Source organism: Sander lucioperca, chromosome 8 (genome assembly GCF_008315115.2).
Source record: "Sander lucioperca isolate FBNREF2018 chromosome 8, SLUC_FBN_1.2, whole genome shotgun sequence".
In the NCBI taxonomy this organism is placed as follows: Eukaryota; Metazoa; Chordata; class Actinopteri; order Perciformes; family Percidae; genus Sander; species Sander lucioperca.
This window is the reverse complement of record NC_050180.1, coordinates 26,748,938-26,888,937: the sequence shown is the minus strand read 5'-3', so window position 1 is coordinate 26,888,937 and position 140,000 is coordinate 26,748,938. Positions and strand designations below refer to the sequence as shown.

The following is a 140,000-nucleotide window of genomic DNA, read 5'->3' as shown; positions in this document are numbered from 1 at the left end:
GAGGTTAGTTAACTTCCTGTGTGAGTCTCTGTGTAGTCCTGATTCCTGTAACTGCAGAGAGGACTCAGCCAATCAGAGCTCAGCTCCTTCACTGGCTGCACCAAGTAGCTCACAATTAGTTTAAATACTGAAAATCCATCATGATGTAGAAATGGTAATTCTCTGTCCACCAATAAATTAACTTTATGTAAATACATTACATTTATATTTATTTATACTACTTGGAACTTGTAAATGTGTCTCTCTACACCACAATGTAACTCTGTTTAGCAGTGGTATTTACAGATAATGTTGGGGTTTAGTTATTAATCAAATTTAATGTTTTGTATTGGCAGTTTCATTCAGTAGATTAATGTTTCACAGCCCTGTACCGGCTCCAAAAACTGAAGAAACAACAACAATCCCTAAGAAAAAACTCTCCATCTCGCTGTGACTCACACAATCCTCACCGTGTGGTGCTGCAGGTGGAGATTGTTAAAGATACATACAACGGCACATACAGCGGCACATCCGCTACACGAAAGGTCCGCTACGTTACGTGTCAATGTAGCCAAAGCGTGAGTTTTATGCCACGTAGTATACATTAAGTTACGTTAAGTCCTCCCTATATGACTCATTTTAAGCCAATCCCTGATGTTTTATTAACCCAAAGAAAGTACTTTTGTTGCCTAAACTTAAGTATCACATTGTTAACTGCGCCTGTTATGTTGAATAGAATGGTCACATGATTACACCTCCACCGTGAGTCAGTCAATGGAACGGTTGTACGTGATGTTTTAGGAGTCTTTGGAAATCAACCTATAATGTTGTTTACGTATGAGGTGTGTTGTGCAGTAGGTACATTTATCCCCCTTCAGTGGGTTATTCTCAGCCTGTAGGGTGGCGTTGTCTGCTGTTTTCTGTTTCCATCGGTTTATATCGGAGGTTATGTTCTCTCCAGAATCACCTCCATTATAAAGTGGAGAAACTTTAGCATGTAAACATTAATGTCCTTCAAGGTGTCCAGAACCTTGAAGGACATTAATCTTCTCTATAGAGAGTCACATGTCAAATAACATTTGAAATAATGATTATTACAAAGAATTAAGAAAACTGTAAAAGAAAATGCCATCTGAAACATGAGGTGAATATATGTTTACAAATGTACTTCTGAAATTGAACACAGGGTGGAGCAATAATTTAGGAAGTGCAGCTATGTGTAGGTGTGTGAAATGAGGAAACAAACAGTTTCTAATGGCTGGCATGTTTTATTCTGTACTTGCTGTAAATATCTCTTTGATTGAAGTATGAGCTATCCTGATATGTTATGGTGAGAGTGTGTATATACAGTATATATATATATAATTTACTTTGTTATACTTTCTGTTTAGTAGTTTTCAGTTCTATAGACTGAGGACCAGATCAACCTGCAGATGGAACTAGACAAACTGAAAGATGTGATGTCAGGAGAATGTTTCAAAAGTACAATTATTTATAATTCTTGTTGTATCTCCATATATTTTTTACAAATATTACTGTATATGAATATTGAAACCTTAACTCTTAAAAATACCCTTAAGCCTAATCAAATAACATAATAAAGATATGAAGATGTGATTGATTAACTAATGAGACTTTTATGTTGTGCTGCAGCTGCTCAACGTTTGATGGAAAAAACTCCACCTGACCAGAAGGATCTACACCAAATGTTCACTTTTATTTTGCAGAAATCTAACAAAGGTTACCATCTATATTTCTTTAACCTCTTTATATCTTGGTTACTGTCCAGGGGAAGAGGGAGCAACATCACACTGCTGTATTTAGGCCGCTAACATAATCCTTCATTCAGATTTACAGACTCAGAGTTTTCCTTAGAGGTGGAGAATCAGTGGAGCTACACAGCTCTGTTTGAATAGGAGACTGACTGTTAACACATTACACAATGAGTGAAATTAACAATATTTTAATTAAAACTGTTCTTAGATTATGTTTTACACAGTCGATCAGTCAAACTTGGCCTTTGTACAGCAACAGTTCATTAATTAATCTGGTTCTGACAGTATATTCTACTTTATTTCTCATTAGGACCAAAAAACTCACAGAGATCTGAGTCTGGTAACAAAGATGAGAGTCATTTTACTACCAGGTTATTTTACCTTTTAAAATGTATAAATGTTAACAAGTTTGTTCATCTTTCAGCAAAGACCTCTTCATGGAGACTTTGAGGGACTAAAGCCACAGTGAAGGTCTTCCTGGTCATCACTGGTCAGACCTTTGGTGCTGATCAGGTGATACTGGAACAAGTGAAGGTAGTGGGATGGTCATCAACATGGAAGGTGGAGACCACTAGAAACCTGCAGGAATGTGACGTCATCATCGTCTTCTGTCCAATCACGTCTCGTGTTGGATCAGATGTGGAGGCAGCCATGAGAGAGGATTCAGGTAACAGAAAGACTTTGTTTGTTCAGGACTAACGTTCAGATGATTCTTCAGCTCACGTTCTGTTTCTTCGTGTGAACATGAACACAAACACTTTTGTGTGGCTGTTTTCTTTTACATTACATATATATATATATATATATATATATGTACAAACCCTTCCTGACAGGAGATTAATCAGCTAATTAGCTATCACTGATAGATAAACCAGTGTCCAGTGAGCTGTAAAACGTTGGATTCAGAGATCCATTCATTCATAGTTCTGTTAACACATGCTCACTGTCATTTTACTCGTTGGAGAGGAAAGTTCTAGCATAACATTTAATAAACCACTCAAAGGACATGGTCATTATCAGGCCTATTAGATTTGTTGCAATGTCTAAAATAAAATGTACACGGTGCGTACAGGATTAGGGCGCCACTACACACCTTATATTGATTATGAATGGCAAAATGGTGATGCGTCGCTTTAAATGTTGCTGCCACAAGGACTTATGGGACACCATTATCTCCTTCCTTTCACAAAGGACGGTCCAGTGTATCCTATGCTAAAGGAGGTAACAAAGGAAGCAATGAAGAACCTTTCCTTATCACTTAGACAATTGAAACGGCTCTTATCATGGCAGCCACTTAACTACTTCTGGGTCATTTCACTCTGTTGAGAACCTTCATGAGCATATTTGACTATTGGACCGCAGCCCAGCTCTGTGGCCTGGGCTTTACAGGAAGTCTGTCTCTAACCATTGTCTCCTGTTTCTTGTGTTTCAGTGTCATCTGGAGGTAAACCAGTCATTCTAGTGCTGATGCATCACACCAGAGACCCCGACTATTCAACTAATGTCAGAAGATGGTCTGAAACCTTTCAGAACGTCGTGTTGGATGTTCACGTTCTCTTCCATGAGACTCAGCCGGGATTACTGCTCTGTTCAAGAAATGATCAGGCCGTCAAACTAATACAGGAAGAGTTAAAGAAACGTAGTAGATGGTGGTAATGATCTTTTGGCATAATTGGTACATTTGGAGCATCCAGCAACAGAACAGCCCTTATTAATTATTGAAGCCAGAGAAGAGAAGTATTTTTAATTTCCTCCTGATGTAGATAAAATATAAACAATGATCATAGATGTCAAATATTGTTCTAGGAGGTTCAGCAGTTTGTAAAAATCATTCAGTGTTTGTGTTTAACAGAGAAAGTTAATTTGTCTGTAGTCTGTATTGTCACTGTCGCACAAGAAAAGTAATATAAATAAATGCTTTAAATGTTTAAAATATCAGCTTCGTAACAGGTCATATCAATGTGATTTCTCAATCAATCAATTAATGTGTGATTGCAGTGGTAGTCCCAGATAAGGGGGGTGAAGGATCTTATTTCCATTAGGAGCTGCAGTAGCTGCTCACCAACAACCACCAGGTGGAACATGTGAGCAGACCAGATGTAGTCGACCTGTCGGCAGACTGAGGAACAGAGGAACGGTATGAAAGTATTTGGAAAGAAAGACCTTTCGGAGCCAGCAGTAGACACTGGTCATTCGAGGCACAAGTGGATCAGCTGTTCCACCCGGTGAAGAGCCCTCTGGTTAGTGGATGTAGAGCTGATACAAATCGAGTAAGTTCTTTGACTGAGTGGAATGCTTGTTGTTTTAAAATTACAAAAAATATCCCTCTCTTCATCCCACACCCCCCAAACATGACATACAAAATTTCATGGAACAGAAACAACAACCAGATATTTATAAGCTGTCATTTTATTGTCATCGCAGTTCTATAGCTTCGCCACCAGGGGGTGCTGCAGCATCCCCTGCATCCCCCCTTCCTGCGCCTATGAATGTTTTTTTTATTTTATTTTTATTTATACATACAGATCATTACAGACAAATACAGCTCAAAATACACAGAACAAATGACCTACAACATTACATCAGATACAGAACATACAGGGTACAGCAGTGGTGTAGTGGTCCCTGGAGAAGTGGGTATACTCTCAGTTTTTACCTTTTTTTTTTTTTTTTTTAAAAGTAGTCCAGAAAAAAGCCCTGTTTTAGAAACAGTGACATGTAAGACTATGATTTAGTTTACCCAAAAATCTGTCATTTCTACTTGCTCACTATTATAAAATGATCATGACTTGATTAGGAGCAGTTTGTAGTTACTACTGGTCACACAAGCAGCCTGGATGAATGTAAAATGTATTTATCATGAGGCAAACATGGTGTTATCTCTTCTCCTCTAAATGTGCAGTCATATTGCCACTGGCAATTTGCCAGTAGTTTAAAAATAATGATTCATTTGGAAACCACCTTAAAACTTACCTCAGAATTATGTCTTCCATCAACTGGGGTGGCACACCGCCGCTTGTCTTATTTCTTCATCTGTTGTTTGGTCTGCTGCCGTTATCGTAGTCAAGTGGCACCTGAGGATTTTTTTTGTTTTTTTTCACTGGCACCTGAGGTATTAGCGATATTTTCCTCGGCATGATCCGCCCTACTCTGCCTCTGATTGGCTCATCAGTCCTCATGCCTACAGTTAACCAATCTAATCAGTGAAAGCAGCGAGTACCAGCCAATTAGAGGCAGAGGAGGGTGGGTCATGGCTTCACTATCCTTGAGGAAAAAATGGGCAATCTGGCTCACAGATATTACTGAATGGTGCGCATCAGGGGGGATTTAGAAGTGGGTATACGCAATGCTGACTGAAAAATAAGTAGGTATACGCCGTATACCAGCGTATACCCTGGACTACACCACTGGGGTACAGCCACAGTCACAATGGGCCTAAGTGGACAAGCTGGTAGGCAGAGAAAAAGTAAAAAAAAAAAAAAATTAAAAATAAAACCTTATCAATAAACCTTTGAGGTCACACACCACTCATATAGAACCAGAGTTCTTACAATCAATGTAATTTCTAAACTCATAAAACCAGAAAAGAATGGTTTAGAACCACTGAATTTGCTCCTATGGATCATGTGGTATTTAGCATATAGAAATAAAAGATTTATAATAAAGTGTTTACCTTCGTTTTCAGCTTCAAAGTCAAACATACCAAAGAAAACAATCCTTAAAGCAGAATGAAAAATCTGGGATTAATACTATATGAATTTTACTGTATGGGGACAATTTCAGAAAAAGACGTGATATGTTTTCATCAATGCTATTACAGAACGAGCAGTTAGACTCAATATCCTGTTTGTATCTTTTAAGGAAGGATTCTGCTGGGTAACACCTGTGTATTAGTTCAAACCAAACTTCTCTCACTTTATTAGTAACAAGGTATTTGAAAGGTAAGGACCACACTTTCTTCCCAGGAATATTCTCTACTATACCATTCCAGTATGGAATAACAGAAAAAAGAAGAGGTCCGCGCCTATGGATGGGTCTTATTTGTTTGTTTGTTTGTTTGTGTACTCTGAATAAAGAAAGAAAAAAGAAAAGAAAGTGTAAATAAAGGGGTTGCTCCGTGTTGTCGGGGCTGAACGTGCCCCAGCTGATCTTTATGATCATGTGACTCGTGTTCAGGCCGGTTCCTGTTTAAAGTTTACTTTCACTTTCACCCAGGCTGTGTCTCAGTCAGTTTTCTCCACGTGGAGCTCCAGCTGAAGGTAAGTTAAGCTATCTGACACCTTTAGACCTCTCTGTTAGTTTAGTTTGAGAGCAGAAAGCTGCAGAAAGCTGCAGAGAAACTAACACTCCTCTGACTGGGGACTCCAACTGTCCAAAGATCCTCTGCCATGTTGTCTGGATTTCTGGGAGAGGAACACAGAGACCGAGTGACGGTATTACTTTAGTTTACATTATTTATAATGCATTATTAATAATCATAGTAATTATAACATGAAATACATACAATAGGATTTAAAGAGCAGGAGAGGAGAGAAGTCCTCCCCTATTACACAAATATATGATATGGAGCTCTCTATCTGATAACTAGTGTGTGTGTGTGTGTGTGTGTGTGTGTGTGTGTGTGTGTGTGTGTGTGTCTGTGCGCGTGTGTCTCTGTGTGTCTGTGTGTGTGTGTGTGTGTGTCTCTGTGTGTGTGTGTGTGTGTGTGTGTGTCTCTGTGTGTGTGTGTGTGTGTGTGTGTGTGTGTGTCTCTGTGTGTGTGTGTGTGTGTGTGTGTCTGTGCGCGTGTGTCTCTGTGTGTCTGTGTGTGTGTGTGTGTCTCTGTGTGTGTGTGTGTGTGTGTGTGTGTGTGTGTGTCTGTGTGTGTGTGTGTGTGTGTGTGTGTGTGTGTGTGTGTGTGTCTCTGTGTGTGTGTGTGTGTGTGTGTGTGTGTGTGTGTGTGTGGAGCTCTCTTTTGTTGCTAGTTGAGTCAGTTAATATCTGAAGAAAGAATAAACAAATTGTGAAATATATACATATTACTATATATATATATATATATATAACTTTCCATGAGTAATTGGAGAGATGAATCCACGATTGAACGGCTATTTAGTCATCTTTCTGGATGAAAATCCAAAATTATGCTGTTTCTGATTCAGACCTATGGCAGAGCCAAGATGGCGGCTGACTGATGGGGCTATTGACCAATCACATGCAGTTTTATCAGAGGAAAGAGTGTTTGCTCAGCCAATAAGATAAGCCGAGCGGGCTGACCGATGTCTCATACCAGACAGATATTACATTATTTTAATCTTTTTGGATAAAAGCGTATGGACTTTAATGGGAAAAAACCTAAATAGTTTAATATTTGTGTTAGTTCCAGAGTTTGTTTCTGTTTCCCCTGATTGCCAACACTTAGAAGAACACTTTTCAGAAGCCAAAAGGAACAGTCATCATTGTTCTCTGTGAGATTTAATTTCCGTTTAGTCTTTTCTTTTGTCTCTAGAGTCATATAAAAGTTTATACATTCATGGTACATCCCTGCAGCATATCCTGATAGCCCAGGTTCTCCTGCAGTGGCAGTTCTACATTGAATGACGCCTCCCTCCCCCAACTGTTGTACAAACAGTTATATTTTCTACTTAAGTGAAAGAGAAAATTATATTTCTCAATTGCACAAATCCTTCATTAGAACATTTGAAAAACACACTTAAGAGAATCCAGTTATTCAACTATTGCAATTACAACAGGAAACACACTTTTTAAGTGCACAATCTCCACCTCCAACATTTTCAAAAGACAATGAACACAATTTTGCACAAAATATTACAGTATAAGTTATCTTAACTTAAAATAAATATACACTATATACATAAATGTGCCAAAAATATATACAATCATTAAAAAAATAACAAGAGCAGAGAGCAACAATAATATAAAATATTAAGAATAATATACAAATAAAATATAGAATAAATATTCTAAATAGCACAAATCCTTTATCACACAAATGTGAAGACACACTAAATAGAATCTAATTATTAGAATATAGCACTAAGAACAGAAAACACAATTGATGACGGCAAGGCCAGTGAGCCGTTCCTGGGACATGGTTGACCTCAGGTATGACTTGATCAACTTTAGTTTTGAAAAGCTCCTCTCTGCTGGAGCCACAGTGACTGGCAGAGTAAGTGTAATCCTCAGAGCAGTCCAAAAGTTGGGCTAAATATCTGATAGATCCTTATCATGCATAACAGTGATGAGCTAAAGGAGGATCGTGGTCCCCCGTTCCCCCCCTTGTCCTGACCGTTCCATTTGCGAGACCCAGAGGTGAACTGTCCCCCGTGCCTCCCTCCCCTTTTCCTTTCTCAAACGGCTTCTATGCACAAGTAGGCTACATCTCACTGCAGGAAGGCGGGGGTGGACATCCGCCTTCCCGTGGGCTGCAGCGGGATGCTCGTCTCTCAGCAAGCAGTGTGCCTGCAGCTGCAGAGGGCGCAGATTTGCCAATTCCCCACACAGTGAAATGATAGATAACAGAAAACCGCTTCGCAGCGCAGAGGACTTTTATTTTTTTTAAGTTCTTGTGCCGCCCCCCATGTGACTGAAAACCACTACTGTTCTCCTGAAAGATATGATGTCTAGAACTTAGACCTGAAAGGGTTAAACTAGTCTGGACCCAGCTTCTTATATGCTTATCCATCCCGTTTAGGATTGACCCATCTCCCAGAACAAATCATTTTGGGCTGAATGGAACCTGGGTCCCTGTAATCTAATATAGGTTGCCATTTATCCTGGTCCAAAGTTCCTGGACCTTATCACAGGACCATAGGACATGAAGTACCTGGCTGTCCACTGTCTTACTGTGTCTCTAATCATTAAAGCTCCATTGTGTAATGTTTTGAGTTGATTATTAGCAAAAACCCTATTCCTACGCCTATTCTCGTAAGTGTAGAATCTGACAATCAGAATACATACGAGCGAGTCGCTCGAATGCTGGCCGCCATGTAGCACCTCCATCTTTAAAATACATTAGCCAAAGAGGGACATACCTCCGCCTTTCGCGCTGGCACTGTGACGAATGCCAGGGGGAGATTACTCGATCTGCCAGCAGATTTGAAATCCTGCTGAAGGTGGAGGATCACGCTGATACTTTACTAACATTAGCTTGCATATGTTTGGGATCCTGATAGCTGATGTTAGAAATGAAATGGTGCCAAAATAACGAAAATGTAAAACTATTATTACATTGGAAGGAACACTCACGTACGAAGTCGTACTTCTTGGAATAGGACGGCCATCGTAGGAGTTACAACGCACTCGGAATGGGAGGGTCTAGAAAGTAATATTCAGTTGGTTGTCATATACAATTGCACCATTAAATGGGAGAAATTCTTACACAATGGAGCTTTTAACGTGACTGTCGTTTATCTCCAAGTGGAAACGACTGCCTCTCCATGTCACCAATACTCTTTCCATGAGTTCTTTAGCTTCGACAGTGATCTCTAATGTTTTCCCCAACCCTTTAGCTAAATGCCTCTTCATACGACAGCCAGATTTCAACAGAGACAAAGCTAAATAACTCAGATAATGATTACAAGTCATTGTTGTCAAATCTTTTACTTTTTAGTTCATTTTTGTTGGTTTAACATTCAAGTCTCTTTGTCGTCGTGCATTTTTAAAAGTGCTGTTGTCAGCGTTTTGAGGCTCCAGAGGTATCGTTGATAAACGTCCAGAGTAGAACTACAGCAGCTGATGATGCATTCAACTTTGAATGAATTTTTATTGGTCGTAACCAAAGGGTAGGGTCGGAAGCTTCAGCTTATATAAGGCCCCCCCTTGTCACATTTTTAAAATAACAAACTCATTTTCAAGAGAATAAAATCGACAAGACAAAAAAACAAAACAAAACATGTCTACATCTTCCTACGTACATACATACCAACAGACATACATACATATACACATACACACCTACATATACCCATTAAGGGTCAGTGCTTATATACAATTGCCACCTTAAGGTAAATAATATCATAATTAATGATGACAACCATAACAGTAATGATACTTATCATCATCAACATGACTATCCACCTTCGCACACAATAATATTACTCAATTTCTATACTTATCTAGTATCATATCTTTGAACCCTTTTTTAAATTTAAAAACATTCCCGATATGTTTTAATTCCCTTGGCAATGCGTTCCATAACTTCACGCAACACACAGAAATGCACCTGCTTTTCATTACTGTGTTACAGGTAGGTTGTTTCCAATTAAGGTCGCCTCTAAGGGCGTAACCCCTTTCTCTTTCTCTAAACATGGTTTGAATGTTGGGGGGAAGTAGATTATTTCGGGCCTTATACAGAACTAACGTAGTATTTTGGTTCACCAGGTCCATGAATTTCAGTGTGTTTGACTTAAGAAATAAAGAATTAGTATGATAATTGAATATAGTATAGTTATAGCTCTTTTCTGAACTGTGCACACTGTCTGTAGAGTGGTTTTACAGGCATTGCCCCAAATCTCAACACAGTACATTAAATATGGTAGTATCAGCGTGCTGTAGAGAGTGTTCATAGATCTATAATTTAGGAAGTGTCTGACTTTACTCAACACCCCAATGCTTCTGGAAATTTTGGATCTTACATGGTTTACTTGTGATTTCCAACTGATTTTATGGTCAATTATTACCCCTAGAAAGGTGTGTTCATAAACTCTCTCTAACTCTTCAGTTTCTATCCTTAAGCTTACATGAGTTGTTAAATGTGTTTTGCGATTTCCAAAAATCATAAACTTAGTTTTTTTCAAATTTAGAGATAAATTATTTACATCAAACCCCAGTTTCAATTTACCTAGTTCTACTGTCACCTTGTCCATTAGCTTTTGTAAACAGTCGTCTGTACAGAAAATGTTAGTATCATCTGCAAAAAATACATATTTCAATATATTGGACACATTACAAATATCATTTATATACATAATGAATCATTTTGGTCCAATTATCGAACCCTGTGGCATGCCACGCGTGATGTTAACTAACTTGGACATGGCATTTCCCACTTGTACATACTGTCTCCTATTTTTGATGTAGCTCTTCAGCCATTCCAGACCTACACCTCTGATTCCAAACCTTTCCATTTTTTCCAACATAATATCATGGTCTATGGTATCAAATGCTTTCCTGAGGTCTATGAACACTCCCACTGCAAACTTCTTTTCATCAACTGCACCTGTACGTTTTTCCATAAGTTCCATCAACTGACAGTGATGTTAAAACAAGAAGAGCCAATGAGAAATGCTGTTGTTTCCTCTGCAGATGAGAGGCTGAGTTCAGCAGCATGGATCAGTGTGAGGACAGAGGAACCACACTGTGTGGGGAACAGGACCGCCAGACCAAAGCTCAGAGGTGAGACCACCATCTCTAACTGTCCAGCACTCACATCACTCCACCACCTGAAATACACAAACTTGTAGTGATGATGAGACACACTCATGATCTTCTATGAAGTACTTTACTCAGTATACTGGGAGAGAGAGTGCTGCAACGTGGCCATCGTTCTCTGTCGGCCTCTCTCTCTCTAACGCTACCAGACACTAGCAGACTCTGAACAGACTAAAGTCTGACACCATCTCACATCTAATGTTAAAGATAGGGCTGCTCGATTATGGAAAAAATATATAATATATATTATATAATATATAATAATATAATGTTGAATCACAGTGGGATCAGCAGTACAACCAAAAATGTAATATCAGGGTCTGATTCAATGTTCTAATCAACACTTTAAAGGCCCTGACACACCAACCCGACAGCCGACCGTCAGGAGGAAAGGCAGTCGCACTGATCAGCCTCTACGAGCTGATCAAAAAAGTTCCTCGGAACACACCGAAGCGACGCCAACTTGAGCATACGTTCTGCGTGTGCGTGAGACGTAATACATCTCCATAACAGCAGGCGGCGCTAATCTGAATTGTTGCCCAAAAAATTAAAACTGGCAGCTGATTGGACGAACGCGTCACGTGGGTCTGGCTGCTCCTGGATTTTACAACAGAGCGTAACCTGATTTAGAATATGATCTCATATTTTACGAAGATAGTTCACCGAAACGTGTTTCTTTAAACATTTTAAGCAAGAAATAGGCCAGGCAGTTGCTGAATCTGTCTTCATTTCAGATCGACAAAGATCAGTTTAAAAGATTTTTGTCAGATTTTGAGAGCCGTTCGTCACGCCACAGAACACACTGAACAGACTCGAGTCACTGACCTCGCCAGACTGTCTGACGGCTGATTATCGTGTTGGTGGGTCAGGGCCATAAGTCAGAGGACCTTTACCTTGGGTGTGTTTCTGTGTGGACAGAAATGATGTGAGCTAATTCTTCCTGATTCCTCCACAGAGTGGACCAGGAGATCTCAGAGGTTCCCAGTGGTCAGTCTGCCCAGCAGCATCAAACACACCTGGACTCCATCTTTATGGTCTGTACATATACAACAATTACCTTTACATCTATCGTGTTCACAATCATCTGGTGCACTTTATAGACCAGGGGATTGCCAGTCTGTCCAACATGGATCTGATGTTTGCTTCCATGATTTCAGTTTGATTTGATTCATATTATCTTCTGTTCCAGCTGCTGGAGGACGACATCATCACGTTTGTGAAGAACGAGCTGAAGAAGCTTCAGAAGGTTCTGAGTCCAGATTACCCAGAATGCTCAGAGAGTCAGAGGGATGGTGAGGAGGTGTTTGATGGTGAGGATGAAGAGCAGAGGAGGAGCAGCAGAGAGGCATTTCTGAAGATCACACTGCAGTTCCTGAGGAGAAGGAAGCAGGACGAGCTGTCTGACCGTCTGCAGAGCAGTAAGAGGATTTATATCTTTAGGGGAAGTAAAGTTTCATATGTACTAGGGCTGCTCGACAATGGAATAAAAAATATATAATCACGATTATTTCGGTCAATATTGAAATCACGATAATTTAACATGATTACTCGTTGACTTCTGGAAAGATGTTGCAATTATTGAACTTAAAAAGCAGTGGAAAAAGTTAAATAAATCACAGTAAAAACAGTAAAAAACACAACTGTGAACGTTGCCTTAATACCTTTCCTATTTTATTTTTTCATTCAGAACACAAGAGAAAATAAGAGTTTACTTGCAAAATGTAATGAGCTAAATAATTGTTTTTCTCGATTATTCTGTTTTTGTGATCATTGGGAGCCAAAATTAATTAATTAATTGCACAGCCCTAATATGGACTTTATAAATCACTTATTGATCTTCTTTGTTGTGTGTTCTTTCAGGAAGTCGTTCTGGAGTTTGTAAGCGTAAACTGAAATCTAACCTAAACAAGAAGTTCCAGTGTGTGTTTGAGGGGATTGCTAAAGCAGGAAACCCAACCCTTCTGAATCAGATGTTCACAGAGATCTACATCACAGAGGGAGGGACTTCAGGGGTCAATGATGAACATGAGGTCAGACAGATTGAAACAGCATCCAGGAAACCAGACAGACCAGAAACAATAATCAGATAGCAAGACATCTTTAAAACCCCACCTGGAAGAGATGAGCCAATCAGAACAGTGATGACAAAGGGAGTGGCTGGCATCGGGAAAACAGTCTTAACACAGAAGTTCACTCTGGACTGGGCTGAAGACAAAGCCAACCAGGACATCCAGTTCACATTTCCATTCACCTTCAGAGAGCTGAATGTGCTGAAAGGGAGAAAGTACAGCTTGGTGGAACTTGTTCATTACTTCTTTAGTGAAACCAAAGAAGCAGGAATCTGCAGGTTTGAAGAGTTCCCGGTTGTGTTCATCTTTGACGGCCTGGATGAGTGTCGACTTCCTCTGGACTTCCTCAACACTAAAATCCTGACTGATGTTTCAAAGTCCACCTCAGTGGATGTGCTGCTGACAAACCTTATCAGGGGGAATCTGCTTCCCTCTGCTCGCCTCTGGATAACCACACGACCTGCAGCAGCCAATCAGATCCCTCCTGGGTGTGTTGACATGGTGACAGAGGTCAGAGGCTTCACTGACCCACAGAAGGAGGAGTACTTCAGGAAGAGATTCACAGATAAGAAGCAGGCCAGCAGAATCATCTCCCACATCAAGAAATCACGAAGCCTCCACATCATGTGCCACATCCCAGTCTTCTGCTGGATCACTGCTACAGTTCTGGAGGACGTGTTGAAGACCAGAGAGAGAGGATAGCTGCCCAAGACCCTGACTGAGATGTACATCCACTTCCTGGTGGTTCAGTCCAAAGTGAAGAAAGTCAAGTATGATGGAGGAGCTGAGACAGATCCACACTGGAGTCCAGAGAGCAGGAAGATGATGGAGTCTCTGGGAAAACTGGCTTTTGAGCAGCTGCAGAAAGGCAACCTGATCTTTTATGAATCAGACCTGACAGAGTGTGGCATCGATATCAGAGCAGCCTCAGTGTACTCAGGAGTGTTCACACAGATCTTTAAAGAGGAGAGAGGACTGTACCAGGACAAGGTGTTCTGCTTCGTCCATCTGAGTGTTCAGGAGTTTCTGGCTGCTCTTCATGTCCATCTGACCTTCGCCAACTCTGGAGTCAACCTGCTGTCAGACGAACAAACAACATCAACACAGTTCTACCAGAGTGCTGTGGACAAGGCCTTACAGAGTCCAAATGGACATCTGGACTTGTTCCTCCGCTTCCTCCTCGGTCTTTCTCTTCAGTCCAATCAGACTCTCCTATGGGGTCTGCTGACAAAGACAGGAAGTAGCTCAGTGACCAATCAGCAAACAGTCAAGTACATCAAGGAGAAGATCAGTGAGGATCTGTCTGCAGAGAGAAGCATCAATCTGTTCCACTGTCTGAATGAATTGAATGATCGTTCTCTAGTGAAGCAGATCCAACAGTCCCTGAGATCAGGAAGTCTCTCCACAGCTAAACTGTCTCCTGCTGAGTGGTCAGCTCTGGTCTTCATCTTACTGTCATCAGAAGAAGATCTGGACGTGTTTGACCTGAAGAAATACCGTGCTTCAGAGGAGGCTCTTTTGAGGCTGCTGCCAGTGGTCAAAGCCTCCAACAAAGCTTTGTAAGTACAGCAATAGTTGGAATCATATATCATAACTTAAAGACTCTGCTGGCTTTTCAAGTTCTTGATTGTTTTTTATTCATTACTGTCTCTCCAGACTGAGTGGCTGTAACCTGTCAGAGAGAAGCTGTGAAGCTCTGTCCTCAGTTCTCAGCTCAGAGTCCTCTAGTCTGAGAGAGCTGGACCTGAGTAACAACAACTTGCAGGATTCAGGAGTGGAGCTGCTGTTGGCTGGACTTCGGAGTCCACACTGCAGACTGGATACTCTCAGGTCACATCAGGTTACATATTATGTTACAAGGTTTTCAAAACAACGCAAACAAATGCAAACAACTAGAGAAATATGTTCTCTAGTTGTTTGCATTTATTTAAACCCATCACAATGGTCATGGGCAGCACTGAGCTCTGGACGCAGCAACGGTGGCTCTGCTAAATAGTCTCAGGAAGGAACTTGTTTTGGTGGAACATTTGCACCCCACAAAAGAAAACTCCTCATACAATATTGAATGAAGTTAACTGTTGACACAATACAGTAGCGTGAGCTATTTAAATTAGTTGACATGTTATTAGCATGGTTAAACCTCATTGGCTCTGACCAGCGTATCGCCATGTGTACTTCGTCCACAGCAATCCCACCAATCAGTCCCAAAATGTCCCAGTTAGAGAGGAAATTGTAAATCTTTAACAATCCTTCTAACCAATGTCCCCTCTAATTTCTCATGTGTCTGGGCATACACACAAGCTCCCTGAGCACACTGAGGATCACTGTGAGCAACATCAGTTGTGCACGCTGTGGCCACACACCAGTATCACACCTGTTCAACACCTGGGATCATAGCAAGTTACATGGCTTATTAAAAGAATCAAATTACAGCAGCAATTTCCATTAGTTTACTTTTAATATTTTCGAGGGTTTACCACTCAACCGCTGAGCTACCGGCTCTGGCTCACTTAAAATGAAAAAGACAAAAATCTTGTTGTTCATGAGATGTGTAGTATGTTATATGTGAGAGTGCTGCTTTGGCCATGGGAAGAGTCCTGCATTGGCCATGGGAAGAGTCCTGCTTTGGCCATGGGAAGAGTCCTGCTTTGGCCTGGGTGAGGGTCCAGTTGTGGTTTGGCTGAGGGTCCAGTTGTGGCCTGGGTGAGGTTTCCTGCTCTGGAAGAAATGAGACATATACACCTTTCAGACATAACATTTTGTTCACATTAAAACATTCACATTTTGCACAATGACGTGTGCTGTAGCTTGTGATACAGTGTAAATTCCTGTAACTCTTTGTCTGTAAAATATCTAATTACACTGTTTTTATTAGCATTTCTACTACCCATAAATTATCTAGTAGTAACAGCATTTAATGATTAATATCCATAAATAACACATCTTAATAAATGTCACTAGAATAAGCACAAATCTGACTTAAATTTTACCTTATTTTTCACGTCTGTCTTTCTCACTTCTCCAGTGGTTGTACACTTTGTCCAGGTTGATGGCTCCGTCTGCTTCTTGCTTTGACTTTATGCGCATCAGCTGGTCCAAATGTGCCACTTCAAGACAATTTCTGGATGCTGTTTTGATATGATTCATTAAACTAAATCCTCTTTCACAATCTGCACTGGAAGCTTTAAATGTAGCACAAATATCCACAAGCTGTAAGATCTCCTTTAGCTCCTCACATCTGAGTGCTGCAGCCACCATATCTGAGAATGTGCTGATTGACCCCTGTTTAAGTTTTTGCTTCATTATGTACTTGAATTCAGCATATTGACTGTTAATGGCCTCCATATACTGTGGGTGGTGGAGAATGGCCTCATACTTTTTTGCCAGTGTGGCAATGTCTGCTGATCCATAGTCAAAACTGATGTCGGAGCTCAATGCTTCAATGTCAAATGCAGACCACTCGTTTAATCCATCCTCTGGAAAACGAGCATCCATGTGATCACAGAGCTTACTAATAAAAAAAGTAATCTCACCAGTATTTCTGCCATCAGCTGATGAGGTCCCCATTGCCTCTTTGACATGGTCACTCCAATGTACATCCTTCTCCAAGTATTGGGAACGCAACTTGTCAATCTTTGCTCGAGCAAAGCAGTGCCCTTCCATCACAGTCAGGTTGCGTCTTTATAAAGAGAGGCAGAGTTGTGCTAGCTCACCCAAAACATCTCCCAGAGCAGTGATAGTAACCTTGAACTTTGAATCACTAGTAGTGAGCAGTACTTTGCCACTGGATCTCTGTTATCAGTGAATTCTCTTTTGCAGAATTCTTCAAGCACAGTGTAGTTCCTCAGAACAGCATTCACAGCTTGGTGCCGCGACAGCCATTGCACTTCGTTCAGAGCCCTGAATGACAGTGTATCTTCATCAAGAATCTTTGCTAGGTCTTCCATTTTGCCCCTCTTCACAGTGGACCGAGAAAAAGTGGAATATACAGTTCTAAGAAGAGTTTCCACATCTCGCATCAAAGGCACATCTTTCCAGGCATCATCAATGCCCAAGTCCTCTCTATGGGCCACACAATGTTGTTCAGTTAGGTGTGGTATTTGGTGCTTTAACAAATCCGCAACTCCGTTGTGTCTTCCTAGCATTACTGCGGCACCATCGGAGGTCAGCATCACCATTCTCTGCATGTCCAGTCCATGTTTGGAGTAAAACTGAGTTATTGCCTGCACAATATCCTTAGCAGTGCATGCTGTCAGCTGGATGATGCCACCAAACACAGTTTTATAGTTGACATCATTTTCCTCCCTGTATTTAATATATATGACTAGCATTTTGTGTACTGTTATGTCTGTGCTCTCATCTACCATCAGGGTATGCCAAGGTGCATTTTTAACACTGCACATAGTCTCATTCTGCACTGTCTCATTGATTGAGTTCACAAATTCAAAGGCATAGTCTTTGCCAGCTTTTTGGTATACTCACATACTTTGCCATGTGATCGTGGATTTGTTGAACTGACAGCATTGATGCATTCATTTTGATGGCCAGTAAAATATTGTCAATGAGAACTTTAACTTGCTCGGGGTCAAATTTTGTTTTGTGCAACAGCTCGTTCCTTTTCTCCCGGTCTTTTGCGCTCTCCCGCAATAATGTACCAATCGCCTGTCCCATCTTGAGTCTTCGTACAATTCCAACAGCTTTCAAATGAGTTTTCTGCTGAATGTGACGCTTGAGGTAGTCCAACTTCCATTCAGTCCACATTTTTCCATCCGAAAAATCGCTTGTTACTTTGGCTTCGTAGCATGTTTTGCAGAGCAGCCCTGTCTCACTCGAAAAAGAAAAAATCTCACCCAGTTTCACCACTTGTTCTCCTGTTTCAACATACTCCGACAGCCATTCCATCTTAAAAGAACCGTATTTCTTTTTTACTTTGGCTTGGTGGGTGGATGTGTCACTGCCCGTTCGTTTCGCCATGGTAAGGGGTTTGCATTTGTGTCACCGTCTCTTATCTCTGCCACACTGTTGTTAGCTAGCTAACCTGCACGGTGCTACGGCGCGTATGGGCAGGGCACATACACAAGCACTGTCAATGCTATGATTGGCTGCGTAGCGTAAGTGAACCGTATCGTATCATTGGCTGGACACCTGTCACTCACTGAGTCTCTGCGCTGCATAGATTTTCTTGTGCACTGAGAATGTGCGAGCGGTGCGCGATTGCGCAAGCGCGCAGCTTAGAGGGAACATTGCTTCTAACTAACTCTAACCCCTGAAAGAAGCAACATGCCTGCCGTGTTGCACCGTCCACATCTTGTTCTAAAATTGACATTTTGAGCATGTAGTTTGCCAGCTCGAAGGTTGTTGTTTTTAGAAGTGTACAGAGTTTTCCAAGTCGAGGGACAACCAGCAGCAAATGAACTGTCGTTAATCCAGATTAGAGAACACACAGAGGGTGGACGGCGAGGGACAAAGCCTGGAAATGTACTTCTGTTGATCCACACTATTCCTGAGTTAATTTTAATTAACTGAGGATTTTAACAAGAGCTGAGAAGAGATTATACATCACCAGATTTAGTGATGCCTCACCAGTTACCATCCTGTTTATATTTTAGTTATACTGAAAACATATCCTTTTTTGACTCTTGAGTTAAAATGTCTTAGTTTCTTGAACTGCAAATCAGATCTTTTTTTCTTTTGATAATACTTTTAGTCCAGACTCAACCTGTCAATTTTTTTTACATTTTAATAATACTGATATTTATCTTCTTGTTGACTACCGTCTCTTCAGGCTGAGTGTCTGTAACCTGTCAGAGAGAAGCTGTGAAGCCCTGTCCTCAGTTCTCAGCTTCCAGTCCTCTAGTCTGAGAGAACTGGATCTATGTAACAACAACCTGAAGGATTCAGGAGGGAAGTTTCTGTCGGCTGGACTTCAGAGTCCACACTGCACACTGGAGACTCTCAGGTCAGTGTTCAACTGATGGTCACCTAAATACTGATTTACATTAATGGATAAACTTGTAACGTGCCTAAGATTCTCTGCTTGTATGATTGCAAACAGTGGTGTTTATTTAGTTTCAATCTCTTTCCATGAACATATTTTATGTTGTTTTCTTCATACTCTGCTGTTGGAACTTGAAATAGACAGGAATCAGGGAGCTACCAGTAATGTTGTCAGATTGTTGATGGACGTTACTGGGTGTTTGATTGTGAGTAGAAAGAATCTGTGATAATATTAATGTAACCCCACGGTATCCTCAGATCATGTGACATGTGTTGTTCTGTGTGTTTGCAGTCTGTCAGGTTGTCTGATCTCAGAGGAAGGCTGTTCTTCTATGGTCTCAGCTCTGAGCTCCAACCCCTTCCATCTGAGAGCGCTGGACCTGAGCTACAATCATCCAGGAGACTCAGGAGTGAAGCTGCTGTCGGCTGGACTTAAGGATCCACTCTGGAGACTGGATACTCTCAGGTATAAACATTGGATGAACATGAAAAGTTGGTATTTGTGTAGGAGGTCTCCAAGGAGAACATCTCCAGCAACCAAAATGATAATTCCCTGTTGTTAAAGATTGCTGCAGTTTGGACAGATATCTGCCATTTAAAGAAACTGTCTTTCATTTTGAGAAATATTATATTTCATTACCAGTATTGGGAGTAACGCATTACAAAAGTTACGCAATTACAGTAATGTATTCCTTTTGGCTCTAACACAGTAATATTACACATTACTAATAAAATGTTGGTACGATTATACCCGTTACAATCTCAGTAATGCGAGTTACAACGCATTTAACCCAACATTTAGTGGTTTTTTTTGTTTTTTGAAGAACCGACAAACATTTGGTCAAAGAATGTTTGTTTTTGTGTTAATTCCTGTTGCTGGACTCAGTGGTTGAGATGACTGCATAGACAGATATGTTTGCCAGATGGACATTATTTTCAGGAGTTTTTACGCTGCGTTGAAGTGAGTCACTGTTGCCGTGGTCAGAGTCAGAACCAGAGACGGTACGGACAACATCTGTGTCCCAACAGGTAACGGTACATCAGCGCGGACAGCTGTAAGTCCTAGCAGCTAACAGATAAAAGAACATGTCTGTAATGTTTAGGCTTGTTACACATTATATTAGCATTAGATTTTTTTCAGTGGTGGAAAGTAACTATATCAGGTTTTTAAAATATAAACCTGATCATGATGAAAATGGATCATATGGCGAGAGCTTATATGCAGCTCATGATAAAGTTTTAGTCACAAACTAACCATTTTAAACACTTTAAGGGCTATTTCACACAGAACATCTTGAAATGATTTGTCATAAACTATGTCACATTAGTGTTAGCCACGATGCCTTGTATTTCTCACTCCCGTAACTTATTGTTACACACACAGACGCACAAGCATGCACACACACACACACACACACACACACACACACACACACACACACACACACACACACGCACACACACACACACACACACACACAAACACGCACAGAATATATATTAAGTTAGCTAAAACACATGGATAAGGACTAATGAGGCAGACTAGATAAACATATATGCCACTTTAACGTTTTAATTCATGAATGAATGAAATATCTTAGAAAAGGCTTAAACATAACATTTGCTTTTTTTAAATTTACTTACCCTGTGTAGATGTAAAAGGGCGCATGGATAAAATGGATTGTGTACGGGGGCCGACAACGCCACCTAGGTTTTGGCTGAGGCCTAGGACCTCTTAAAACTACAATGATTCCAATTTAAGGTAAAAGATTAAAACAGGTCCTTTATATCGGGGGAGAGCAGTAAAACCAGTGTGTTTAAAACGGTGAGTAAAAACCAGTTTAAGGGATAACAGATTTATTTAAAAAAAGAATAGAACAATTAAAATTCCTCCTTATAAGAATTTAAAAGCAAAAGCACAACCAACTAAAATCAAGCTAAAATGGTACAGCAGAACAGGAGTGGGAGGTTAAGATGTCCACAGGTCTCTGCTGGCAACCAGCTTCTTTGTCGTTTGACTCCTCTCCTCGGGCATAGCCTGTAAAGGAGAACTCAGGGCCAGTCAAACGTCCTTTAAAAGTGCCACAGCTTTGTACACTACACACAACAAACACCGGTCTTAAAAAGAGACTTACGTGGAAGGGAGAAGTTTCACCTTCTTCCACTGTTGCTGTTAGCGATCGGTGTTTGAGTTTTCTCGGTGTACTCTCAGGCCTCCTCCGGACCAGGGACGATGCTGTTCTCACTGGCATCCGTGTGGTCTCTGTGTCCTCCATCATGCTTCTGTGTCCTCTGTCTGCTCCTCTCTGTCTGTTGTGCTCTGCGTCCTCCCTTGTGTGCTGCTCATGCTCTCAGTGTCCTCCCTCATGTTCCCAGTGTCCTCCTCCTTTTTCCCATGTGCTTCTTCGCTGCCCTCTGTTGCTGTTCTGCCCTTTTTATTCCTAAAAACCAGTCAACCCATGCTCTGGCTCCCAAGTGCAAGTCCTTAAATCCTAATTACTAATGTCCACTGGCGGAAGTAAAACATTTTAAAACACACACCACACATTTCAAAATAAAAGCATGAAACCACAGCGAATCCAAAGTAAAAAGCAAGCTTAAATAAAATCAACTTCTGCTCCGTGACATCGACATGACAGAAAGATGTTTCCTCTTCATTCCACCAAAAGAATTATAGAAAAAGCACCGTTGGTTGTTGAGAAGAGCTTTTTTAGTGGAGGAAAAATAGCTGTGGGAAAAACGAGCTAACAAGCTAGATAGCAAGCTAGCGAAAAAACGGCAGGCAAAAGTGGACAGCCAGCCTAAAACAAGGCCTTTTTAAACATGACAAACCCCAACCTGTATGACAGTTGGACACCCTAACCCTACCCCTAACTTTTTAACCGTAACCATAGGTCTAACCCTACGTTTTTTAACACCTTACACACATCTAAATAAATGCATTATTAGCAACGTTACATCCCGATACCGATGACGATGTCATCACGCACGCGAGCTGCGCGCGCAGCACAAGCTAACAAACTAACAAGCTAAGTCCCCACCATACCCCCTTTTTAGGAACCCTGTGATTTAAACTTCAGCAGGCTGTGACAGTCCGCTCCGTGCAGTCATGGTTCTGGTTCTCCCCGGACTTCCCTTCCCTCCAGCGGGCCCCAGCAATACGGTCACTATTGATTCATTTATTTCTGCATTTTTTTTATGTTATTTTATTTTATTTATTTATTTTTGAGCTGCTCGCGCAGCTCGACCAATCACAATGCTAGAAAGCATGCACGCGCATTGCAAGCGCAAAGCTGCCCCTTGTATACTACTCAAATACAAATACATCTAGACGTGCACACATCAGTCCCGTTCTCTACACCCTCCATCGGCTCCCGGTGTGTTTTAGAATCGATTTTAAGATTTGATTGTTTGTTTTCAAGGGCTTAAATGGCCTGGCCACGGAGTATTTGTCTGAGATCTTAACCCTGCGTGACCACAACTGGTCCTTGCGGTCTTCAAATCAGCTGGTTTTAGAAGTCCTAAGGTATAAACGGTGGGCTGATCTGCCCCGAGACTCTGGAACAAGTTACCCCCTGATATTCGGACGATTACAGATGGAGCTCTTTTTAGGTCTAAACTCAAAACCTATCTGTTTAGAAAGGCTTTTAATTAGGGCTGTCAATCGATTAAAAAATGTAATCTAATTAATTACATACTCTGTGATTAATTAATCAAAATTAATCTCATACATAATTAACGGTGCCTGAACCGAAAAAAAGAAAAGAAAAAAAAAGGGTACTAACCAACAGTTGGTGACATTAAAGAACGGCTTGTTTATTGCTAAGGCCATATGGTCAAAATTAAATGATTTAATAATAATGTTTAACAATAACAATAACTTATTTCACTAGTAAATTGCTGTTGAACGACAAAAACAACCATCAGATGGGAAAAAGACATTTACAATAACTTCAAATGCACCACGAGGCTGTGGTTTACCAGTTTCATTGAACGCACCGTCTATGTTGTTTTTCCGACGGCTAAAACCGTGTTTAATCCAGCTACTAGCTAGCAGTAGGCTAACGTTAGCTGCTGTTGAGTATAGTGTTAACTAGCTAGCGGTAGGCTAACGTTAGCTGCTGTTGAGTATAGTGTTAACTAGCTAGCGGTAGGCTAACGTTAGCTGCTGTCGAGTATAGTGTTAACTAGCTAGCGGTAGGCTAACGTTAGCTGCTGTTGAGTATAGTGTTAACTAGCTAGCAGTAGGCTAACGTTAGCTGCTGTCGAGTATAGTGTTAACTAGCTAGCGGTAGGCTAACGTTAGCTGCTGTTGAGTATAGCGTCCCGTGCAGCGGTGTTTGTGTTGCCTGTATCATCTGTTTCAGAGCATCAGAGAGAAGAGCAGACATATCAGTGGCTCCAGATTTCGGTAGCCAGGGTTGGCAGGAAGAAGATTTTTACAACTAAATGTTCCAATTAATGATCCAGGCAGCACATTCTCGTCTCCCTCCTTCATTTTACAGTCCAATGGTGGCTAGAACGGCTGGAATGGATTAATCTGCGTTATTTTTTTTAACACATTATTTTTTCTCATATTAATTAATCGAAATTATTATTATTTTGACAGCCCTACTTTTAATACATAGTAGTGGTGTGACAATTTCCCTCTCCTGTTTTCTGTGTTTCATTCTTTTTATTGGTTTCTGATGTGAAGCACGTTGGATACCTGCTGGTTACTGTATAAATACATGTTGATTGATTATTTATTTATTTGTCTTTATGGTCCTCAACCTTTTTTACATTCAAGTGACCTCACTGCAGCACAAATATTCTAATAGCCCAGTTTGTCCTGTAAAAACTGATGTGGACAACAGGGTTGATGTTCTACAAGCTGTTTTAATCTCTACAGAGAAAGGTCCATGTACATTAAAACTGACCCTTGAACCTACTGACCTCAGGATAGGACTTTGAGATGTATTTCTCCAGCTTTCAGACTGTTCCTTCATCAGTGTATGATAATATGTGAGAGTGATGTAATGCCCCTCCTCCTTTCAGGGTGGAGCCTGCTGGAGTCAGATATTTGACACCAGGTCTCATGAAGTGTAAGTCTGTTTTACATTTCATTCATCAAACTGTGACATCACTCATTCAACCCTCTGATGTCATCATCAAAGTGCTGATTGGTTAATAACTGCAGCTGTGTTGTGTCTCCTTCTCTCTGTCAGATTCCTGTCAACTCACACTGGACACAAACACAGTGAACAAAAACCTCCAACTGTCTGACAACAACAGGAAGGTGACACGTGTGAAGGAGGATCAGTCATATCCTGATCATCCAGAGAGGTTTGACTACTATCATCAGCTGCTGTGTAGAGATGGTCTGACTGGTCGCTGTTACTGGGAGGTTGAGACGAGAGGATGGGTTTATATATCAGTGAGTTACAGAGGAATCAGCAGGAGAGGAGGCAGTGGTGACTGTTGGTTTGGATGGAATGATCAGTCCTGGAGTCTGTTCTGCTCTGATGGTCGTTACTCTGTCTGTCACAATAACCGAAGAACATCCATCTCCTCCTCCTCTGTCTCTAACAGAGTAGCAGTGTATGTGGACTGTCCTGCTGGCTCTCTGTCCTTCTACTCAGTCTCCTCTGACTCACTGATCCTCCTCCACACCTTCAACACCACATTCACTCAGCCTCTTTATCCTGGGTTTGGGTTTGGGTTCTGGTCATATGGTTCCTCAGTGTCTCTGTGTCCTGTGGAGGACGGAGTCTCCTCCTGTCAGAGAACCAGACCGTTCAGTCTGATCAGGATCATCAGCTGATGTTAGTGAGGAGAATGTGGGGATCACCAATGATTTCCTGAGTGGATTAAATTCTGCTCCAAACAGCTAAATGACATGTAATGCTCTATATCATCGTCTCCAAAAGCTGCATTCAGCAACCACCTCGCTGCTTATCTGACAGCTTTAGTTCCTTTACACATTCAGATTATTAAAACTAAATACAATCAGGTAATACATGATGATGTAATATTACAGATTACTAACAGATAACATTAAAGTCATCAGTCATTAGAAACCAGTAATATCATACTGATTATTCTGCACAATCAACACTTTTCCTTTTGGTACTTTAAGTATTTTTATGCTGATAATTTTGTACTTTTACTTATTTCTACACTGTGGTATCAGTACTTTAACTTCATTACTTTGTCATATATTTTATATTCTTTTTTATTATGATATAATATTTTTATTTTGGTATTATAATTCTATGAGTTAGTTTTGTCGTTAATAAACCTCCGTACAGATCTGGGGTCTCATTTATAAAACTGTGCGTAGGATCTTTACTAAAAGTGTACGTACGCCCAAAAAATTCAGATTTATAAAACCGTGTGTACGTACATCTGTAAGCAATGTTCCCTTTATGTTGTTTTTATCAATAATGTAACCGAGTGACAGTTTGACTCCACTTTATTAACGTCCATAAACAGAAAAATCCTCTACATGCCTGGAGTTCCCGCCGTACATACACACTATTTCCGGGGGGCGTCTCCCGTGAGCCACTCATAGTACCGTAACACACTAGGGTCAAAAACACTTAACAGTACCACTATCTACATCCCCCTTCTTTAGCTGTGGCTCCTGAACATGAGAAACATTGAATCGCATACTTCTACACTAACAGCAGTTTTATAATAGAAAACACAAATATGATCTGGTTTACATAAAATGAACTCTGCGAGTGTCCCACAACTAAATGCATTAACAGAATGAAACATTATGTAGATCTCAAGGAACAAAGTGTTATTTCAAACATTTCGGATTCAATAGACTTGAGTATCTAGTTCAGTTCATGTATTTTGTATTTGGCCTTTTGTATTTGCCAGATCTAGTGAGATACATGGAAGTGGCGGCTTGAACTGGGTTTCTGGCCTGCGGTTCCACATGTTGCTGGGAAACACTGGTGGGAGGCTTTTCTGGACTTAGTTGTCTGTGACACTGTTCTGGTAGTGTTTGTTTAGTTGTTTCAGTCCGTTGTATTTTCTCCATGTCTGCGTCGGGTGTGTATCCTCCTGTGTTCGATTCATCAGTGTATGTGGTGCTCCTTGAAGGCTGTGGCTCTATCACTGGCAGGATGTGGCGTCGGTTACGCCTGTATTCCTTCCCTTCAGAAACCACCACATATGAGCGTGGCTCATCACACTTTTGCTTCACGATTCCCACTTTGTTATGTCCCCTTTTTGTTTGGAGTCTTACCACCTGGTTTGGTGCCAGGGGGCGTAGTGGTTTGCTGGTCTTGTCATAGTAGTGTTTTTGTGTCTGCCGCTTCTTTGTTAACTGTGCTTTGATGCTGGTCGGGGTTTTTGCAGCTGGTTTCAGCAATTGCTTGCAGATGGGCAGAATAGTCCGAGTGCGACGGGACAACAGCCTTTGTGCAGGTGAGCCCAGAGTGTTGTCTCGGGGCGTGTTTCGTATGCCGAGCAGATTCAGGTAGAAATCTGTCCCGTCTCTCGCTGTGGTCTCCAACAGTTTCTTTGCACTCCTTACAGCCCTCTCACTGAGGCCATTGGACTGTGGATATTCGGGACTGCTTGTCACATGCTGGAAATCCCAGGATCGGGCAAAGTCATGGAAGGCCTGGCTAGTATACTGGGTGCCATTGTCCGAGTATAACTTCTGTGGTATCCCGTGGACAGAGAAATGATGCTTTAGCTTATTGATGACTGTCGATGATGACAGGCTGCTGAGCCAGTCCATTTCAAACCACCCAGAGTATGAATCAATAAGCACCAGGTAGTGGTGATTCCGCCATTCAAATATGTCTGTGGCGACGAGAGACCAGGGCAGGTCTGGGACTGTGTGCAGTTTTAGCGGCTCTTTTTGCTGGTGGGGCTTCAGGCTGTTGCAGACGCCGCATGCCATGATGACATCCTGAATGTCCTCATTTATTGATGGCCAGAAAGCACTTTCCCTTGCCCTTCTCTTTGTGGATTCAACTCCTGGGTGTCCCATGTGTAGCACCTTCAAATACTCTGAGTGCAGGGCGGTGGGCACGACTGCCCTGTTTCCTTTCATGATGACCCTGTCTTCGATGGTGAGTTCATCACGGAAACTGAAGAATGGTCTCACCTCTGTAGGTACGCTGCACGGACGTCTTGGCCAGCCCTGTTGAATGAAATGGGTAAGTTTCTACAGCACTGTGTCTGCAGCAGTATATTGACGGAGTTCTTCAAGGCACCGTGGAAATATCAGTTGAACTGTCATCACCTCGAACTCTGGCCGTTCTGGCCTCTGGGGGCTGACGTTGCATCTTGGTGCACGGGAAAGGGTGTCGGCCAGGTAGAGGTGTTTTCCTTTTTTGTAGGTGAGAGTCAGGTCGAATTTTTGTAACTGTAGCATCATGCGTTGCAGGCGTGCTGGGATGGTGTGAAATGGTTTGTTGTGAATGGTGACCAAGGGCTGGTGGTCGGTCTCAATCGTGACCGGCTTGCCGTAGATGTAGTCATAGAACTTGTAGCAGGCGAAGACCACTGCTAGAAGTTCCTTCTCTATTTGCGCGTATCTCGTCTCCGTCTGGGTCAGTGTGCGAGACACGTATGCCACCGGATTCCCCTCTTGGAGGCAGGCAGCCCCTAAACCATATTGTGAAGCATCGCAGGTGAGCGTCACTGGTTGCCTTACATCATAGTAATGGAGTACAGGTGGGCTGCTGATGCAGGTTTTGAGTTTGTCAAAAGCATTCTGTTGGTGCTCCGCCCAATTCCACACCACTTCTTTGTGTAGCAGCTGACGTAGTGGTGTGGTGAGTTCACTCAGGTTTGGGATGAATTTGCCCAAGTAGTTTACCATCCCTAAAAAGCGCTGTAGAGCCAGCTTGTCCTCTGGGGGTGGTATTTCACTAATTGCTTTTATTTTTTTAGGGTCTGCTTTTAGTCCTTTATCTGTGAATGTGTGCCCAACATAGCTCACCTCGTTGAGTCCAAACTTGCATTTGCTTGGATTCAGTCTCAGTTTTACCTGTCTGGCACGATCCAGTACCATTTTCAGGTTTCTTTCATGCTCATCAGGATCCCTGTCATTAACAGTCACAAAACAACGACCTTCCTTGTCAGTTTTCCCTTCATCATCATGCAAAAACAAGCCTTCAATGGTGAATGTGTCTTCACTGTCACTGCCAGTGTCTGTTTCGGCGTATAGCTGGTTTACCTGTCTGTTTGGTCTGTTTGACTTGGCGGACCTGCACTGGCCTTTGAAGTGGTTCTGCTTCCCGCAGTTGTGGCACTGCTGGCCAAAAGCTGGACACTGGTCACGTTTTGCTGGATGGGTCCCCCCACAATTCCGGCAGCTGGAGATTGATGGTGAATTTTCCTTCTTAGTGCGCTTCATTTTGCTGTAGACTTTCTTATGTTTTATTTGTACAGCATCCACACTAGCGGTTGTCACAGTTTTTGGCGTGGAGAGGGTTTTGCTGTGTTTTTCTGTGAGTTCGCTGATTTGGCAAATGCGTACTGCTTTGGACAGCGTTAGGTCAGTCTCTTTTAGCAGTGTGCGTCTGACACTGTCGCTACTTATTCCGCATACCAGTCTGTCTCTTATCAGTTTGTTTTCCAATGCACCGAAATTGCAGTTTTTGGCTTGATTTCTCAATGTACTCACATATGCCTCAATGGTTTCGCCAGGTTTTTGATGTCTGGTGTTGAAGTTGTGCCTCTCCATTATCACGTTTGTTTCAGGGTTACATATTTCTTTAACTTCCTTTTAAGACACTCGGGGTCCTCTCTGGATTCCGCTGGAGTAACGATGTTGTCATCTGCTCCTAGTACCGCGGGCGAATATGTGAATGACCGCTCGCTCTCTATAGCCTCTGGTCCTGCGAGGTTAAGGGGTATATAAGCTCTGGTTCGGGCAGGTTTATCGCTGTGTGCGGCGGCAATGAAGATATCGTATTCTCGTTCAAACTTGCGCCAATTCTCTGCCACATTCTCATCGAAAACGAGAGGGTCCGGACGTCTGAATCCATCTGCCATTTGTGTTGTTGCTTACCGCGGTTGAGACTTTAAACGTTAGCGTAGGCTACTTTCTAGAGACGGAGTCGTCCGAGGAATGTCTCCAGAATCCCACTTCTGACACCATGTTGTTTTTATCAATAATGTAACCGAGTGACAGTTTGACTCCACTTTATTAACGTCCATAAACAGAAAAATCCTCTACATGCCTGGAGTTCCCGCCGTACATACACACTATTTCCGGGGGGGCGTCTCCCGTGAGCCACTCATAGTACCGTAACACACTAGGGTCAAAAACACTTAACAGTACCACTATCTACACTTTATAAATCATAGATTACCCACAAGTGTGTGAATCAGCCTCTTATCCCGCCCTGTACACGCCCATTTTTAAAAGGGAACTATGCAGTTTTTTTTAGCTTAATTTACCTTAACTGAACAGCTTCGGAGTCTTTGGAATGGTTATATGACTTTTTTCGAGTTGAATGGTGGTCGTCTCGCTCCCCCCTAACGCCTGTCAAATCACATTTGCAACTTTGGGACTCAGCGTCAGGAGGTATGGCATGCTATCAGGTCTCGCGATGTAACTAATTACTTCACGGCACTGCACACATACGCCCATTCAGAAACCGGCTAGTTATAGGAACAAGGTATCGATGGAGTTTTTCACACTATCGTCATGGCTGAGCCGGCAAAACAGAAGCAGAAAGCTAGGAAAGCATTGTCGGAGGAACAGAGAAAGAGGAAACGGCAGACTGACCGAGAGAGGAGTCAGACACGAGTAAACGTAGGAGCTGCCAAATATCTATTCTGAAGCTGTAGGGGAGCTCTATAGAGAAACCTGCCAGCAAAAAGAGGGAACACAGCCAAGAAATGGCCAAAACTGCATAGCACCCATTTAACCATAAATAGTCCATGCAGAGCTCCTCATGAATGCTGATCAGTATGTTAATGACCCTGGCAGGTGTTCTTTGGTTACGCTGAATCATGACGACAGGTGGGAAAAAACAAATTAAGCGTAATTTCTCAGACACTGAGATAGATGCACTTGTAGGGTAGTCTCTCTTTGCCAGACCTTCCTTCACAGAGCTGTGGAGGAGGGTCTGACTAGTCCACACAACATTCCTGGATGGGAGAAAAACGCTGCTCTGGTTGATTGGCATTTCTTTAAACCAATCACAATCATCGTGGGCGGGGCTAAGCTCCGGACGGAGCCACGGTGCCTCTGCTAAATAGTCTCAGGAAGGAACTTGTTTTGGTGGAACATGTCTGTTGGAGCCAAAAGTATGATTTCGATATTAACTTTTATTTTGATAAATTGTGCATAAATGCAGCGCCATTCGCAGTAACTGGACTCAATGTAAACTGGTAATTTGTGTTAATTAATCTTGATGCGTGGCATATCGTCACAGCCTTCTGACAATCAGCTGATTGAGATAGTGACTGCTTCAGCTGGTGTATAAAAGCCAGGAGCTATCATTCAATTAGTGGCCTTTGGATTGTAGCCATACGGTTTTTTGACCGCTGTTTTCAAGTACCGTGCAGAACAGAACGGGATTGAGTTGTTTTTTGTTACATCTTTTTATTTTGGCTCTGCTGTCACTGCTTGCACACTGTCTGGTAAGAATCAGAATCAGAAAAAGCTTTATTGCCAAGTATGTTTACACACACAAGGAATTTGTCCTGGTGTTGTAGGTGCATGTCACATTAAAGCAACACGCACAGACACACCGAGTCGCCATAGTCGGCGCCAAAACAACTCTCCTTTAACTCTCGCAGGGACAGATACAGCATGACATGAAGGAGAGGAGAGGGAAAAAAAAAGCAACTCTCAGACTATCCTCATAAAGATAAGAACAGTCTGGGAACAGGAAAACACACCTCAGCACGTAAGCACACAAACAGTACATTTGCACTGCTGAACATAACATAACATGACATGACATGACATGACATGACATGACATAACATGACATAAATGTACAGTTGCACATTTGGCGGTGAAGGCGTGGGACTGGGGAGGGGGTAGGTTGGGGGAGTTTGGCCTGCTGAGAAACGCACAGCCCGGCAGTCCCACTAGTGTCCCAGTCCGCAGAATGTTATAGCGATAACACAGCACGTTGCCATGGTGACACCCTTGAACAGTCCAGAACCGATACGACAATCAGCAGGCAGTGGGGAAGACGGGGGAGGAACCAAGAGAGTCTCGCTTGCAGAGCCCCAACAGGGTGACTGTTTGTTCCAAGATACGGCCTTGGCAAGGCCGCTCAGGATAAGGGAGCCGAAAGATTAAATTTGTTTGGTCTACACGAATGGCTGCTCTAATTTAAACATTCATTCTATTGTTCAACTGTTCAACTGGTCAATTTTTCTTTCCAAATCCGTGACCTTCCTCATGATGGTATCCAAGCCGCGGGTCATTACCATGTTGGTTTCCATCACGCGATTAATAGTTCCAGTTTGCGAACTTATCGCTTTCTCAACAGCTTCAGTCAGGCCAGGCAGCTTCCTTGGGCTTTGGACAGCTACCAAAGTCTTTCCAATTCTTTGATAAACCAGAGCGAAGCATCCTCCAATCAGCAACATTCCAGTTATCAGGGTTCCAAATAGGTAGATATCCTCAACGTCCTCCACGGAAAGAGCAGAGAGACACACGACACGCCATTTCTCCCAGCCGTCCATCGTATACCCCGCAGCAAACGTCCCGTCAGGACATGCTGGCTCACCCGAACCAGTGCTCCTCCTCGAGAATACAGTGACAATTGCGTTGAGAGACCAGTTAATCAATTCCATGATTTTTAGGTATTTGTAGAGCCTTGCAGGGAGAGTCTCTAAAAAGTTAACAACAGACAACACAAGACAAGATAGCAAGCAGGGTAGGCCTGGGAGGGAGAGGGAGAGAATGCGACCGCCTTCGCTGAGAGCTGGAAAGAGAAGGACAGTTCATTTCTTCATTGGAAAAGACAAAATCACGTATCATATTGAAGTTTGAATGATAAGGAAAAATAAACGTGAAATCAAAAGGAAAACAGTGGAGTCATTGAGTCTTGTTTCAGCGCGTCGACCACGGTGCTTTCAGAAGGTCAAAAAAGGGAACAAAAACGTCAGAAGGTTGCTCCCACAGTGTGTACGTTCAAAAGTAGTTTTAGTCGTGTAACAGAAAACTCAGATTGGACAGATAGTCTAGCTAGCTGCTACCCTGCAGAGATCTGAGGAGCAGTTAACCATAGTCCTCATGCTTTAATGTTTTTATTTCTTGTTTCTCAATGTTTGGATACTTTTGTTTGTACTGCAGTACAAGTACAGAGTAACATCAATGGAAATACTCAAGTGCTTTAGTACTTTAATACATTTCCTGTATAAATAAAGCTAAAATAAACCAACATGTGTCCCTTTTTATTAATTTATTCTGTTGCTGTTTAAAGTGAAAGAAACACACATCATATCAAATATAACATCAGTTTCATAATGTTTATGTGAGATCTGAAGGCATTTTCTCCATTTCTACATCTCTTCTTAAATTCTCCTATTAGGGTATTTACATATAACTGATCCTCATGTGTTTCATATCAGTCCTCAGGTACCACCACGCACGCACGCACACACACACACACGCACGCACGCACGCACGCACACGCGCACACACGCACACACACGCACACACAGAGACACACACACACAGACACAGACACACACACACACACAGTAAAACTGTCTTAGTGCAAATATTAAAACTGTACAAAAACATTATTTACATTAACAAGATTCACACGTTTAAAGTCTCTTTTCTAAGAAGAGAAGCAGCCAAAGCACCAAACTCTGATTGTGGGTGACTCTGCTGTAAAAGACATAAAAAGCAGTAAAAACACCAAAATTCTCTGTTTTCCCAAAGACATGGTGTCTGACTTAGCCCAAAGAATCCCGGATATCATGGCAGCACACCCAACTGTGAAAAACATTATACTGCATATAGGGTCACATGATGTTGTAAAGCAACAGTCTGAAGTGCTGAATCGTGACTTCATGATTCTGCTGAACACAGTCAGCTCCCTAAACGCAGAGGTGTTTATCAGTGGCCCTATACCACCAGTCAGAAGAGGAGCTGAGAGATTCAGCAGACTGTTGGCACTGAACAAATGGCTTTCAACTGCATGTACCGTCCACTCTCTGCGGTTCATTGACAATTTTAACATTTTCTGGGACCGCAGACATCTTTTTAAAGCAGATGGACTTTTCCTTAACAAGCCAGGAGTAAAGCTGTTCACCTCTAGCCTACTTTACTTTCTGCACTACACATCTACTCCCTCAACCAAGATAAATCAACACAAACAGAACAAGAGGAAGACACAACAAAGTGCGGCAGTGATCCACCACAGCCCCCACCTGAGCAAAGATTTGACCATGGAGGACCTCAGAGCGGAGACGAGAAATCTCAACCCCCTTCACCCGTCCAACACTCCTCAAACCCCCGTACCAACACCGACGCCTTTGAGGATCCATCGCTCTCCCCACTCACCCTTTCCCCTGTTTCCCCCTGCCACATGTTGGGGTTCACTGACCGGATGGAGCAGCTGGTAGATGCTGGAACCAAGTTTACCCCACTACCTTCTCCCATCACTCGCCCCCAGCATCAAACTGACCCTGTTTGGACTCAACTACTGAAAGTAAAACGCCAGGCACCTCTGTCCCCTCCAGGACGGCAGCTAACTCCTTCTCCCCAGACTGATAAGTATGCTTGTGTACAGAATGAAACAAGCTTTAACTGATATGTGCTGGGCCCAGGCTGCATGCCTAGTGGCACTCATGACTCTTTCCAGGACAAGCCTGGGTCCTGTGTATTCAATTCTTCGTCAATCTATGTTGTGATAGGTAATAGAAAAAGAATGGTGACTCCGCTAAGTAAGAAAAAGAAGCACTTAACTGCCAACTTAGCAAATTTAGCATCCATTCCTCGTCAGCCACAGCCTGTCCCAAAAAACGAGACAGATAATTATTTTAACACACTAACATTAGCCTTACTAAACGTCAGGTCTTTGGCGGGTAAATCATTTTTAATCAATGATTTTATTATTAAACACAATCTTGATTTTATGTTTTTAACTGAAACCTGGTTAGACCATAATAACAGTGATGCTGTTCTCATTGAGTCAGCTCCCCCTAACTTCAGTTTTATGAGTGAGAATAGAGAGAATAAGAAAGGAGGTGGAGTCGCCATTTTGTTTAACGACTCGTTCCAATGTACTCAAATAGCTTATGGAAACTTTGCTTCTTTTGAATATGTGGCTCTTCAGCTAAGGTCCCCCTCTCTACCTTTATTTCTAATTATCTACAGGCCACCTAAATACTGTGCATCCTTCTTTGACGACTTTAGTGGACTGCTGTCTTTAATCTGTATTAACTTTGACTGTGTAGTTATTGCTGGTGATTTCAACATTCATGTTGACAACCCCCAGGATAGAGGGACCAAAGAACTGTGTTGTATTTTTGAGAACTATGGACTGACTCAGCATGTGACGGAGCCCACACACAACAAGGGGCACACTCTGGACTTGATTATCTCGAAGGGTCTGAACATCTCCAAGGTTGTGGTGACTGATGCTGCTCTCTCTGATCATTCCTGTGTTTTCTTTAACGGCACTATCTCTGTGCACAAAAGTGTCCAAACAAAGTTAATAAGAAAACGGTATATCACTGACAACACCAGTGAAACATTCATTCAGCTTTTCTCGTCCACACCCACCCTCTCAGGGGTCTCAGTCACTGAGCTTGTAGACAATTTCAATTGTAAAATTACAAATGTTATTGATGCCATTGCTCCCATTAAGGTAAAAACTGTCTCTGATAAGAAAAGATCTCCATGGAGAAATGCCATACTGGTAAGAACAGAAAAAAGAGAGTGTCGAAAAGCAGAACGCAGGTGGCGAAAAACTAATCTCCAGGTCCACTACAACACCTATAAAGAGAGACTTCACACTTATAATTTGGAACTGAGGAATGCAAGGCGGTCCTTCTTCTCGGACATTATTGCCAAAAACAATAATAATTCACGTGCTTTGTTTGCTACTGTTGATATGTTAACAAACCCTCCAGTACCAGGAGCATCTCAACTTTTATCCACCAAGGCCTGCAATGATTTTACCTCCTTCTTCAATGACAAAATTCAGAAAATTAGTCAGTGCTTCCATATCGAGTACAGGGTATGTGTTGTCACAGTGTCCAGGCAAAACAGATTCCAATATGACCCAATTTCATATGATTAACCGTAAAAACCTGGAGGACATTATACAACATCTGAAAACCTCCTCCTGCTGCCTTGATATTCTACCAACGGGCCTTTTCAAAAATGCTGCAAATTGTTTGGCTCCAGATCTTCTACAGATTGTAAACACGTCTCTTCTCTCAGGTATCTTCCCACAGGCCCTGAGAACTGCAGTCATTAAGCCACTCTTAAAAAAGAACAATCTAGACACGTCACTAATGAGCAACTATAGGCCGATATCAAACCTTCCATTTTTAAGTAAAATCATTGAAAAAACGGTTTCTCAACAACTGAACCTTTTCTTGTCACTAAACAACAGTTTTGATGCCTTCCAGTCAGGTTTTCGACCACAGCACAGCACTGAGACAGCTCTTGTTAAAGTCTTTAATGACATCCACTTAAACACAGATAGTGGCAGAATTTCAGTCTTGGTATTACTTGATCTCAGTGCTGCATTTGATACGGTCGACCATGACATATTACTAGACCGATTGGAAAACTGGGTTGGCATTTCTGGCTCAGTACTAAAGTGGTTTGAGTCTTATTTAAAGAATAGGGACTACTTTGTGTCTATAGGGAATTATACATCTGAGCATACAAATATGATGTGCGGAGTTCCCCAAGGCTCAGTTCTGGGGCCTCTCCTGTTTAACATCTACATGCTTCCACTGGCTCAGATTATGGAAAACAACAACATAAGTTACCATAGTTATGCGGATGACACAAATTTATATAACCTTATCGCCAGGGGACTATAGTCCAATACAACAACTGACTAAGTGCATTGAACAAATTAACGACTGGATGTGCCAGAACTTTCTTAAATTAAATGAAGAAAAAACTGAGGTGGTGGTTTTTGGAGCAAAAGAGGAACGATTAAAGTCAGCACTCAGCTTCAAACGATAATGTTAACAACAACAGACAAAGCCAGAAATCTTGGTGTAGTCATGGACTCAGACCTAAATTTTAACAGCCACATTAAGACAATTACAAAGTCAGCCTATTACCACCTTAAAAATATATCAAGGGTTAAAGGACTTATGTCTCAGCAGGACTTGGAAAAACTTGTCCATGCTTTTATCTTCAGTAGACTAGACTACTGTAACGGAGTCTTTACAGGTCTCCCTAAAAAATCAATCAGACAGCTGCTGCTGATTCAGAACGCTGCTGCTCGAGTCCTCACTAAGACCAAGAAAGTGGATCACATCACTCCAGTACTGAAGTCTCTACACTGGCTTCCAGTGCCTCAAAGAATTGATTTCAAAATACTTTTGCTGGTTTATAAATCACTAAACGGTTTAGGGCTGAAATACATTTCTGATCTGCTAGTACAGTATGACCCACCCAGACCTCTCAGGTGGTCTGGGTCAGGTCTGCTTGTTGTCCCCAGAGTCAGAACTAAACAGGGGGAAGCAGCATTCAGTTTTTATGCTCCACATATCTGGAACAAACTCCCAGAAAACTGCAGGTCTGCTGCAACTCTCAGTTCTTTTAAATCAAGGCTGAAGACCTATCTATTTGATGTTGCCTTTCTTTAAATAACTGTTCATTTCTTATACTGAAGTTGCATTGTTGACACTGTATGACAATCTATATAAGAATATAAAGAGAGATTCCTATTTTATCTGCTTTTATATATTTAACTGTTTTAATTACTCTTCAATGTTTCATTTCTTATCTGTTTTAAATTTTTTAATCTGTTTTCATGTAAAGCACTTTGAATTGCCCTGTTGCTGAAATGTGCTCTACAAATAAAGCTGCCTTGCCTTGCCTTCTCCTGATATTAAACTCTTCACATTAACGTCCCCAAATGTCCTCAAATGTCCTCAAATCTCTTGTTCTGTCCACAACTCAAAGATTGAATATCTTTGAGTGGGGGGGGGCTTCATATTCTGCATTCAGGTGAATTTTTCTGCAACAAGTTCTGGTTCAGATGTGTTTCTTTATGTGAAGAAAGTTATGATAGCTGTTAGGTTGTTAGGTTGGGGGGGGCTGTAGATTTCACCTCAGCTCTACAGATCAAACAGGGACAGTAGGAGCCTTTTGGATTCTAAACTCAGGAACTAGGACCCAGAGGAGTCCTCCATCTTCATCTGGTCCTCCTCCTTTTCATCTTCATCTGTTCCTCCTCTTCCTCTTCATCTGGTCCTCCTCCTCCATCTTCATCTGTTCCTCCTCTTCTTCATCTTCATCTGGTCCTCCTCCTCCTCTTCATCTGTTCCTCCTCTTTATCTGGTCCTCCTCTTCATCTGTTCCTCCTCCTCTTCCTCTTCTTCTTCTTCCTCTTCCTCTCCTTCCTCCATGTGGACCACGTTTACATCCAGCAGAGCTGAGAAACAAACACAACAGAAACGTGTCTACAACGGAGGAGATTTTGGAAACAAACAATGTGATTGGCTCAGTGATTACCGTGCTGTGATTGGCTCAGTGATTACCGTGCTGTGATTGGCTCAATGATTACCGTGCTGTGATTGGCTCAGTGATTACCGTGCTCAGGGTTGTCAGGAGAGCTGATCATCTGCACCAGGATGTTCTCCCCCTTCTCTCCTCTCTCTCCATTCTCTCCGTTCTCTCCTCTCTTTCCTCTCTCTCCATTCTCTCCGTTCTCTCCTCCCTCTCCTCTCTCTCCATTCTCTCCGTTCTCTCCTCTCTTTCCTCTCTCTCCATTCTCTCCGTTCTCTCCGTTCTGTAGAAGCAGCTGTTTCTCTGCAGGTGTCTGAGGAAGGGAGGCTGTGCTGACGGCCGGCGGCACGATCCCCTGACAGCAGAAATACACTTTATACTCTCAGATACACACTTTATACTCTCAGTACACCTCAGTGGGACTGTGGCTGTGAGCTGATTGGTTGGAACTGTGGCTGTGAGCTGATTGGTTGTTGGTGTTTTCTGACCTGCAGCTGAGCAAAGATCCGCGGCTGCAGAGAGGACAGAGACGTGAAGAGCTGAACCGCGTCAGGAGACAAAGAGTCGCCGCCATCCACAGCTACAGAAATATACAAATATAAACGTAAAGCAGTTCACAGACAGACTGTTCACATGTGCGTATGTGTGTGTGTGCGCGCGTACGCGTGCATGCGTGCGTCACCTTCAGCAGCAGGAGTCAGTGTCAGCGTAACGGTCTCCATCAGAGGGTCAGTTCTGTCTTCTGTCCACTAGAGGGAGACACAAACTACCTCAGTACATTCACTAGACTACTGGGTCTGTGTGTGTGTCTGTGTGTCTGTGTGCGACCGAGTGTGTCTGTGTGTATGTGTGTGTGTGTGTGTGTGTGTGTGTGTGTGTGTCTGTGTGTGTGTATGTGTGCGTGAGTGCAACCGTGTCTGTGTGTGTGTGTGTGTGTGTGTGTGTGTGTGAGTGCGATCGTGTGTGTGTGTGTGTGTGTGTGTGTGTGTGTGTGTGTGCTTGTTTTTCTATATTCGTCGGGTCCAAAAACCAGGGAATACAGTATATTTGTGGGGTCTGCACAGCCTTGTGGGGTCCAGCATTTTGGGTGTGTGTGTGTGTGTGTGTGTGTGTGTGTGTGTGTGTGTGTGTGTGTGTGTGTGTAGGACCTCTGCGGTAGCAGCAGTCAGCCCCAGGGCCTTCTGGGACTCATGGATGTGGTTCTTGATGTCGTTGACAGTGGGGAAGTATCTGAGGTTGTGTCTCTCTGGAAGACCGTCACATTTAAACAGCTCCTTTTCCACAAAACGCCTGAACACACACACACACACACACACACACACACACACACACACACACACACACATCGTTAACTTAATGCCCTGAAAGGAATCGGGGGTTGCGTGTATGGTCCCTAACATAGTCTCAGGTGTGCTCCCTACCTGAGCTGTTCCTAACGTAGTCTGATGGTCTCAGGTGTGCTCCCTACCTGAGCTGTTCCTAACAGTCTGATGGTCTCAGGTGTGCTCCCTACCTGAGCTGTTCCTAACAGTCTGATGGTCTCAGGTGTGCTCCCTACCTGAGCTGTTCCTAACATAGTCTGATGGTCTCAGGTGTGCTCCCTACCTGAGCTGTTCCTAACAGTCTGATGGTCTCAGGTGTGCTCCCTACCTGAGCTGTTCCTAACATAGTCTGATGGTCTCAGGTGTGCTCCCTACCTGAGCTGTTTGCGGACGCTGTACACCTGATGATGCCCGGCGGCCACCAGCTGTCTGATCTTCTCTGCCACGCGAGGGTGGAGACGAGACGGGACCGCTCCGTCCTGACAGGAAACGGGAGGAGACCGTTAGTTCGTTATCTAAAGATGGTAGAAGATATGGTCAAGTAGAAGAGCGCCAAATTCCCCGTTAAGCCGCGTTCAGACAGCCAGCGTCAGCCGTCAGACGGTCCGGCAAAATCGCAGGTCTTTCCGTTCATGTTGAACGGGGGGGGTAGTGTGTTTAGGGTGCAGAGGGGACACTCAAAAAGTTCTGCTGCGGACTTGTGGGAGTGTTTTGAGGCGGTGTGAGAGTCCCGTACAGGAAACATTTCTGCCTCTATCTCTGCCACAAGAAAGATTGAAAGCGTAACTGTCGCCAAAATTCAACCTAGGATCTTTTTGTGAATGTACCCGAGTCAAACTTTCGTTTAAAAGCATATTTAGGACGGAATCACCACTTTTAAGATGTTAAAACACTAAGAAGGCTCGACACAACATGAGACTGCTCCAAGTATCACCAGGAGCTCTACACCTTAACCAAAGCATTGACAACATTGGTTGTGTTCACAGAGTTTACTAAAAAGAAAAGTTTTGAACAACTCACTGTAGCTGTTGTTCTTCCGGTCTCCGTCTATCGAGCCAGTCAGAAATAGTCGAGGAAGGAGAGTAAAGATGGAAAGCTCCTAAAGCTTAGTTCCATATAAATGCACGGATTATTTCTTGTTTTGTCGTTAGTGAAACACAATATTGACCTTGTAGGTGAAAAAGGAGCCTGATATAAGAATGACATTTCCTCCTATGGAGTCCGTTCATTCACATTCAGAGATCGCCTATTTTCGACTGGGAAAATGGCGGATAGCGTAAACACCAACTGCTAACGTGAGTTGCTCAAAACCTTTCTTTTAGTAAACTCTGTGAACACAACCAATGTTGTCAATGCTTTGGTTAAGGTGTAGAGCTCCTGGTGATACTTGGAGCAAAGTCTCATGTTGCGTTGAGCCTTCTTAGTGGTTTAAAAATAGATATTTTGAGGCTAGCATAAAAGTGCCCCTAGCTCTCCCATTCAAAAGGCCATTTGACCCAAAAACGAAAATACGGTACATCTTAAAAGTGGCGATTCTGTCCTAAATATGCTTTTAAATGAAAGTTTGACTCGGGTACATTCACAAAAAGACACTAGGTTGTATTTTGGCGAGAGTTTGGCTTTAATGACTAAAAGGCTGTATCTGTACTCTACTGGAGTATTATTACTTCCACTTTTACTTGAGTTCCTGTTCATCACACGTTACTAGCTAGTGTGTAATACTCGTTGCTGTGCTGGAGAGGATGTGTGATAATTGTACATTTTATTTCAGTATTTGTTAATATTTGTTATTTTTAATATATCATATTTAATATTTGTTGGTTTTGAGGCGGTGTGAGAGTCCCGTACAGGAAACAGGAAACATCACTGCCTCTATCTCTGCCACAAGAAAGATTTAAGAGTGATCATTTCTCCTGATGTTTTTGGTGCTTTTGACATTTTTATTGATGCTTTTTCCTACATTTTTGGCGAGGTTATTTTTTTAATTTTTTTCTGATGTTTTTGACATTTTATCAACACTTTTCTTCAATATCGATATCTTTTCTTCACTTTTAACTCTTTAAAAAACGCTGAAAAAGTCAACTTTGTATAACAAGACGTCACAAAAATGTCGTTGACATTTTTGGTGTTTTGTCACTGTTTGTCCAGATGTATAAATGATCTGAGAGAAAACAGGAACTGTGAAATATAAAGTCTACTTGTGCTACATTCAGGGAGTCTAAGAAGACAACAGGAAGTCACACCAGGGGGCCGTTTGATGATGAAGCTGCCTTCAAGTGCGGTCGGAAAACATTGAGATCTAGTGCCGATCTTCTGCGTTTTTCTTTTGCAGGGTGCAACTGTTCCACCAGAACAAGTTCCTTCCTGAGACTATTTAGCAGAGCCACCGTCGCTGCGTCCCGAGCTTAGCGCCGCCCACGATGATTGTGATTGGTTGAAAGAAATGCAAACAACCCAGAGAGTTTATTCTCCTATCCCAGAATGCATCTGTGCTGCAACCAGACCTTGCTCCACATCACAGTGGAGATAGAGCTGGACATGATCTCTGAAGAAGTGTGTGAATCTGCTCTGGGACTTTCTATCAGCATGTACATTTCTCTGTAGTCTGCAGTGTGTTACTGCTACCTGCTCTTCCTCGTCTTCCTCCTCCTCTTCCTCTGGCTGTGTGGGGGGAGGAGGGGGGAGGTCCGGGGGCGGTGGGGGGATGGGGGGCGTGTCCACGGTGTGGTACAGGTGAGCTCTCTCTGTGGGCAGCTGCAGGTAAAACCTACACACACACACAAACAGCAGCAGTTTAAGAACTGGAGTTACTTTGCAGGTTCAGATGATTAACACAGAGTCTTAGCCTACAGTCACATTAGCTACAGCTACAGCTACAGCGACACGCACTCGCCTGATGGGCGTTCCCGGGCGTGCCTAGCCTACTCCTGGTTGCTTGGCATAAGTAAACAGAAATTCTCTGGCGCTACCTTCAAGCCCGTCCCCTCTGTTTACTTTGTGGATAGACCCATAGACATACTATAGATTAAGGTTAGATTGTACAGGACCGGGAACGTGGACATCACTAAAATAAGTTTTTCCTCCATTTTCTCACAGCTTTGCGGAACTAAAGTTTGATCGATTTGTTTCTGTGAACGTTTGACACAGTGACGCTTCTGTATCGATAGTAGCATGCTATTGCCAAAGGGGGTAAGCCTCTCTTCAGAACTCAAACCTCCTATGGCGCCATTGTGATGCTACCAAGCCATCACCCCCCGTTAGCATCCCATTGACTGCCATTCATTCTGACGTCACTTTGACAGAGAATAACTTTACATCTGAAGAGTTTAAAGACTCTATTTGTCCGTTGTTTATTTCTAAAGAAACACGACAATGTATAAAAGGCTCCATTACCTTGTAGCTCACGTTATGGCTCCGTAGCAGACGTTTTTATAAAAATAGGCTAACGATTGGGTCATAACCACGAGACTTACTGTCTCATAGTAGAGGAATTACCGTATAGTACAGGAGAAGCTCTCAGGCAGTTTGGACTTCCATTAGCTGTTTAAGTTTAATTACTAATGTTAACTATCATTTTAGTGATCAATAATTAGCCTGTGTCTATGTTATCTCCTTACATATACTAGGCCTGGGCGATAAATCGATTGAATGAATTAATTCGAGTTTTCTGTTGCGGGCGATTTAAAAAATAAGTAAATCGAGTTTTTGTGTAATGGCGCATTTTTGGCTCCCCGGAGCTTCCGTAGCGTTAGTTTCAGATAGCAGTATGGCAAGCGACAACAACATCATAGCACACACGAAACAGCAACAGCAAGCGACAACATGGCTACCGGTGAGAGTGGGAAGTTTGTTCCCAAGAAAGGAATAAAATCATCTGTTGTTTGGAACTGGTATGGGTTTACTGCGACAGACGTGGAGCAAGAGACCCCACGCTGCAACATTTGCCTAAAGCCCATCACAGTCAAAGGCAGCAGCACCACAAACCTATTCCAACACCTGAAACAGAGACATCCAGCCGAATATGAAAAATGCCAGTCTCTTCGAGACGAACAAAACCGCAGTGACCAACAAACCTTAGCTAAAAAACAGCTAACTGTAGCCGAATCCTTTGAACAAGGCACCGCATATGACAGGAAAGGGGCACGGTGGAGAACAATCACCGAAGCGGTCACTTTGCACATAGCCAAAGACATGGTACCCATATATACCGTGGAGAAGACGGGGTTTATTAATTTGATTAAAACCTTAGACCCCAGATATGAGCTACCCAGCCGCAAGTACTTCAGTGAAGTCGCCTTGCCCCAGCTGTACAACAACACACGAAAGAAAGTCAGCAGAGAACTGGAGGAGCTGTCCTTTTATTCGGCAACAACCGACATGTGGTCCAGTCGGACTATGCAACCTTATATGAGTTTAACGGTGCATTTCATTGACAATGCGTGGGATTTGCGGAGTATTTCCCTCCAAACGTCATACTTTCCCGAGGACCACACCGGTGAACTTGTTGCCAAGGGACTGAGAGACGCTCTCGACTGCTGGAACCTGTCTGAGAATCGTCTATGCTGCATGACAACTGACAGCGGCACCAACATGATTAAAGCCCTGAGAGTGAACGGATGGCCAAACCTCCAGTGCTTTGGACACAAACTACACAACGCTATTGGTAAGTCTAACAATAAGTAAAATAAAATATTCAATTTTGACAGAGCACATATTATCCTCATCCAAACATGCAGTGCTAGAGGAGTTCTTCTTTTTTCAGTCAGCCAACCCAACATTTAGTCAAGCTGACTCGACTACGAAAAGACGAGTGTCTGACTACCTGACTGCGGTTCATCCACCGTTTAAAAAGTTTAAGTGTTGTACGTGATTTTTTTTTTTTAATTAGGCCTAGCCAAAAAAAAACAAACTCTGCAAGAATGTTTCAATATGGCGTGTCCACTAAAAAACAAACTTTTATTTTGGATGTGATAATCACGATATCATATCGTGACAGCCCTAATGTAGACTGATATTTATTAAAGTCCCCAATAGTGATGTATGTCTTTGTGTTTTATTCTTTATCATACAGAGAATGGTGTTAAGGATCCCCGCATAGATCGTGCCATTGGAGTTTGCAAGAAGATAGTCGCTGCTTTTTCCTACAGTTGGAAGAAAAGAAGAGAGCTGGGTGTAGCTCAGTCAGAGCTTGGCCTTCCCCCTCATCAGCTAACAACAGAATCCCCAACCAGATGGGGCTCCCGCCAAAAGATGATAGAGCGATTCCTGGAACAGGAGAAGGCTATAGCCCGTGTCCTGGGGTCTGATGTTAAAAGCCGCCATCTTGTGCCCTCTTGGCAAGACATCGAGGTTTTGGAGTCAGTAAACAAGGCGGTTAAAGCACTCCAAGACTTTACGGTTGCGCTATCAGGGGAAATGTATGTCAGTGTCTCATACATCAAGCCTGTTATCCATCTGTTCAAAACCAGTCTTTTGCAGCCTGAGGACAACGACACGGAGCTTACCAAAACAATAAAAAGGAACATACTGGGATACCTTGTTGACAAATACAGTGATCCTGTCAAGGATGAGCTCTTGGACATGGCCTCTCTGATGGATCCAAGGTTCCGGACATCCTACATCGACCCAGACAAGGTGGAGCATGTCAAAAGAAGAGCTGTCAGTGAACTTCTGTCTTTCCCCGCTGACAAAAGCACACCACAGCCTGGTCCAGTTGTGCAGGTGGACCAGGAAGAGGCAAGGCCTCAGCCAGACCCCAAGAGGAAAAAGACCTTAGCAACCTTCTTCAAGAAGAGTGTTGTGCCAACTTCTGACCAGTCGGAAGAAGCTAAAATAGAGACTGAACTGGCAACCTATCTGCTCTTGCCAGAGGCAGACCCTGACATTGATCCACTGCAGTGGTGGAAGAGCAACAAATCCAACTTCTCAAGGCTCAGTCACCTGGCCAAGAAATACCTCAGTATCCCTGCAACAAGTGCCCCATCTGAGAGGCTTTTCAGTGTGGGGGGAGGAGTTGTCACATGCAGCAGAGCTTGCCTCAAGCCAGAAGCAGTGGACAGGCTGATTTTCCTTGCCAAAAATGTTTAAATGTTATTGACAGCAACTTAAGCACATATCTCATGTTCTGGACCTCAACCAAAATGTGATTTTTCTTTCCTGTTCATACATTCAGGGACACAAATGGCACAGTTTATTTTTTTAAAGCAAAGTTTGCACTTTAACAATTTCAGTTGGAGTTGATGTATTATTTATTTTGCACATTTTGTACTCTGCTAAATCTTTGTTTACATTAGTATTTTACCCAAGACAGAGGTGTTGCCTCTTTATGTTGTTATTTAAAATTCTATGCAAAGTGCAATTAAAGACAGAGTATTTGTTCTGTTTTTGGTTTGAAAAATGTAATTCTGCTAAGAGTAAGATGCAGTGCATGTTCATGCCATGTATCCCTGTATGTTATTGCATTGTTTGGGCTAGATACAATGAAAAATGTCACTGTCTAGTTTTCCTCAGATTTGAATGTATTGTTAATGCTTTAGAAAATGGTGCTACTCTCAAGGTGAATGTTTGTCTCCTTTTAGTCTAGACAGAGTTGTGACTTAAAACACAGCTGGGACTTTGAGTCCAAGAGGGTGTTCATTTATTTATTATTCATCCCAGAAATGGGGGTTACATTTGTCTTGCTTTTGATTAAATAAAAGCAAAATTTGCTTTAAGTTGTCTGCCGTTTGTACTTATTGCTTTCCTTAATAAGTAGGGGGGAAAATCGGAAAAAAATCGTAAATCGAATTAAAAAAAATAAAATCGGAGATTTTATTTTTAGGCCATATCGCCCAGCCCTAACATATACCTACGCTCTCCGTCTCTGCTAGATTGGGAATGATTGAGATTTCTCTTGGCACAGCTACCAGAAGACTTCCAACTTTCAGACAGGTTGCTCACGTCACATCTACGTCTTCAAGCTCAGTTGGAGGCTGCTCAGTAACGCTCAGCCATCACCGGGAAAGAGACTTCACTGGTCTCCGTCCAGAGACACGGGACCTGCTGGTCCAGTTTATATACAGTATACTGACTATGGCTATTGTCTAGTATCTGCAAGATCACTTCAGAGGTATTGTCTAGTCACAAGAACTATGTTTTTGGATTTAAAAGTGTGTATTTCTCGATAGGGGTAACAAAATATATGAGATATATATACAGAAATACGATGTCCTGAAGCGTTTCCGCCATCTTAAATGATTTTCTTCGACTCGAGCAACCAACGTTCATACGTCACGCTGCCTTCATGCTGCCTTCAGTCCGATTGGCTGTCGCTTTGTCGCATCGCTCAGCATTTGCATAAAATAGACTACACACAGTGTAGTCCAAAGGGAGGGGGGGGGGGTGTGACGTCCTGTTGTCTTCTTTAACCCCCTGAATACAGCACAAGTAAACTTTATATTTCACAGTTCCTGTTCTCTCTCAAATGGTTTATACATCTCTCTTGAAGGCAGCTTCCCTGGGCTGCAGGTGTGTGTGTGTGTGTGTGTGTGTGTGTGTGTGTGTGTGTGTGTGTGTACCTGAGGACTCCCCCTGTCTCCAGGTTCTGGTTCTGGGTCTTCAGACTCTGAAAGGATTTCTCCTGCTCCTGTCTCACCGTCTTCCTGTCGGCCGACGGCTCCACGGGAACTCGGAACTCTGGGAACTTACGCACCTTCTTAATGTAGATCCTGAAAGACAGACAGAAATAAATAAACAAAGAAATAAATAGATAGGTAGGTAGGTAGGTAGATAGATAGACAGACAGACAGACAAACAGACAGACTAGTAGGTGAGCGTGTAGCCTACCTGGCGGGACAGGTGGCTCCGTACGGGCCGTGTGCAGTGGTAAGTGAGCGCGTAGCATACCTGGCGGGACAGGTGGCTCTGTACGGGCCATGTGCAGAGAGTTCAGAGCTCCGGGGGGGCTGCAGGCCTTTCCTCCGAGGTCCGAACTGACACTCCATCACGATCGCTCTGCTGCCTGAAACCCAGTCGGCACAGATCAACACTTTCACCTATTCAGCACACACCTACCTCTAAACCTCTAAACCCTCTTCTTTCTCTCGTTTTCTTTACGTCACCTCTGTTCATCTTTCTTTCCCTTGTGCTCTTCATAGAGTTACACACACAGACAGATACAGACACACACACACACACACACACACACACACACACACACACACACACCGACCTGTGTTGATGAAGGGGATGCCGTCGTAGGGAACGTACTGAGACTTCCACATTAATCTGGTGGCCGGTTTGTCCACAGACGGAGACTGACGCGTCCCGAAGACACAGCCGGTCTGCTGCTTATGGAGACACAAGATGGCCTCCAGCTCGGACTCAGAGCTGCAGAAACCCCGGAACGAATCGCCCAACTTCTGCACACAGGAAGAAGAAGAAGAAGACGGGTCAGGGTTATATAACAGATGTCTGAATGATCTGTGATGTGATTTAGTTTCACTGTAGGACGGTTAAACCAGACTGACAACTGGAAGGAAGGAAGAGACAGAGGAAAAGGAAGGAAGGTGTTAAGATAGGAAGAAAGGGAGGAAGGTCTTCCAGCATGACAACGACCCACACACAGCCAGGGCAACTAAGGAGTGGCTCCGTAAGAAGCATCTCAAGGTCCTGGAGTGGCCTAGCCAGCCTCCAGACCTGAACCCAATAGAACATCTTTGGAGGGAGCTGAAAGCCCCGAAACCTGAAGGATCTGGAGAAGGTCTGTATGGAGGAGGGGGCCAAAATCCCTGCTGCAGTGTGTGCAAACCTGGTCAAGAACTACAGGAAACATATGATCTCTGGAACTGCAAACAAAGGTTTCTGTAGCAAATATTAAGTTCTGCTTTTCTGATGTTATGTAAATGTAATTAATTACTTAAAAATCATACAGTGTGATTTTCTGGATTTTTGTTTTAGATTCCGTCTCTCAGTTGAAGAGTACCTTTGATAAAAATTACAGACCTCTACATGCTTTGTAAGTAGGAAAACCTGCAAAATCAGCAGTCTATCAAATACTTGTTCTCCCCACTGTGTGTGTGTATATATATATATATATATATATATATATATATATATATATTCAGACTGACCTGAACATTACGGAGTCTCAGAGCCCAGCTGGGAACGCCGGAGACAGACTTCATCTGAGCAGAAACATCCAGACAGCTGAAACAGACATCCACATTAACACACTGAGCTGACGAGAGCCTTAATGAATCAATTAGGAACAGAGTGGATTGTGGGAAACAACCTGCCGGCTGCTGACTGTTCTCTGGGAGGTCGTCTGCTGCTGTCAGGATCAACAGGACCTACACACACACACACACACACACACACACACACACACACACACATACGCATACACAGAGACACACGCACACATGCACGCACACACACAGACACATGCACGCACACACACACACACACACACACACACAGAGACACATAGACACATGCACACATACATGCACACACACACACACACACACACACACAGACAGACACAAACACACACACACATACGCACGCACACACACATGCATGCATACACGCACGCACGCACATATATAGCGTTAGAATACGTTCACACAAAGAAGTCGTGAGCACTTTTTTTTACGCCACCGCTAACGTTTTTTTCTGCAGAAAGAAGTTGAAGTTTTGTGAGAAAAATGCCCTACGTTGACGTTGAGCTCTTTTTAGGAGTTCTACGACATGACTAGCTTTGTTTTATCTAACGTTAGCATTAGCACCACTGCTAATAGCATTCTTGGCAGTAGCTGTTGTATTATATGTCTATGTATTGTTATAGCAACAAAAGACGCTCTCGGTCCCCCCTCCAATCAGAATACCTGCTGGGCTCCCGGAGATCACGGCCAGCTGATTGGACGGGATGACAAACACTTCTCTGTCCTCTGATTGGCCCGTCACGATCACCTGACACAGAAAAAAACTCTGATTAAAGAAAATAATCCTCAAACTGATCTGAGACACACACACACACACACACACACACAGACACAGACACAGACACACACAGACAGACAGACAGACAGACAGACAGACAGACAGACAGACACACACACACACACACACACACACACATCTGGATGTAAGAAGGCGCCTCACCACGTGGCGGTCGGCGGGCAGCACCTGACCTCGCTGCTCCACGATGATCAGCTGACTGTGACACGCCGGGGGCGGAGCCAGCAGCTGTGATGTCACCCAGGCATCGGAGGGGGGGGGAGGAGCGCTTGTTTCTGACGTCACAGCGGCCGGCGGCTCAGGTTTGGGGCCGCTGACATCACCGTTTCTGTCGGCGTCCGTCTCCATGGTAACTGCCCTGGAGACAGGGGTCTGTGTGACATCACCGCCTGCTTAACGGAAGAAGGAAAAACACACTTTTATATCAATCTGACAGGTATTACCTTAACTTTAAGATTATTCTCATTCTCAGTCTGTATGTGTGTGTGTGTGTATGTATGTGTGTCTGTGTGTGTGTGTGTCTGTCTGTGCGTCGATTAGTTGTAGATGACGTCTCTAAATGTTGATTTTATTTGACCAAAAAAACATTGTTTTTACTAAAACTATTATAAATGATAAAAGCAAGACGCACAGACACACACACTACTACATTACTAAAACTATTAATTAGTTAATACTGTAAGAGCTTATTAAATAGTAAGAATCAGCTCTTAAACGGTCTCAAATGCTAATACCTAACTTCCAACTATATCTAAGAACTTCACACCAAACTCCATTAAAAAAATCAAACATTTTAAATATTTTCTCAGTTTCTGTCATATGTAAAAACCTCAAAAAATAAAATGCTAAACAATAATAAAGGATAAGCACTGACTCTTTAATTCGGCATCTGTTTTACAACAATACTTCATACATACTCAGTGACCTCACACCAGTCTCCATTTAAAAAATCGGATATTTTAAAAAATTCTCACTTTCTGTCAAATATAAAAACCGTATATATACAATGCTAAATAATAACAAATGAGAAAGGTTGACTCTTCAATTCGGCATGTTTCTTCCAACAATACATCATATTTAGTAACGTCACACCAAACTCCATTTAAAAAATCGGACATTTAATATAACAACGTTATGTAGGCCTATAGATCGACTCTTCAACCAAATATTTTCTGCAAATATGAAAAACATTTTATCAGAGGAGTTGATTTCGAGCCTTTAAAAGCCGATTTAAACTGAGAAAATTAGATTAAAAACAAAGACTACAGCTTAGTTTGTTGTTCCGCCATGTTGGGCTCACACGTTAGCATTAAGCTAACAGTGAGCTACATAACGCAGTTTGTCTGCCTTAAACTCCATTTAGCAGTTTAGCTTCCGTTAGCTTAGCTTCTGCTAGCTTATCTGTGTTGTCCGGGCAACCTGAGGGCGAGCCAACGGTCTGAAACATTTAAATTTCAGCGAGGAAAATGAAAACGAGTCTACTCGACCTCGTCTTCAGTCTGTCGCCTCCCTCCGATCCACAACAAACACGATTCGCCTTTTCCCTCTACAGCTGTTGGCTGTTTTGACCCTCTGAGGACACCGTTGTTTTGGAAGCGTCGTTGTGTGCGCCTCACACCAAACTCCATTCACAAACTCGCAGTTTTAATGTTTCCCGGCGTCCCTCAAAGTGAACTTAAAGTGTAGATGATAATGTTGAAGTTGTAACAAATCGAAAGGATCCACTCTTTAATTCGGCATGTCTGTTACATCATTTACATCTTAAATATCGTAATTCCAGAGTGTTAGAGCCCTGTAACAAACATTATATTGTTATTGTTTTCCATTACTGTCAGTTGTAAAAACCTCCAACAAATCTTCTGATAATAACACATGAGAAGGAATAACTCTTAAATTCGGCAAGTTTCTGACAATACCTCATACTCAGCGATGCCTAAAAGCACGTCACACCAAACTGTATTTAAAAAAAAAAACGGACATTTTTAACATTTTCCCGTTTACCACAAAATGTATACACTGTTGATAGCAACGTGTTATAAATTATAAATAGGAAGGGGTCCACTTCAATTCGGCATATGTCTGTGTGTAGCTGTGTGTGGCAAGGCGGGTGGCGCTAGGGGAGGAGTCGCCACCCGGGTCTAACTAACCGACAACGCCACCTGGGGACTTCCACCCCAAGAAATGTTTATTTCTATTTCAACAATCTCCCCAGTTGTACAAAAGGCTACACAGGTTCAGTAACTGAAGTAAGACAGAGACGTGGTTACAAAAGAAATATTCATTTATTAATGGATAATTTATGACTGGAAGTGCCTGTAAAGAGGATGGTTAGAAATGAGATGTTTAACTCAAATTGCCATAGAAAATGTAGAAAAGGTTTTATTACAATATATATTTAGCAATCACGTTAATTCTTTTAAAACAGATACACTCCCAGTTATGGATTAAATTATCAAAGGAAAGGGGGAGGAAAGTGGGCAGAGGCCAGCTGTGGAGAGACAGTCTACTAAGGGTGTGTTCCAGGGTTGCACCAACTTACCCACCGCATGTCGTCACTGCAAACCGTGTCACCGCAAATCGTGTCACTACAAATCGTGTCACCGTGCTGTTATCACTACAATCTGTGAAGGGAACCACACTAACGTGCCTAGCCTCCACCACACGCTGGCTACTAGCTCCACTGGAAAGCAAAATAACAATTTAACAAAATCAAGAAAACAAACCAGTTGATAACCTAAAATACAAACAAATCAAACAGGAAGTGTCCTGGGGTACTAACAAAGATGTATTAAAATGATTAAAATACAAGAAACAACTAAACTAAGGGCAAAACAGCAGTTGACAACCTACAATTCAGACAGAAGATTACATTAATGACAAGTTTAAAAGCAGTGTGTGAACATTTAGCTCAGGTAGTAATCATACCAGACTCCCATGCTTTAAGTTACTCATACCTTCACTCATATGTACTCAGTAGGCTAAGGGAGAGGTCATCACACCACTCCAGGCAGGGGGGCTTGGAATCCCTTCCAGGCCCAACAGTCAGGCAGGTAGCAGACTGCTGCAAAATATACAACTAAGTATTTAAAAACACCTTGAAAGCATAAAACAGACTTAACACAATTACATACCTAAAAGTCACAGAGATGGTCCCATGTGGCAACCAACAGCCAGAGACAAAGCCAAGAGGCCGCCGCCGCCGCCGCCGCCGCCTCCTCCTCCTCCTCCTCCTCCTCCTCCTCCTCCTTCTCCTCCTCCTCCTCCTCCTCCTCCTCCTCCTCCTCCTCCTCCTTCTTCTTCTTCTTCTTCTTCTTCTTCTTCTTCTTCTTCTTCTTCTTCTTCTTCTTCTTCTTCTTCTTCTTCTTCAGGATGATACAGGTGCTTTATATAAGCTCAGCTAATGAGGGGGTTTGGCCTGGGTGGAGCTAATTTGATCTAGTTGAGGTGCGTTCAAGAACCAACAGGGTGCAAAGCTTACTGCACACACCACTACATGTGTTTATTATTCATGAAGTTACACTAGAAAAAACATGAGTCATTAGTAATAAATAAAAACACTTTGACACGATGGATCCTCTGCCCTTTATTCAATGATAAACTTAATCTTGTGATATTTGTTTGATGGTTATGACATATTGAGATGAAACTCTTACTGTAGGTTGACTCATACAGTAATCTGAAGGACTGTACAACATGCTGTGTGTGAATGTACAGAAATACTTTGTTTTGCAGCAAACAACACAAACAGTATGACAGAGATGCTAATTGGTCCCGTATGAAAGTATACACAATGTGTAATAATATTCTAATGCAGGGTTCAACAGGTTTAGTTGTCTGTGTGTGTGTGTGTGTGTGTGTGTGTGTGTGTGTGTGTCTCTGTGTGTGTGTGTGTGTGTGTGTGTGTGTGTGTGTGTGTGTGTGTGTCTGTGTGTGTGTGTGTGTGTGTGTGTGTGTGTGTCTGTGTGTGTGTGTGTGTGTGTGTGTTGTGTGTGTGTGTGTGTGTGTGTGTGTGTGTGTGTGTGTGTGTGTGTGTGTGTGTGTGTCTGTGTGTGTGTGTGTGTGTGTGTGTGTCTCTGTGTGTGTGTGTGTGTGTGTGTGTGTGTGTGTGTGTGTGTGTGTGTGTGTCTGTGTGTGTGTGTGTGTGTCTGTGTGTGTGTGTGTGTGTGTGTGTCTCTGTGTGTGTGTGTGTGTGTGTGTGTGTGTGTGTGTGTGTGTGTGTGTGTGTGTGTGTGTGTGTGTGTGTGTCTCTGTGTGTGTGTGTGTGTGTGTGTGTCTCTGTGTGTGTGTGTGTGTGTGTGTGTGTGTGTGTGTGTGTGTGTGTGTGTGTGTGTGTGTGTGTGTGTGTGTGTGTGTGTGTCTCTGTGTGTGTGTGTGTGTGTGTGTGTGTGTGTGTGTCTGTGTGTGTGTGTCTGTGTGTGTGTGTCTCTGTGTGTGTGTGTGTGTGTGTGTCTCTGTGTGTGTGTGTGTGTGTGTGTGTGTGTGTGTGTGTGTGTGTGTGTGTGTGTGTGTGTGTGTGTGTGTGTGTGTGTGTGTGTGTGTGTGTGTGTGTGCGCCTGATTGATTACACTTGATGGAAAGTCAAAACTATTGTACATATATACAAATGGAGAAACTAAAGAAACACATGGCATATTCAACAACTGACAGCCTGAAATCCCCATCACCAACCCCACCAGACTCCATGTAAATAATCAGGACTTTTAGCGAGTATAGAGCCAGCATATTTCCGTGTGCTCCCGAGCAGGTTAGGTGTTCAGCATGAGTTACCACGGCGATTGAACCCGGTAACGTACTGATCCACCGTCGTGGTACAGAAAACCCTGGGTTGAACCTGAAGTTAGCTTGTTAACGCCAAATCCTGCTTCGTAGTACAGGCCTCTGGTGTTTACGTGGTTGTTGTCATATAATGTGCCCATGTATATGTGGCTGTATACCTTTAAGGGCATTCTGCGACATCCCTACGCACGTACGCACGTGGCGCCTGTAACGTAAAACTCACGCAGTTGTGAGGAGTTAAGTTTTAGCACCTGCCTGTATGTTACCTGCACGTTTGCCTAATACAAAAGATTCTTTGAAGTCTAAGACTCGTGTGGACATTTGAATTCTTTACAGTTGTGGTCTGATGGATCCAAATTCAACTACAAAATCGAGTGCGAGGCAGCCTAACAACGGCTGTGGAGCGGAGTTCTGTATTATGATGAACTGGGGTGGAGGTAAAAAAAACATTTAAAACATCTTGTTGTATGTTGCACTTTTAAATATAAAAGTTAAATGTAATCAGATAAGCACATTGGTTGTAAACTCTCTGTGTCACATGTGTGTGTGTGTGTGTGTGTGTGTGTGTGTGTGTTTAATATCAGTTGACTTTAGCTTTTTTAACACGTACTGGAAGGCCGTTCCAAAGGTTAGGGGCATGGTAGGACAAGGCTCTTTAACAACCTGATTTTTTGTTTACTAGGGGAATGACTGGGAGACCAGCATCAAGAGAGCTGAGAGTGAGAGCCGGACTGCCGGTGTAAATGGTGTAATAAGCTTAGATAAATAAGGTGGTTCTAAAAACCCTGTTTTTTGACATGTTTTTCTGCCTATGTGCAGTTCTGAACATCATTTCAGAACGATTTTTGGGAATCACTCCATCAACTGTGTTAGATAAATGATCGGTAGAGCATGAGGAGTTTAAGTGACCTTATATGGAGATGTTGGTTTCCAGGATGTTGAATAAGAAGAGTGTTCCTGTTTTGTGGCTATGTGTAAAACAAGGGTCTCAAACTCAACTTACCTGGGGGCCGCTGGAGGTAGAGTCTGGGTCAGGCTGGGCCTGTATAATGTTATATTCCTTGTACACTGCAACTTTCTCTGTGCATATGAGACGTGTAGGAGTGCCCCTGTGCTCGAAAAAAAAAATATTCCGTCTCCCACTTTCCCTGACATTGCCTGTGCTCGTCGCCAACCTTTCTCTTCACGGCACGTTTTGAGAGACGTGACTGGAACTGGGTGATGGCAGATATTTTCCGTCACTTCGGAACACGTTTCAACCAAGTGACTAACATTGATACTTTCCCAGGTACTTCATTGACAACAAACGTTGCTGTCAGGAGACCGTAAGTGACATGCGCAACGACTCAGCAAAAAGGTGCGTTTCGGAACAGCGCGAGGGCCACATTAACACTAAACTTTGATGTCAAGTAGAGGGCCACACAATATCATCCCATGGGCCTCAATTGGCCCCCGGGCCACGAGTTTGAGACCCATGGTGTAAAAGAAACAAATGCTGCCCCCGCCGGACAGCAGCTCTGGTCTGGCTGGGTGTACGAGTTCCTGCAGTTTGTTGCTTTACACTCTCCTCCTGGCGAAAAAGTCTTCTACAGGCTGGGAGTGAAGCAGAGGGACCACTGGGTGCAACATTACTAGCTAATGCTAGCTAACTGCAAAGTAAGCTTCCCTAGTGCTGCGTTTAAATGCTGTCAGAAATTTTACAATCATTTTAAAATGAACGCTTAATGTATCCCAGTAAACATGGCTGGGAATAATATCTGATATTTCCATGAACAGCATCTGTCCTCTTTATTGTGGCAAATTATCCATGTTGCATAATTTAAGAACATTAACATACATACCAAAACCATATTGCTTCTCGGCCTTTTGGCTAAGATCAAGTCTATCTGTTCTTATCAGTTTAATATCTGATAAAAAAATAAAAATAAAAAAAAATCTTGAACCTATATAACCCATATGGCTCTTTGTAGCTTTGCTTATTTAAAGCTAATGTATTTGCTCTTACTACTTACTTACTTACTTACTACTAAATGACATGTAATGTAATGTAAAAAGTTATCAATGATTGCTTAAAAAAAAAAAAAAAGAGTGAGTGAAGTATCATGGCCTAGAAACAGTGAACCCTAACCCTGATCTACAGGCCAGAGGGGGGTGGGGAATGTTCAATTGGACTGTCAGTCATGACTTAGACCACTCCCCTTTCCAAGGTATATAAGGGCCTGTGACTCTCTTTTCCCTCCAAACCAAACCAGGCAGAACAAAAAGTATTGATGTGAGTATAATGGATATTTCAACCTGTACTGTTATCATTACCAAGCAATGTTTTGCCTGAAAGTTTGATAGTTTGATTGGTTTATACTAGACTGCAGAAAATTAAATGCAGATTGTGGATGCATTAGTAAATCCAGGTTAAGTTTAACCTTATTTGTTATTATTGAGTGTTTAATAGTATTCAGATCTATGACATTTTCTTTCAGTGACAGTCATCAGCTTGTTCTTCTCCTCTGTGTCAATCACCACCTCAGCAAAGGTATTTATATTTCAATTTATTATCACAATTTCATCTATTTTTACAGTTGCAGTCATTCATTGTCTGAAGTTATTTTCTTGTCTGCAGTATGTTGACTTTGTTTAACGTCTTTCCACAGATGACATCAGTCTTTCCGTTTGCTTTGTTGCTCTGTTTGTCCAGCGGACTGTTGACTACATATGTAAGTACACGCTTATGAAATAAATCACTAAAATAACAAAATAAAGATCTGGTAGATCATTACCCAGTCTTTAGTATGTAGTTACAGTAAAAATAAATGTTCTGTTATTTAAAATTCTCTCATAAAAAAGCTGCTCAGTTAGTAAACTTCTGAGAAGAAATCTGTTCTTTAATTAATTAAAAAATGCTTGTTTGAATACTTTCAAATGCTTTTTCTTTATCCTTTCTACAATTTTTTGATGCTAGTAATATTTTCGATGCATTTCGGATGCTTTTGATGCTCGCTAATCCAAGTGCTGCTTAATAATTTACAATAACGGTGTTGTAAAGAGCTCACTGTGTTAGCTAACATTAATGATATCCTCTAACAAAAAATTCACATATGTAACACATGACCAAGCCAAACATTTTGAACTACTATACATGAAATAAAACATGCACGCTGTTAATTGTCTCACCCAATTACCTACCGCTCACATGCAGACAGATAAAAATTAGTTTGAATGTTCAAATTTGACACAAATTCATTTATTTTCAACTGCTACAGTGAGGGAAAAAAGTATTTGATCCCCTGCTGATTTTGTACGTTTGCCCACTGACAAAGAAATGATCAGTCTATAATTTTAATGGTAGGTTCATTTGAACAGTGAGAGACAGAATAACAACAAAAAAATCCAGACAAACGCATGTCAAACACGTTATGAATTGATTTGCATTTTAATGAGGGAAATAAGTATTTGACCCCTCTGCAAAACATGACTTAGTACTTGGTGGCAAAACCCTTGTTGGCAATCACAGAGGTCAGACGTTTCTTGTAATTGGCCACCAGGTTTGCACACATCTCAGGAGGGATTTTGTCCCACTCCTGTTTCCAGATGTTCTCCAAGTCATTAAGGTTTCAAGGCTGACGTTTGACAGACGGATGTCTGTGGGCAAACGTACAAAATCAGCAGGGGATCAAATACTTTTTACCCTCACTGTATCTACTCATTCATACATTCACCAGGAAACTCCATTCAAACTTTAAAATGTTTCACATCTTTTATACATTCAGGGTAGTATTCGACTTTCAAATCCCATTAATACTTTTTAAAATATTCAACCTTGTTTGAGACTAAGAGGAAATGCCCTTCTGACATTTTTACATCAGTGTGTATTGGATGAAATGTTCAGACTCAGAGTGCAGGACCCAGCTGACAGATATACAGCAGAAGCAAAGTTTCTTTACTTTGCTATACCAGCCACAGTTTTAACTCTTCATAGATTACTTTTACATTAAAATGTTGGGAATGTTGTGCCCTTTCTAACAATGTACATAGGGAGGCAAACAAACTTTCACATGAAGCACAGTGAGCTTCCAAATTTCTTTTGCATTAACCAGGTGGATGCAAACACTTGCAGCTGCAGAATGAGACGATCTGACAGAACCTTTACCAAATAAAGTTTCCTTTAGTTCTCATTGTCAGCCAAGTGAGGCATGATTCAGGCATATCTTGTGATACCGAGGTCCGGACCTCGGTGTCCTCATTGGTAGATCCAGCTATGGTGCTGGGAGTGAGACTGTGTAGGCAAGAATGTGCTTTGTGATCACAGTGTTGTGAAGGAAATAAAACCTCCCCCCAGGTCAGAACAGTATCTCTGACTCGTTGGGTTGCTCTGATTGTAGTCTTGCATTGCCAGCTCTATCTCCACAGCGCTGCGGAGGAACAATCCGTAAATAAACAGATGTCAATATATACTAGTCTGATTGTTTTTGGCTTGTTTGTTCATACAGGGTGAACCTTGCTGCCCTCCTGGTTGGACTCAGTTCGGCACTCGCTGTTTCGCTTTCTACATGCAGGCAAAGACCTGGGTCGATGCAGAGGTACAGCAGTTCTTTCTATCATAACACATGTATGCTTAATACCAATGTACTATAATACTTTACTGCAGTAAAAGTACAAATACCACATGTACAACTGTTGAGGTACTTGTACTTTACTTGAGTCTTTTCTATACATGCCACTTTCTACTTCTTCTCTGCTACATTGAGATCTGTTAATAATGTGATTATGTTTTGTTTTTCTTGACATTTTAAACTGATGATATTGTCTCCGTTAGACCTTCTGCCAGACCGCTGGTGGGACTCTGGCTTCCATCCACTCAGCTGAGGAAAATACATTCCTTCGAGACTACATTAACCAAGTGACCGGTATAGACAAAAATGCCTGGATCGGAGGCACTGACGCAGTGAAGGTGAGACTTTTATCATCACACAGGAAGTGATGTCGCTCGTGTGCTTTTAAGAATCTTGTGACTGTGCTATTCAGAACAGGATACTCTGTGTACTTGTTATGTTTCAATGCAGCTGTGTTCCTCTGCAGAGTTACTTAGCATCTTTTCCATTGATCAAAGTCCTTGCAACATCTTGGTCTCCCTGAAACCTTCATTAGTTAAGTAAAGTCGAACGGAAAAAAAATCCACGACGAAGTGGCGTCCAAAGAACGGGGCGGAAACTGAGCCTGATCTTTCAGCCTGTTCTCATGAAGCACTCGTACATATAGCTCTGAAAAGTAAATTACTGTAATATTTATGTATTCTTCATATTTATTACAGTCAGCAGCACATTGACTGCTGCTGTATAAGAGCGTGAAGATCCTCGTAGGGAGGAGGTCGGGGGGGATGTTTGGCTCCTAAAACACAGCACTTTCAAGCCGGAGAGCAGAGTTCATGTCATGTAAGAAGTTAAGGAGGAAACACAAGACTTTCACCCAGGAAACGGATGTTCATGTCTCGGGAGTGCTTTCATCTTATCCTTATCTTAAAGGTCCCATGACATGGTGCTCTTTGGATGCTTTTATATAGGCCTTAGTGGTCCCCTAATACTGTATCTGAAGTCTCTTTTCAAAATTCAGCCTTGGTACAGAATTACAGCCACTAGAGCCAGTCCCACAATGATCTTTCCTTAGGATGTGCCATTTCTGTGTCTGTAGCTGTTGAGGAGGAGAGAGGGGGGGGGGCAAGGTGAAGGGTGGGGGTGTGGCATTGACCAACTGCCACTTTGCTCGTTTGAAAGCCATGATGTCTCTCTCTTATGGGTGGGCCAAATTCTCTGGGCGGGCACAGCAGAGAAAGGGGAGGTAATCATGCTCCTTATGACCTCATAAGGAGCATGAGTCCAGATCGGCCCATCTGAGCTTTCATTTTCTCAAAGCCAGAGCAGGATACCCGGGGCTCGGTTTACACCTATCACCATTTCTAGCCACTGGGGGACCATAGACAGGCTGGGGGAACTCATATTAATGTTTAATTAAATAATTAAAAACCTCATAAAGTGACATTTTCATGCCATGGGACCTTTAACTCGTTTTGGGTGTACAAACTTAACTGTCATGGCCAAATAATGCTCACCTTTTGTTGGCTAATACCAACTGTAATGGCCTCCAAAAGGACGTCACCTTAAGATGCTCTGTACCTGGCTCACAGTCACCTTTTCTTGGCTAAATTTCACTGTAAAGCCAGCTAACCCTAACTGTCATGTGACCGGCAGGCGGTCACCTAATTTCATGGGATGTCATATGAGTTGTTGTGCATAAGTTTTCACATGATATCATATAAACCCGTTCATGAGAATGCGTCTCTTGAGTTGTAGAAAATAAGTATTACAACAACAAGAACTCTTCATTTCAGTTTGACTTTGAACCAATCTTTCTCCTCCAGGAGGGCACGTGGCTGTGGGCCGATGGATCCATATTCAACTACAAAAACTTTGCTGCGGGGCAACCTGACAATGCCGGTGGAGGGGAGAACTGTCTTGAAATGAACTGGGGAGGTAAAAAAACAACATTTTAAACATCTTGTGGTATGTTGCACTATTAAAAATAAAAATTTGACATTAAATGTACATTGGTTGGAAAACTCTCTCCACAGGAAATGGCTGGAACAACGGGGGTTGTACTTTCCCACTTTCTTTCGTGTGCTCCAAGAACAGCGGATAACTCTAACCCACCATCATGATGCCTCTACAGCTCATCTATAATCTCTATCATTGATTCTCTTTCAGTTTGTTCAGCAGACAGAAACAGCTCTCTGCTGACAGATGACTCACTTTCACTTGTTTATTATCTGAAGAGTTAGGGAACAGTTCACATTTGGGTTTAAAATTAGACAGAAACTGGCTCACTGAGCTGGACAAATACAAATCAGTAATTGGACTTTTAATGTATAGTAAATAACACAAAATGAAATACAGAAAACATTTGAATACTCACACATCTTTTCCATTTTAGTTTACTGAATATTATCTGTTATAAACAGCGCCCACTCATCTGATAAAATATTAACACACTAATTAGATTTCTCTCTGAGAGTTATTGTTCAGATCAATACAACTCTCATGTGTGTACGCTAAATATGAAATTCCATCGAGCAGACGTTAGCTTAGCTTAGCATAAAGACTGGAAACAGGCGGAAACAGCTAGCTTAGCTTAGCATAAAGACTGGAAACAGGGGGAAACATCTAGCTTAGCTTAGCATAAAGACTGGAAACAGCTAGCCTGACTCCGTCCAAAGGTAAACCTACCAGACATGAGTGGTGATGATCTTTTTATCCAAAATGTCCAGATAGAAAATAAAAGTGTATATTTTGTCTGACCTTTTTGTGATACAAGAGGAGAATGCAACTGTAATAACACTTCATAATAACTATTAATAATTCATATAGTCCACTGGTTTAATGAACTGGTTACTTTTTATTCTTAAAACTGATGTGTTGTGTTCTTTATTCATCTGATTTCCTTTACTATATAATCAACTAAGCATTCAAAAATAAAAGACATATTGTCACAAAAACAGTGTCTGGTCCTGATCGTATTTAATTACGTTAATACAACAAGGTTAAGATACTGATCCAAAATACAAATAAACTCATTGATGAATAGTTTAAGTAATAAGATAACGTTTATTTTGTAAGACTACATGAATGTCCTCCTATGGGATAATAAAGTTTTCTTTGTGAACGTATAAGAGAAAAAGAAAACAAAAGAAGTAAAAGTACCTAAAACCACCGTGTAGAAATACTCAGTTATTAGAGAAAATCATGGATTCAAAATATAAAGAAAATATTAAAAAGTATCAGCATCAAAATATACTTTAACAAAAGTAAAAGTACATATTATAAAGAATGGTTCATTTCATAATTAGATTATTGTGTAAATTCTGATTCAGCAGCATTCACAGTATTATTATAAAATATAGTATTTTTATTTTGATCTTCCGTATGTTTTTTTGGTTGTGTCTAACTTCTGCACACGTTCAGCCACAAGAACCATTCAAATATCAAAATGTTCAACTTTTTAGAGACTGCAAGACTCTAGACTGCAGACTGCAATAGAGGGGTTTAACTTGAAAGGGGGTAACTTGAAAAGGGGGCATAATTTAAAGTTGTCCTAATCCATCCGTCTATGCATAGAATGATAAACTCAGACTAGCCGTTGCTGGTTTTATTCAGCTGCTACAGAGCTCCGGGACGCCGGCTACCAGCAGCAGTTGTTTAGCCGCCAAAAAGTGACTGTGAGCCGGCTACAGGCACCGCCAGATGACCGTCCTTTCAGGGGTCGTGGTAGTGGAGTCAAGCCAGAAAAAGTAAGTGTAATGCAGCGATGACAGTTAATTTTAGGCACAAAGATGACTCGTCAAGGTTAGGGAAAAGTTTGCATTGTGTAGGAATTTCTCCTATCTAGCGGTGAAATTGTATATGACAACGTACTGAATATTACTTTTTAGCCCTTCTCATTCCGAGCGCGTTTCAACTGCTACAGTGGCTGAACCCAAAATTAACTCTTAGTATTTCCGTCGTTTACACGCAGCTGTTCTAGCCACTCCAATATTGGTCTTGTTGCTTTGCATTCGTCATGGTGCCACTGAGTCTAAAAGTGCGAAAGGCGGAGGTATGTCCATCTTTGGCTAATGTATTTTAAAGATGGAGGCGCTACATGGTGGCTGTCATTCGAGTGACTCGCCTGTATGTATTCTGAATGATTCTGAATGGCAGATTCTGCGCTTACGAGAATACTTTGATTAGTTGATGGAAGTAATTACACATGAATGAGCACATATTTGTGAAAGAACAAAGAATCAACTCAAAAAATTACACAATGTAGCTTTAAGTTTAGGAAACAGATCAGATTTGTATTAAAACACTCTGGAGGAACGAACAGCGTTTCCTGGGTGAAAGTGTTTTGTTTTCACCACAAAGTGAACTCCGCTCTCCAGCTTCAAAGCTCTGTGTTTTATGTTTACACCACGTTGTGCTATTTCATTTCAGGTTATTTTCCATTGGAAGGTAATAAATAAGTGTTTTGGCATGCACATGGCACTTATTCCATGGTTTTAGGAGAGGGATTTAATTCTTGCACGTTTTGTTTTGTTGTGCATGATCAAACCCCCCACCCTACATATAGTGGCAACTCTCAGACAGCTTGAGAGGTGATTTAACTGTCAAAAGGGTGAAAACCAATCCAAAGCATCAGAATAATAGCATCTAACTTTATTGAACGGCTGTTACTGGAAATGGCAAAAGAAGACATTGTGCACATGAAAAACATGCAAAGCAACTAAATTAATATTATTCTACATAAGGCCGAAGCTTTTTACAGAAAATATTCACATCTAACTCCCAATGTAATCATGAACATTTTCACAGTTAACTGTAATTTAATCAGACATTTTTTTTTCCAGTAACTGTAACAGATTACATTTACCTTCATTAACTCATGTACCTTTATTAACTCCGTTACATGTAACTAGTTCCTCCCCAACACTGTTTAAAAGCCAACAGACAGACGGTGATGTGTTAGCTCAGGGTCTCCAGCAGAGGGCAGACATGTTGTTTTATAGATCCAGCTGCTGAACCTCTGGATCTGATGATGTTTCTGCCTCTCAGTCAAGGGTGTAGGTTTGGTTTCAACATTGATGGGGGGACACATTATAACTGGGGGGTCTGGGGGCCGTCGCTCATAAAATATTGTCTGCCAAACACTTCATTTCCTGCATTCTGTTGAAATTTAATGCAACAATTTATGGTGCAAATGTCTTCATCCATCCATCTTCATCTGCTTATCCGGTCTCGGGTCGCGGGGGTAGCAGCTCCAGCAGGGGACCCCAAACTTCCCTTTCCCGAGCCACATTAACCAGCTCCGACTGGGGGATCCCAAGGCGTTCCCAGGCCAGGTTGGATATATAATCCCTCCACCTAGTCCTGGGTCCTCCCAGCTGGACGTGCCTGGAACACCTCCCTAGGGAGGCGCCCAGGGGGCATCCTTACCAGATGCCCGAACCACCTCAACTGGCTCCTTTCGACGCGAAGGAGCAGCGGCTCTACTCCGAGCTCCTCACGGATGACTGAGCTTCTCACCCTATCTCTAAGGGAGACACCAGCCACCCTCCTGAGGAAACCCATTTCGGCCGCTTGTACCCTGGATCTCGTTCTTTCGGTCATGACCCAACCTTCATGACCATAGGTGAGGGTAGGAACGAAAACTGACCGGTAGATCAAGAGCTTTGCCTTCTGGCTCAGCTCTCTTTTCGTCACAACGGTGCGATAAATTGAATGTAATACCGCACCCGCTGCGCCGATTCTCCGACCACTCCAAGGTACTTGAACTCCTTCACTTGGGGTAAGGACTCATTCCCTACCTGGAGAAGGCACTCCATCGGTTTCCTGCTGAGAACCATGGCCTCCGATTTAGAGGTGCTGATCCTCATCCCAGCCGCTTCACACTCGGCTGCGAACCGATCCAGTGAGTGCTGAAGGTCACAGGCCGATGATGCCATCAGGACCACATCATCTGCAAAAAGCAGCGATGAGATCCCCAGCCCACCGAACTGCAACCCCTCTCCACCCCGACTATGCCTCGATATCCTGTCCATAAATACTACAAACAGGATTGGTGACAAAGCGCAGCCCTGGCGGAGGCCAACTCTCACCTGAAACGAGTCCGACTTACTGCCGAGAACCCGGACACAGCTCTCACTTTGGTAGTACAGAGATTGGATGGCCCTGAGAAGGGACCCCCTCACCCCATACTCCCGCAGCACCTCCCACAGTATCTCCCGGGGGACCCGGTCATAGGCCTTCTCCAGATCCACAAAGCACACGTAGACCAGTTGGGCATACTCCCAGGCTCCCTCCAGGATCCTTGCGAGAGTAAAGATCTGGTCCGTTGTTCCACGACCAGGACGGAATCCGCATTGTTCCTCTTCAACCTGAGGTTCGACTATCGACCGAACCCTCCTTTCCAGCACCTTGGAGAAGACTTTACCAGGGAGGCTGAGAAGTGTGATACCCCTATAATTGGCACACACCCTCTGGTCCCCCTTTTTGAAAAGGGGAACCACCACCCCGGTCTGCCACTCCTTAGGCACCGTCCCAGACTTCCACGCAATGTTGAAGAGGCGTGTCAACCAAGACAACCCCTCCACACCCAGAGCTTTAAGCATTTCTGGACGGATCTCATCAATCCCTGGGGCTTTGCCACTGTGGAGTTGTTTAACTACCTCAGCAACTTCCACCAGGGAAATTGACGACAATCCCCCATCATCCTCCAGCTCTGCCTCTACCATAGAGGGCGTATTAGTCGGATTTAGGAGTTCCTCAAAGTGCTCCTTCCACCGCCCTATTACCTCCTCAGTTGAGGTCAACAGCATCCCATCCCTACTGTACACAGCATGGATGGTTCCCCGCTTCCCCCTCCTGAGGTGGCGAACGGTTTTCCAGAAGCACCTTGGTGCCGACCGAAAGTCCTTCTCCATGTCTTCTCCGAACTCCTCCCACACCCGCTGCTTTGCCTCTTTCACGGCAGAGGCTGCAGCCCTTCGGGCCCTTCGGTACCTTGCCACTGCCTCCGGAGTCCTATGGGATAACATATCCCGGAAAGACTCCTTCTTCAGTCGGATGGCTTCCCTGACCACCGGTGTCCACCATGGTGTTCGTGGGTTACCGCCCCTTGAGGCACCTAAGACCCTAAGACCACAGCTCCTCGCCGCAAATGTCTTTATTTATGTAAAAGAAATGATTATTCTCCTTTATTGTTCAAAACTTTCTTCACATTCAAAACATCACACGTGTTTCAGGATGTTATTTTAGGAATCAACTCCATCTCAACAGCTAATCCGTTAGAGAATGAGACCTTGTTAAAGCCAGAAGCTCCAAAGTTTAAATCTACATAAATCTGTCTTTATTTTTCATTTCATGTTCTTTAACCCCTGATGCTGCAAAGTAGACACAGTTATTGTTTTCCGTACATGTTTTGGGGAGTGGGTTTTTCATATTTTTTGAGGGAGACAAATCTACGTCTTCTAAATGTTGGGAGGGAACATACTCCTGCATCCCCCTGAAATCTACGCATATGATCTCAGTGGATCAACTCTGTCACACTGCCCACAGCTGGAGACCTCTAATGATCAATACAACTTTATCATCATTATTTATTCGTCGTTTTCACACACACAGAAACACATTGAAGGTAAATCTTTTCTCAGAATGATTTTTGTCATTTTGAGTTTGAGGTCATTTTGTGTCTCTTTGCTGTTGTTTTGTGTCTCATTATGATTGTTTCTGTCTCTTTGAGCTCTTTTTTTTGTCTTAAGAGTGATACGGCTGCACAATATATCATTTTTTTTATATGGTCATTGCGATATCAACTTGCGCAATAGAGACAGATAGATCTGTTCAGAAGCACTTCATCAGTGTGCATACAAATTTAATAAATAGAACAAAGTAAGTCAATACAACACAGACAAAGGCAACTAGAAAAAAATATGAATGAAAGCTAAATATATATAAGATATCTTAAATAGTAAAACAAGTTTTTTAAAACCTTTGAAACAGTGGTTAATGTAAGTTAGTAGCATAAAACAATTTGTGCAAAACAGCGATTCAAGTTCTTTTATTCTTTGGAAGTGAGTGTGTGTGTGTGTGTGTGTGTGTGTGTGTGTGTGTGGGCGGGGGGGGGGGGGGCAGTGGCTACAGCTCTTGGTAAGAAGCTGTTTTTCAGCTGATTTGTTTTATATTTCATTGCTCTGTACCCACTCTCGGAGGGGAGGGGTGAGAACAGGCAGTGTCCAGGGTGGGATGGGTCCTTTATTATACAGCAGGCTTTCTTTTTCAGTCGTCAGTGTAGATGTCCTGCAGAGGGTGGGATGTTGAGTACACCCTGACTGGCTGAAATCTATCATCACTTCCTTGGTCTTAGTTTTTAAGGTCTAGGTTGTTATGCTGACACCACTGAGCCAGATGTTGTACCTCCCCTCTGTAGGCTGTTTTGTCGTTGTCTGTTATGAGTCCAATTACGGTGGTGTCGTCCACAAATTTGTTGTGGGGTTGGACACAGGGGCGTAGCCATGATTTCAGAAACGAGGGGGACAGATTGTTCAGAAGGAGGATATTTGTTGAGAGAGCCTCTACCATTTGTCTCTCCAAATCACGGATTCCAACTAGCCAACATTTCATTTATGACTGATGGAAACACCCACATATCCATAAACCGTTCCAAAGTGTTTTACTGCCGCATCTCGCCCAATGGGGGACCTGCTAAAATAAAACTAGTGTAATTTAAGGTTTACTATAACGTAGGGGGGTCTGGGAGCATGCCTCCCTAGAGATATGTTTGGCCGTAATAGCCCAAATTTGGTGGCCTCATGCACATTCTAATGCCACTATTCCATCATATACACTGATCTTTATTATTGCATATTTAAATGAGTTTTCCTCTATATTTTTAAAAACATTTTAAAAATATATTATTTTTATTGCCTACATCTATATGAGTCTATCAATCAACTGACCCATACTGAGTAACGTGCAGAGACGCCTACTTATCGTGCATTCAAATCAACTCAGACGTGTTGTACGTGTTTGTTGTAAGCCCAAGTTGCTCTGTTTATGGATCAGTTTGTATGGGAGTATTGTACTAAAAGCTGAACTAAAGTCAACAAACAGCATTCTTACATATGTGTTCTGATGTTCCAGGTGTGTTAGCATTGAGTGGAGAGCTGTTGTAACTGCATCATCTGTTCATCTGTTGGTCTGATATGGAAACTGATGTTTATCAAGATCAGCAGGGATGGCAGCCTTTATGTGGGGAAGGATCAGTCTTTCAAAACACCTGGCAATGATGGGGGTAAGAGAAAGTGGTCTAACAACATAAACACATTGTGAAAGACACTCATGATAACTCTGATTTTGTAGTTATTCAAAAGAAAATATCAGCAGAAAACTGCACTTTAAAATGTAACTGTCGTTCCTTTTTTAGTGCTGCCATTTATATTCAATTCATTATTCAATTTCTTCAATAAAAGAAAGTTGGAAATTATTTCCTTTGTTTGGTGTTACGAAATGTATGTTTCAGTGACAAACGGGACAAGAACAGGACATGAACCCTGGTCTCCTGGGTGAAAGTCCTGTGTTATTTGACCCATCCCCCCAAAACCCTCAAAGAGCTTCTTTTATCATTGTCTATGTGTGTAGAATCCACCTTACTTCCCCTCAGTTGGCAAACCACTCAAACCATGTTATGTGTTCAGCAGGGATGCATGTGATTTTTATCTGTTTAAACAAGTCAACAAGGATATAATATTCCTGTTGGTGTGTTTAAACATGCCAAACAAAACTCACACTGAGGACAAGTTGGTTTTGTAAAAGCACAGACTGTGACTGTGTTGTATCAAAGTTTTCTTGTCTTTGGTTCCTTGTTCCCCTGTATGTGTTTACATACTGACTCTGGTTATGGTGAATACTCTTAAGGAAAAACTCAGGAGCATCACAACTCATTTCACATATGTCAAGGTTTTTGAGAGACTTTGATGATTTACACAAGAGCATTTAAACATGAAAGGAAAGGAGCATAAACACTCAATTGAGGAGGATTTAGGATCACACAGTACAGTGTTGGTGCCATCCCAACTCTCTGAAGTTCCTGTCTTCCTGAAGGTGTATTTAAACATCCAACTGGATGGCGTTAAGTTTAGCTAAACCTTCAAAGTAAACAAAGATATTGACTGTGCCTAAATATCTCATTATATACATATTGTGTTGAGTTTACTTTTCTCTATGGCCTTGGCAGGGTGACCAGCTCTGTCTTATCATTCAGCTGCTACATGTCTCATCATCTATGGAGGGACAAAGTTGAAGTATTCCTCTGCCTGGAGAGGTTATGAGGTTATGTTGGTCACTGACCTGAATGAGACCTGGGTACCACTGTCTCAATTTACATCATTCATGAGCTGGAAATTCCCCCAGATTCATCAGCAAACCTACATGTTTCCTCTCTATGAACATGTTTTAAAAAATCCTTTCATCAGCCGTCTTCTGGTGATGTTGGCATAGACATTTTATTAATAATACAACCTTTTCTTGACAGTGTTGTCGCCCAAGTTCTATGTGAGAACTGTGACGGCCCAGAACCTGTTGCCTTGTGCCTGTGTACTGTTGTCTTTCTTGTGCACGTCTGTGGCTGAGGTCTTACCAAGGTAACTGGGAGCACCTGGCCAGTCCTCCCAATCTATTTAACCCCTGGTTATAAAAAAACATCGAAAAACGACAAAAACGTTGGGACTGCTGCTGACTAACCCTAACCTGAGCAGAGGGAGCCATGTTAAAACAAAGTAGTGAATTACAGAAATAAAACCTTTCTTCTGTTTTGTCTCTACTATAAATGCAGCTGTAGCACTTTAATAGTATTTCACTATCACTTACTTATCTTATACAGTGTGTTGCAACTCTGATTTAACACAAGTTAAACCGCAGCCAATGAAGACAGACTCACACTTCGTCATTGACATGCTGGTGAAAACTGTGAATAAAGACATCACAAAAAATACTCAGTCTATTCCCCTAACTAAACATAGTTTTTAACATAATCGTCACTGATATATAATCTCTAACATGTTCACTGTCAAATAAATACATTTAGGGCATTGCCTCTATGATACTTTCAGTGGATGCACACAGATTGAGGTAAGAACATGCACTGCCTGTCTGCTGTAAACAGGACCTGGCGGAACCGGAAGTACTACAACAGGAAGTGACATCATGGTAAGACAATATAAAAACGACACAATATGAAATCTATTATTAACTCCACTTTTCAACTGCAAATAATTATTAACACATTATTTATAGAAAATACCATAAAGGCAACACACTCCCCGCCTGACCAATGTGAGGTCACTATGAATTTGCAGGAGTCCAGAACATTAGTCTCTAAGCAGTCTTTGTGTAGAAGTAGAGCAATTTCTGCATTTGGTCTGAGAAATGATTTTACATTGTCTTGGTCAGTCAGTCTTCACCTCGAGCTTTCTTAAATGACCATCCTTTCCAGGGAGCGTAGCGGTGATCCTGGCCATAGGCCGGCAGTTGCGTGCGGTCTGTCTTTGTTGCAAGGGAAAGTAAGCATTCACAGCTCCAATGAGTCCAGAACTGGTTGGCAGGAGCCTGAATTTGTCTCCATTGACTTGTGTACAGGTCCTTGTCCAAGAATTCTCCAGGAGGTGGTGGAACTCATGTCTTCTGTGTAAAGCCCAGTTCAGACCAAAGATACGAGACGAGTTGAAACTTGCAACTACTTGCAACGCACTGGTCTGCAGCGTTCTAAAACCTGCCAGTTCACACCAATGAGATGAGATGAGATGAGACAAGATGGTGTATCATCTCAATAGCAACGACTCTTTGTACTTCCGTTCTAACTTCTGACTTCCAGGCTTTTTGTAGCTAGATATCTCATTTGCTGCGTCTAACCGGCAATTTCCACTGGATGCGGAACGTCTGCGGAACGTCTCCGGAACGTTGACGGAGTCATTAGGTTTCCATTAAAGTCAATGTGTGTATTTCCACTGACTGCAGAACGTCTGCGTCCCGACTCCGTCCCAGTTCCGTCAGTCCCAGCCCTCCGGAGCAGATACGCAGAGCTTCTATTTTTGACGGACGACGGAGAGCTCCGCAGCAATTCAGCACACAGCAGATAGTGGGGACAGGAAGTCGAGCACAGAAACAAAATAAAACATCCGGGTAATTTTCAAAATAAAATACACCGTGCTCACGGCAGGTCATTTTCCCTGCACTACACCTTGAAAACACAGCACAGAGTAGTTTCCCCTCTACTCCTCTGGATGGAAACAAACTGTTGTTGGTTTTGTGGTTCTGTTTATAGAAACTACATCCTGTTATATCGCGCGAACATACGTCAATTCGCGAGATCTCGTGGTCGGCTGGCCGCAGCCGTTACGCAACAAATCCGGACCTGGTGGGTATTGACGGACGGCGGAGCACGCAGCCGTTCCGCAGCGGAGCCGGTTCGCAGACGTTCTGCATCCTGTGGAAATCCACGTATCCAGTATGAACGTGGATAATGTTAGTGAAAGTGAGATGCTTGCTACAGTTACATTTCTAGTGATGAAAAGGCAAAAACCCGTTTTATTTCTCTGACTGACATGTTTGTCCTAGGCACTCCCTCAAATCAGTCACTCTCTAGCTCGCTCTACCATACGTGCTTTCGGGCGCATGTTGAGCCTCCGTCTATATGCCATTTCAACCAGTTAACAGTTTGTAACAGAAATAAAATTGATTATGGATAATTTTATTTATTTAGTTTTTAGCTGACTTTACAAGATGAATTCGTTATTAGCTGTGGAAACAGGTGAGTCGAGCTGAGACAGGCCGGTTCAGACCACTGCAACTTTTCTCTGCAACCTTCTAAAACAATTTTGTCTCGTTGTGGATTGTCTGGGTCCGCTGACAAAGGTAGGAGTGGTCATGCATTTATGATAGCTGTGACCTCTGCCATTAATGTGCAAAGCACTTCGTGGGAAAGGTGAGTGTTTTGCTGAAGAAATATTGAATCAAGGATTCTTAAGGCAATGCCAATCATTCACTCTCAAGAGCCTCCCATATAAGAGACATGTGGTGGGTTGAAATCCCAGCAGCAACCCTGCTCACTGACATACCTCTGCACAGTTTTGTCCATCCCAAGCTCCTTGCACGCTCCAACAAAGTTAGTACCACAATAAGATCTGAGCTGTTTCACAGGGCCTCTGAGTGCGAAGAAGTGCCTGAGAGCATTTATGCAGCTTGACGTATCCATAGACTCACTGATCTCGATGTGTACAGCTCTCGAACTCATGCAGCGTAACATGATGACCCCCCCCTCTTGCTCTCTGCCTGTCCTCCTCTGGTGCATCTGGTTGTGACAGACTGAGCTCCAAATACATTGAGCCCCACATACGTAAAAGGAGGGCAGGTTAGGATGCGTTCAGGTGGCAGGTCCACCGTGCGTTGTGTACTGGATTGATTAGTGCCTTGCCTCCAAGGATCCATAATCCTGCTGCCTTAATCGCTCCTTCCGTCAAGTGACAGCATTGGTTTATCACATGCTCATGATGATGTCGGGTGAGCAGTTCAGAGATGTGACTATCCTTGGACAGACTTTTTGGGTTCTGTTCTGCAGTTGCAAGGTCGGAGTGCTTTAGTCGGCCTCCAACACAAATGAGATCGTCTTCCAAGGTTGGGCTGAGTTTCTGCAAGTGGCTGTTTCTGGATACAGCTTTGTTTGCCTGGAGGGGTGACGGTTCTTTGGCAAAAGCTGTGCTTTGTGTGGCTTTAAGGATAACATATCTTGCTTGGGCCATTTCAGTTTGTGTGTTTGTGGGATCTTGCCATGTGAACCAGGAATGTACTCTTCTCACTAAAGAGGTAAAGGTGGAGAAGCGTTGGAAGTGGTCAGAGGTAACTATTGTTCTCCCAGGTAAGTATCTCTCCAAACTACACCTCTGGCTCCTCATGCCACTGTACCTTCTCAGCTGTAGCGTTCCTTTTTACTACTGTTTAACTTATTTTACTATTTATTTAATTTTATTTTATCATTATTAATATTTACTGTGTGTATATGTTTATACTTATATTGTTTATATTCTTTTTATCCTTCTTATATTTGAATGTGTGACATGCTCCAACAACACCATGACAAATTCCTCGTATGTGCAACGTACTTGGCAATAAAACCCTTTCTGATTCTGATTCTGATTCTGATTCTGAAGTAGCACAGGTTTGTACTTGTGGTCGTATATTCATGTTTGTCACCAGGTACGTTTTCACTGTATATCGTATTGCTTTATATTGTTAAAGCCAATTTTTAATGCCTCTTTTGTAATCCCATTTGGGAGAGAAGCTTGAGCAGGCTGTTCTGATTAATAACAATGTCGTGTTTATTCGTGTTTGTCACCAGAGAGAATTAACAGATATCATCATAAAGAGATCCTGGTGTCACGGTGTGGTTAATAAAATAAACACTTAAGTCCACATGTTAAACACACATTGTTCATCACATCCAGACACCGTCATACACCACTGACCCTGACATTTACACCCTGTTAAATATTGGTTCAATATCAAGTCTCTACCTGCATCATTGCATGAACTGTCAATCATGACTAAGACCACTCCCCTTCCCAAAGGTATATTAGTGGCTCTCATTTCACTCCAAACCCAAACCACACCAGTCAGAACAAAGATTATTGATGTGAGTATAATGGACCTTTTCACATTGTATTGTCATCATTATCATTGAAAGATTTGTCTGAAAGTTTGATATATTTTGTTTATGCTAGATTGCAGAGTTTATTCCTGTTGAGTAAAGATAAAATTAAGTACAGATTGTGGATGCATTAATGATGTAAATTAGGTTAAGTTTAACCTATTTTTTTTTATTATTGAGTGTTTAACAGTATTCAGATCTGTGACATTTTCTTTCAGTGACAGTCATCAGCTTGTTCTTCTCCTCTGTGTCAGCCAATCACCACCTCAGCAAAGGTGTTTATATTTCAATTTATTATCACAATTTCATTTATTTTTACTTTTAATAATAACTAATCCTATCTTTATTGTGAGGACATTTTGGGGGGAGGGAATGAGTCCCAGGAGTTCAAGTTCCTTGGGGTTTTGTTTGTGAGTGACGGGACAACAGAGAATCGACGGTACTAGTGACTGAAATGGGTTTCCTCAGGTGGGTGGCTGGCCTCTCCTTTAGAGATAGGGTGAGAAGCTCAGTCATCTGTGAGGAACTCGGAGTAGAGCTGCTGCTCCTTTGTGCTGAAAAGAGCCATTGGAGGTGGTTTGAGCGTCTGGTATCGATGCCTCCTGGGCGCCTCCCTAGGCACGTCCAGCTGGGAGGAGGCCTCGGGGAAGAACCAGGACTAGGTGGAGGGATTATATCTATATGTAGCTTCAGAGCTGGTTAATGTGGCTCAGGAAAGAGAAGTTTGGGGTCCCCTGCTGGAGCTGCTGTCCTCGCGACCTGACCCCGGATAAGCGAATGACGATGGATAATCTATCAAATATTAAACTGTATCGATATTTTATAATACACTTATAACTAGCTGGATAGTTTACTTTGATAAATGGCTCATTAATGATCAATTTCAGTCATTCATTGTCTGCAATTATTTCCTTGCAGTATGTTGACTTTGTTGAATTTCTTTCCACAGATGACATCAGTCTTTCCGTTTGCTTTGTTGCTCTGTTTGTCCAGCGGACTGTTGACTGCATATGTAAGTACACTCCCAAGAAATAAATCACTAAAATAAAAGACTTTGTCCTGTAATTAAAAATGGAAATTTGGTGAATCAACTGCATAATTGTTCATTGTTAATTCTGCTACTGATAAGCCTCAGTTTTCCATTTTTATCAATAATAGTTGCACTCCTAAATGTGCAAAAAAATTTGTGAGCTGATAAAACCTGTGCAACAGGGACCATATTCGTATAACATCTAAAGCTAAATTTAGCTCTTAACTGCCTGAGTTAGAGGCTGTTAAAGTCTTGTGTAACTTATAATAAATTGACATTTTTGTGATCACAGTGTCTTGAAGAAAATAACACCTCCCACCAGGTCAGAACAGTATCTCTGACTCGTTGGGTTGCTCTGATTGTAGTCTTGCATTGCCAGCTCTATCTCCACAGCGCTGCGGAGGAACAATCCCATAAATGAACAGTTGTTTATATAGACTAGTCTGATTGTTTTTGGCTTGTTTGTTCATACAGGGTCAAGCTTGCTGCCCTCCTGGTTGGAGAAAGTTTGAGTCTCGCTGTTTCGCTTTCTACATCCAGACAAAGACCTGGTCCGATGCAGAGGTACAGCAGTTCTTTCTATCATAACACATGTATGCTTAATACCAGTGTACTCTAATACTTTACTGCAGTAAAACTACTAATACCACATCATTAGAAAAAAGATCAAACACTCTGAGACATGAACACCCGTTAATACCGATGATTCTTACATACTATTTTCAATGCAGGACTTTTACTGTAACAGAGTATTTTTACAGTGTGGTATTAGTACTTTTACTGCAGTAAAGGATCTGAATACTTTTTCCACACCATTGATTAAAATTATTAAAATGTGCCCTGTGACTCTAAAACTGCCCTGAGATCTGTCAATAATGTGATTATGTTTTGTTTTTCTTGACATTTTAAACTGATGATATTGTCTCCATTAGACCTTCTGCCAGACCGCTGGTGGGAATCTGGCTTCCATCCACTCAGATGCAGAACATAAATTTTCAAAGCCTTCATTCAGCAAGTGACCGGTACACCGAGAACTTCCTGGATCGGAGGCTCTGACGCAGTGAAGGTGAGACTTTTATCATCACACAGGAAGTGATGTCGCTCGTCTCTCAGCCTGTTCTTATGAAGCACTCGTACATATAGCTGTGAAAAGTAAATCACTGTAATATGTATGTATTCCACATTTATTACTGTCAGCAGCACATTGACTGCTGCTGTATAAGAACATGAAGATCCTCGTAGGGAGGAGGTCGGGGGGGATGTTTGGCTCCTAAAACACAGGACTTTCAAGTTAGAGAGCAGAGTTCATGTCATGTAAGAAGTTAAGAAGAAAACAAAATACTTTCACCCTCTGAATGAGTATTTATGTCCCTGGAGTGTTTTAATCCAAACCACGTTTTTTTTTCCAATCTTAACTAGTCGTTTTGGTATCTAAACATAAATGTCGTCGTTGCATGACGCACAGTACCCGGCTCACTGTCACCTTTTCTCAGCTAAATTTAATATCATATCATATCATATGTCATATGACCGGCAGGCGGTCAGCTAATTTCGTAGGATTTGATACAAAATTAGGCGATTGTGCATATGTTTTCATACGATATCTTACAAACCCGTTCATGAGAATGCGTTGGGTCTCATGAGTTGTTGTAGAAAATAAGAAGTCTTCTGGACGCAATGAGTATTACAAGACCAAAAGCTCTTGATTTCACTTTGACTTTTAAACAATCTTTCTCCTCCAGGAGGGTACGTGGTTGTGGACTGATGGATCCAAATTCAACTACAAAACCTGGAATGTGGGGGAGCCTAATAACTGTTGTGGAGGGGAGGACTGTCTTACAATGAACTGGCCCAGCGGTAAAAAAAACAACATCTTGGTGTATGTTGCACTTTTAAATATAAAAGTTAAATGTAATCAGTTACATTGGTTGTAAACTGTCCTTACAGGAAATAACTGGAATGACTGGGCTTGTACCAACCAGGCTTCTTTCGTGTGCTCCAAGAACCTGTGTGTGTAACTCTAACACGCCATCATGATGCCTCTACAGCTCATCTATAATCTCTATCATTGATTCTCTTTCAGTTTGTTCAGCAGACAGAAACAGCTCTCTGCTGACAGATGACTCACTTTCACTTGTTTATTATCTGAAGAGTTAGGGAACAGTTCACATTTGGGTTTAAAATTAGACAGAAACTGGCTCACTGATCTGGACAAAAACAAATCAGTAATTGGACTTTTAATGTATAGTAAATAACACAAAATGAAATACAGAAAACATTTGAATACTCACACATCTTTTCTATTTTAGTTTACTGAATATTATCTGTTATAAACAGCGCCCACACATCTGATAAAATATTAACACACTAATTAGATTTCTCTCTGAGAGTTATTGTTCAGATCGAGACAACTCTCATGTGTGTACGCTAAATATGAAGTTCCCTCGAGTAGATGTTAGCTTAGCATAAAGAGCTAGCTTAGCTTAACAGAAAGACTTCAAAACAGGGGGAAACAGCTAGCTTAGCTTAGCATAAATACTGGAAACAGGGGGAAACAGCTAGCCTAGCTTAGCATAAAGACTGGAAACAGCTAGCCTGACTCTGTCCAAAGGTAAACCTACCAGACATGAGTGGTGATGATCTTTTTATCCAAAATGTCCAGATAGAAAATAAAAGTGTATATTTTGTCGGACCTTTCTGTGATACAAGAGGAGAATGCAACTGTAATAACACTTCATAATAACTATTAATAATTCATATAGTCCACTGGTTTAATGAACTGGTTACTTCTTATTCTTAAAACTGATGTGTTGTGTTCTTTATTCAGCTGATTTCCTTTACTATATAATCAACTAAGCATTCAAAAATAAAAGACATATCGTCACAAAAACAGTGTCTGGTCCTGTTGTTGTTTTCTAAAAGGGACAATTCATTAATATTGACCCTGGGGGCTTGAACTCACAACCTTTGGGTCTAAAGACAAGAGCTGATCTCAGTGAGGTATTGGCCAGGTGATGAGACAACTGGCTTCATGACATCAAATAGACAATGTGCAGGACTGCTTCAAGATGTTGATGTTGAAATACTGACACTAATTTCACTTTGTTTAGTAAGGTCTGTTATTGATTTTATTAAGTCGACCCGGGTCAATGGAATTGCAAAGTAAAAGAAGGATTGTATATATATATATATATATATATATATATATATATATATATAATAATAATAATACTTTCAAAAATTAATGAAACACTAGTAAGTTGTTAGAATGTGGAGGAATGTAACTACTTAAGTCCAAATGTTGAGGTACTTGTACTTTACTTGAGTCTTTTCTTTTCATACCACTTTCTACTTCTACTCTGCTACATTTCAGAGAGAAATATTGTACTTTTTACTCCACTACATTCATCTGTTACAGCTTTAGTTACTAGTTACTTTACACATTAAGATTTCTACACACAAAACACTTGTAGTTTATAAAATGGGCGGAATTTTATTTACTTTTAATACTTTAACTACATTTTCCTGATGATACTTACATACTTTTACTTGTAGTAACATTTTCACTCCAGGACCCTTACTGTGACAGAGTATTTTCACAGTATTTTTACAGTGTGGTATTAGTACTTTGACTGCAGTAAAGGATCTGAATACTTCTTCCACTGCTGGGCTTTGCCCTATCCATCCCCATTTAGACCAACCCCTGCTCACTTTTAAATGTTTTTCGTTATTTGTTTAAAGTAAAGTGTTAGAAGTTTAGAGCAGTTTTTCATTCTGAGCCTAAAACATTTCTACATGTCTGAAGTCATGTTAGAGGGGTTGTATTCAATGATAAATGATCATTAAAATGTATGGTGTGGAACAACTTAAAGAAACAAAAAAGATGCAAGTTCAATATTCACATTTTATTGTTTTAAAGTTTAAAGGTGTAACTTGTTTAATATTATCTGTTATGTATCATGTGAACTGAATTGGGCTGCATTAATTAGTATGTCAATAGAATAATGTACCATTGTTACCTAGCATACACACCTCATTCCACAGATGTGGGAAAAACCCATAACTGGATGAAGTTTCCTTGTTCCTTTCCATTACCACCACCAATCACTGAACAGAGCCAAGAGACTCTGACAGCTTCGGTGTCACACAGACCACTACAGGAAATCATTCCTTCCACAGGCAAAAAAAAATCTTTGTTTCACTTCATCACTGAGTGTTAGATAACATTCATACACATTACAATATTGCACTATAGTGCACTATAGTGCAACTTGCACAAACATAGGTTGTATTTAAGTAGATTCTACATTTTTATTCGCAACTTGTATATTTTTGTACATTCTTTCCTTTGTATTTTTTATCTTTATTGCTGAATAGTTTTTGTTGTATGTGTAAGGAAGTGTTCTATATTGGCCAGCAGATGGCGCCCTTGTTTTATTTTGAGTGCTCCTTTTGTGTTTGGCTTGCCGTAACATGGAGCCTTTTTGACCCTCCGTGGCCACCGGAGGTCATATTCTCTTTTGTTTTCCGAAAGGTAAGCCGAGTATCGGAGCACTGTAACACTGACACGTTGATTTAAATTATAAATAGGTTGGTTGGTGTAACGATTTTGTATATTACACCTGTTTGAAGTTTTATTGTGTAGATGGTTGAGCAGAATATGTGGACAGTGTGAGTCAATGTTTAAGAAATCCACAGCTAATGCTAGTTGCTAGCTAAGTGTGTGTGTGACAAGCTAGCTTAATCCAACATTTCTGTCATTCATGTTGAACAGGCACATAGGCACACAACTAGGACTTACTGTCAAGAGGGGCAGCTAAGGTTTATTTTGTACTGTATGTGATTTATGAGCCAGATTGTTCTTCTAAACTGGTTGTGTGAGTGATATTCTCTTTTGTTTTCCGAAAGGCTCAATAAATGAGAGGAGTTTTGCTTGTCTCAACCACCATTTGGACTCCTGTTTTCCTGTCCCTGCCACGTGCCCTGGTATATCCAACATCCTAAATAAACACAACACAGAGTCAGACTTTGCGGCCTGACGGATAGGGTTATATATGCTATCCTATTTATTATCTCCTGTATATTCTTTATGTGTGCTGTGTGTCTTATATTTTGTCCCTGTAGCACTGAAATTTCCCCATTAGGGATCAATAAAGTCTATCTATTCTATTCTATTCTATTCTATTCTATTCTGTGACACAGCAGACACTCAAAACCAAGGCCGCCCAATTTGGGGTCCACAGGCCAAGTTTAACCAGTGCTCCCTTTATTTTGGCCCACCATGGCTTTTGACATGCTCATGCTTATTCTCCTTATTTTGAAAGTGCTCTAAAATCCTAACTGTAAAGACTACGAAATGTACATTTTGTGCAGCTAAAAAGTATATATATATTTTTTTAAACATTATTTTTTGGGGCTTTTCCCTTTATTTGATAGTGGATAGACAGGAAAGGGGGAGAGAAAGAGAGGGGATGACACACAGCAAAGGGTCGCAGGTTGGATTTGAACCCGGGCCGCTGCAAAGGACTAAGCCTACATAGGGTGCACGCTCGTACTGGGTGAGCTAGAGGCTGCCCCAGCTAAAAAGTATTTAATCTGACTTTTACAGAAAGCTTGGCCTGGTAATTATGTTATTAATTTTGTATCTACAGTAAAAATACATATTTTTATTCATGTTTTCTTTCATTTAATCAGAATTTTTTTTCCCAGTACCAGATTACATTTACCTTTATAAACTCCGTTACATGTAACTAGTTCCTCCCCAACACTGTTTAAAAGCCAACAGACAGACGGTGATGTGTTAGCTCAGGGTCTCCAGCAGAGGGCAGACATTGATTCAACATTGATGGGGGGGGACACATTATAACTGGGGGGTCTGGGGGTCGTCCCTCATAAAATATTGTCTGTCAAACTCTTCATTTCCTGAATTCTGGTGAATTTTGATGCAACAATTTATGGTGCAAATGTCTTTATTTATGTAAAGGAAATGATTATTCTCCTTTATTGTTCAAAACTTTCTTTAATTCAAAACATCACACGTGTTTCAGGATCTGTTATTTTAGGAATCATGTCCATCTCAACAACTAATCTGTTAGAGAATGAGACCTTGTTAGAGCCAGAAGCTCCAAAGTTTAAATCTACATAAATCTACTGTCTTTATTTTTCACTTCATGTTCTTTAACCCCCGATGCTGCAAAGTAGACACAGTTATTGTTTTCCGTACATGTTTTGAGGAGTGGGTTCTTCATATTTTTTGAGGGAGACAAATCTACGTCTTCTAAATATTGGGGGGGACATACCCCTGCATCCCCCCTGAAATCTACGCATATGTTCTCAGTGGATCAACTCTGTCACACTGCTCACAGCTGGAGACCTCTGATGATCAATAAAACTTTATCATCATTATTTATTCATGTTTTCCACACACAGAAACACATTGAAGGTAAATCTTTTCTCAGACTGAACCGATGGTGTGACAGAAACAAACTGACGATGCTCCGAAAACAAGATTATTGTTTTGTGGCGGTCTTTGTATTTTTGTCATTTTGAGTTTGAGGTCATTTTGATTGTTGTTTTGTGTCCCTTTATGATTGTTTCTGTCTCTTTGAGCTGTTTTTGTGTGTCTTAAGAGTAATACGGCTGCACAATATATCGTTTTTATTATATCGTCATTACGATATCTACTTGCGCAATACAGATAATGTTTATTGTCATTGTACTATGAAAATCTGTTCAGAAGCTCTTCATCAGTGTGCATACATTTTTTTATAAATAGAACAAAGTAAGTAAATAGAACACAGACAAAGGCGATTAGAACAAATATGAAAGCAAAATATATACAAGGTATCTTAAATAATAAAGCAGGAGTTTTTGAAAACCTTTAAAACAGCGGTTAATGTAAGTTAGCAGCATAAAACGATTTGTGCAAAACAGTGATTCAAAGTTATTTTAGTCTTTGGAAGTGTGTGTGTGTGTGTGTGTGTGTGTCTGTGTGTGGCTACAGCTTTTGTAAATAAGATGTTTTTCAGCTGATTTGTTTTACATTTTATTGCTCTGTACCCACTCTCTGAGGGGAGGGGTGAGAACAGGCAGTGTCCAGGGTGGGATGGGTCCTTTATTATACAGCAGGCTTTCTTTTTCAGTCGCCAGTGTAGATGTCCTGCAGAGAGTGGGATGTTCAGTACACCCTGACCAGCTGAAATCTATCATCACTTCCTTGGTCTTAGTTTTTAAGGTCTAGGTTGTTATGCTGACACCACTGAGCCAGATGTTGTACCTCCTCTCTGTAGGCTGTTTCATTGTTGTCTGTTATGAGTACAACTACGGTGGTGTCATCCACAAATTTGATGTGGGGTTGGAACCAGGGGCGTAGCCATGATTTCAGAAACGAGGGGGACAGATTGTTCAGGAGGAGGATTTTTGTTGAAAGATCCTCTACCATTTGTCTCTCCAAATCATGGATTCCAACTAGCCTACATTTCATTTATGACTGATGGAAACACCCACATATCCATAAACTGTTCCAAAGTGTTTTACTGCCGCATCTCGCCCAATGGGGGACCGGCTAAAATAAAACTAGTGTAATTTAAGGTTTAATATAACATAGGGGGGTCTGGGAGCATGCCTCCCCAGAGATATGTTTGGCCGTAATAGCCCAAATTTGGTGGCCTCATGCACATTCTAATGCCACTATTCCATCATATACACTGATCTTTATTATTGCATATTTAAATGAGTTTTCCTCTCTATATTTTTGAAGACATTTTTAAAATATATTATTTTTTTATTGCCTACATCTATATGAGTCTATCAATCAACTGACCCATACTGAGTAACGTGCACACACGCCTACTTATGGTGCGTTCAAATCAACTCAGACGTGTTGTACGTGTGTGTTTTAAGCTCAAATTGCTCTGTTCATGGATCAGTTTGTATGGGAGTATTGTACTAAAAGCTGAACTAAAGTCAACAGACAGCATTCTTACATATGTGTTCTGATGTTCCAGGTGTGTTAGCGCTGAGTGGAGAGCTGATGTAACTGCATCATCTGTTCATCTGTTGGTCTGATATGGAAACTGATGTTTATCAAGATCAGCAGGGATGGCAGCCTTTATGTGGGGAAGGATCAGTCTTTCAAAACACCTGGCAATGATGGGGGTAAGAGAAAGTGGTCTAACAACATAAACACATTGTGTAAGATACTCATTATAACTCTGATTTTTTAGTTATTCAAAAGAAAATATCAGCAGAAAACTTTAAAATGTAACTGTCATTCTTTTTTTAGTGCTGCCTTTTATATTCAATTCATTGTTAATTTTTTTCAATAAAAGAAAGTTGGAAATTATTTCCTTTGTTTGGTGTTACGAAATGTACGTTTCAGTGACAAACGGGACAAGAACAGGACATGAACCCTGGTCTCCTGGGTGAAAGTCCTGTGTTATTTGACCCATCCCCCCAAAACCCTCAAAGAGCTTCTTTTATCATTGTCTATGTGTGTAGAATCCACCTTACTTCCCCTCAGTTGGCAAACCACTCAAACCAGTCATGTGTTCAGCAGGGATGCATGTGAGTTTTATCTGTTTAAACACACCAACACGGATATAATATTCCTGTTGGTGTGTTTAAACATGTCAAACAAAACTCACACTGAGGACAAGTTGGTTTTGTAAAAGCACAGACTGTGACTGTCGTATCAAAGTTTTCTTGTCTTTGGTTCCTTGTTCCCCTGTATGTGTTTACATACTGACTCTGGTTATGGTGAATACTCTTAAGGAAAAACTCAGGAGCAGCACAACTCATTTCACATATGTCAAGGTTTTTGGGAGACTTTGATGATTTACACAAGAGCATTTAAACATGAAAGGAAAGGAGCATAAACACCCAATTGAGGAGGATTTAGGATCACACAGTACAGTGTTGGTGCCATCCCAACTCTCTGAAGCTCCTGTCTTCCTGAAGATGTATTTAAACATCCAACTGGATGGCGTTAAGTTTAGTTAAACCTTCAAAGTAAACAAAGATATTGACTGTGCCCAAATATCTCATTACATGCAAATTGAGTTTACTTTTCTCTATGGCCTTGGCAGGGTGACCAGCTCTGTCTTATCATTCAGCTGCTACATCTCTCATCATCTATGGAGGGACAAAGTTGAAGTATTCCTCTGCCTGAGAATTTTGACAGCCCAGAACCTGTTGCCTTGTGCCTGTGTACTGTTGTCTTTCTTGTGCACGTCTGTGGCTGAGGTCTTAACAAGGTAACTGGGAGCACCTGGCCAGTCCTCCCAATCTATTTAACCCCTGGTTATAAAAAAACATCGAAAAACGACAAAAACGTTGGGACTGCTGCTGACTAACCCTAACCTGAGCAGAGGGAGCGGCATTAAAACAAAGTAGTGAATTACAGAAATAAAACCTTTCTTCTGTTTTGTCTCTACTATAAATGCAGCTGTAGCACTTTAATAGTATTTCACTATCACTTACTTATCTTATACAGTGTGTTGCAACTCTGATTTAACACAAGTTAAACCGCAGCCAATGAAGACAGACTAACATGTTCACTGTCAAATAAATAAATTTAGGGTATTGCCTCTATGATACTTTCAGTGGATGCACACAGATTGAGGTAAGAACATGCACTGCCTGTCTGCTGTAAACAGGACCTGGCGGAACCGGAAGTACTACAACAGGAAGTGACATCATGGTAAGACAATATAAAAACGATACAATATGAAATCTATTATTAACTCCACTTTTCAACTGCAAATAATTATTAACACATTATTTATAGAAAATACCATAAAGGCAACACACTCCCCGCCTGACCAATGTGAGGTCACTATGAATTTGCAGGAGTCCAGAACATTAGTCTCTAAATCAGTCTTTGTGTAGAAGTAGAGCAATTTCTGCATTTGGTCTGAGAAATGATTTTACATTGTCTTGGTCAGTCAGTCTTCACCTCGAGCTTTCTTAATGACCATCCTTTCCAGGGAGCGTAGCGGTGATCCTGGCCATAGGCCGGCAGTTGCGTGTAGTCTGTCTTTGTTGCAAGGGAAGGAAAGCATTCACAGCTCCAATGAGTCCAGAACTGGTTGGCAGGAGCCTGAATTTGTCTCCATTGACTTGTGTACAGGTCCTTGTCCAAGAATTCTCCAGGAGGTGGTGGAACTCATGTCTTCTGTGTAAAGCCCAGTTCAGACCAAAGATATAAGACGAGTTGAAACTTGCAACTACTTGCGTTCTAAAACCTGCCAGTTCACACCAATGAGATGAGATGAGATGAGATGAGATGGTGTATCATCTCAATAGCAACAACTCTTTGTACTTCTGTTCTAACTTCTGACTTCCATGCTTTTTGTAGCTAGATATCTCATTTGCTGCGTCTAAGTATGAACGTGGATAATGTTAGTGAAAGTGAGATGCTTGCTACAGTTACATTTCTAGTGATGAAAAGGCAAAAACCCGTTTTATTTCTCTGACTGACATGTTTGTCCTAGGCACTCCCTCAAATCAGTCACTCTCTAGCTCGCTCTACCATACGTGCTTTCGGGCGCAAGTTGAGCCTCCGTCTATATGCCATTTCGACCAGTTAACAGTTTGTAACAGAAATAAAATTGATTATGGATAATTTTATTTATTTAGTTTTTAGCTGACTTTACAAGATGAATTCGTTATTAGCTGTGGAAACAGGTGAGTCGAGCTGAGAGGGCCGGTTCAGACCACTGCAACTTTTCTCTGCAACCTTCTAAAACAATTTTGTCTCGTTGCGGATTGTCTGGGTCCGCTGACAAAGGTAGGAGTGGTCATGCATTTATGATAGCTGTGACCTCTGCCATTAATGTGCAAAGCACTTCGTGGGAAAGGTGAGTGTTTTGCTGAAGAAATATTGAATCAAGGATTCTTAAGGCAATGCCAATCATTCGCTCTCAAGAGCCTCCCATACAAGAGACATGTGGTGGGTTGAAATCCCAGCAGCAACCCTGCTCACTGACATACCTCTGCACAGTTTTGTCCATCCCAAGCTCCTTGCACGCTCCAACAAAGTTAGTACCACAATAAGATCTGAGCTGTTTCACAGGGCCTCTGAGTGCGAAGAAGTGCCTGAGAGCATTTATGCAGCTTGACGTATCCATAGACTCACTGATCTCGATGTGTACAGCTCTCAAACTCATGCAGCGTAACATGATGACCCCCCCCTCTTGCTCTCTGCCTGTCCTCCTCTGGTGCATCTGGTTGTGACAGACTGAGCTCCAAATACATTGAGCCCCACATACGTAAAAGGAGGGCAGGTTAGGATGCGTTCAGGTGGCAGGTCCACCGTGCGTTGTGTACTGGATTGATTAGCGCCTTGCCTCCAAGGATCCATAATCCTGCTGCCTTAATCGCTCCTTCCGTCAAGTGACAGCATTGGTTTATCACATGCTCATGATGATGTCGGGTGAGCAGTTCAGAGATGTGACTATCCTTGGACAGACTTTTTGGGCTGCTGTTCTGCAGTTGCAAGGTCGGAGTGCTTTAGTCGGCCTCCAACACAAATGAGATCGTCTTCCAAGGTTGGGCTGAGTTTCTGCAAGTGGCTGTTTCTGGATACAGCTTTGTTTGCCTGGAGGGGTGACGGTTCTTTGGCAAAAGCTGTGCTTTGTGTGGCTTTAAGGATAACATATCTTGCTTGGGCCATTTCAGTTTGTGTGTTTGTGGGATCTTGCCATGTGAACCAGGAATGTACTCTTCTCACTAAAGAGGTAAAGGTGGAGAACTATTGGAAGTGGTCAGAGGTAACTATTGTTCTCCCAGGTAAGTATCTCTCCAAACTACACCTCTGGCTCCTCATGCCACTGTACCTTCTCTGCTGTAGCGTTCCTTTTTACTACTGTTTAACTTATTTTACTATTTATTTAATTTTATTTTATCGTTATTAATACATACTGTGTGTATATGTTTATACTTATATTGTTTATATTCTTTTTATCCTTCTTATATTTGAATGTGTGACATGCTCCAACAACACCATGACAAATTCCTCGTATGTGCAACGTACTTGGCAATAAAACCCTTTCTGATTCTGATTCTGATTCTGATTCTGAAGTAGCACAGGTTTGTACTTGTGGTCGGATATTCATGTTTGTCACCAGGTATGTTTTCACTGTATATCGTATTGCTTTATATTGTTAAAGCCAATTTTTAATGCCTCTTTTGTAATCCCATTTGGGAGAGAAGCTTGAGCAGGCTGTTCTGATTAATAACAATGTCGTGTTTATTCGTGTTTGTCACCAGAGAGAATTAACAGATATCATCATAAAGAGATCCTGGTGTCACGGTGTGGTTAATAAAATAAACACTTAAGTCCACATGTTAAACACACATTGTTCATCACATCCAGACACCGTCATACACCACTGACCCTGACATTTACACCCTGTTAAATATTGGTTAAGTATCAAGTCTCTACCTGCATCATTGCATGAACTGTCAATCATGACTAAGACCACTCCCCTTCCCAAAGGTATATTAGTGGCTCTCATTTCACTCCAAACCCAAACCACACCAGTCAGAACAAAGATTATTGATGTGAGTATAATGGACCTTTTCACATTGTATTGTCATCAATATAATTGAAAGATTTGTCTGAAAGTTTGATATATATTTTGTTTATGCTAGATTGCAGAGTTTATTCCTGTTGAGTAAAGATAAAATTAAGTACAGATTGTGGATGCATTAATGATGTAAATTAGGTTAAGTTTAACCTATTTTTTTTTTATTATTGAGTATTTAATAGTATTCAGATCTGACATTTTCTTTCAGTGACAGTCATCAGCTTGTTCTTCTCCTCTGTGTCAGCCAATCACCACCTCAGCAAAGGTGTTTATATTTCAATTTATTATCACAATTTCATTTATTTTACTTTTAATAATAACTAATCCTATCTTTATTGTGAGGACATTTTGGGGGGAGGGAATGAGTCCCAGGAGTTCAAGTTCCTTGGGGTTTTGTTTGTGAGTGACGGGACAACAGAGAATCGACGCAGGGGCTATTACATTCACTTTACTGCACCGTTGTTATAACAAAAGAGAGCTGAGCCAGAAGGCCTCACCTATGGTCATGAAGGCTGGGTCATGACTGAAAGAACGAGATCACAGGTACTAGTGACTGAAACGGGCTTCCTCAGGAGGGTGGCTGGCCTCTCCTTTAGAGATAGGGTGAGAAGCTCAGTCATCTGTGAGGAGCTCGGAGTAGAGCTGCTGCTCCTTTGCGCTGAAAAGAGCCATTGGAGGTTGTTTGGGCGTCTGGTATCGATGCCTCCTGGGCGCCTCCCTAGGCACGTCCAGCTGGGAGGAGGCCTCGGGGAAGAACCAGGACTAGGTGGAGGGATTATATCTATATGTAGCTTCAGAGCTGGTTAATGTGGCTCAGGAAAGAGAAGTTTGGGTTCCCCTGCTGGAGCTGCTGTCCTCGCGACCTGACCCTGGATAAGCGAATGACGATGGATAATCTATCAAATATTAAACTGTATCGATATTTTATAATACACTTATAACTAGCTGGATAGTTTACTTTGATAAATGGCTCATTAATGATCAATTTCAGTCATTCATTGTCTGCAATTATTTCCTTGCAGTATGTTGACTTTGTTGAATTTCTTTCCACAGATGACATCAGTCTTTCTGTTTGCTTTGTTGCTCTGTTTGTCCAGCGGACTGTTGACTGCATATGTAAGTACACTCCCAAGAAATAAATCACTAAAATAAAAGACTTTGCCCTGTAATTAAAAATGGAAATTTGGTGAATCAACTGCATAATTGTTCATTGTTAATTCTGCTACTGATAAGCCTCAGTTTTCCATTTTTATTATAATATCTTATAATATTATATAATATTAATCTTATAATAAATTGACATTTTTGTGATCTTGAAGTGTCTTGAAGAAAATAACACCTCCCCCCAGGTCAGAACAGTATCTCTGACTCGTTGGGTTGCTCTGATTGTAGTCTTGCATTGCCAGCTCTATCTCCACAGCGCTGCGGAGGAACAATCCCATAAATGAACAGTTGTTTATATAGATTAGTCTGATTGTTTTTGGCTTGTTTGTTCATACAGGGTCAAGCTTGCTGTCCTCCTGGTTGGAGAAAGTTTGGCTCTCGCTGTTTCGCTTTCTACATCCAGACAAAGACCTGGATCGATGCAGAGGTACAGCAGTTCTTTCTATCATAACACATGTATGCTAAATACCAGTGTACTCTAATACTTTACTGCAGTAAAACTACTAATACCACATCATTAGAAAAAAGATCAAACACTGTCAAGACATGAACACCCGTTAATACCGATGATTCTTACATACTATTTTCAATGCAGGACTTTTACTGTAACAGAGTATTTTTACAGTGTGGTATTAGTACTTTTACTGCAGTAAAGGATCTGAATACTTTTTCCACACCATTGATTAAAATTATTAAAATGTGCCCTGTGACTCTAAAACTGCCCTGAGATCTGTTAATAATGTGATTATGTTTTGTTTTTCTTGACATTTTAAACTGATGATATTGTCTCCATTAGACCTTCTGCCAGACCGCTGGTGGGAATCTGGCTTCCATCCACTCAGATGCAGAACATCAATTTATCAAAGCCTTCATTCAGCAAGTGGCCGGTACACCGAGACCTTCCTGGATCGGAGGCTCTGACGCAGTGAAGGTGAGACTTTTATCATCACACAGGAAGTGATGTCGCTCATCTCTCAGCCTGTTCTTATGAAGCATTCGTACATATAGCTGTGAAAAGTAAATCACTGTAATATGTATGTATTCCACATTTATTACTGTCAGCAGCACATTGACTGCTGCTGTATAAGAACATGAAGATCCTCATAGGGAGGAGGTCGGGGGGGGGATGTTTGGCTCCTAAAACACAGGACTTTCAAGTTAGAGAGCAGAGTTCATGTCATGTAAGAAGTTAAGAAGAAAACAAAATACTTTCACCCTCTGAATGAGTATTTATGTCCCTGGAGTGTTTTAATCCAAACCACGTTTTTTTTTCCAATCTTAACTAGTCGTTTTGGTATCTAAACATAAATGTCGTCGTTGCATGACGCACAGTACCCGGCTCACTGTCACCTTTTCTCAGCTAAATTTAATATCATATCATATCATATGTCATATGACCGGCAGGCGGTCAGCTAATTTCGTAGGATTTGATACAAAATTAGGCGATTGTGCATATGTTTTCATACGATATCTTACAAACCCGTTCATGAGAATGCGTTGGGTCTCATGAGTTGTTGTAGAAAATAAGAAGTCTTCTGGACGCAATGAGTATTACAAGACCAAAAGCTCTTGATTTCACTTTGACTTTTAAACAATCTTTCTCCTCCAGGAGGGTACGTGGTTGTGGACTGATGGATCCAAATTCAACTACAAAACCTGGAATGTGGGGGAGCCTAATAACTGTTGTGGAGGGGAGGACTGTCTTACAATGAACTGGCCCAGCGGTAAAAAAAACAACATCTTGGTGTATGTTGCACTTTTAAATATAAAAGTTAAATGTAATCAGTTACATTGGTTGTAAACTGTCCTTACAGGAAATAACTGGAATGACTGGGCTTGTACCAACCAGGCTTCTTTCGTGTGCTCCAAGAACCTGTGTGTGTAACTCTAACCCACCATCATGATGCCTCTACAGCTCATCTATAATCTCTATCATTGATTCTCTTTCAGTTTGTTCAGCAGACAGAAACAGCTCTCTGCTGACAGATGACTCACTTTCACTTGTTTATTATCTGAAGAGTTAGGGAACAGTTCACATTTGGGTTTAAAATTAGACAGAAACTGGCTCACTGAGCTGGACAAAAACAAATCAGTAATAGGACTTTTAATGTATAATAAATAACACAGAATGAAATACAGAAAACATTTGAATACTCTCACATCTTTTCCATTTTAGTTTACTGAATATTATCTGTTATAAACAGCGCCCACACATCTGATAAAATATTAACACACTAATTAGATTTCTCTCTGAGAGTTATTGTTCAGATCGAGACAACTCTCATGTGTGTACGCTAAATATGAAGTTCCCTCGAGTAGATGTTAGCTTAGCATAAAGAGCTAGCTTAGCTTAACAGAAAGACTTCAAAACAGGGGGAAACAGCTAGCTTAGCTTAGCATAAATACTGGAAACAGGGGGAAACAGCTAGCCTAGCTTAGCATAAAGACTGGAAACAGCTAGCCTGACTCCGTCCAAAGGTAAACCTACCAGACATGAGTGGTGATGATCTTTTTATCCAAAATGTCCAGATAGAAAATAAAAGTGTATATTTTGTCGGACCTTTCTGTGATACAAGAGGAGAATGCAACTGTAATAACACTTCATAATAACTATTAATAATTCATATAGTCCACTGGTTTAATGAACTGGTTACTTCTTATTCTTAAAACTGATGTGTTGTGTTCTTTATTCAGCTGATTTCCTTTACTATATAATCAACTAAGCATTCAAAAATAAAAGACATATCGTCACAAAAACAGTGTCTGGTCCTGTTGTTGTTTTCTAAAAGGGACAATTCATTAATATTGACCCTGGGGGCTTGAACTCACAACCTTTGGGTCTGAAGACAAGAGCTGATCTCAGTGAGGTATTGGCCAGGTGATGAGACAACTGGCTTCATGACATCAAATAGACAATGTGCAGGACTGCTTCAAGATGTTGATGTTGAAATACTGACACTAATTTCACTTTGTTTAGTAAGGTCTGTTATTGATTTTATTAAGTCGACCCGGGTCAATGGAATTGCAAAGTAAAAGAAGGATTGTATATATATATATATATATATATATATATATATATATATATATATATAATAATAATAATACTTTCAAAAATTAATGAAACACTAGTAAGTTGTTAGAATGTGGAGGAATGTAACTACTTAAGTCCAAATGTTGAGGTACTTGTACTTTACTTGAGTCTTTTCTTTTCATACCACTTTCTACTTCTACTCTGCTACATTTCAGAGAGAAATATTGTACTTTTTACTCCACTACATTCATCTGTTACAGCTTTAGTTACTAGTTACTTTACACATTAAGATTTCTACACACAAAACACTTGTAGTTTATAAAATGGGCGGAATTTTATTTACTTTTAATACTTTAACTACATTTTCCTGATGATACTTACATACTTTTACTTGTAGTAACATTTTCACTCCAGGACCCTTACTGTGACAGAGTATTTTCACAGCGTTGTATTAGTACTTTGACTGCAGTAAAGGATCTGAATACTTCTTCCACTGCTGGGCTTTGCCCTATCCATCCCCATTTAGACCAACCCCTGCTCACTTTTAAATGTTTTTCGTTATTTGTTTAAAGTAAAGTGTTAGAAGTTTAGAGCAGTTTTTCATTCTGAGCCTAAAACATTTCTACATGTCTGAAGTCATGTTAGAGGGGTTGTATTCAATGATAAATGATCATTAAAATGTATGGTGTGGAACAACTTAAAGAAACAAAAAAGATGCAAGTTCAATATTCACATTTTATTGTTTTAAAGTTTAAAGGTGTAACTTGTTTAATATTATCTGTTATGTATCATGTGAACTGAATTGGGCTGCATTAATTAGTATGTCAATAGAATAATGTACCATTGTTACCTAGCATACACACCTCATTCCACAGATGTGGGAAAAACCCATAACTGGATGAAGTTTCCTTGTTCCTTTCCATTACCACCACCAATCACTGAACAGAGCCAAGAGACTCTGACAGCTTCGGTGTCACACAGACCACTACAGGAAATCATTCCTTCCACAGGCAAAAAAAAATCTTTGTTTCACTTCATCACTGAGTGTTAGATAACATTCATACACATTACAATATTGCACTATAGTGCACTATAGTGCAACTTGCACAAACATAGGTTGTATTTAAGTAGATTCTACATTTTTATTCGCAACTTGTATATTTTTGTACATTCTTTCCTTTGTATTTTTTATCTTTATTGCTGAATAGTTTTTGTTGTATGTGTAAGGAAGTGTTCTATATTGGCCAGCAGATGGCGCCCTTGTTTTATTTTGAGTGCTCCTTTTGTGTTTGGCTTGCCGTAACATGGAGCCTTTTTGACCCTCCGTGGCCACCGGAGGTCATATTCTCTTTTGTTTTCCGAAAGGTAAGCCGAGTATCGGAGCACTGTAACACTGACACGTTGATTTAAATTATAAATAGGTTGGTTGGTGTAACGATTTTGTATATTACACCTGTTTGAAGTTTTATTGTGTAGATGGTTGAGCAGAATATGTGGACAGTGTGAGTCAATGTTTAAGAAATCCACAGCTAATGCTAGTTGCTAGCTAAGTGTGTGTGTGACAAGCTAGCTTAATCCAACATTTCTGTCATTCATGTTGAACAGGCACATAGGCACACAACTAGGACTTACTGTCAAGAGGGGCAGCTAAGGTTTATTTTGTACTGTATGTGATTTATGAGCCAGATTGTTCTTCTAAACTGGTTGTGTGAGTGATATTCTCTTTTGTTTTCCGAAAGGCTCAATAAATGAGAGGAGTTTTGCTTGTCTCAACCACCATTTGGACTCGTGTTTTCCTGTCCCTGCCACGTGCCCTGGTATATCCAACATCCTAAATAAACACAACACAGAGTCAGACTTTGCGGCCTGACGGATAGGGTTATATATGCTATCCTATTTATTATCTCCTGTATATTCTTTATGTGTGCTGTGTGTCTTATATTTTGTCCCTGTAGCACTGAAATTTCCCCATTAGGGATCAATAAAGTCTATCTATTCTATTCTATTCTATTCTATTCTATTCTGTGACACAGCAGACACTCAAAACCAAGGCCGCCCAATTTGGGGTCCACAGGCCAAGTTTAACCAGTGCTCCCTTTATTTTGGCCCACCATGGCTTTTGACATGCTCATGCTTATTCTCCTTATTTTGAAAGTGCTCTAAAATCCTAACTGTAAAGACTACGAAATGTACATTTTGTGCAGCTAAAAAGTATATATATATTTTTTTAAACATTATTTTTTGGGGCTTTTCCCTTTATTTGATAGTGGATAGACAGGAAAGGGGGAGAGAAAGAGAGGGGATGACACACAGCAAAGGGTCGCAGGTTGGATTTGAACCCGGGCCGCTGCAAAGGACTAAGCCTACATAGGGTGCACGCTCGTACTGGGTGAGCTAGAGGCTGCCCCAGCTAAAAAGTATTTAATCTGACTTTTACAGAAAGCTTGGCCTGGTAATTATGTTATTAATTTTGTATCTACAGTAAAAATACATATTTTTATTCATGTTTTCTTTCATTTAATCAGAATTTTTTTTCCCAGTACCAGATTACATTTACCTTTATAAACTCCGTTACATGTAACTAGTTCCTCCCCAACACTGTTTAAAAGCCAACAGACAGACGGTGATGTGTTAGCTCAGGGTCTCCAGCAGAGGGCAGACATTGATTCAACATTGATGGGGGGGGACACATTATAACTGGGGGGTCTGGGGGTCGTCCCTCATAAAATATTGTCTGTCAAACTCTTCATTTCCTGAATTCTGGTGAATTTTGATGCAACAATTTATGGTGCAAATGTCTTTATTTATGTAAAGGAAATGATTATCATCCTTTATTGTTCAAAACTTTCTTTAATTCAAAACATCACACGTGTTTCAGGATCTGTTATTTTAGGAATCATGTCCATCTCAACAACTAATCTGTTAGAGAATGAGACCTTGTTAAAGCCAGAAGCTCCAAAGTTTAAATCTACATAAATCTACTGTCTTTATTTTTCACTTCATGTTCTTTAACCCCCGATGCTGCAAAGTAGACACAGTTATTGTTTTCCGTACATGTTTTGAGGAGTGGGTTCTTCATATTTTTTGAGGGAGACAAATCTACGTCTTCTAAATATTGGGGGGGACATACCCCTGCATCCCCCCTGAAATCTACGCATATGTTCTCAGTGGATCAACTCTGTCACACTGCTCACAGCTGGAGACCTCTGATGATCAATAAAACTTTATCATCATTATTTATTCATGTTTTCCACACACAGAAACACATTGAAGGTAAATCTTTTCTCAGACTGAACCGATGGTGTGACAGAAACAAACTGACGATGCTCCGAAAACAAGATTATTGTTTTGTGGCGGTCTTTGTATTTTTGTCATTTTGAGTTTGAGGTCATTTTGATTGTTGTTTTGTGTCCCTTTATGATTGTTTCTGTCTCTTTGAGCTGTTTTTGTGTGTCTTAAGAGTAATACGGCTGCACAATATATCGTTTTTATTATATCGTCATTACGATATCTACTTGCGCAATACAGATAATGTTTATTGTCATTGTACTATGAAAATCTGTTCAGAAGCTCTTCATCAGTGTGCATACATTTTTTTATAAATAGAACAAAGTAAGTAAATAGAACACAGACAAAGGCGATTAGAACAAATATGAAAGCAAAATATATACAAGGTATCTTAAATAATAAAGCAGGAGTTTTTGAAAACCTTTAAAACAGCGGTTAATGTAAGTTAGCAGCATAAAACGATTTGTGCAAAACAGTGATTCAAAGTTATTTTAGTCTTTGGAAGTGTGTGTGTGTGTGTGTGTGTGTGTGTGTGTGTGTGTGTGTGTCTGTGTGTGGCTACAGCTTTTGTAAATAAGATGTTTTTCAGCTGATTTGTTTTACATTTTATTGCTCTGTACCCACTCTCTGAGGGGAGGGGTGAGAACAGGCAGTGTCCAGGGTGAGATGGGTCCTTTAATATACAGCTGGCTTTCTTTTTCAGTCGCCAGTGTAGATGTCCTGCAGAGAGTGGGATGTTCAGTACACCCTGACCAGCTGAAATCTATCATCACTTCCTTGGTCTTAGTTTTTAAGGTCTAGGTTGTTATGCTGACACCACTGAGCCAGATGTTGTACCTCCTCTCTGTAGGCTGTTTCATTGTTGTCTGTTATGAGTACAACTACGGTGGTGTCATCCACAAATTTGATGTGGGGTTGGAACCAGGGGCGTAGCCATGATTTCAGAAACGAGGGGGACAGATTGTTCAGGAGGAGGATTTTTGTTGAAAGATCCTCTACCATTTGTCTCTCCAAATCATGGATTCCAACTAGCCTACATTTCATTTATGACTGATGGAAACACCCACATATCCATAAACTGTTCCAAAGTGTTTTACTGCCGCATCTCGCCCAATGGGAGACCGGCTAAAATAAAACTAGTGTAATTTAAGGTTTAATATAACATAGGGGGGTCTGGGAGCATGCCTCCCCAGAGATATGTTTGGCCGTAATAGCCCAAATTTGGTGGCCTCATGCACATTCTAATGCCACTATTCCATCATATACACTGATCTTTATTATTGCATATTTAAATGAGTTTTCCTCTCTATATTTTTGAAGACATTTTTAAAATATATTATTTTTTTATTGCCTACATCTATATGAGTCTATCAATCAACTGACCCATACTGAGTAACATGCACACACGCCTACTTATGGTGCGTTCAAATCAACTCAGACGTGTTGTACGTGTGTGTTTTAAGCTCAAATTGCTCTGTTCATGGATCAGTTTGTATGGGAGTATTGTACTAAAAGCTGAACTAAAGTCAACAGACAGCATTCTTACATATGTGTTCTGATGTTCCAGGTGTGTTAGCGCTGAGTGGAGAGCTGATGTAACTGCATCATCTGTTCATCTGTTGGTCTGATATGGAAACTGATGTTTATCAAGATCAGCAGGGATGGCAGCCTTTATGTGGGGAAGGATCAGTCTTTCAAAACACCTGGCAATGATGGGGGTAAGAGAAAGTGGTCTAACAACATAAACACATTGTGTAAGATACTCATTATAACTCTGATTTTTTAGTTATTCAAAAGAAAATATCAGCAGAAAACTTTAAAATGTAACTGTCATTCTTTTTTTAGTGCTGCCTTTTATATTCAATTCATTGTTAATTTTTTTCAATAAAAGAAAGTTGGAAATTATTTCCTTTGTTTGGTGTTACGAAATGTACGTTTCAGTGACAAACGGGACAAGAACAGGACATGAACCCTGGTCTCCTGGGTGAAAGTCCTGTGTTATTTGACCCATCCCCCCAAAACCCTCAAAGAGCTTCTTTTATCATTGTCTATGTGTGTAGAATCCACCTTACTTCCCCTCAGTTGGCAAACCACTCAAACCAGTCATGTGTTCAGCAGGGATGCATGTGAGTTTTATCTGTTTAAACATGCCAACAAGGATATAATATTCCTGTTGGTGTGTTTAAACATGTCAAACAAAACTCACACTGAGGACAAGTTGGTTTTGTAAAAGCACAGACTGTGACTGTCGTATCAAAGTTTTCTTGTCTTTGGTTCCTTGTTCCCCTGTATGTGTTTACATACTGACTCTGGTTATGGTGAATACTCTTAAGGAAAAACTCAGGAGCAGCACAACTCATTTCACATATGTCAAGGTTTTTGGGAGACTTTGATGATTTACACAGGAGCATTTAAACATGAAAGGAAAGGAGCATAAACACCCAATTGAGGAGGATTTAGGATCACACAGTACAGTGTTGGTGCCATCCCAACTCTCTGAAGCTCCTGTCTTCCTGAAGATGTATTTAAACATCCAACTGGATGGCGTTAAGTTTAGTTAAACCTTCAAAGTAAACAAAGATATTGACTGTGCCCAAATATCTCATTACATGCAAATTGAGTTTACTTTTCTCTATGGCCTTGGCAGGGTGACCAGCTCTGTCTTATCATTCAGCTGCTACATCTCTCATCATCTATGGAGGGACAAAGTTGAAGTATTCCTCTGCCTGAGAATTGTGACGGCCCAGAACCTGTTGCCTTGTGCCTGTGTACTGTTGTCTTTCTTGTGCACGTCTGTGGCTGAGGTCTTAACAAGGTAACTGGGAGCACCTGGCCAGTCCTCCCAATCTATTTAACCCCTGGTTATAAAAAAACATCGAAAAACGACAAAAACGTTGGGACTGCTGCTGACTAACCCTAACCTGAGCAGAGGGAGCGGCATTAAAACAAAGTAGTGAATTACAGAAATAAAACCTTTCTTCTGTTTTGTCTCTACTATAAATGCAGCTGTAGCACTTTAATAGTATTTCACTATCACTTACTTATCTTATACAGTGTGTTGCAACTCTGATTTAACACAAGTTAAACCGCAGCCAATGAAGACAGACTCACACTTCGTCATTGACATGCTGGTGAAAACTGTGAATAAAGACATCACAAAAAATACTCAGTCTATTCCCCTAACTAAACATAGTTTTTAACATAATCGTCACTGATATATAATCTCTAACATGTTCACTGTCAAATAAATAAATTTAGGGTATTGCCTCTATGATACTTTCAGTGGATGCACACAGATTGAGGTAAGAACATGCACTGCCTGTCTGCTGTAAACAGGACCTGGCGGAACCGGAAGTACTACAACAGGAAGTGACATCATGGTAAGACAATATAAAAACGATACAATATGAAATCTATTATTAACTCTACTTTTCAACTGCAAATAATTATTAACACATTACTTATAGAAAATACCATAAAGGCAACACACTCCCTGCCTGACCAATGTGAGGTCACTATGAATTTGCAGGAGTCCAGAACATTAGTCTCTAAATCAGTCTTTGTGTAGAAGTAGAGCAATTTCTGCATTTGGTCTGAGAAATATTTTTACATTGTCTTGGTCAGTCAGTCTTCACCTCGAGCTTTCTTAATGACCATCCTTTCCAGGGAGCGTAGCGGTGATCCTGGCCATAGGCCGGCAGTTGCATGCGGTCTGTCTTTGTTGCAAGGGAAGGAAAGCATTCACAGCTCCAATGAGTCCAGAACTGGTTGGCAGGAGCCTGAATTTGTCTCCATTGACTTGTGTACAGGTCCTTGTCCAAGAATTCTCCAGGAGGTGGTGGAACTCATGTCTTCTGTGTAAAGCCCAGTTCAGACCAAAGATACGAGACGAGTTGAAACTTGCAACTAGCCAGTTCACACCAATGAGATGAGATGAGATGAGATGAGATGGTGTATCATCTCAATAGCAACAACTCTTTGTACTTCTGTTCTAACTTCTGACTTCCAGGCTTTTTGTAGCTAGATATCTCATTTGCTGCGTCTAAGTATGAACGTGGATAATGTTAGTGAAAGTGAGATGCTTGCTACAGTTACATTTCTAGTGATGAAAAGGCAAAAACCCGTTTTATTTCTCTGACTGACATGTTTGTCCTAGTCACTCCCTCAAATCAGTCACTCTCTAGCTCGCTCTACCATACGTGCTTTCGGGCGCATGTTGAGCCTCCGTCTATATGCCATTTCGACCAGTTAACAGTTTGTAACAGAAATAAAATTGATTATGGATAATTTTATTTATTTAGTTTTTAGCTGACTTTACAAGATGAATTTGTTATTAGCTGTGGAAACAGGTGAGTCGAGCTGAGAGGGCCGGTTCAGACCACTGCAACTTTTCTCTGCAACCTTCTAAAACAATTTTGTCTCGTTGCGGATTGTCTGGGTCCGCTGACAAAGGTAGGAGTGGTCATGCATTTATGATAGCTGTGACCTCTGCCATTAATGTGCAAAGCACTTCGTGGGAAAGGTGAGTGTTTTGCTGAAGAAATATTGAATCAAGGATTCTTAAGGCAATGCCAATCATTCGCTCTCAAGAGCCTCCCATACAAGAGACATGTGGTGGGTTGAAATCCCAGCAGCAACCCTGCTCACTGACATACCTCTGCACAGTTTTGTCCATCCCAAGCTCCTTGCACGCTCCAACAAAGTTAGTACCACAATAAGATCTGAGCTGTTTCACAGGGCCTCTGAGTGCGAAGAAGTGCCTGAGAGCATTTATGCAGCTTGACGTATCCATAGACTCACTGATCTCGATGTGTACAGCTCTCAAACTCATGCAGCGTAACATGATGACCCCCCCCTCTTGCTCTCTGCCTGTCCTCCTCTGGTGCATCTGGTTGTGACAGACTGAGCTCCAAATACATTGAGCCCCACATACGTAAAAGGAGGGCAGGTTAGGATGCGTTCAGGTGGCAGGTCCACCGTGCGTTGTGTACTGGATTGATTAGCGCCTTGCCTCCAAGGATCCATAATCCTGCTGCCTTAATCGCTCCTTCCGTCAAGTGACAGCATTGGTTTATCACATGCTCATGATGATGTCGGGTGAGCAGTTCAGAGATGTGACTGACTTTTTGGGCTGCTGTTCTGCAGTTGCAAGGTCGGAGTGCTTTAGTCGGCCTCCAACACAAATGAGATCGTCTTCCAAGGTTGGGCTGAGTTTCTGCAAGTGGCTGTTTCTGGATACAGCTTTGTTTGCCTGGAGGGGTGACGGTTCTTTGGCAAAAGCTGTGCTTTGTGTGGCTTTAAGGATAACATATCTTGCTTGGGCCATTTCAGTTTGTGTGTTTGTGGGATCTTGCCATGTGAACCAGGAATGTACTCTTCTCACTAAAGAGGTAAAGGTGGAGAACTATTGGAAGTGGTCAGAGGTAACTATTGTTCTCCCAGGTAAGTATCTCTCCAAACTACACCTCTGGCTCCTCATGCCACTGTACCTTCTCTGCTGTAGCGTTCCTTTTTACTACTGTTTAACTTATTTTACTATTTATTTAATTTTATTTTATCGTTATTAATACATACTGTGTGTATATGTTTATACTTATATTGTTTATATTCTTTTTATCCTTCTTATATTTGAATGTGTGACATGCTCCAACAACACCATGACAAATTCCTCGTATGTGCAACGTACTTGGCAATAAAACCCTTTCTGATTCTGATTCTGATTCTGATTCTGAAGTAGCACAGGTTTGTACTTGTGGTCGGATATTCATGTTTGTCACCAGGTATGTTTTCACTGTATATCGTATTGCTTTATATTGTTAAAGCCAATTTTTAATGCCTCTTTTGTAATCCCATTTGGGAGAGAAGCTTGAGCAGGCTGTTCTGATTAATAACAATGTCGTGTTTATTCGTGTTTGTCACCAGAGAGAATTAACAGATATCATCATAAAGAGATCCTGGTGTCACGGTGTGGTTAATAAAATAAACACTTAAGTCCACATGTTAAACACACATTGTTCATCACATCCAGACACCGTCATACACCACTGACCCTGACATTTACACCCTGTTAAATATTGGTTAAGTATCAAGTCTCTACCTGCATCATTGCATGAACTGTCAATCATGACTAAGACCACTCCCCTTCCCAAAGGTATATTAGTGGCTCTCATTTCACTCCAAACCCAAACCACACCAGTCAGAACAAAGATTATTGATGTGAGTATAATGGACCTTTTCACATTGTATTGTCATCATATAATTGAAAGATTTGTCTGAAAGTTTGATATATATTTTGTTTATGCTAGATTGCAGAGTTTATTCCTGTTGAGTAAAGATAAAATTAAGTACAGATTGTGGATGCATTAATGATGTAAATTAGGTTAAGTTTAACCTATTTTTTTTTATTATTGAGTATTTAATAGTATTCAGATCTGACATTTTCTTTCAGTGACAGTCATCAGCTTGTTCTTCTCCTCTGTGTCAGCCAATCACCACCTCAGCAAAGGTGTTTATATTTCAATTTATTATCACAATTTCATTTATTTTTACTTTTAATAATAACTAATCCTATCTTTATTGTGAGGACATTTTGGGGGGAGGGAATGAGTCCCAGGAGTTCAAGTTCCTTGGGGTTTTGTTTGTGAGTGACGGGACAACAGAGAATCGACGCAGGGGCTATTACATTCACTTTACTGCACCGTTGTTATAACAAAAGAGAGCTGAGCCAGAAGGCCTCACCTATGGTCATGAAGGCTGGGTCATGACTGAAAGAACGAGATCACAGGTACTAGTGACTGAAACGGGCTTCCTCAGGAGGGTGGCTGGCCTCTCCTTTAGAGATAGGGTGAGAAGCTCAGTCATCTGTGAGGAACTCGGAGTAGAGCTGCTGCTCCTTTGCGCTGAAAAGAGCCATTGGAGGTTGTTTGGGCGTCTGGTATCGATGCCTCCTGGGCGCCTCCCTAGGCACGTCCAGCTGGGAGGAGGCCTCGGGGAAGAACCAGGACTAGGTGGAGGGATTATATCTATATGTAGCTTCAGAGCTGGTTAATGTGGCTCAGGAAAGAGAAGTTTGGGTTCCCCTGCTGGAGCTGCTGTCCTCGCGACCTGACCCTGGATAAGCGAATGACGATGGATAATCTATCAAATATTAAACTGTATCGATATTTTATAATACACTTATAACTAGCTGGATAGTTTACTTTGATAAATGGCTCATTAATGATCAATTTCAGTCATTCATTGTCTGCAATTATTTCCTTGCAGTATGTTGACTTTGTTGAATTTCTTTCCACAGATGACATCAGTCTTTCTGTTTGCTTTGTTGCTCTGTTTGTCCAGCGGACTGTTGACTGCATATGTAAGTACACTCCCAAGAAATAAATCACTAAAATAAAAGACTTTGCCCTGTAATTAAAAATGGAAATTTGGTGAATCAACTGCATAATTGTTCATTGTTAATTCTGCTACTGATAAGCCTCAGTTTTCCATTTTTATTATAATATCTTATAATATTATATAATATTAATCTTATAATAAATTGACATTTTTGTGATCTTGAAGTGTCTTGAAGAAAATAAAACCTCCCCCCAGGTCAGAACAGTATCTCTGACTCGTTGGGTTGCTCTGATTGTAGTCTTGCATTGCCAGCTCTATCTCCACAGCGCTGCAGAGGAACAATCCCATAAATGAACAGTTGTTTATATAGACTAGTCTGATTGTTTTTGGCTTGTTTGTTCATACAGGGTCAAGCTTCCTGTCCTCCTGGTTGGAGAAAGTTTGGCTCTCGCTGTTTCGCTTTCTACATCCAGACAAAGACCTGGATCGATGCAGAGGTACAGCAGTTCTTTCTATCATAACACATGTATGCTTAATACCAGTGTACTATAATACTTTACTGCAGTAAAACTACTAATACCACATCATTAGAAAAAGATCAAACACTGTCAAGACATGAACACCCGTTAATACCGATGATTCTTACATACTATTTTCAATGCAGGACTTTTACTGTAACAGAGTATTTTTACAGTGTGGTATTAGTACTTTTACTGCAGTAAAGGATCTGAATACTTTTTCCACACCATTGATTAAAATTATTAAAATGTGCCCTGTGACTCTAAAACTGCCCTGAGATCTGTTAATAATGTGATTATGTTTTGTTTTTCTTGACATTTTAAACTGATGATATTGTCTCCATTAGACCTTCTGCCAGACCGCTGGTGGGAATCTGGCTTCCATCCACTCAGATGCAGAACATCAATTTATCAAAGCCTTCATTCAGCAAGTGGCCGGTACACCGAGACCTTCCTGGATCGGAGGCTCTGACGCAGTGAAGGTGAGACTTTTATCATCACACAGGAAGTGATGTCGCTCGTCTCTCAGCCTGTTCTTATGAAGCATTCGTACATATAGCTGTGAAAAGTAAATCACTGTAATATGTATGTATTCCACATTTATTACTGTCAGCAGCACATTGACTGCTGCTGTATAAGAACATGAAGATCCTCATAGGGAGGAGGTCGGGGGGGGGATGTTTGGCTCCTAAAACACAGGACTTTCAAGTTAGAGAGCAGAGTTCATGTCATGTAAGAAGTTAAGAAGAAAACAAAATACTTTCACCCTCTGAATGAGTATTTATGTCCCTGGAGTGTTTTAATCCAAACCACGTTTTTTTTTCCAATCTTAACTAGTCGTTTTGGTATCTAAACATAAATGTCGTCGTTGCATGACGCACAGTACCCGGCTCACTGTCACCTTTTCTCAGCTAAATTTAATATCATATCATATCATATGTCATATGACCGGCAGGCGGTCAGCTAATTTCGTAGGATTTGATACAAAATTAGGCGATTGTGCATATGTTTTCATACGATATCTTACAAACCCGTTCATGAGAATGCGTTGGGTCTCATGAGTTGTTGTAGAAAATAACAAGTCTTCTGGACGCAATGAGTATTACAAGACCAAAAGCTCTTGATTTCACTTTGACTTTTAAACAATCTTTCTCCTCCAGGAGGGTACGTGGTTGTGGACTGATGGATCCAAATTCAACTACAAAACCTGGAATGTGGGGGAGCCTAATAACTGTTGTGGAGGGGAGGACTGTCTTACAATGAACTGGCCCAGCGGTAAAAAAAACAACATCTTGGTGTATGTTGCACTTTTAAATATAAAAGTTAAATGTAATCAGTTACATTGGTTGTAAACTGTCCTTACAGGAAATAACTGGAATGACTGGGCTTGTACCAACCAGGCTTCTTTCGTGTGCTCCAAGAACCTGTGTGTGTAACTCTAACCCACCATCATGATGCCTCTACAGCTCATCTATAATCTCTATCATTGATTCTCTTTCAGTTTGTTCAGCAGACAGAAACAGCTCTCTGCTGACAGATGACTCACTTTCACTTGTTTATTATCTGAAGAGTTAGGGAACAGTTCACATTTGGGTTTAAAATTAGACAGAAACTGGCTCACTGAGCTGGACAAAAACAAATCAGTAATAGGACTTTTAATGTATAATAAATAACACAGAATGAAATACAGAAAACATTTGAATACTCTCACATCTTTTCCATTTTAGTTTACTGAATATTATCTGTTATAAACAGCGCCCACTCATCTGATAAAATATTAACACACTAATTAGATTTCTCTCTGAGAGTTATTGTTCAGATCGAGACAACTCTCATGTGTGTACGCTAAATATGAAGTTCCCTCGAGTAGATGTTAGCTTAGCATAAAGAGCTAGCTTAGCTTAACAGAAAGACTTCAAAACAGGGGGAAACAGCTAGCTTAGCTTAGCATAAATACTGGAAACAGGGGGAAACAGCTAGCCTAGCTTAGCATAAAGACTGGAAACAGCTAGCCTGACTCCGTCCAAAGGTAAACCTACCAGACATGAGTGGTGATGATCTTTTTATCCAAAATGTCCAGATAGAAAATAAAAGTGTATATTTTGTCGGACCTTTCTGTGATACAAGAGGAGAATGCAACTGTAATAACACTTCATAATAACTATTAATAATTCATATAGTCCACTGGTTTAATGAACTGGTTACTTCTTATTCTTAAAACTGATGTGTTGTGTTCTTTATTCAGCTGATTTCCTTTACTATATAATCAACTAAGCATTCAAAAATAAAAGACATATTGTCACAAAAACTGTGTCTGGTCCTGTTGTTGTTTTCTAAAAGGGAAAAATCATTAATATTGACCCTGGGGGCTTGAACTCACAACCTTTGGGTCTAAAGACAAGAGCTGATCTCAGTGAGGTATTGGCCAGGTGATGAGACAACTGGCTTCATGACATCAAATAGACAATGTGCAGGACTGCTTCAAGATGTTGATGATGAAATACTGACACTAATTTCACTTTGTTTAGTAAGGTCTGTTATTGATTTTATTAAGTCGACCCGGGTCAATGGAATTGCAAAGTAAAAGAAGGATTGTATATATATATATATATATATATATATATATATATATATAATAATAATAATACTTTCAAAAATTAATGAAACACTAGTAAGTTGTTAGAATGTGGAGGAATGTAACTACTTAAGTCCAAATGTTGAGGTACTTGTACTTTACTTGAGTCTTTTCTTTTCATACCACTTTCTACTTCTACTCTGCTACATTTCAGAGAGAAATATTGTACTTTTTACTCCACTACATTCATCTGTTACAGCTTTAGTTACTAGTTACTTTACACATTAAGATTTCTACACACAAAACACTTGTAGTTTATAAAATGGGCGGAATTTTATTTACTTTTAATACTTTAACTACATTTTCCTGATGATACTTACATACTTTTACTTGTAGTAACATTTTCACTCCAGGACCCTTACTGTGACAGAGTATTTTCACAGCGTTGTATTAGTACTTTGACTGCAGTAAAGGATCTGAATACTTCTTCCACTGCTGGGCTTTGCCCTATCCATCCCCATTTAGACCAACCCCTGCTCACTTTTAAATGTTTTTCGTTATTTGTTTAAAGTAAAGTGTTAGAAGTTTAGAGCAGTTTTTCATTCTGAGCCTAAAACATTTCTACATGTCTGAAGTCATGTTAGAGGGGTTGTATTCAATGATAAATGATCATTAAAATGTATGGTGTGGAACAACTTAAAGAAACAAAAAAGATGCAAGTTCAATATTCACATTTTATTGTTTTAAAGTTTAAAGGTGTAACTTGTTTAATATTATCTGTTATGTATCATGTGAACTGAATTGGGCTGCATTAATTAGTATGTCAATAGAATAATGTACCATTGTTACCTAGCATACACACCTCATTCCACAGATGTGGGAAAAACCCATAACTGGATGAAGTTTCCTTGTTCCTTTCCATTACCACCACCAATCACTGAACAGAGCCAAGAGACTCTGACAGCTTCGGTGTCACACAGACCACTACAGGAAATCATTCCTTCCACAGGCAAAAAAAAATCTTTGTTTCACTTCATCACTGAGTGTTAGATAACATTCATACACATTACAATATTGCACTATAGTGCACTATAGTGCAACTTGCACAAACATAGGTTGTATTTAAGTAGATTCTACATTTTTATTCGCAACTTGTATATTTTTGTACATTCTTTCCTTTGTATTTTTTATCTTATTGCTGAATAGTTTTTGTTGTATGTGTAAGGAAGTGTTCTATATTGGCCAGCAGATGGCGCCCTTGTTTTATTTTGAGTGCTCCTTTTGTGTTTGGCTTGCCGTAACATGGAGCCTTTTTGACCCTCCGTGGCCACCGGAGGTCATATTCTCTTTTGTTTTCCGAAAGGTAAGCCGAGTATCGGAGCACTGTAACACTGACACGTTGATTTAAATTATAAATAGGTTGGTTGGTGTAACGATTTTGTATATTACACCTGTTTGAAGTTTTATTGTGTAGATGGTTGAGCAGAATATGTGGACAGTGTGAGTCAATGTTTAAGAAATCCACAGCTAATGCTAGTTGCTAGCTAAGTGTGTGTGTGACAAGCTAGCTTAATCCAACATTTCTGTCATTCATGTTGAACAGGCACATAGGCACACAACTAGGACTTACTGTCAAGAGGGGCAGCTAAGGTTTATTTTGTACTGTATGTGATTTATGAGCCAGATTGTTCTTCTAAACTGGTTGTGTGAGTGATATTCTCTTTTGTTTTCCGAAAGGCTCAATAAATGAGAGGAGTTTTGCTTGTCTCAACCACCATTTGGACTCCTGTTTTCCTGTCCCTGCCACGTGCCCTGGTATATCCAACATCCTAAATAAACACAACACAGAGTCAGACTTTGCGGCCTGACGGATAGGGTTATATATGCTATCCTATTTATTATCTCCTGTATATTCTTTATGTGTGCTGTGTGTCTTATATTTTGTCCCTGTAGCACTGAAATTTCCCCATTAGGGATCAATAAAGTCTATCTATTCTATTCTATTCTATTCTATTCTGTGACACAGCAGACACTCAAAACCAAGGCCGCCCAATTTGGGGTCCACAGGCCAAGTTTAACCAGTGCTCCCTTTATTTTGGCCCACCATGGCTTTTGACATGCTCATGCTTATTCTCCTTATTTTGAAAGTGCTCTAAAATCCTAACTGTAAAGACTACGAAATGTACATTTTGTGCAGCTAAAAAGTATATATATATTTTTTTAAACATTATTTTTTGGGGCTTTTCCCTTTATTTGATAGTGGATAGACAGGAAAGGGGGAGAGAAAGAGAGGGGATGACACACAGCAAAGGGTCGCAGGTTGGATTTGAACCCGGGCCGCTGCAAAGGACTAAGCCTACATAGGGTGCACGCTCGTACTGGGTGAGCTAGAGGCTGCCCCAGCTAAAAAGTATTTAATCTGACTTTTACAGAAAGCTTGGCCTGGTAATTATGTTATTAATTTTGTATCTACAGTAAAAATACATATTTTTATTCATGTTTTCTTTCATTTAATCAGAATTTTTTTTCCCAGTACCAGATTACATTTACCTTTATAAACTCCGTTACATGTAACTAGTTCCTCCCCAACACAGTTTAAAAGCCAACAGACAGACGGTGATGTGTTAGCTCAGGGTCTCCAGCAGAGGGCAGACATTGATTCAACATTGATGGGGGGGGACACATTATAACTGGGGGGTCTGGGGGTCGTCCCTCATAAAATATTGTCTGTCAAACTCTTCATTTCCTGAATTCTGGTGAATTTTGATGCAACAATTTATGGTGCAAATGTCTTTATTTATGTAAAGGAAATGATTATTCTCCTTTATTGTTCAAAACTTTCTTCACATTCAAAACATCACACGTGTTTCAGGATCTGTTATTTTAGGAATCATGTCCATCTCAACAACTAATCTGTTAGAGAATGAGACCTTGTTAGAGCCAGAAGCTCCAAAGTTTAAATCTACATAAATCTATCTTTACTTTCACTTCATGTCACTTAAACCCCAATGCTGTAAAGTAGACACAGTTATTGTTTTACCTACATGTTTTGAGGAGTGAGTTTTTTCATATTTTTTGAGGGAGACAAATCTACGTCTTCTAAATATTGGGGAGGACATATCCCTGCATCCCCCCTGAAATCCACACCTATGATCTCAGTTGATCAACTCTGTCACACTGCTCACAGCTGGGGCCTGTTGCAGAAAACCAGGATGAGTGATTAAGCCGGGATATTCCAGTTATCCTGGATGAATTTAGCCTTGACTAGGTTGCACAAAAGCAGAGGCACCTAAGTTACCATGGAGATTTATTCTGTGCAGCTAGTCTGCTCCTGACCAGGCTAACAGCCAGGATTTATTAATCCTGGAGCCTTTTCTGTTCACTCAGCAGTGGTTTTTACCTTATTATTATCAGCCTGCATTAAAATACAACAGGTGCATATTGCTGTTCAGTAAAGCACTGTTATATAAAGTTGTGACCATTATTTTTTATAATTATTCATGTGACAGTTATTGTTACTGTTATATTGCTGTATGAAAACTGCTTGTTGTTAGAAGTTTGATGAATATATTACAGCAGTTGTTGAGATAATTAGAAAAGGCTGATACAGTTGCAAATGTGTTTTAAATGAAGCCAGTGATGAAGGATAATATATAAAGTGCTATACACGTGTTAGTGGTTCCAACAATGGCAGACCAATACACCTTTTAGTATTCTTTAACAAAGGACCATGTATGTTCCTCTTCCATGTGCACTGTATTTGGCATTCTTAGCACACAATTTGTGTTCTCTCCAGTGAACTGGGACTATAATTTGGGAGGATTGAACAATTATTACAGGTTTTTATAACTGTACAATCCTCCCTAATTATAGTCTTAGTTCACTGGACCAGTAACTATATAGCTGAGGCTAATGTACATTCATCAAACAACAGGGAGAGGACGCCTCAATGTTTTTGACCTTATATTTTGCTGGGGTTGGGGGATAACTGATGAATACACTCCGTTACAGTCATGTTTAAAGTGTGCATTAACTGTATCACTTAATAATCTTTATAATTTCTAGATGTTAGAGTCCAATTTCTTCAGTCTTTCTTTTCTATGTCCATATAGGCCTACTAGGAAGCAAAGCATACAATAAATAAAGAAGGAAACTGCCTTTCTAAAAAATAAAAACAAAAAACGTGAGAAAAACGTGGCAGAATCGGACCAATTGAATGATATATTTAAAAATATACATTCACGAACTGCTGCTCTTAAATGAAACCATTTAAGGAGTTAGGCTAATTATTTCCACAAAAAAACTGTTGTACACTTTGTCTGAAAAGCAGCAGTGGGAGTAAATATATTCCTTAGGTAATTTATATTTTAGCCCATACAAGAGAGAGAGACAGAGTGAGAGAGAGGGATATGTATGCTTCACAGCATTGTAGATTAGTGGTTGTAATTGATCTTCATGATACATTTCCTGCGTAACATTAGTCTTCTGCTCACTTTTAAGGCAGAGTACAACTGCTCATTTGTGCAAATAATTAGCCTAACTTCTTGAATGGTATGGCAGTTTCAATTCAGAGCAGTGGTCAGTACATGTATACTTTTAGGCTTCTTACGCATTCAGTCGGTCCGTGATCGTCTACCTCACTTTCTCTCACTGTTTTATTACAGCGGCCGTGTTTCTTTTTTACAAATAATGTGTTTCACGTTGTCATAATTCCATATGAAGCTGCTGCTCACTCTGTGTAAAGAAAACACAATGTGTATTCTCCATTTTAGCATCAGTAAATCTGTGACTGATACCGTGGTCTATTTAAGAAAGCCATGAACGTGCACTTATCCCAACTATGTACACCTGGCTTGACATAGCTTCACCTTCTCATCCTGGCTCGGCAAACGTGCAACCAATGAAGCCGTGATGAGCGGACCGCACTAAGTCAAGCTGTGCTTCTTCATTCTACTTTTGTGCAACAGCCCCCTGGAGTCCTCTGATGATCAATACAACTTTATCATCATTATTTATTAATCTTTTTCACACACAGAAACGCATTAAAATTAAATCTTTTCTCAGAATGAACCAATGGAGTGAAAGAAACAAACTGACGATGCTCCAAAAACAAGATTATTGTTTTGTGGCGGTCTTTGTATTTTTGAGGTCATTTTGTGTCTCTTTGCTGTTGTTTTGTGTCTCTTTATGATTGTTTCTGTCTCTTTGAGCTCTTTTTTGTGTCTTAAGAGTAATACGGCGGCACAATGTATCGTTTTTTTATATCGTCATTGCGATATCAACTTGCGCAATAGAGATAGATAGATGTTTATTGTCATTGTACAATAAAAATCTGTTCAGAAGCTCTTCATCAGTGTGCATAAAAAATGTAATAAATAGAACAACGTAAGTAAATAGAACACAGACAAAGGCAACTAGAAAAAATATGAATGAAAGCAAATTATATACAAGGTATCTTAAATAGTAAAACACAAATTTTTGAAAATCTTTAACAGCGGTTAGCAGCATAAAACGATTTGTGCAAAACACCGATTCAAGTTCTTTTAGTCTTTGGAAGTGGTGGGGGGGGGGGGGGGCTACAGCTCTTGGAAAGAAGATGTTTTTCAGCTGATTTGTTTTACATGTGTTACACGCTCCCCGCCCTGCTCTCTTTTTACTCTGTTCATCTCAGGTGTTCCTGATTTCTGATTGAGGGTAGCCCCGCCCCTGGGTCTAAGAGAGGCTGGGAGACAGAAATGGGTCTCTGAGACTGAAGCAGCTCTGATCACCGTTGTCTTCTGTTGTCTTCTTTTGTGTTTCATTGATTTGAGGATGGTGGTCTGATAGTCTAGTTGTTGCGGCTTTGTTTCTATTATGTAACCCACTCTTGGTAAGAACACCTCGCTCTAGGTTCGGGGAGCTGAGTTTGAGTGCAATAACCATAACAACACAAAAGAAGTGTAATTTAACTGCAACTTTAGTAGACGAATTGCAAAGAAATCTACATTACATTTACTATGTGAAAAAACAATAAACAGGCCCTTTAAACAAAATAAAATTGTCCTTGTATGGAGTTCTCCAAAATGTCTACCCAGGTCAATGTCTGATGAGTAGTGTTTCCTGAGTTCCAGTCTAATGGAAGTTAAATCAGTCAAAAGTCATGAGTCAAAGTTCAAAGTGCAATATTGTCTATGTATATCTGCTGTGGGTACCAATCACTCCTACCACATGCTAGATATTTCATCCAGCAGTTTCAATAGCGACGGAGATCCGATTTCCTGGAAGTCGCACAGGGTGGCTCGCCATCTACTGGGTCAGTGGTTTTCCTCGTTTAATCTCAGTAGTCACAAAAGATCTGACTTGCAGTTACAAACAGGCTCATAGTCTCTGTTCTGTTTCACCTTATACTTCTCTTACATATCTCACATATTTTGTTGTACAACATTTTACCAGATCGTAACAAATCAAAATAGTCACTGGCTAAGTGAAATACTTCTGCTGAAACATTATTCTCTGGTTCACTCTCATGTTTTGAATAATGCTATTATTTTTGTTCTAACAACATATGGTTAACATATGAACACAGTGTAAATAGACATGAAAGACAATCAACAATTTAGCGTAACACACTATTTAGGCATATATTTAACATTAAACACACACACACCCTTTAATTTTACTTACTCATAAAAAGCAAAATGTGTTTTTTCTGTAACAGTACCTGCTCCACAAACGGGGTACAGAGTAATGGCCCTTAAAAGTACAGTGAATTACATTTCTTAGTTCACTATTTATCAATAGAATACTGCTTGTAAAATTCAACCATTTCCAGCAACACTAATAAAAGTGACCAAAAAAGTTAACATTAGCCAAAATTATCGTTTCCTTTCTCTCTTAGTAACAGACTCTACTCATTAACTACAGTGGAATGATAACTGTAATTTCTTGTGTTGAAATAACCTTGTTGCTAACACACAACAACTAGCAAAATAGCACTGAATAGCTAGCTTACCGAGGCACAAAGTGCAGCATTTTGAGATGAAACCGGTACTTCTTGTTGTTTCACGGCTCCCTCAGAGAACCTCGACGGTTATTTAATAACTGCACAATGCCAATAATCTTTACAGCGTCTCTCTAAGTAGTTTTCAACCTCTGCAAAACCTTGTGTCGTAAGGTGCACGTTTTCAACTCAAGACGTTAGCTTGGAGAGAAAATTTTCACCGGACTCTTTTTTCCTGCTTCCTCAGAATACACTGTAAAACTTCCGGTTAAAAAGTAAAAAAAAGAGTGATTTATTTCAAACTTATCACACCTAGTATTTAGTAACAAAATAAACATTAACTTCAATCTACATAAATAATTCAGTAGTTTATCACTTTTATTTTGATTATTATTTTAACCCAATTTTCGACAGGGTTACAATTAGTTAGTCTACTTTTTAGTTTAAGGGGGTAAGTTCTGGGTACGACGGCCCTTGATGGGTTGGCTCAGGCTTCTTCCCTTGTTTTGTTCTTTTTGGCCAGACCTACGGTGGCCGGGAAGTGCAAAGCAACATAACAAAGAATGAAACACTTTACAAAGCTCGAGACAAATTTACATTTTGGAAAACATTTTTACCTACCATAAAACACAATTACATGGGCAAAACACTTTTACCAAGGACAAAACAAATTAACATTTTAGAAAACAAATTAACAAGACGCAAAACCAGTCCTGAAACAAATTTACAAATGACAGATTCTTCACGGAAAGGGAAAGTACCACATACCGGAAGTGACACGGAAGTGATGAGGTGTTGTTGGTGAGCGGGGCCAATTTGTGATGTCGTCTTGACTGGAACGAATGCGTCCTAGAGCCGCCATCTTGGAACAGGGAGGCACTCCTCTTTAATGCATCAGCGTCAATGTAGGCAAAGGTCTAACGGAAATAAAAACACTATAAATCGTCAAAATCTCTAGAGAATAATTAATGTGTTAATACAAAGAATATTTATTATAATCAGTTCACAAATATGAGTACAAACGGAAACTTCACCCTTCTGAAATAAGAGTTTCTACTTCAAAGTGAAGTTTAAACAGACTGAAATGTCCAGGCTCACTGATTTGATGGGGTTTGGACGCAGGAGCATAGCCATAATTTCAGAAACGAGGGGAACAGATTGTTCAGGAGGATTTTTATTGAAAGATCCTCTACCATTTGTCTCTCCAAATCATGGATTCCAACTAGCCTACATTTAATTTATGACTGATGGAAACACCCATATATCCATAAACCATTCCATTCCAACCATTGTTTTACTGTCGCATCTCGCCCAATGAGATACCTGCTAACATTTAACTAGTGTAGGGGGGCTGGGGGCACTCTGGGACTCATATCAAGCAGGGATGGCAGCCTCTATGTGGGGAAGGATCAGTCTTTCAAAACACCTGAGGCCTGTACTACGAATCCAGATTAACATGTCCTGGATTTCTTTCAGTGATCCGGCTTCACCTAACCTAACAACCTCGGTCCCGCATAACCTGTGTCACGACGCTGGTTATCAACTAGTTCAATCAACCCAGGGTTTCCCAATTCAGTGGCGCGTGCGTTCACATAAAAGAGGCGGTGTTTGCACAGCATGACCAATCACAAACATCTACCAGAGCAGCATATTTTACATGAGAAGAGCAAACTATAATTCTACATAAATATGAAGAACACAGACACGGTTTTACAGGCAAAACGCAAGAAGGAAAGCTGGCATAAAAAGCCCACGCTGTTTTGCGTAAATCACAACACTTATCCGATCAATATCACTTCCAGTGGTGTAGTCTACGTGCTCTAGTAAGCTCCAGGATGTCTATATACCCACTTAAAAATGCCCAATGACACGTAACATACTTTCTATTATATTTTTGATAAATTTTGAATTGTCATCCATGCTTTTTTCTAAGGTATTTTTTTTTTTTTACCGTAAATTGGTGCATTGGTGCATCGGAATGCAGGAAATGAAGTCGTTGATGCTTAAAACTTCCCTGGGGGAGGACACCCAGGCCCCCCCACTATGATATGCCCCCCTCCTCCCCCAAAGGCAGATTCTGGCCAATATACAGTACAGTACACCCACTATAATAGCCTACATTAGACTACACTGGTCACTTCCTCATCAGTCAGGCACAAGATCTGACCATAATTACACTTCTGCTTTCCATATCGTTGCTTTAGCCTTTTATTTCAGTTGCAGCACCAGCAGTGGTAAGCTGTGAGAGAAATAGCCTATATGTAATTCCCTCCGCTTCAAATCTATATCTTTCATAAATATACCCACCAGGGAATGTTAACGGGGTTGTCGGTCTCTAAATGTTTTAACTTTTATGAGCGCATCTCTCTCTCTCTCTCTCTCTCTCTGATGATGGGGGTAAGAGAAACTGGTCTAATAACATAAACACATCGTAAAAGACACTCAGAGACTTTTTAGTTATTTGAAAGAAAATATCAGCAGAAAACTTTAAAATGTAATTGTCATTATTTCTTTAGTGTTGCATTTTATATTCAATGTTCAATTTGTTCAGTAAAAGAAATTCAACCAGCAGTGTGTTGTGTGTTGTATTTTAGCATAATACAAAAAGCAGTAGAACTGAGAACATATATGTTTATTTATCAGAAGTTATCGCGATATTTTCCTCATATTGTTCAGCCCTATTTGGTCATTTTGTGTCTCTTTGCTGTTGTTTTGTGTCTTTATGTGCATTCTTTTTGTCTTTGTAGTCAGTTTTCATCTCGTTAAGGTCATGTTGTGTCTTTTTGATCATTTTGCATCTTAACGGCTGTTTTGCATTTTTTCAGGCTGTTCTGATTGTTTTGTAGTAGTTTTGCGTGTCTCTCTCTGGTCTCAGTCAGACACAGGGGGCTTTCAACTAGTTCCAATGTATTTGGGTATAAAGGATATCCCATCCTCGCAATTATTTGGCGTCATTTTTCAACGTGCAGGGTAAAACCTACTTAGGGTTATATATATGTATTAGAAAAAGATCGTGGGTGGGCATACTAAATGTACGTTTCTGTGACACGCAGGACAACAACAGGACACAAACCCCGGTCTCCTGGGGGAAAGTCTTGTGTTGTTTGACCCATCCCCCCCAAAACCCTCAAAGTTATTTCATCATTGTCTATGTGTGTATAGAATCCATCTTCATATATATATATATATATATATATATGAGTCACTGGTTATGTGTGTGTGTTGAGGTGGGATTACAGTGAATTAAGAAGTCTGATGGCAAGTTATCAAATTAAACTTTATTTTTTGGACCCAGGGCCTCCATTCCCTCTTTGTGTGGGGACAGCCTATCTGACGAGCAGTAGCAGCCCATAAAGCGATGGAGGATACTGGGACCAGGAAAACAACAGAGGTTGGCTACAGAGGGAAGTTGTGATGTAATTGTCAGTGTTTCCCCTAGAACTTTTTTTCCGGCCTGGTAGTATGTAGCCAAAACCAAAAACCCTGAACAATCAGCACCTTAGTAATCATATACTTGACTTGGACATAGGCATGTGTTCAGTCAGGATCACTTGCATCAAAATAGCTTTATTGCAAATTAAAGCTGATGATGTACATTTTACAGGTATGTGATACCATCCTGATTCATGCCAAGGAGAGGTTCTCCTTCACCCAGCACCTCATCAGCGCAACACTGTTGCACGGAGAGTTGTTCCCACAACACAGTGTGAAGTTCCCCGATAGAGCGCTTGAAACAACCGTGGAGGCGTACCCCATGTTGAACAAGGCCAAGCTCAAAACCGAACTGTCCCTCATCTATGAGAACAGTGAGTTCAAGGCTTGTAGTGGTGCAGTGCCCCTGTACCAGTTCTTCATGAAGAACAACCTTCAGATCACTTTCACAGAGACTGTCAGCCTCCTCAAGATCCTCATCACCACACCCATGACAACAGCTGAGTCAGAAAGGTGCTTCGGATCAAGACCTTCCTGAGAAACAGCATGACGCAGGATCGCCTGAATGCTCTGGCTATGCTCTCCATGGAGAAGAAACTTGTCAGGGACATTCCTGACTTTAATAAAAGGGTCATTGAAAGGTTTGCCACTCAGAAGGACAGATGGGCAAAATTCCTGTACAAATAAGATGAGACACACACACACACACACACACACACACACACACACACACACACACACACACACACAGCAACAGCACTGACCACATGTTTCTTTGTACAGTATATAGTTGACCTTAGCATAAAATATCATCCAGTTATATATGGTACTCTAGAAAGTCTTAATAGTGTGTTTGCTAATATTACTGTATATATGTTGTTTTGTATCAATTAATTGTTGCAGTTCTGGAGCACATTAACAATTAGTTTAGTAAATTAGTTTACATTTAGTTTGATCATAAAATAATGTATGCTATTCTTCCAGTCAAAGGTTTGAGTTCAGCCACTTGATATCCATTTCTATATTATACATCCAGGGCCGGTGATTGCTATAGGCGAACTAGGCGATTGACTAGGGCGTCAAATGTGTTGGGGGCGCCGTGTCGCCCTTAGGTCTACTTCTCATTAATAATAGAATTAGAAAGACAAGCGAAATAAAACATGTTTATTAAACATGATTATCCTAGGGCGCCCTCTCAGGCACACGTCAACCTGATTATTAGATTGAATTAATAATTATTGTCGATAATTTCCTAATTGGGGGAAAACTTCAAACTAATGATTTAGTTTGAAGTTCCCGTGATGGAGCTGCTGCAGCGCGCCTTCCGTGGTCTGTGCAGCTTCAGGTTTATAAAGGACGCACTCTGCTGTGGGCATGCTGCAGAAGATGTGTCCCGTTGTGCTTTGTGTATTTCTGCTGTAGTTTTGGGTTTCCACCTCCGATGTAGAGCAGCGTACAGCCACTTCCCTAAACTTTGTCTCATTCAGAGACCACAGTCTCAAACGGGGCTCTGTGTCTGTCAGACAGTCTGAGATCTAACGTATCAGCAGAGCAATCATGTAATGCACAGCAGGCTATGGTGCAGGTAGATTATTTTCTGAAATATTGTGACTTTATTCTTGTAATAGCCTATTATCACTTTATTTTTCAAAAAAAAATATCAAAACTCCTCCAAATCTCAGAGAACACAGATGAGTTATATTTTAAATGTGCACAAAGTTTTGAACATGAGTAGAAATATTGCTCAAACACATCTGAAATATTAAAGTCCAGGGGTTTATTAATACATTAAAATGAATTCATGTATCATTGAGGTGAATAACTGTCATATGCACATTTAAGGAGGTTATTTCCCCAACAAAAGAAGCAAAAGACGAGGGAGGAGTAAATGATGCTAGGCTACATGTGTGCTGACTCAGATATGATTAGAAAAGTTGATCCAAAGGAGAATAAATAGATGAAAGCAATACAGAATGCCTGAGAGCCTTACTGCAATATATTATTATGTTATGTTTTTATATTTAGATTGTAATCTATGTTTGCTTTTACATAAGGATATTCCCAGCATAAATTGATTCAGAAAAAGGTAGAAATAGATGCATAAGAATTCACCTGAATGCAGGAAATTAAGTGTTAAATGGTCAGAATTTTCAGGGGAGAACCCCCAGACCCCCCCATCATAAGTCACCGTGCACACAGATCTGGAAACAAAACCTTGGCCTTTGGGTTGTCAGACCAGTTATGATTAGACCAAATGTTGGTGCCATCTAACTTACATGCAAGCTAGAAACTAAAATGAACATACATTGCTACTCTATCGCTGACACAGCACTGTGATCTGGCAATGCGAGACTAAGGTGGGGTGGACGCAAAACTCAATCTCGCCTAGGGCAACCAAAGGGCTAGAGCCGGCCCTGTATACATCCTTTATACAGTGTAAGATTTCCTATAAACTTTATAATAATTTCATGTTATTGTCCACTTTCCACTCTGTTCTGACAGCATGCCTGTTGCGTTGCCTATTTACTACCAATGGCACCATTTCATGCACTCAACAGCGCAGCTGGACCCTCCCCCACAAGGGGTGACTGTGGTAACAGTCAACAGCCTTTCCAAAAGATGTTATGTGTAGAAATAGTCAATTATTTACAAGTTCAGTTTAAATGCAAATGGAAGGCTTGTGTTTGTGCAATATGATGTTTATGTTTTTGTGTAAGAATGCCTCAACTTTTTAATATTGGCATTAAATAATTACTGACTATTTCACTGAGCACTGCTGTCCTGCAGTTTGTGTTAAATTCTATTGCGATGGTTACAGAAACAAAAAAGTATGTCACAGCCCCACCGAGAATATTTTTCACCAGCCGCCTCTGCTGGAGGGGTAACAGTTTTTTGGCCAAAGCTGTGCTTTGTGTGGCTTTAAGGATAACATATCTTGCTTGGGCCATTACTTTGTGTTTGTGGGTTGCCATGTGAACCAGGAATGCTACTCTTCAGAGATAACTATTGTTCTCCCAGGTAAGTAGTACAAGTTTGTACTTGTGGTCGGATATTCATGTTTGTCACCAGGTATGTTTTCATTGTATATCGTATTGCTTTATATTGTTAAAGCCAATTGTTAATGCCTCTTTTGTAATCCCGTTTTGGAGAGAAGCTTGACGAGGTCCTGTTTATACATGTTTGTCACCAGGGAGAAAAAACGCATATCATCATAAAGAGATCCTGTGTCACGGTGAGAACTCCCTTTCCCAAAGGTATATAAGGGCCTGTGACTCTCTTTTCCCTCCAAACCAAACCAGAGAGAACAAAGATTATTGATGTGAGTATAATGGACATTTTCACATTGTATTGTTATCATTATCATTGAAAGATTTGCCTGAAAAATGTATATATTTTGTTTATACTAGATTGTGGAGTTTATTCTATTGCGTAAAGATAAAAATAAGTACAGATTGTGAATGCATGAATAATGTAAATCAGGTTAAGTTTAACATAATTTATTATTCAGTGTTTAATGCTATTCAGATCTGACATTTTCTTTCAGTGACAGTCATCAGCTTGTTCTTCTCCTCTGTGTCAGCCAATCACCACCTCAGCAAAGGTATTTATATTTCAATTTATTATCACAATTTCATCTATTTTTACTTTTAATAGTAACTAATGCTATATTTATTGTGAGGACATTTTGGGGGGAGGGAATGAGTCCCAAGTGCAGGAGTTCAAGTTCCTTGGGGTTTTGTTTGCGAGTGAGGGGACAACATAGCGGGTGATTGGCTGGAGAATCGGCGCAGGGGGGGCGGTATTACATTCACTTTACCGCACTGTTGTGATAAAAAAAGAGAGCTGAGCAAGAAGGCAAAGCTCTCAATCTACCAGTCAGTTTTCTTTCCTACCCTCACCTATGGTCCTAAAGGCTGGGTCATGACTGAAAGAACGAGATCGCAGGTACAAGTGACTGAAATGGGTTTCCTCAGGAGGGTGGCTGGTGTCTCCCTTAGAGATAGGGTGAGAAGCTCAGTCATCTGTGAGGAACTCGGAGTAGAGCCGCTACTCCTTTGCGTTGAAAAGAGCCAGTTGAGGTGGTTTGGGCGTCTGGTATCGATGCCTCCTGGGCGCCTCCCTAGGGAGGTGTTCCAGGCACGTCCAGCTCGGCGGAGGCCTCAGGGGAAGACCCAGGACTAGGTGGAGGGATTATATCTCCAACCTGGCCTGGGAACACCTAGGGATCCCCCAGTTAGGCGTCTGGTAAGGAGTTGGTTAATGTGGCTCAAGAAAGGGAAGTTTGGGGTCCCCTGCTGGAGCTGCTGCCCCCATGACCCCACCCCAGATAAGCGGATGACGATGCATAATCTATCAAATATTAAACCATAGCTATATCACATAATACACCTATAGCTAGCAGGATACTTTACTTTGATAAATGGCTCATCAGTTGCAGTCATTCATTGTCTGACATTATTTATTTGTTTACAGTATGTTGACTTTGTTTAATGTCTTTCCACAGATGGCATCAATCTTTCCGTTTGCTTTGTTGCTCTGTTTGTCCAGCGGACTGTTGACTGCATATGTAAGTACACTCTTAAGAAATAAATTTGTAAAATAACAATTAAAAGTTCAGGCAACTCATTACCCAGACTTTGTCCTGTAATTAAAAATGGAAATTTGGTGTGTAGCTACAGTAAAAATAAATTTTCTGTTATTATAAACAGTTTTTAATAAGCAGTTTACAATCTTCACTTTTGAATAAATGTTGGCCCTGTTCAGCAGATGTTTTTGCACATATAGATACAAATGCTCATATAATGATGCTAATTACTGTTATGTTATGTTAATGTTTTTTTTTAATTCCTGGTTGTGCTGTTTGCAGCACATCAAAGGTCCCATGGCATGAAAATGTCACTTTATGAGGTTTTTTAACATCAATATGAGTTCCCCCAGCCTGCCTATGGTCCTCCAATAGCTAGAAATGGTGATAGGTGTAAACCGAGCCCTGGGTATCCTGCTCTGACTTTGAGAAAATGAAAGCTCAGATGGGCCGATCTGGAATCTTCCCTTTATGATGTCATAAGGGGAAAGGTTACCTCCCCTTTCTCTGCTTTGCCCAGCCAGAGAATTTGGCCCACCCATGAGAAAGAGAGAGACATCATGGCTTTCAAACAAGCGAAGCATGGCAGTTGGTCAAGGCCACACCCCAACCCTCCACCTTGCCCCCCCTCTCTCCTCCTCAATAGCATTTAAAGCTACAGACACAGAAATGGCACATCCTAAGGAAAGCTCATTGTGGGACTGGCTCTAGTGGCTGTAATTCTGCACCAAGGCTGAATTCAGGAAAGAGACTTCAGATACAGTATTAGGGACCACTAAGGTCTATATAAAGAGACTTCAGATACAGTATTAGGGGACCACTAAGGCCTATATAAAAGCATCCAAAAAGCAGAATGTCATAGGACCTTTAAAGTAAACTGCAAATTGTTCATTGTTAAAACTACTACTGATAAGCCTCAGCTTTCCATCTTTGTTAAACATAAAAAGCTAAATGTAGTTCTTAACTGGCTGAGTTAGATGGTGATTAACACTATGTCAAATTTCATTGGCTGTTTAAGTCTTGTGTAACTTATAATAAATTGACATATTTGTGATCTTGAAGTGTCTTGAAGGAAATAAAACCTCCCCACCAGGTCAGAACAGTATCTCTGACTCGTTGGGTTGCTCTGATTGTAGTCTTGCATTGCCAGCTCTATCTCCACAGCGCTGCGGAGGAACAATCCGTAAATAAACAGATGTCGATATAGATTAGTCTGATTGTTTTTGGCTTGTTTGTTCATACAGGGTGAACCTTCCTGCCCTCCTGATTGGACTCAGTTTGGCTCTCGCTGTTTCGCTTTCTACATCCAGACAAAGACCTGGATCGATGCAGAGGTACAGCAGTTCTTTCTATCATAACACATGTATGCTAAATACCAATGTACTCTAATACTTTACTGCAGTAAAACTACTAATACCACATCATTAGAAAAAAGATCAAACACTCTGAGACATGAACACCCGTTAATTCCGACGATACTTACTATTTTCAATGCAGGACTTTTACTGTAACAGAGTATTTTACAGTGTGGTATTAGTACTTTTACTGCAGTAAAGGATCTGAATACTTTTTCCACACCATTGATTAAAAGTATTAAAATGTGCCCTGTGACTCTAAAACTGCCCTGAGATCTGTCAATAATGTGATTATGTTTTGTTTTTCTTGACATTTTAAACTGATGATATTGTCTCCATTAGACCTTCTGCCAGACCGCTGGTGGGAATCTGGCTTCCATCCACTCAGATGCAGAACATGCATTCATCAAAGCCTTCATTAACCAAGTGACCGGTACACCGAGAACTTCCTGGATCGGAGGCTTTGATGCAGTGAAGGTGAGACTTTTATCATCACACAGGAAGTGATGTTGCTCATCTCTCAGCCTGTTCTTATGAAGCATTCGTACATATAGCTGTAAAAAGTAAATCACTGTAATATGTATGTATTCCACGTATTCATTACTGTCAGCAGCATATTGACTACAGGACTTTCAAGCCGGAGAGCAGAGTTCATGTCCTGAAGAAGTTAAGAAGAAAACAAAAGACTTTCACCCAGGAAACAAGTGTTCATGTCCCTGGAGTGTTTTAATCCAACCACATTTTCTTCCAATCTTAACTAGTCGTTTTGGTGTTTAAACGTAACTGTCGTCGCTGCATGATGCACTTTACATGTCATGTGACCGGCAGGCGGTCGCCTAATTTTGTAGGATTTCATACAAAATTACGCAATTGTGCATACGATCTCTTACAAACCCGTTCATGAGAATGCGTTGGGTCTCATGAGTTGTTGTAGAAAATAAGAAGTCTTCTGGCCTGAATGAGTAGTACAACAACAAAAACTCTTGATTTCACTTTGACTTTAAACCAATCTTTCTCCTCCAGGAGGGTACGTGGTTGTGGTCTGATGGATCCAAATTCAACTACAAAAGCTGGGGTGTGGGGGAGCCTAACAACGGCGGAGTGGAGAACTGTCTTGAGATGAACTGGGGCGGAGGTAAAAACGAAACATTTAAAACATCTTGCTGTATGTTGCACTTTTAAATAGAACAGTTAAATGTAATAATCGGTTGTAAACTCTCTCAGCAGCAAACTGGAACGACAGGCCTTGTACCAACCAGGCTTCTTTCGTGTGCTCCAAGAACCTGTGTGTGTAACTCTAACCCACCATCATGATGCCTCTACAGCTCATCTATAATCTCTATCATTGATTCTCTTTCAGTTTGTTCAGCAGACAGAAACAGCTCTCTGCTGACAGATGACTCACTTTCACTTGTTTATTATCTGAAGAGTTAGGGAACAGTTCACATTTGGGTTTAAAATTAGACAGAAACTGGCTCACTGAGCTGGACAAAAACAAATCAGTAATAGGACTTTTAATCTACAGTAAATAACACAAAATGAAATACAGAAAACATTTGAATACTCTCACATCTTTTCCATTTTAGTTTACTGAATATTATCTGTTATAAACAGCGCCCACTCATCTGATAAAATATTAACACAATAATTAGATTTCTCTCTGAGAGTTATTGTTCAGATCGATACAACTCTCATGTGTGTACGCTAAATATGAAGTTCCCTCGAGTAGATGTTAGCTTAGCATAAAGAGCTAGCTTAGCTTAACAGAAAGACTTCAAAACAGGGGGAAACAGCTAGCTTAGCTTAGCATAAATACTGGAAACAGGGGGAAACAGCTAGCCTAGCTTAGCATAAAGACTGGAAACAGCTAGCCTGACTCCGTCCAAAGGTAAACCTACCAGACATGAGTGGTGATGATCTTTTTATCCAAGATGTTCAGATAGAAAATAAAAGTGTATATTTTGTCGGACCTTTCTGTGATACAAGAGGAGAATGCAACTGTAATAACACTTCATAATAACTATTAATAATTCATATAGTCCACTGGTTTAATGAACTGGTTACTTCTTATTCTTAAAACTGATGTGTTGTGTTCTTTATTCATCTGATTTCCTTTACTATATAATCAACTAAGCATTCAAAAATAAAAGACATATCGTCACAAAAACAGTGTCTGGTTCTGTTGTTGTTTTCTAAAAGGGAAAAATCATTAATATTGACCCTGGGGGCTTGAACTCCCAACCTTTGGGTCTAAAGACAAGAGCTGATCTCAGTGAGGTATTGGTCAGGTGATGAGACAACTGGCTTCATGACATCAAATAGACAATGTGCAGGACTGCTTCAAGATGTTGATGATGAAATACTGACACTAATTTCACTTTGTCTAGTAAGGTCTGTTATTGATTTTATTAAGTCAACATGAGTCAATGGAATTGCACAGCAAATGCAGGATTGTAATATATATATATGTATATAAAATAATACTGTCAAAAATTAATGAAACGCTAGTAAGTTATTAGAACTGTCTAGAACAGTGGGGGAATGTAACTAAGTACATCAGGGGTGGCCAACCAGTTAGGTATAAAGAGCCACAAAAAAAAACGCACCATAGCAAAAAGCCACACAACACATGCACGTCCACACTACAACAGCAACAGTGTCTTCCAGATCTAATGACAGTCATAATACATAGCAGTTTTCATAGTTTTTTTTCTCACTTAGATTGACTCAGTGGGAAACCTGACAGTCTTTGTTATCCACAATCCTTTTCAGGTCTTGCTTGAACTCGGTTGTGGCCACTCGAAGAACTCTCTCACTCATTTGTCACTAGAAGGTCTTTCAAACAGTCGGATTCAGCAGTGAAAGGGTTAACGAGGAAGGTGATCTGTGGCCGCTGTTTTTCCTCAGGTTGCAGAATCTGTCCTCAAAACTCTGCTGCATTATTTTCCATTTTAAAATAATTGGCAAATGTATTGGCAGATGCATTCAAATGTGTTTTTTTTTTTTACTTTTCTGAAATACTGTATGTTTCAGAAAAGTTAAAAACAACAATCAACCAATGACACAGCCCCCAGCCACACAGGAAGAGCCTCACAGGAGCAGGCAAAGAGCCGCATACGGCTCAAGAGCCACAGGTTCGCCACCCCTGAAGTACATGTATTCCAGTACTGTGCTTCAGTCCAGATGTTGAGGTACTTGTACTTTACTTGAGTCTTTTCTCTTCATGCCTCTTTCTACTTCTACTCCGCCACATTTCAGAGAGAAATATTGTACTTTTCACTCCACTACATTCATCTGAAAGCTTTAGTTACTGCTTACTTTACACATTAAAATGGGAGGATTCTTCTTTACTTTTAATACTTTTAAATAGATTTCATGATGATACTCCCACTTTTACTGAAGTTACCTTTTTAATGCAAGAATTTAAACTACTGTCAAAAATTCATCTCTCACTAGAAAATTGAGAGAATTTGTGTACTGTGTTTAGACAACATAGAGATGCCCGTAATGTTTTTTTTCTCTCACAAAGATCAATTAGTGACAAACTGATGTTTAAAGATGCTGTTTTGCATTGACTGCAGTAGCGTATATAAGGACACAATCCTCGCCACTGTCGCACCAAATGCTTGCTGTGGGAAATTGAAATTGATTGGTCTTTGTAAATTATAGTGTGGTCTTGACCTACTCTATCTGTAAAGTGTCCTGAGACAACTCCCGTTGTGAATTGAAATTAATTAGTTTTCCCTTTTTAAGATAACATTCTGAAATTTTGCGCACTAAATCTGCAGCCACCTCAGAATTCTTTGCATTGCACAGTTATGTTTGAACCCTTCAGATTTTGTATGAAATGTATTTTATATTTCTAGCAGTGGAACAAGTTTTTATCCGCAGCCATATAGTCAGGTGGTGATTTGCCGTGGGATGCATGGGATTTTCCTCTTTATGGTCTACACATCCCTGCCTCTGCTAAATTATTTGTATCCTCAGTGGAGATAAAATGTACCAATAGTATAAATATACACCTAAAAAGTAAAGCACAAGGGGCTTCCGGTTCGATAGGACGCGCGAGAGCAGGGCTTCGGCAAAACTTTTTCTGGCAACACTTCTGGTAGCACTTTACAATAAGGCCAGCGACAATTTGTGTACTGTGTTTATCAGAATAGAATCAAACTTTACTAAATGGCTGTGGCCAGAAATGGCAAATGAAGACATTGTGCACATGAAAATAGGCGAAGCAACACAATTAATATCATTCAACATATGGTCGTGTCACATGCTTCAGTACCAGTAGCGGCCGGACAGGATGGCTCAAGCGGAGGCTCTCTGGAGACTGAGCGGGACTGCGAAGGCTGAATCCCTTGGGAGACCTGGCAGGCCGGCGAAGGCTAAACCCCTCTGAGGGCCGGGCAGGCGACAAGTCAGCTGGGCTGACTACAGGTGACAGGTCAGTTTTACAGGAGCCAGGCCAAGGGTCAACTGGACCAGGGTCCGCCAACAAGACAACAGGATCTGGAGTCGGCCGGTCTGCCGACAAGTCAGGGGGACAGGAGATACTGGGAAGCCGGACACCAACATAGTCTCTTAAATTCCGGACAATGGCCCAGTCTCTAAGGCGCCGGTGTTGGGTACTCATCGGTGTACAGATCAGATTATTGGCCTATTATCAAAGATGTTTATCAATATTAATAAAGTTATGAATATGGTTATTAATAACTTTATCAAATCAACAAACAATCAAAACGGGGCACCACCCTGAAACTTCAGGAGCCAATATTGAACTGTGAAATAGTCTCATTGTCAGTGGAAGGGTGAAATCCGAGCACTGACCTGTGTTCAACCAGCAATTAATACAACAAGTACACAAAACAATCACAAACAACTGCTAATTAAAGTATAGTAGAATTTATTAACTTCAAAATTATCAATGGCCAATCAATAATCCTTTGATCAATTAAAACCAATATACGTTTCTTTTAAGTACAATCAAACAAACCAAACCAGCATGTCTCTGTGAGACACTGTGTGTGTGTGTGTGTGTGTGTGTGTGTGTGTGTGTGTGTGTGTGTGTGTGTGTGTGTGTGTGTATGTGTGTGTGTGTGTGTGTGAGTGAGTGAGTGAGCTGCACAAAACTGTTTCACCCCAAGAGGGCGGTATTGATAGGCTAGGCCCAAGATTAGCCGTTAGCTCATTCAGGCTAAGCTATGTGCTACCAACAATAGGCTAGCTGCTAAGCTAACGTCTGCACACGTGTGGCTGATGCGGGACACACAGGAGCGCAGAACTGTGAAGCGGTGTGCGCTCTGCAGTTTATGTGACTCGTTGTTTGGCCAGCTGTTCACCTTAGCGCGTATGTGTAGCTATATGTTCATATATAGCCTACGTGTGTGAGAGGGAGATTAGAGAAAGAGGAAAGAAAGAGATATACACTTAGAAAAACCTGATTTTCTCACTCAGTACAATAACTAAAACTCAGTGAAAGGGGAGTTAGCAATGTAGCATTTTCAGTTACCCTAGCTACATTAATCAACACAACATATCAACAATGCACCGTGATCAGAGTACATTCACAGAATAGATTTGACTCAGCGGTCACAATCATAGATTAATAAATCAAAACGTGCAGCAATAGCATTGTATTAATCAGATCACATTAATGGTAACACAAAATAGCAGCAATAGCCAATTACTCATTAATAAAACACACTATTTATCTCTGCCCAGACCGTAAGCCTTCTTACTGTGTGTTCAGTCCGTTTGTTCCTGTCCATGGATTTCCACAGAAATAAAACAGACGGATCCGTGTGCTCGTCAGCGGCACGGAGGAACTTTCCCTCCAAAACAGCAGGAAGGGAACAGTTTAGTCGACGTTGAGAACGAAAGAGCGGCGTTGTGTAGTCCGATTTCCTTGTAGAGAAATGGTGTTCTCTTCTGCAGTTTTGAAACACGATGTATGTTACAGGATCCAGTAGTGTTCTTTCAGAACACCGAGAGATAAATCCACTTTCGCCTGAAAGTACAAGTTTTTAGCACAAGCGGTTGTCATGCTGACCTGTCTTCAACTGGAGTTGAGGTGGAAAGCATTTGTTTCTGTGTGTCATGCTGTAGTGACCAAAGTCACAGGGCAAAGACAAAGAGTGGGAGTTGACGTAAAGTTTTATAGCTCAGGCCACCAGACCTGGCTCTCTGCTGTTTTATGGTACCTCTGAACCAATGGGAGAATCAAAGTGAAGCTGAAGGTGTCGAACCTTATCTGCAGGCCCCTCCCTGACGCCATTTTGCGTCTTTCTATTCTCCTTTTCTTCATTTAGGAGTTTGGAGCAAGGGATGTGGACTCTACCGTAGGCCAAGATCCTTTGTTTAGAAAGACCACATGGTCTCTGAGTCACATGTTGGCTGAAAACCCTTTGCTTGAAAAATATAATGTTTAACTCACTCCTGGGTAGTCCCAACACCGGGGAACGACAAAGTCACTGGGACGCCGGAGACCGGCAAAGTTACTGGGACGCCAGAGACTGGCAAAGTCACTGGGACGCCAGTAAACGAACACTCTGGGTGGTTGGTTGACGTAGACTCTGGGAGAGCGGTCATTGGAGACTCTGGACGGCTGGACGTCAGCTGAGGCTCTGAAAGGCGGGTCCGCTGAGGCCTGTCGGCCTGGCATGAACCCTGTCTACTCTAACAAGATAATAGAGGGCATCTACTTTTAGAGACTCTAGGAACCACAAGTAACTCTGCATTCTGGTAGCGCAGTGCTCTAGTGGGACAATAAGGTACAAAGAGCTCTTCTATGTATGATGGTGCTTGACCATTTAGAGCTTTGTAGGTCAGGAGAAGGATTTTAAATTCAATCCTGGATTTTACAGGAAGCCAATGCAGAGAAGCTAATACAGGAATATGATGTTTAGATTTCAGCAGACGAAGATTGGATTTGTTTGTAGAAAAGAGATCAAAGTCTGTCTGGAATCTGAGACGTTCTCTGTCAATGGTAGGGTCTCGGTCTGCCGCGTGTCTTTCATCGTTGTCCTTAATCTTCCATAGTATGTCCGCCGTTCGAGACATTTCGACTCTTTAAATTAGAGACAAAGGAGATAAGCTATCATCTGATATGGGCTTTAGAAGCCTCCCATAGTACGCCTCTGTTTGTATCCGGCAAATCGTTCAATTCAAAGAATAGAGTGCTTTGGGAGTGTAGGAATCGCTTATAGTAATGCTCCGCTAGTATAGAGGAATTAAACCTCCACTGCTTGAAGGGGTTAAAGCACACGTGTCAAACTCAAGGCCCGAGGGCCAAATCCGGCCCCTCGCAGGTTTTGATCTGGCCCGCATTTCAATTTAGGTTCACCTAGTTTTTGTTGCTTTTATTTTATTTTTATTTACATTTTTGATGCTTTTTTTTGACATTTTTGACGTCTTTTACGGCGGTTTATGTGCTTTTTTCAATGCTTTAGGCACTTCGTTTTAACGTTTAGGATGCTTTACTCAATGTTTTGCCACTTTTTCAGAAATTTTTGATGCTTTTTACGATGTTTTTGTCACTTTCTGATGTTTTTGTCACTTTTTCAGACAATTTTGATGCTTTTTTTCAGCCTTTTTCCAACTTTTTTGGCGCTTTTGTCAACATATTTGTCGCTGGTTGAGTAACTTTTTTGGGGCTTTATGAGGCCCAAAATGTAAGTGAGAAGACTACAGTATATGAGACATACAATAATACAGTCAAAATATTTGACTTTTTCTTTTAAATAAACACATGTCAATAATCTCTACATGTCTGGCCATTGATGTGATTCTCATTTTCCAGTCTGGCCCTCTGGGAAACTGAGTTTGACGCCCCTGGGTTAGAGTGAGCACGAAAGTGGAGATCAAGGGAGGTTGCTGCGCGATCTGATATTTCTATACTGTGGTAGTCACTGGATTTAATCTCAGAGAGCAGTCTATCATCTAGATGGAAGAAGTCTATATGATTGTAGGTGTGGTGCACATGAGAAAAAAAAGATTGATGGATGATTTGGCCATGAGAGACGTTTGCCTCCATGGATCAGTGAGCCCAAGTCATTTGGCAAAAGAATGCAGCGTTTTGGCGGATTTGGTTGAAGAGTACGGTTTGTTCAACGATCTGTCCAGTACAGGATCCTGGACCAGCTAAAAATCTCCACCCACAATGATATGATGATTTTTCGATGTTTGGGAGCGATGTGAACATTTTTGATACAAATGAGCAGTCATCCCAGTTGGGGCCGTAGACGCTGGCCAAAATGACGGGTGTGGTTTGCAATTTGCCGGCAACTACAACAAAGCGGCCGTCAGGGTCCGACACCATTTTTCCTTGTTCGAACATAACATTTTTGCGAATCATGATGGCAGTGCCCCTGGCCCTATTATTAAACCTTGAGTGAAAAATGTGGCCAACCCAGCCCCTTTTTAGTCATGTAACCTCCCTGTTGCGCAGGTGGGTCTCTTGAATAATGTTACGTGAATTCTTAACAAGCAGATGTAACGTTAGTGAAAGCTGATAGAAGTCACCGTAGCTTATTTTCTGATTAGATGATAAATTAACGTCCCAATTGGTTTATGTAATACACTTTGCATTTTTTAAATAAATGCATAGCCTAGTTGTTTCGTATGCTTGTGGAAGAGAGAGAAAGAGTTTAAGAGCTAAAAGAATGCAACTTTGCAGAGCTGGATAAAATCAAAAGGTTTGATAATGTCAAGCAACCATCCTACATTATTCATTTAATGTTTAATGTTTTATCAAAAGCATTTTCTTTAAGTTGAAGCATGCTAATAACTCATTAAAAACAGATGTTTCATTCAAGAATAAATGCATGGTATATTGTATCTGTGCTGTGCATAGCATTGTGAATTAATTATTATTTTATGTATGTGGATAACCCCAATAGCTCCAGTTCACAGAGCATTTGAGAAACTGGGGATTAAGTAAAATATTTTTTTAATAGCTATAGTCATGTTTTAATTGTTCTTTATACTATATATATATAATTTATGGTGCCAAATCATAACAATAGTTATCTTAACCAGAATCATTGAGTGAAGCCACAGTCTATGATGACTGGCTGCACTAGTGTTCTGTGGTCTTAATGCGTTTTTTAGCAGTGAAAAGTAAAGTATACTGCAAGCTACTTTATTCTGATTCTAATAATTATATTTAAGATGAGGTCCTACAACAAGACTCCAGACCAGAGAGTGAGGAAGAGCATGCAGAGCATCACTCATCAAATCAGACGGCCACATAATGAGGGTGGTGAGTGTTCCTATAATAGGGCCATGTCAGTAAAAGGGTTATAAGGAGAAAGATACATGCCGCGGACCATACAATAGTATTCTTGATTTAAGGTACATAATAGAACTTATTCAAAATTATAAGGTTTCTTTTGGAGACAGTTTGAAGTCTTTGCCTTTTTCCAGTTTAGAGCAATAGCTCCTCCAAATGTGCATGTCCCTGCTCCAGGACTAATGCCATCTTTCTGTCCTCTAATGGAGACAAGACTCCATTATGACAATCAATCTCACCTTTCTGTCCTTTTTTTATTTAAAGTCGAGCTTTTGCATGAGTCTTTGAGGAGAAACTCTGTTTTACAGACCTGTCCATTAAATCAACTATCCATTAGTCCATCAAATCGTTTGAGTGTTAGTCGACTAAGAATTTCTTTAATTAAAAGAGAGCAGTTCTGGGCTCAGGTCCCTGATGTAAAAGCCTTCTTACTGCATTATATTCTATGTTTTTTATTTATTTTATTTTTAAGTGTTACCTGCCTCCTGAGTTTTGTGTTCTCCTTCAAATAAATAAGGACGTTTGTAGGAGCCCAAATGCAGTCATTTATGTTTTTTTCAGAGGAGAGTGATGTGGAGATGCATGGTGGACGCCTCCCAAGGGGCCCATCAGCATTAAGAATAAGTAGAAGAATATATCTGAATGCAGGAATTTAGACATCAGAAGGTTTTTCTCGCCACTGTCGCACCAAATGATTGCTGAGAGTTTGGTCTACGTCTACTTTATTTGTACTGTTCTGATTAGGATTGGACACTACTAATAACATGTTATTGAATTTGAACACAAAGTTGCATCATAAAGGCAAGGCAGCTTTATTAGTATAGCACATTTCAGCAACAGGACAATTCAAAGTGCTTTACATAAAACATTAAAGAGCAGGTAAAAATGATTTAAAAAAAACAAAAAAAAAACAAAACATTTCTCCGAACACAGGTCCTTTTGGCTCCGGTTACTTGGTGTTTTCGTTACCCATTACAAGATTGCAGTAGTCCTACTTTTCACTACGATGTAGCCGTCGCTACAAAGCTTAGTTTAATCTCGGTAAACCTTGCTAAATCCGGGACAGTTCACAGTCTGTCTCTTGATAAGTTCACAGAAATATCTGACAAGTTCACAGACGTTGTCTTTCTTATTGACCTAGTTCACAGACTAAATCTGACCAGGTCAAAGATGTAGTCCTTGTATGGATAATCTATTGTCACACCCTTGTTTTTTGAGAGGTAATATTTCAGAAATATTTCCACTATCTGTACTTTCGAGGCTTTCGCATAACTCTCATAGCCGGAGGAAATTGTTTTTTTTCTCTTCCTCCTTTAAATCCTGTTTTTAATCTATGTAACACCTGCGTTGGAGAAATTCTCAGAAATATGTCCGATATCTGATCAAAAATACCACTAGATAAAAGACAAGAATAAAATTGACAGTGCAGTATAAGAAATTAAAGAACTGAGAGATAAAATACGCAAATAAAAGTTACAGTACAGTATAAGAAATTAAACATTAAAGAACAGTTTTAGAATGTCATACAGTGTCATCAATGCAACTTCAGTATAACAAATCAAATAACATCAAAAAGATAGGTCTTTAGCTTTGATTTAAAAGAACTGAGAGTTGAAGTGACACTAGTTCCTGTTGGAGTGCCAGCTCATAGTGACGCAGTTCCATATTTGTTGATTTAGTAAGAGAATAAAAGAGCTGAGTCTTGTTGTCTCCACATCAGTCCTGTCAGTAAATAGAACGACCGACACTAACTGCTGCACACAGCTTTCTGATCTTCAACGCAAGAGTCCTTAACACTTTCTCAGGAAATAAGAAGTGAAGTAGAAACATTATATTTAACTGTCTGTACCCATTCTTTCATTGATTGTTTGTCAAGCAAGTACTTTGTTTATTTCAAAGATTGATAAGTCAAACATTTCTCTGTTATACAAATATTAAGAAATAATCAGGCCACTTAAATAGAGAATAAATAATGTTTTACCTGCAAATCAGAAATAACTTGACTGCATGCACTTATATCAAGGACTGAAGTATTAGCAACAACATTGATTTGATCAGGTTCATTTATATTTAATATACTTTTAAAGTTAAACTTTAAAGAGTAGCATACATTTTAAGTCCATTTTTACTTTTTCTTTAGTTACTGAGAAAATAATGCAACATGTGTAGTGTGCCTTCCACTTCATGCAAACTCTCAGTTCCAGTGTTGCAATGCTGAAGCATTAGACAAATGTCATTTCATCTAGTCTGTTCACCAATAAAAATAAACGTTATGTGACTAATATTGCAGCTATTGCAGACACCATTTATATGTGCAGTTCTTAATTCTTGCTCACAATGGAGGATCGTCTCAAATCACGACTCTCTGGTAAAGTATTGATCTTCCTCTGCAGAGACAGAGCAGGAAACATTTACAAACGAGAAAATCATTATAAAACGTTAACTAAATCTTATCTATCAAACTTGTCATATTACTCCTGACAGTGATCATGTCTTTGACTGACCTAATGACAGGAGTGTGTGTCTCTGCATACTAGTCAACAGGGGACTCCAGTCATTCAGTACAATCCAAGTGGTCTTAGAGCACAAAGTTAAAACACCATTGCCAGATAAATTATTCTTTTTTCAACAGTCCTACATTTAAAACATATATTACCACACTCACTAACCATAAGTACATGTCTAATTCATTATGTGTATAAATGCATGCATCAATGAAAATTTAAATATTTTGTTAATCATTTACTCACTCTTTCTAACTGACCTTACAACACGTTCTCACACCCAGCTCGTAAAATATGGATGCTTGGTCAGGTGCCTTTGTCGTTCTTATTGATGCTAAAAGTCTCCTATAGCGCTATAAGTAAACGTGTTTGGTCGGGACCATTGCTGTCCCTTTAGCGCTTTAAGTAAACGCGCTTGGTCGGGACTATTGCCGTCCCTTTAGCGCTATAAGTAAACACGCTTGGTCGGGACTATTGCCGTCCCTTTAGCGCTATAAGTAAACGTGTTTGGTCGGGACCATTGCCATCCCTTTAGCGCTTTAAGTAAACGCACTTGGTCGGGACTATTGCCGTCTCTTTAGCGCTTTAAGTAAACGCGCTTGGTCGGGACTATTGCCGTCCCTTTTGACGCAGTTATGTTTAGGAAAGGGTTGTGGGTGGGCGTACGGTTCTGTGACACGCAGGAGGAAAGAAAAAAGCGACTATAGCAAGCGTGACAAGCGGGATGTGAACCCTGCTCTCCTGGGTGAAAGTCCTGTGTTTGACCCATCCACCCTCCCAATCACCCTCCCTACATACTACTCTCTAAATCCTATCTAACTGCTGCTCTCTCCAGTGCGTTACACAAACACGCTGAAAGATGCCTTTTTCGTCGCATCAGACGCTGACAGCCACTGTCCAGACGTCCTTATTTTACGAGTTCGGAGTGAGAACGGGTTGCTGACATTATGATCCATTGATCAGCCTAAATAACTTCTTGTAATTAATATACTGTATGTAATACTAATGTGTAAGTATGTAGGACAGTTGAAAAAAGAAAACTTTATCTGGGTTAGGGTGGATCAAAAAGGTGACTATTTAAGTCACTGAGAAATGTTTTAGTTTTCTCACATTCAGCAAATAGGTGTGATAGTGTTTCATCCATATTCTCACCAGCTCAGAGACGCCGTTTGTGAATGTAGTTCAGTGACATCATGGCGCCCTCTGGTGGACATCAGCAGGAACTACAGGCAGAGCACCACAAAACATATTAAATTACATTTTATGTTTGTACTTTGTAATACTATATTCCTTTATTGTAATCCTTTTAATGTTATGCAAATATATATAACACTAATCTATTATTTTAATGAATTATTTCAATTTGTATTTATTTATATATTATAAACAATCAATAAACAACCAATATTTCAAGAAAATATTTTGTGAATGAAAAGTTGGAACATTTTAGAACAAAGAACAGGCTCACACACACACACACACACACACACACACACACACACACACACACACACACACACACATATAGTGCATGGCACTATCTTTGTGGGGACCTGTCATTGACATAATGCATTCCCTAGCCCCTTACCCTAACCTTAACCATCACCACTAAATGCCTAACCTTAACCCTTACCCTCACCCTAACCATAACCTAATTCTAACCCTAATCCTAAAACCAAGTCTTAACCCTCAAACAGACCTTTAACCTTGTAGGGTCCAGCATTTTGGCCCCACAAGGGTGTGCAGACCCCACAAGTATACTGGACTCCCGGTTTTTGGACCCCACGAATATAGTGAAACAAGCCCACACACACACACACACACACACACACACACCAGTTAGAGAAACTTCATGAAGTCAAATGTCCTCCGTGTTCAACTTTTCAAAGAAAAACATGAGTTATTCATAATAAATAAAAACACTTTGACACGATGGATCCTCTGCCCTTTATTCAATGATAAACTTAATCTTGTGATATTTGTTTGATGGTTATGACATATTGAGATGAAACTCTTACTGTAGGTTGACTCATACAGTAATCTGAAGGACTGTACAACATGCTGTGTGTGAATGTACAGAAATACTTTGTTTTGCAGCAAACAACACAAACAGTATGACAGAGATGCTAATTGGTCCCGTATGAAAGTATACACAATGTGTAATAATATTCTAATGCAGGGTTCAACAGGTTTAGTTGTCTGTGTGTGTGTGTGTGTGTGTGTGTGTGAGTGTGTGTGTGTCTGTGCTTCTGTTTGTGTGTGTGTGTGTGTCTGTTTTGTGTTGAACCCTGTAATGTAAGTATTTAGAAACTATTGTACATAAATACAAATGGAGAAACTAAAGAAACACATGATGCATATTCAACAACAGACAGGGAAATCCATACAGCAGTTACATATTATGTTTTATAATCTATATACAGTGTTAGCCGTGGCAGAGACTGCTGCATCTGTACTGTCTGAACTATTATACAGAAACTCAGATATATAAGAAACAGCTGGAGAAACTTTAGAAAATAACTTAAATTTTAACCGTTTGGACTCTATGTCTCCATGTTTCTGTGTCTAAGTGTCTGATGGAAAGGATCCCTACAGAGATAGAGCTTTTAGTTAAAGAATAAGATCCTTTTAGTTTAACATCAAACAGCCCCGAAATCACCATCACCAAACCCACCAGACTCCATGTAAATAACCAGTACTTTTAGCGTGTATAGAGCCAGCATATTTCCACCAGACTCCATGTAAATAATCAGGACTTTTAGTGTGTAAAGAGCCAGCATATTTCCACATGTAAATGGGTGAATTAAGGATTTATTTCAACCAAACCAGAGTGGAGATTGTTGGAACAGTGGAAAGATGAACCAAGATGGCTTTTGATAGTTTTATTTAGTTTCTGTCAACTTTGAATTAAGTGTGTTTATGATAATAAAAGTACTGATTATTTACATGGAGTCTGGTGGGTTTGGCGAACGCAATTTTGTCCTGTTAATTTACAATGTAGCTTGTTTCTCTCTCTTAATACTGGACCAACGTCAGAGATTGTCGTTCCCATCAGTCACTCAGACACAGAAACATAATTGATAAAAGAAAGCGTAGTAACCCTTACATTGACCTTTTAGTTGTGTGATATTTCATGCAGGAGGCTACACGTTTAGTTAATCCTAAATGTAGGAACACAGATGACATGTAGATGCTATTCATCGAGCATTATGAGAACTATGTAAGATACAGTAAATGACTTTAAAGGGACCAAGCTTCCGGGGCTGAAAAATCGTCACATTATGTCACTTTTTCCGCCATTTTATGTTGTTTTATGATGTTTTTTCTGACATTTTTGTCCCTTTTTTGATGTTTTTAAAAAATTTTATTTTCTTGACTTTTTGTTTGACTTTATCATTTTTTTCTGTCGCTTTTTTTATGACATTTTTGTCCCTTCTTGTCCCATTTTTTCCTGCCTTTTTGTGGTTTCTGCCCGTTTTTTTTGCGACATTTTACTAAGCGAGACACTACTGGTGAATAGGGCAACATTTTTAACTTACAGATATCACCATGAAACTTTACCAGTTGATTACTCACATGAATAGGAGAAAAAAATGTATTGCAAGTTTTCTGTAATGTTAGGTTTAAATATGCTAATTAGGCTATATCTAATTAAATATGCGCTACCTTGCATCTGACCATCTTTAACCCTTGTGTTGTCTGTGTGAAATGTGAAGTTTTTGTGGTTTTTTTCAACGTTTTGGTCTCTTATTTCAAAATTGATATTGCTTTATCTGACATTTTGTCGTTTTTTTCTGATGTTTTGTCACTTTTTCAATGTTTTGGGCGTTTTTTCCGAAGTTTTTGACGTTTTCTCCTGGTGTTTTTGCGTTGTTTTTGTTTTTGTCGTATATATATATATATATATATATATATATATATATATATATATAATTATTTTTTTTTTACATTTTCGGCACTTTTTATTATTTCGACATCCCATATTTTCTAATATAAAAAACTTTGAAAACGGTCAAATTTGACATGAGGACAACATGAGGGTTAGGTGTCTCCCTATGACTGTCCCTGTGTGTGTGTGTGTCTGTATGTCTGTGTATGTGTGTGTGTGCGTGTGTCTGTGTGTGTGTGTGTGTGTGCGCTTGTTTTACTATATTCGTGGGGTCCAAAAACCGGGGAATACAGTATACTTGTGGGGTCTGCACAGCCTTTTGGGGCCCAAAATGCTGGACCCCACAAGGTTAAAGGTCTGTTTGAGGGTTAAGACTTGGTTTTAGGATTAGGATTAGAATTACATATATAACTATACATTACAATATAGTTATGGTTAGGGTGAGGGTAAGGGTTAAGGTTAGGCATTTAGTGGTGATGGTTAAGGTTAGGGTAAGGGGCTAGGGAATGCATTATGTCAATGACAGGTCCCCACAAAGATAGTGCCACAAACCTGTGTATGTGTGTGTGTGTGTGTGTGTGTGTGTGTGTGTGTGTGTGTGTGTGTGTGTGTGTGTGTGTGTGTGTGTGTGTGTGTGTGTGTGTGTGTTTGTCGTCTCTGGATTAAACTATGGGATGTCTGCTCGTGTCTCTTAGAGCCGTCAGCCTTCACAAGTTTACACGTAAAACCAACTATCCTCCGTATGTACACGTTAGCATATCTAAAAACAGTACAAACAGTATAGAAAATACAAAAAATAACCAAACAGAAGCACATTTTCAGAAGGCATCTCCAAAGGAAAACACAGGTGTGATTATATATATAATATAATATAATATATATATAATATTTAAGTTGTTGTCATGGCAACAGTGTGCAGTTTTGTGAGGAACAGGGATATCATCTCTGAATTTAAAAGGACAATAAACAGGAAAAACATCAACAAAGTGCAAGAAAAAAAGTGCATAATGCTTCTTAAATTCGAATTAGTGAAGTTGTAGTTGCACATTTAGAAGGTGTCACATAAATACAAATCTAAACGGATATAACTTTATAAAATCAGCCATTCAAAGAACAAAAACATTTAATTTAACTATGATTGTTATAAAAGTGGCCACTAAACAAACAACAAAACATAAAATATGAAAAAATATGAAAAATGGAGTGACTTTTAATTCAGTCCTGCTTCATTATCTCACCAAACTCCTTTAAAAAAACCAGACATTTAAAAAAACGTTCTACTACAAGTACTACTGAATGCATATTCAATGACACTAAATATTCACACAGCGCTGCAGAGGAAGGTCTGGCTAGTCCACACAGCATTCAGGGATGGGAGAGAAACGTGCTCTGGTTAATTGACATTTCTTTAAACCAATCACAATCATCGTAGGTGGTGCTAAGCTCCGGACAGAGCCACGGTGCCTCTGCTAAATAGTCTCAGGAAAGAACTTGTTTTGGTGGAACGTGTATTTGTTTAAAGGTAGCTTTAAGGCTCCGACACACCGACTGTCGGCAGAAAAGTCAGTCGGACTGATCAGTCGGCTCTCTGAGGTCCAAAAAGAACACACCGAATAGACGCTGACTTGAGCGTACGTTCTGCGCGTGCGCGAGACGTAATACGTCTCCATAACAGCAGGCGGCGCTAATATGTATTGTCGCCCAAAAAATGACTGAACATCTCTCTAGACCTGGTAAACACAGAGCACGCTGTCGTCAGTCATTGTTTTCATCAGAGAGTGGTGATAGTAGTCAAGAAGGATCGTTGTCATTACTCGATGAACAGAAGAAAATATGATGGCTAGTAATAAGAAGATACTGCCGTTGTCAGCTCTCGGGCTTCTTCTTGTGGAAGAAGCCCTGATTGGCTAGTCAAGGGCTAGCAGTCCACCAATCAGATTGGTCATGGAGTCTGACTGCCCACTGGTCGATTCAACATGTCAAATCCTCTCTCTCCTCCTCTTCCCCTCATCCTCTCCTCCTCTCCTCTCTCCCTCTCCTCCTCTCCTCTCCTCTCTCTCCTCTCCTCTCTCTCCCTCTCCTCTCTCTCCTCTCCTCTCTCCCTCTCCTCTCACCCTCTCCTCTCACCCTCTCCTCTCTCCCTCTCCTCTCACCCTCTCCTCTCTCCCTCTCCTCTCTCCCTCTCCTCCTCTCCTCTCTCTCCCTCTCCTATCACCCTCTCCTCTCTCCCTCTCCTCTCACCCTCTCCTCTCTCCCTCTGCTCTCTCCCTCTCCTCCTCTCTGCCTATCCTCCTCTCTCCCTCATCCTCTGCTCCTCCCCCCCCCTCTCACAGCAGCAAGCACCTGCCTTCTTTCCCTGCATCTTCTCCCTATTAACCTATAAAATGACGTCTTTTCTCATGCGGGACGGGAGAAGACACAAAATCAATGCATCTCTATTATTGCGGGCATAAATTCTCAGAGTTCTGCGGGAGCGGGCGGGAGTGTAACACACACGTTGCGGGAGCGGGCGGTAATGGTCAGAAATTCGGCGGGAGCGGAATGAAGAAAACAGTCCCGCGCAGGGCTCTACAGCAGACCTCACAGCGGTAACGACCCCCCCCCCCAACAGAAACATGTAAAAGCAGTCCTTCCAGAAAAATGGGGAGTTTTTTTGTGATTGTTGCGGGCAAAACTCCTTGATTATGCGGCACATTTTCTTAAAAAATGCGATGGAATATGCGGGATATTTATGGAATTTTATGCGATGAAATTGCGGGAACTTGCAAAAACTGCGGTTTCATCGTGGCTTCATCGCGGGGTTTGCAGCTTTTCGATGATGTTCACGTCGCGTAATTACATCACTTCATAACGTTCCCATGGCAACAGGGGAAAATGGCTGCTCTTGTGTGAAGTAAACAACATTTTTCAACTTTCTGCTAAGATATATGTGACTTTTTTGCAACGAAAATGCATATTTTACACGGAAATCTGCAATTTATGCGGTGAAAGTGCGCCGTATTTGAAAAAATGCGGCCCCCGCATAAATATGCAGACTTTGGCTGATTATGCATTGAATTATGTGATCGCATAATCACGTTTTTCTGGAGGGACTGTAAAAGGCTTCAGGAGCTGAACTGCATAGCTAAGGGTTCAAAACTCATCTTTAACTCGTACA

At 40.8% G+C, this 140,000-nt stretch overlaps 4 protein-coding genes, 2 long non-coding RNA genes and 2 pseudogenes across 9 annotated transcripts; 6 read left to right on the top strand and 2 right to left on the bottom strand.

Annotated features, from left to right (window-relative positions):
* The first annotated feature begins 12,148 nt into the window (after positions 1 to 12,148).
* On the top strand, positions 12,149 to 25,270 carry LOC118495541 (annotated as a pseudogene).
* Positions 25,271 to 37,720: 12,450 nt separating this feature from the next.
* On the bottom strand, positions 37,721 to 50,811 carry carf (calcium responsive transcription factor). Of its 4 annotated transcripts, none has more exons than XM_036003993.1 (15): positions 50,716 to 50,811; positions 49,373 to 49,617; positions 49,096 to 49,180; positions 48,498 to 48,555; positions 48,337 to 48,412; positions 47,436 to 47,625; positions 47,051 to 47,225; positions 46,783 to 46,932; positions 41,852 to 41,993; positions 39,602 to 39,705; positions 39,053 to 39,194; positions 38,587 to 38,653; positions 38,393 to 38,484; positions 37,989 to 38,259; positions 37,721 to 37,830 (listed from the first exon to the last, which is right to left on the bottom strand). In XM_036003993.1, the coding sequence occupies exons 2-15, from the start codon at positions 49,574 to 49,576 to the stop codon at positions 37,730 to 37,732; spliced, it is 1,857 nt and encodes a 618-aa protein (XP_035859886.1). In that variant the 5' UTR covers positions 49,577 to 49,617; positions 50,716 to 50,811; the 3' UTR covers positions 37,721 to 37,729. The 4 variants fall into 4 exon arrangements, with proteins under 4 accessions (XP_035859886.1, XP_035859887.1, XP_035859889.1 ...); XM_036003994.1 differs by having other exon boundaries at positions 38,587 to 38,655; positions 39,058 to 39,194; XM_036003996.1 differs by having other exon boundaries at positions 47,111 to 47,225.
* On the top strand, positions 40,256 to 62,631 carry LOC118495543. Its single transcript, XR_004897995.1, has 4 exons — positions 40,256 to 40,265; positions 42,740 to 42,749; positions 61,171 to 61,562; positions 62,620 to 62,631. It is a non-coding gene; the product is annotated as an uncharacterized LOC118495543 (long non-coding RNA).
* On the top strand, positions 55,855 to 56,029 carry LOC116040608 (annotated as a pseudogene).
* On the top strand, positions 56,623 to 60,935 carry LOC116060883 (galactose-specific lectin nattectin-like). Its single transcript, XM_031314640.2, has 5 exons — positions 56,623 to 56,715; positions 58,489 to 58,578; positions 58,815 to 58,949; positions 60,414 to 60,525; positions 60,624 to 60,935. Exons 1-5 carry the CDS (start codon positions 56,623 to 56,625, stop codon positions 60,689 to 60,691), a joined length of 498 nt encoding a protein of 165 aa, XP_031170500.1. The 3' UTR covers positions 60,692 to 60,935.
* An 11,615-nt stretch (positions 62,632 to 74,246) lies between the features above and the next one.
* Positions 74,247 to 122,503, top strand: LOC116064193. The gene is made up of 17 exons (XM_036004439.1): positions 74,247 to 74,291; positions 79,850 to 79,860; positions 87,121 to 87,164; positions 100,867 to 100,887; positions 101,677 to 101,739; positions 102,125 to 102,214; positions 102,583 to 102,717; positions 103,396 to 103,503; positions 103,580 to 103,687; positions 115,394 to 115,734; positions 117,724 to 117,814; positions 118,772 to 118,822; positions 119,726 to 119,788; positions 121,051 to 121,140; positions 121,504 to 121,638; positions 122,185 to 122,296; positions 122,389 to 122,503. Coding segments are annotated over exons 1-17 (1,533 nt in total). The 5' UTR covers positions 74,247 to 74,289; the 3' UTR covers positions 122,457 to 122,503.
* On the top strand, positions 87,923 to 90,142 carry LOC118492927 (galactose-specific lectin nattectin-like). Its single transcript, XM_036004005.1, has 5 exons — positions 87,923 to 88,015; positions 88,401 to 88,490; positions 88,860 to 88,994; positions 89,673 to 89,789; positions 89,877 to 90,142. The coding sequence occupies exons 1-5, from the start codon at positions 87,923 to 87,925 to the stop codon at positions 89,946 to 89,948; spliced, it is 507 nt and encodes a 168-aa protein (XP_035859898.1). The 3' UTR covers positions 89,949 to 90,142.
* LOC116064205 lies at positions 90,240 to 90,708 on the bottom strand. The gene is made up of 2 exons (XR_004108486.2): positions 90,470 to 90,708; positions 90,240 to 90,403 (listed from the first exon to the last, which is right to left on the bottom strand). It is a non-coding gene; the product is annotated as an uncharacterized LOC116064205 (long non-coding RNA).
* Positions 122,504 to 140,000: the final 17,497 nt, after the last annotated feature.

Excerpts from the sequence above, each read along its gene's own strand:
- LOC116060883 (XM_031314640.2), top strand. The coding sequence starts at position 56,623 with ATGTTGACTTTGTTTAACGTCTTTCCACAGATGACATCAGTCTTTCCG. Across the intron at positions 58,579-58,814 it reads AGACCTGGGTCGATGCAGAG|ACCTTCTGCCAGACCGCTGG; the intron begins GTACAGCAGTTC and ends TGTCTCCGTTAG. Across the intron at positions 58,950-60,413 it reads GAGGCACTGACGCAGTGAAG|GAGGGCACGTGGCTGTGGGC; the intron begins GTGAGACTTTTA and ends TTTCTCCTCCAG.
- LOC118492927 (XM_036004005.1), top strand. The coding sequence starts at position 87,923 with ATGTTGACTTTGTTGAATTTCTTTCCACAGATGACATCAGTCTTTCTG. Across the intron at positions 88,016-88,400 it reads GCGGACTGTTGACTGCATAT|GGTCAAGCTTGCTGTCCTCC; the intron begins GTAAGTACACTC and ends TTGTTCATACAG. Across the intron at positions 89,790-89,876 it reads CAATGAACTGGCCCAGCGGT|GGAAATAACTGGAATGACTG; the intron begins AAAAAAAACAAC and ends ACTGTCCTTACA.
- carf (XM_036003993.1), bottom strand. The coding sequence starts at position 49,576 with ATGGAGACGGACGCCGACAGAAACGGTGATGTCAGCGGCCCCAAACCT. Across the intron at positions 38,485-38,586 it reads ACTGACTCCTGCTGCTGAAG|CTGTGGATGGCGGCGACTCT; the intron begins GTGACGCACGCA and ends ATATTTCTGTAG. Across the intron at positions 38,260-38,392 it reads GGATCTTTGCTCAGCTGCAG|GGGATCGTGCCGCCGGCCGT; the intron begins GTCAGAAAACAC and ends TTCTGCTGTCAG.
- LOC116064193 (XM_036004439.1), top strand. Across the intron at positions 102,215-102,582 it reads AGACCTGGATCGATGCAGAG|ACCTTCTGCCAGACCGCTGG; the intron begins GTACAGCAGTTC and ends TGTCTCCATTAG. Across the intron at positions 121,141-121,503 it reads AGACCTGGATCGATGCAGAG|ACCTTCTGCCAGACCGCTGG; the intron begins GTACAGCAGTTC and ends TGTCTCCATTAG.